The sequence below is a fragment of the Canis aureus genome, chromosome 10 (assembly GCF_053574225.1).
Source record: "Canis aureus isolate CA01 chromosome 10, VMU_Caureus_v.1.0, whole genome shotgun sequence".
Lineage (NCBI taxonomy): Eukaryota > Metazoa > Chordata > Mammalia > Carnivora > Canidae > Canis > Canis aureus.
Window position 1 is genome coordinate 59240383 of NC_135620.1, and position 125363 is coordinate 59365745.

Consider the following 125363-nt stretch of genomic DNA (forward strand, 5'->3'; position numbering starts at 1 on the left):
AGAAGCTGGATTTTCATTTTACCAATTGCCATGCTAGCAGTTTAAAGGTTTGAGGCAAATCTTAACAAAAAGTTAACATATGAATTTACATAAAAAGCCAGTTGAAAATATAATTGAGAAGAAAATAGTTTTAAATTACAAATATAAAAATTTTCATTGAAAAACAATTCAGACAATACAGAAAAATATAAAGGACAAGTGCCAATTACTCATAAGCCCCCTTTCAGAGATAATCACAGTTAATATATAGCTGTATATTTTTCTTGACATCTTTCCTATGGATGTGTACACACACACGTATGTTTTAGAAATATGGGATTTTCTCAACTCATCAATATTTTTTCCATGTTATCATCATAAATAAAATTGCAAAATACTTCGCCATACAAAGAGGAACCATACTTTATTTCCCACAGATGGACATTTAGTTTATATTTACTACTATAAAAAAGTAATGAACATCCTTATATACATATTTGTGTGCTTGTACAATGATTTCTTTAGGATAAATTCCGATACCCGGAATTCCTAGATTTAAAGGATAAACAGGGAATCCCTGGGAGGCTCATTGGTTTAGCGCTTGCCTTCAGCCCAGGGTGGGATCCTGGGGTCCTGGGATCGAGTCCCACATCAGGCTCCCTGCATGGAGCCTGCTTCTCCCTCTGCCTGCGTTTCTGCCTCTCTCTCTCTGTGTCTCTCATGAATGAATAAATAAAATCTTAAAAAAAATACAGGGTAAACATATTTTAAAGGTTTTTGATATAAACTCGAATTGCCCTCCCAAGATGTATAAATTAATAGCGCTAGATTTTGTTAATTCTTTTAACTATTGTTAATTATGTTGAGGAAAAAAAACCCCTTGTGGTTTCAATCTGCCTTTTATTGCTAGTGGGTTTTTAAAAAAAAATTTTTTTTATTGGAGTTCAATTTGCCAACAAATATAGCATAACACCCAGTGCTCATCCCGCCAAGTGCCCCCCTCAGCGCCTGTCACCCAGTCACCCCAACCCCCCACCCACCTCCCCTTCCAGTACCCCTTGTTCATTGCCCAGAGTTAGGAGTCTCTCATGTTTTGTCACCCTCTCTGATATTTCCCACTCATTTTCTCTCCTTTCCCCTATAATCCCTTTCGCTAGTTTTTATATTGCCCGTAGAGTGAAACCATATAATGATTGTCCTTCTCTGATTGACTTCACTCAGCATAATACCCTCCAGGTCCCTCCACATCGAAGCAAATGGTGGGTATTTGTCATTTCTAATGGCTGAGTAACATTCCATTGTATACATAGAGCACAGCTTCTTTATCCATTCATCTTTCGATGGACACCGAGGCTCCTTCCACAGTTTGGCTTTGCTAGTGGGTTTAAATATGCCTTCATATATATTGTCATATTTTATGTTACTTATTTTTAAAAATATTTATTTATTCATGAGAGACACAGAGAGAGGCAGAGGGTGTAGCAGGCTCCCTACGGGATGCCCGATGCAGGACTTGATCCTGGGACCCCGGGGTCACCACCACCGGAGCTGAGGGCAGAGTCTCAACCCCTGAGCCACCCAGGCATCCCTGTATCTTAAGTTAAAAAGACAAGTCAGCTTCTCATTTTTCTGTTATGTCAACGTTTTCCTCTTGATTTATATTCTTCATATTGAGTATATTATCTCCTATTCACATTGAAAATATTTTCTCTGATGTGGCTTTGCTTGTGGTGGCTTTTCGCACATTTAAAAATTTTGAGGCATATTTATCAATTTTTCAACGGGATTAAAAAAAAAAAAAAAACTCCAAGGCGAGAAGCCGCATAATCTACGGAAAAGGCAGAGGACCTTGGAACAATCCAGTCCATAATCTTACTACCCTAGGTCTCCTCTACCAAGATGTGACGGAGAGAGCACCGACGGGGAGGCCGACCACATGGCCTCTCCGGGGCCCAACTTCCTCATCTATGGGATGGGGATGAAAATGAAAACTCCCTTGCAGGGCTGCAAAAAAGAATTGGGGAGAACGCTCGTGACAAGCTTCGTCCAGGTCTTGCATGTGGCAAATTGGCAAATGCATATGCAATATGAGCTCTTACGGGGAGTGGGAGAGGGCACTATGGATGTTTACAAGGGTCTTTTAAATTCAGTAGGTGTTTGTGGGGAAGGGGTGGGGGTGAGGAGCCTGGCCGCTCACCGCATCTCTAAGAACTGCACAGCGGGAGTTGGAACTTGGGTCCCAGTTCGGGTGCTGTCCCATTCTTGGGGTGCGACCTTGGACCAGTCACCTTCGCCTCTCCGCGGCTCCATTTCTTTGCCTGGAGCAGAGATGGGTGATGGACCACCTGCCCTCCCTTCGCGGCCTCGCTGCTGGGCCGAGGCAATGCTTGAAAACCACTTGCAAAGGGCGGCAAAGGCGTGGGTCAGGGCAGCGCCCCCCGCGCCCGCCCCCGCCCCCGCGCGCCCGCCCCCCGCCCCGCAGCAGGAACAATAGCTCCCCCGGAGGCGGCGCCGGCCGCGGGCGGGGGCGGGGCTGCCGACGCGGGCGCCGGGGGTGTGCGCGGGGCGGGGTCGCAGCCTCCCCTCCCGCCCGCGGCTCTGTCACGCGCCCCTCGCCGGGCGGGCCGGGGTCTTTGTGACGCGGTGGCGCCGGCCGCGGACACAAAGGGAAGGCGAGCGGCGAGCGAGGGGCTGCGCCCGCCCGCGCCCCCGCCCGCGCCCCGCCCCGCCCGCGCCCGCGCCCCCCGCCCGCCGCGCGCGCGCGCCCTCCCGCCCGCCCGCGCCCCCCGCCTCGGGCTCCCCCACGCGGGCCCGCACCCCCGCGCGCACCCCCGCGCGCACCCCCGCGCGCGCCCCGCGCCCCTCCGACTCCGTCCCGAGCGCGGCGGGCCGGGGCCTGGCGGGCGCGGCGGGCGGGCCCGGGATGCCGAGGGGCTGCTAGGAGGCGCCGAGGCGGCGGCGGGGCTCCCGGCGCGCGGCTGGATGCCCCGGGCCTGCGGCTCCCTGCGCTTCCCGCCGTCCAGGGGCGCCAGCCATGGGCACCGCGGCCGCTGAGGCGCCGCTCCGGCTGCCTGCCGCGCCCCCGCTCGCCTTCTGCGGCTACACGTCGGTGCTCCTGCTCTTCGCCTTCTCTCTGCCCGGGAGCCGCGCGTCCAACCAGCCCCCGGGCGGCGGCGGCGGCGGCGGCGGCGGCGGGGACTGTCCCGGCGGCAGAGGCAAGAGCATCAACTGCTCAGGTAGGAGCGGCCGGAGCCCGCCCTTGCGGCCCCTCCCTCCCTCCCTCCCCGTCCGGCGGCCGCGCGGGCAGGCCCGGGGCGCGGGGCGCGGGGCTCGGGGGCGCGGGGAGCGGGGAGCGGGGCCGGGCGCCGCGTGCCTTGCGGGCTCGGGGCCCGGCGGGGTCCCGGGGAGTGGCCGCGCGTGCGGCCGTGTGTGTCGAGCGTCTGCGCGGGAGCGGCCCGGGGCGCCGTGGGCTGCGGGGACGGGACCCGGCGGGGGGGCGGGGGGCGGGGGGCGGCGGGGCCCTTGGTGTGACCGCGGGTGTGCACGCGGGAGCGTGTGTGTGTGTGTGTGTGTGGTGAGGGCTCCGGGGAGGCCGGGTGTGTGCGTGCGTGTGTGTGTGTGACGCCGAGGGGCTGCTGCGGGGGCGGGGGGCGAGCCTCAGGGCCCCGGAGCGACCCCGGGACCCTGGGGTCTCGGACTGTTCGTGCGGGTGAAGGGAACGGGCGGCCCAGAGGACGTGGATTGACGCTGTCCGACTGACTGCGCGTGTGTGTGTGTGTGTGTGTGTGTGTCCTTTGGGTTCAGAGTTGCCGTGGGGGGGCGGGTGGAGTGACCGCGAGGTCTGTGGACGTCTGCAAGGAAAAGTCCTGGGGCGCAGGAAATGACCCTGTGCCTTCGTGCGATCTGCGGGGGGCTCTGGGATATACCCTGGGGCATGCACGGAGGAGGAGGGATGGGTGTCCTGGAGTGAACCCCGTGGGTGTCCATTCAGAGGGAGGGAGCTCTAGGGAGTCATCCTGCGCAGGGTTTGGGTCAAGAAAGCTAATAATTGGATTTCAGGAAGTGCCTCTCTGTAGCTAGGTGTGACCCTGGGTGTTTAAGGTGGTGTGGGAAAAGAGGGACCCGGTTCAAAGAGCATGATCCCTGTGCGCGTGTTTGTGTGTTTTGCGGGAGGGCCTGGAGATTGGCAGCAATGGGAGCAAGGGAGTGACCTCTCCCCTTCTCCGAGGCCTTCCCCCTCCCCCCACCCCCCTTCCCCAGGTCTTGGAAACAAAGAGCTTGCTGGGGCTCTAATGGAAGAGACTGGAGATGAGGGTATCTGGGCTGTAAAGTTCCTTCTTCCTTTCAAAAGGGGTCCCAGAGGAGCCCTGGGGCAAGGAGAAGCTTCCAGGTCTGATTTAGGGTTGGGTGCATCCTCCTAGAGCTGGCCTAGCAGATGGTAGAGATCGTAAGCCACAGCCTTGCTAACTTACCTTTTATCAATTCTCAATTCTCCACTTGTCTTCTCTAAACCCAGAGGGCGGGAGAGGAGGCTTGGTGGGGGGTGGAGGGTGGGGGGAGGGAGGAGGAGGGGAAAGGGAAAGGAGGATGGACTTAAGGCCACCCGGGGATCCACTGGCCTGTCTGCCAGACAACATTTGTACCTTTGGGCTATTGAAGGGGCATTGTTTCTGGGGGAGTGAAGAGGGACCAAGGGGGTCTCAGCACAGATGCTACCCTCCGTGAAGAAAACCTTTGGCCTGCTGTTTAGATTTCAAGGTCTAAAATCCTTAGTAATTTTCATAATGGTATGTTTTATGATGGGGGAAGGATTTTGAGCACCGTAAACAATGGCATGTCCATTAAAAGCTTTTCCATCCATGTAATAACTTTCACTTTATTTTTTTAATGTTAAGTGGGATATGGGATAATGCTTTAATAAATAATCACACATTCATGGTTAAGAATAAAAACCATTTGTATATTGGAGTGCCTTTTTGTAGCAAATATTTGTTATTTTCAAACTTGTAAGTGATCACACCATGTCAAAATATTTTACTGGCTAATGTGCTGTGATTATTTGTTCTTGCTAAGCTAATTTGTCCTTAGCAAAATACAATGTGTGTTGATGGATGTTTCTGTGTATGTTTTCTAACTCTTCAGTGCAAAGTACAACTTTTAAGTAAGGACACGGGGCTGGAAACCCTCATGGTGTAGGAAAAGGGGACTGATTTGGAGATCCAGGCCCTTGCTAAGGAGCTGGGCTGTTTGGAGCAAGTTACTTAATCTTTCTTAATTTCCTCTTCTGTTAAAAGAGTGACTTGGATTTGATAATATCTAGCCATCTTTCAAGGATATATTGATATCCATGTAAATAAATAAGGCTTCTCAAATAAAATGTTTTCTAATACTAAGATCCATGTGAATAAAGCTATTCATGTGAATAAAGCTGGGTCTAAAGCTAGAGCTTTAACTAAATGATATTTGTAGATTCTTGTTATAACTTTCTAGAATGAAAATCTGAGAATGATTCATATGGAAAAAGGTAATTTTTTAAGAATTGTAGCAATCCGATCTGGGCATAGGCATCTATTAATGCATCTTGAGATTTTACATAGATTTTTTTTTGTAGTCACTTTTATTACCCAGGCATTTCCCACATAAACTGAAGATTATTCCTTCCTGTATTTTAGTTTCAAAATCTAAATGCTGGCCTTGACTTCCTGTTACTTTTCTTTTTAAAACTTTTTTAAAATTTAAATTCAATTTAATTAATATGTACTGTATTATTTGTTTCAGAGGTAGAGTTTAATGATTCATCAATTGCATATAACACCCAGTGCTCATTACTTGAAATGCTCTCATCCCCCACCCACCGCACCTCCAGCAACCCTCAGTTTGTTTCCTATAGTTAAATCCCTGTTAAGGGCAGCCAGGGTGGCTCAGCGGTTTAGCTCCCACTTCAGTCCAGGGTGTGATCCTGGAGATACCAGATCGAGTCCCGTGTCCGGTTCCCTGCATGGAGCCTGCTTCTCCCTCTGCCTGTGTCTCTGCCTCTCTCTCTCTCTCTGTGTCTCTCATGAATAAATAAATAAAATATTTAAAAAAATCCCTGTTAATTTTCACTTTTAATTTTGGATCATCATTTCAGCCAACTCTGACCGTTCTGGAATCTGATTCTATCAGGCTTTCTGTGTTTTGGTCACTCACAGTATTGTGGCCTTTGCAAATCTGAAGAGCAGGTCTGTGGCTTTATTAAGAATAAAAATCAGTTTTTATTAAGAATAAAAACCTTTTAACAGAAGTTGTCTAGATCATGGAAAAGGATGCAGCTCTGTGATATTTTACTGGAGACTTCCTTCCAAATTGGTTGTTGTTGATACATTAATCAACCAGATGTTCAGCCAGCTATGCATCCTCCTTGTAGAGTTTAACAGATTTTTGAACTTCTGCTGTCCAACATTTTCCCATTTTGTTCACTAGCCTATTATTTAAAGATTCTGTCTGATTGTCTTGTTAGAATCAGTTATGTATATGTGTATATCATTCTCCCTTTTTCCGTTTTAATAATCCTATCCGATAGATAATGTTGTATAGCCTGCCTTAATTAAGATCCCAGCTGGCTTTTACATTTTATCATGTTCAGAAACATATTTACCCATTTCTAGACTTTTTCAGGGGATACGTGGCATGTTTACCCATAGATGTTTTTCTGGATTGGCATTTCTCCTTTTTTTGAAAGTTGAGCGTACATTTCTGGTCTTCTGGCATTGTGTCAAGATAGCTTAGATAATCAGCAGTCAGATCTTAAAGTTTTTTCAGTATCACGGATTGTGATTTGTTTAGATCAGAATGCAGATTCTTTTGAACTAGCTGTGTATTGTTATTGTTCTTTCTTCATGCCACTTACCTCAGACGTTAGCTTCCTTTTATGAGAGTTCTTTTCTTCAAGATCAAGCTCCTTGATGTTTACCAAAGCAAAGAAGAAACTGAATGGGTCTGTATTTGTCCTTGTCATCTCTTGATATTACAACATCTTCCCAAAGCACTGGGTCCTTTGTTTATTTCTTCTTTTTCTAAACAAGCTTTTTTTAATTGTCTTCATGCCTCAGCTCTCCAGTCATTCTGGACTTTTATAATTACTGCTTTGGTGTTTTGTATCTTCTTATTTGTACTTATTTTTAAAAAATTAACTTACCAGAAAGTTCCCTGTCATCCAAAGAGAAAAAAACTTGGAATTACATGACTTCACATTACATGTGAAGAAAGGTGAACTTTGAACCTAAGGGACCAGGTGACCTTAGATGTGGCATTTTTTTCTCATTTGTAATATGAAGATAATGACGATGCTTCGTTTTGACTCTAGGTTGAGAAGAACAAATGAGGCTAACTATGTGAGTATTTCCATCTTAGGAATGTGGCTAAAGAAGTGGAAAAACATAGTGAGAGACCAATTAGTGGTATTTGGTGATAGATATAAAGGTGGAGAATTTGAAGTAGGTTTTAAAAGTCATGGAAATTAGAAGTGGGTCCTTTGGACTGTGACAGAGTGGTAAAGATGGTACAAATGGATATGTTATGAATTTCATATTAAGAGATGTGTCTTATTAGTGGCAATTCAGAATTTTGGGGACTAAAAAGTGAATTTTTAAACATCTGTGTGGAATCTTGATCAGGACTTCTAGATCCTTGGTATGTAATATGTGGGTCTTTATTAATTTATTTGTGAACCTTGATTGAGTACCTGCTTAGGGTACTCTAGTATGCTAGATGTTAAGGGAAATAAATGAGAGGCCATTGCTGCCTTCAAGGGCTTTATATTCTAACAGAAGTAGTTAGCCTTTTATAAATCTATATAAAGAAATTTCTGTTTAATACATCTGGGCTTTCTCTCAACATTCCCCCTATTAATAAGCATTTATTGAACACTGACAGCACTGGAGTTTTTAAAAAGTGTACAATTAAGTATATTCACAAAATTGTACAACCGTCATGACTATCTAATGACCGAACATTTTCATCACCCCAAAAAGAAACCCTATACTTATAAACAGTCACTTCATGTTCCTCTCTCCGCACAACCCTGGCAACTGCTAATCTACTTTCAATGTCTGTGGATTTGTTTTTTTGGACATTGCATATAAATGGAATCCTGCAACATGTGGCCTTTTGTGATCGGCTTCTTTCAATTAATGTAATGTTTTCAAGGTTCATCTGTCTTGTAGCATGTGTTAGAACTTAAGTACTTTTTATGGTTGCATAGTATTTCATTGTATGGACCACATTTTGTTTATCCATTCATCAGTTGGTGGACATTTGGGTTATTTCCACTTTTCATCTATTTTGAATATGCTGATATGAACATTGATGTAGACATTTTTGTGTGGACATATGTTTTCAGTTCTCTTGGGTGTATACCTAGGAATAGTTTCTGAGTCACATAGTAACTCTGTGTATAACATTTTGAGGAACTCCCAAACTGTTTTCTAAAGCAGCTGTACCATTTTACATTTTCACCAGCAATGTATGAGGGTTCCGATTTCCCCATATCCTGGCCAACGCTTGTTCTTGTCTTTTTGATTATAGTTATCCTAGTGGGTGTGAAGTTATGTATCAGTGTGGTTTTGATTTCCATTTAACTAATGACTAATGATGTTGAGCACATTTTTATGCATTTAGTGGCTCTTTACGTATCTTGTTTGGAAAAACGTCTATTAAGATCATTTGCTGGGTTTGATTTTAGCATTTTGGATTAGACATTCCCTTAGTAAACATACTAACCAATTCCCATAGCACCCAGATGCTCAAGCTGGTAAGTTAGCTCTTGTTTGCCTGTGAATCATATACTTCTCTGCTTACCAATAAAGAATCAGTTGTGTTTGTTCTCAAAGTTATACGAGTGATCCTTTGAGTATAAAATAACAAAAATTACTCAAATTGGTGCAGTATTAATGCAAAAAGTTGTCTTTTAATGAAATGCTTTGCAAAGACTTGATAAAGGTTAGAGAGAGAGAGAGAGAGAATTGCCTTTCAGTGAATTAGATTGTGGTCAAGACAACTGAAACAGTTTGGGGGGAACCTTATAAATCTCTGAAAGGATTCTGCTCTTAGAAAAATTTGCAAGTATTTTTAAGTATCTCTTTTAGTTATCTCTACACCCAATGTGGAGCTTGAGCTCAGGACCCTGAATACTCTCCTCACTGAGCCATCCAGGTGCCTACGTCTCTTAATTTAAAGGAAAGGAAAATGGACATTGTAGTTAATAGGTTGTAGGTGTAGCTTACCTAAGAAAGGAGGGCATTGCATTTGGTGCTATACAGGAAATGAATGTATGTTTGTTTAGATGTGTGAAGTTCAAAATGTGTATATTTTGTTTCTTTTTTTTAATTTAAAAATTTTATTATTTGAGAGAGAGAGAGAGAGAGAGAGAGATCACAAGCAGGGGGGAGAGGGAGAAGCAGAAGCAGACACCCTGCTGAGCAGGGAGCCTGATGTGGGGTTCCATCCTAAGATCCCAGGATCATGACCTGAGCTGAAGGCAGACGCTTAACTGGCTGAGCTGCCCTGGTGCTCCTTATGTCTCATTTTAAAATTATTTCCTCCTTTACCTGACTCTTGATTAATTGCTCAATGGTCACTCATACATGTTTAAAAAGAAAGTTTTTACTGTAAGGTGCCCTAAGGAAGATATAAGTATGGTGTTGAGGGAATGAATAATTCTAATTTGTAGGAATCGAAAAATGGTGTCTCTGAGTAAGTGGCACTCAGTTGGGCCCAATAGACAGAGTAGAATGTCAACTTGAAACAAGAGGCACACTTTTGCCTGAGGGCTTTGCTTTGCCTGGAACCTTCTTTTTGCCTCGAACCTTCTTTTCCCAGTTATTTATCTCCTCAATGCCTTCAGGTCTTTAATGTCACTTTCAAAATAATGCCTTAAAATTGCAGCCTTTTCCAACTTCCATCCTCTCTGCCCCTCTCTCACCTTAATCTTTCTTAATGCTTTTTTTCCTGTTTCAAAGCAACTTTTCCTGTGTGACCTACTATACTTGTTATTATCTGTCTCCTCTATATACCTCCACAGGGGCAGGGATTTTTGTGTTTTATTCACTGCCCTATTGACTGTGCTTAGAATAGTGTCTGGCACAAAATTAGGTGCCTCTACATATTTATCTGTAGAATGAATAACTGAATGGACATAGAAACTGAGGAGAGCTGGGAAGTGTAGGTATTCTAGGCCGAGGGAATGGTGATGGAAAAGGCCCAGGGGTGCTTGGGTGGCTCAGTGGTTGAGCATCTACCTTTGGCTCAGGTTGTGATCCTGGGGTCCTGGGATCAAGTCTCCCTCTGCCTATGTCTCTGCCTCTCTCTGTGTGTCTCTCATGAATTAAAAAAGACAAATCTTAAAAAACAAAACAAAACAAAAAAACAAAAAAAACCCAAAACAAAACAGGGAGGGAGACTCTTGGGATATTTGGGGTGTGGGGATAAAAGAAGCAAGTGAGTCACATTGCCACATTAGTGGAAGGCCTTGAAGGCTGAGGTTTGCTACTTGCTCTGAAGACAGAGGGAAACTTTAAGGATTTGAGCAACATCATGGTTTTAGAAAGCAAAGGCTGGAATTGGTGAAGGCGATCTGGAGAAAAGAGACTGGGAACACAGTGATAGAGGACAACTGTGGACATGGGGAGAACTAAGAGCATTTGTTTGGCCTGCACAGTTTTAAAAATTTGCATTGGGAGTGCCTAGGTGGCTCTGTCCGTTAAGTACCTGCCTTTGGTTCAGGTCATAATCCTGGAGTCCCAGGATGGAGCCCCGCATTGGGTTCCCCGCTGAGCTGGGAGTCTGCTTCTCTCTCTGACCAACCCCCCTCCGCCATGCTCTCTCTGTCTCACTCACCTTCTCTCTCAAATAAGTAAAATCTTTAAAAAAAAATTTGCATTGGTTACTAAGCATTAAAAATCTGGAGGTTTTCCTTAAAAATCTGGAGTTTGATCACTCTTTCTAAACTTGGGAGGCATTGGTAACATCGGGCTCTTGTTTCTAGATGGCAAAAGTCACCCAGAACTGTCCAGTGGGGCATGAGTACTTCTCTTTGCCAATCCTTGCCTAGCTAGGCTTTCATTGATCTTTTTCTCCCTTGGCTTCTGGATCTTATGCTGTAGGAGGCAGTGTGAAGTGTGTTGCTTTTAATTTGAGATGGAGAGCCTGTTTGGAAGAGAGTCAAATTGGTGTATATATTTCTTCCCTCATTCCTGTTATTCACAATGACCAAGTTAGATGCAAATCCTTATTTCTGCAGTGCTCAGCCCTTCCTGGCTGGAGACCTCTCCTGCCTATGCTCCTTGCACCTCCCACTGTACTCTATTCTTTTCCTTTTCAACCCTTTCCTTGAATCCACCTTCTACCTCTTCATATTTGAAGGCTACCCTGCTTCTGATTATACTGTTTTCCTTGAAAAGCTCTCTGATGATGTTTTTTATCATATCTAGTTTTCCTTTATTAATTTTATATCTTAGTATTACATCTTTTCCCCTTCAAGTTTCCCTTTTTTTCTCTTTCAAGTTCTTTAGGTGGAAACTGATCATTATATGTCTTTTTCCTTACCACAAGAGCATTTCAGATAAAATTCCTCTTGTCATTCTTATAAAACATGTAAGTGTAGGTATGTTACAGATATTTTGTTTTGTGTTTTTTGCATTATGGTTTAAGAATGTGTCGTAGAGGGTCACCTGAGTGGCTCAGTGGTTGAGTGCCTTCTGCTCAGGGCATGATCCCGGAGATCCGGGATCAAGTCCCACATCGGGCTCCCTGCATGGAGCTTGCTTCTCCCTCTGCCTGTGTCTCTGCCTTTCTCTCTCTGTGCCTCTCATGAATAAATAAAATAAAATCTTAAAAAAAAAATCTGTTGTAGAATTTGTAGCTTTTGGTAGGAAAACTAGGTGTCTGTCTGCATCCCAGCAGGAGAACAAATTTTGTGTAAGAGCCCTGTAGTCCAAGAAAGAAAGTGTTATATCCTTGGCTTCTTGGTCCCCTATTATATAACTATTAATTTTACTTAACATTTTTTATTTTGAATTAATTTCAAACTTAGAGAAAAGTTCAATAATATACCCAGATTTCCCAGTTGTTAAGACTGTAGCATTTGCCTTATCATAGTCTCTTTCTATATCTGTCTGTATGTATCTGTCTGTCTAAATCTTTTTTCTTGCCAGATTGGGTCCTACCAAGGAGAATAGTTTATACTTTGTCAGTTCTGTGCTTTTTAATTCTTTGTTTTGTCATCTCCTGTTAATGAAATAGTGAAGCCTCCAATTACAATGATAATAGGTTTATTTTGGATGGTTTTTCAGTTTTTCTTATATTTTTGTTACTCTGGGATATATGCATTGAATTTTATTTATTTCATTTTTTGTTGTACTTTTATTTTTGTAGAGTAGATTTAAAGTATCTCCAATAGGGGTGCCTTGGTGGCTCAGTTGGTTGTCTCTGACACTTGATTTCAGCTCAGACCATGATCTTGGGGTCATGGCGTAGAGTCCCTATCTCAGGCTCTGCACTGAGTGTGGAGCCTGCTTAGGATTTTACCTCCCTCCATCTTACCCCCCACTCACATATGTATGCATTTGCTCTTTCTCTCCCTCTCTCTCAAAAAAAACCCTCCACAAAAGTATCTCCTGAAGTCCTGATGATATCCATCCTTTCTGGATTTGTGTTTGTCTTTTAGTTTTTAAATGTTAGGATTTGTTTCCCAATATAGATGTAGACCATTCATTTTTTATAAGCATCCACCCACTTCTACTAAATGAAGTAATTATGTTTGTGCCACCCTCCATCATCATTTTTTAAAGTGTATAATCCAGTATTTTTAGTAGAATAGACACAAGATTGTACAACCATCACCACAATCAATTGTAGAACATTTTTGTCCTACTCCAAAGAAACTTTATAGTCTTCAGCATTTACTCCCCAAACCCCAGCCCCCCAGCTTGAGGCAGCCACTAATGTACCTTTTGCTGTATATTTGTCTATTTTGGACATTTCATATAAATGGAGTCCTATAGTACGTGGCCTTTTGTGATTGGCTTCTTTCATTTAGCATATTTTCAAGGTTCATCCATATTGTAGTGTGTGTCAGTGCTTCATACCCATTTTATGTTTCAGTAATATTAAAATACATGGATATATATGTATACCACATTTTGTTTATCCATTTCTCACTTGATAGACATTTGGGTTGTTTTCTTCTTTTTGGCTATTACGAATAACGCTTCTCTGAACATTCATGTACAGATTTATGTGTGGACATGTTTTCAGTTCCCTTGGGTTTATACTGGAGCAGAATTACTCGGTCATATGGTAAACCTTACATTTAACATTTTAAGAACCTGCCAAACTGTTATCCAAAGTGGTTGTGCCATTTTACATTTTCACCAGCAATGTTCTAATTCTCCACATCCTGGTCAACACTCATTACTGTCTTTTTTTTTTTTTTAATTATAACCAATTATTTCACTTTTTTTAATCCTTTATTTCCCTTGTATATGTAGTTTCTTTAATGGAATTTAAATTCTCAGTTTCTTTTAAGCTGGATTAGGAGATAATGTCAACCCATTTATCCCCTTCCTCTTTCTCCCCCCTTCCCCCTTTATTCATTGTTAGAAACATTGTTTTAACAGAACTATTTTCATTATTCTTAAAATTAGTTCCATTATTAGCTTCTCTCATGGGATAAATGAGCATTTAGGAGTTGGCATACATTCTCTTCTCATACACTTTGCAATTCTGTTTAAATCTTAAAATTCTCTCACTATTTGCTTTGAGTTTATTAGATGCTTTACTGTTATTCCTTTGTTACTATTTGAATAGATTTCTTTTTTACAGGTGTCATGTATTTTTCATGGCTCAGTTGTCTCATCATTTTTTGAAAAGTCATTTCAGGTTCTAAAGTTCTTAACACATTCTTCTGCCTTCAGAAACTTTGACAGGTATTATGTTTTCAGCCACAGCTCCATTTCTCTTATTTTTGTGCAGATATTCTGAGTTTTTCTCTTCCATGGTTAAAAAGAAAAACTCACACCTTTTTTTGTTGTTATAAAGGCAGTATTTGTTTGATGTCTCTCAAATATATAAAATCTTTTTTTTTTTTTTTTTTTTAAAAAGGTAGTTTTAGTTTGGGTTGTTTCGTCTAAAGAGGAAAAGTATCCTGTATAGTTAGTTTCCATTGCTCTTTTGTAAAGATCTCATTTACTCCTTGAAATTCTGTGAGAGATTTTTACTCCAGGGAACTGGAGAGAGATTTGGTGCTTGCCCAATATCATAGCGTTATCTAATCAAATAATTGGAACTACAAGTCTGGAACTCTTCCTAATGCAGCAGAGTTTTGTGAAATCCTTTTTAAATGTGCTTTTAAAATAATTTCATGTTTTCCTTTGCCAACTTGTAGCTTGTTTTGTAGATTTTTGTCTTTGTGGGTGACTTTCCTGGATTCTGGCTACCTCCTATTCTACTTAGTGTTGCAATTCTAAGGAATAGTGGCTAGAAATTGAACCAGAAGGTGATATTGTTGTGTTTAGATTTATTTATTGATATTTAAAATTTTTGATGGAGAAAATGTGTTAATTTTACTTGCAAAAATCCTAAAATATAGGACGCCTGGGTGGTTCAGCAGCTGAGCCTCTGCCTTTGGCTTGGGGCGTGATCCCGGAGTCCTAGGATCAAGCCCCACATTGGGCTCCCTGTGTGGAGCCCGCTTCTCTCTCTGCCTGTGTCTCTGCCTCTCATGAAAAAATAAATAAAATCTTAAAAAAAAATCCTAAAATATGTGTGTAAATATGTGTATGTTGTAAAATATAAATTGGATTATAGCCCTATATAGTTTTATAACCTGCTCTTCTTTACGTCACCGTGGATTTTGGTCTTTCCATATCAGTTTATGTGTTTCTACTATATACTTTAATGGCTACTAGTATTTCATCAATAATTTATTTAATTAATTCCCAACAGATGGATACTGAGGCCGTTTTCTACTTTGTTATAAAAAATGCTGTTAACAATCATGCATCCATACACATGTTTTTTCTTCTCTCCTTATCGTAATTTCCTAGAAATAGAATTATTGAGTTAAAGGATAAATATGAATAAAACTCATTATATACCAACACATTATTTTGTGAGAGGTTCTACTGATTTACACTTTGATGGTTGGTTTGAGTGCTCATTTCCCATAGCCTCTCCAGTGCTGGTGTAATAATAATAAGGAAAGCTAACAGTATAGCACTTATGATGTGTCATGCAGTGCTGAGTGCTTTCCTTATCTTTATTTAATTCTCTGCCAACATTATGAGATAGGTACTTTTATTATCCCCATTTTACAGGTGAGAGAATGGAGGTAGAGAGTGGTTAAATTACTGAGGCACAGAGCTGATCATTGCAGAGCCAGGGTACTGATCTAGGCAGTATTGTCTTAGGGCGGCCTGCCTCTTAGACATCAAATTATAATGCCTGTTCATTTTTCTTTGTTTCATTAAAAAAATTTTAATAGGATTGTTTTATCTGATTTTAAAAATTATGTTTTTTGAGATATAATTCATATAGTGTAAAGTTTACCATTTTAAAGTATGTAGTTCAGTGGTTTTTAATGTATTCAATATGTTGTGTAACCATCACTACTATCTACTATATAATTATAGAACATTTCCACCACCCCAAAAAGAATTTCCATATCTATTAATAGTCAACCCTAATACTAATCTGCTCCTATCTGCCAGAGGTGGCAGCCATATAGACTTTGTGTCTTTATGGATTTACTTATTTTGGACTTATTTTTGACATTTCATATAAATGGAATCATACAATATGTGGCCTTTTGTGCCTGGCTTCATTCACCTAACATAATTTTTTCAGGATTCTTACAAGCTGTAGCACATATTTATTTTATCTGATTTAAGAAGTAATACAAGTTCATTATAAAACTCAGGCAGTTCAGAGAAATATAGAATAAAGAAGAAAATTCAGATTCTACCAAGAGATAACTGTGCTTCATATTTTTATGTATATACCTTCCAGATTTTTGTATATAGACATTAAAAATAGTTTGTGTCATACATTTAAAAAAAACCTTTTTAAAAAAACTTAATGTGTTATATTAGGAAGTATGGAGATTCTTCATCATTCTTTTTAATAACTGAAATATAACAGTTTATGGATCTGCAAGAGGGAAAGCACACAGGCTTGCCAAGCTAGTCAGAAAAAGGAGGAGAGAGTTTTCCAGTTTGGAAACTATAATTAGAACTCTGGAAAGGCCCAGAGTACCTTTAATACCTGGCTCAGGATCTGGTTCTTTTCTTCTTTCTTTCTTTTTTTTTTTTTTTTTTTTATGATAGTCACAGAGAGAGAGAGAGAGGCAGAGACACAGGCAGAGCGAGAAGCAGGCTCCATGCACTGGGAGCCCGACGTGGGATTCGATCCCGGGTCTCCAGGATCGCGCCCTGGGCCAAAGGCAAGCGCCAAACCGCTGCGCCACCAGGGATCCCTCTTTTCTTCTTTCTGATCCTGTAGTAGACTGTCCTCCCCATCACCTTGCCTGAAGCAGAGGCATTAAGAATTGAGGCAGCAGGGAATGATTGTAGGTGTTGGGTGGAGGATTGACACTTTCAAAATGGTACTTAACAAAGGGTGGTTTGGCAGTAGTATGTAGAATGGGATGAAAAATACCAGTCAGATAATTGTGTGGCATATGTGAAATTTCTTTTGTTAAATATAGCTTAGAGAGTTTTAGTCATCTCTATCATTGATACTTTTTAATATTAATGTAAACTGCTTTTGGTTTTGTATCATGAAATACTGAGTACAGTTTATTTTCCCTCTTATATTTTTATGGTAGAAGATAACTATCATAGTATGGTTAATAAACAAGTTGATGAGAATTTAATTTCTAATTTATCTCATTTGCTTGGTCTCAAGTCAACATTTACTAAATCTATTATTTGATTTTTACCTGGAAATGTATTTTCAGTGATTTGTGTCATTAGATTGGTCTGGAGAAAGGAAGAAAGAAAATTTTTATTGTATACCTACTTGTTCTAGGCACTGTTGCTTTTTAGTACGCATCTAACCATTACAATATCTAAGGAAGGGAAGATGTTATTATTTTAAAGGTGAAGAACTAGCATATGAACCTGGCCCTTCTCTACATTCAAACTAGTGCTTTGTCCATAATAGCAGACTCTATTCTGGGGTTGGGTTTGAAATCACATGGAGTTTTTTTCCCTGTTAAATATAACCAGTATAGAAACTTGAAAAGAAGAGAGTATCATCCATTGCTCAACTGGTATAAACACAGTCCCTTAACCATTTTTGTTTTTTTCTGGCTGGGTTTTCTTATATGTGTTTTTTATACATAATCATAGTGCATGTGTATAGTTTTGTCTTCTGCTTTTTCACTTGACATTTATGAACATATTTCCATATTACCACATAATATATACAGCTCTACAGTATTCCTTGGCTGTACCACACCGTTTTCTGGTGTGGGATATTTAAAATATTTAAATATTTCTACTGTTTACAGTGTAGAGATTGTGGTTTTTCTCGGAGAAATTTTCTCATAAACAGTTGGATACGGGGTCAGGAACATTCTTGCCTTGTTTTGAGAGTGAAACCATCCAGCTGGGGGATCTGGTCAGTTTGGATTGGTGTGTTTTTCCAAAAAAGGAAATACTGTTAACATCTAATGTGTATAAACCCATTGAAATGAGGTTATTCTTAAGAAATAAGAACAAGGTAAAGAGTTTGAACATGTCCTGTGGGGAGTCAATAAGGAATCAACTAGAGATGAACTAAAGGTGCCCACATGTTGATAAGTACTTCGCATTCATTATAGGACATCCCCCCCTGCGGTGCTCTGAGGACTGGAAATGGCAGATGAGATGGCTTTAATGCAGTTGGAGACTGAAGTAGTGCAAGTGGATGAGAATGCTGAGAGAGATGAAGCAAGATGAGAGGGTACAGTGGGATGACTGAGGGCAGAACATTTTTATACCTAGTAGGATCCGTCTTGTCTTGGTGCCTGAAGATTGTTGTAGTTAGTGGTTAATCAAGAAAGTTTTTAAAGTGGACAGTCACAAAAATGTTTTATAAATTCATGCAACATTTTATTTGAACTTAAAAATGTAATATAGATTTATTAAATATTATTTTGTTTTTGTTTTTTCATTTTTATTTTTAGAGAGAGAACAGGGGGCAGGCAGAGGGAGAGGGAGAGAGAGAATCTTAAGCAGACTCCGCCCCCCCCCAGCATGGAGCCCAACCAGGATCTTGATCCCAAACCCTGAGATCAGAACCTGAGCCACAATCAAGAGTCAGATCCTCAACTGACTGAGCCACTGAGTTGCCCCTATTAAACACTATTTTGAAAGAGGGCCCAGGATTTATCTTTGAGAATAGTTGGGATTTTCCCTTTCTTGAATAAGTATACGTTGGTTATAAATTCTAGTTTTAATCCCTTTAGAAGAACTTAAATACTTGTGGATGCAGAATTCTAGATTTTTCTCTTGCCTATACATAATGCAATAGCATCTCTTTAAAAGCAACTCACCTTAAGTCTTTCTATAGCATTCAGTTTTGTTTTCCTAACAGTTTATTTTATTTATTTATTTTTAAAAAAGATTTTATTTATTTATTTATTCATGAGAGACACACAGAGAGAGAGGCAGAGACACAGGCAGAGGGAGAAGCAGGCTCCATTCCATGCAGGGAGCCCGATGTGGGACTCGATCCCAGGTCTCCAGGATTACACCCTGGGCTGACGGCAGGCGCTAAACCACTGAGCCACCCGGGGATCCTTTCCTAACAGTTTATTTTCATTCTTATGAAATGTTGAAACTGTGTAATTACAATAACAAATACATGGGCTGGATGAAGCACAAGACCAACTCTCCTGGTTGGAGCTAAAATACTTATGAGTCCTCCAGTGAACAAGATGGCCCCTTGCATCAAAGAATTATCTAACCCAAGATGTCAGTAGTGTTGAAGTTGAGAAGCCCTGAGTTCTATTGTAACATCTTACAAAGTTTTTTCAGTTTTGGCTCTTTACTGGTGTTAGCTCTCTCACAAGATTCCACAGACTGCCTTCTATTTAATGGAGGGGTGGTAGAAAGGTTGTACCATTCTGGAGGGCTAAAGGGTCTCATTTTGAACTATAGCCTGAACCTGGTTAGTGCTGCTGATAGTTGGGGGTTTTGGCAGCTCAGGTTCACAGTGAGTAGAGTTCCTTCCTCTTTTTTTTTTTTTTTTTAAGATTTTTATTTATTTATTCATGAGAAACACACACACAGAGAAAGAGAGAGAGAGAGAGACAGACAGACAGACAGACATAGACAGAAGGAGAAGCAGGCTCCATGCAGGGAGCCTGATGTGGGACTCGATCCTGGTACTCGAGGATCACGCCCTGGGCCAAAGAAAGGCACTCAACCGCCGAGCCATCCCGGCCTCCCAGAGTTCCTTCCTCTTGTGTATGTTGTTTCCTAGCTTTGAGATCTTAATGAAAATTGAGATGAATTTTACATTTAGAAAATCGTATGATGGGCACATTTGCAACCAGAACAAAATATTTTTGTTTTGAGCCACCGTTCGGAGTGTTTCTTTGTGTAAAATATTTCTATTTGAAGAATTGAAGTTTGAGGGCCTTTATAATGGCTCATCTGTTTTGCTGAATTTCCATTTTGGGTTCAGGAAGGCAGCTGTGTAATCATAATCATCACTGACAGGTAGTACAGTGCCCTCTTGATGCCTGGTACTATATTAAATACTTGAAAAGAAATAATATTCAGAAGATGATCCCAAAATAGAATTCCTTCTGTATTGAGTTTGAGCTAAGGCATTGGTTTTCAGTTTGTGAGAGAAGTAAGAATATCAGGAAGTCAGATGGTCTTGATAAATTTATCATGTGGGTGATGTAGCACCAAATTATTTAAGACTTTTGCTTAGAAGTATTTATCTTAATTAAATTTGTGTGCAATCAATATGTCAGGTTTGTGTTTTATTACATGTATCAGTGATCTGACCAATAAGTGGCTTAAATGATAAGAGCTTTTTTAATTTAGGGATCCCTGGGTGGCGCAGCAGTTTGGCGCCTGCCTTTGGCCCAGGGCGAGATCCTCGAGACCCGGGATCAAATCCCACATCGGGCTCCCGGTGCATGGAGCCTGCTTCTCCCTCTGCCTGTGTCTCTGCTTCTCTCTCTCTCTCTGTATGACTATCATAAGTAAATAAAATAAAAACAAACAAACAAACAAAACAAAAGAAGAGCTTTTTAAATTTATACGTTTGTTTATTTCTTATAACAGTAAGTCTGAATGGGTGAAATCCAGGATAGGTGTGATGATTCTATAATTATTCTCTCTTTCCATATTCTTGCTGTTGTCCTGGTCTACCATCTTTAGCTTGTAGCTTTCATCTTTGTACATGGAAGATGACTACAACCTTAGGCAACGCTTTTACTCTCCAGGCAGGACAGAATGGAAGAATGAAGGAGGAAGGGACGGTGCTTATGTATGAACTGTGATACATTGCAAGGGAGTCTGGGAAATACAGATTATTTAGCTTGCTTCCCTGAACAAAATTGAGGTAGTCTATGAAGTAAGAATAGATCCAGGGTAGGCAGTTAGCTGTGACTGCCACAGTACCAAAACAATTTAAAATGTATGTTTATGAGCTTGTGGGATTCGTGATCTTGTGTTCTCATGAAACACTTGGATTTTTTCTATTAATATTCTTTACTTATTTGTGGACCATTAGTTTTGTTGTTAACTAGCAAGGAAGTAATCTCAGATACTGAAGGTTTAAGAAATATGTGAAAGAAAACTCTTAAAATGAGAAAATTCTTTCCATTGGCTTTTTTTCCCTTGCAAATGAGAAAATGAAGTTCTTATTTGATTTTAATGAAGGTACACTCTAGGACACCAGTTTTCATAAGGGACATGATTAGGGAACCACTGATACTAATATTTACGTGTACTATTTATTTGTGTCTACTTTCACTTCTATTATTTTTCTAGATAAGAAAATTCTCTTTTAGTTTTATATGTTGTAGGCAATGAAAACATTCCTTTATTTTTATTTTACCTTTTTAAAGATTTTATTTAAGAGAGAGCAAGAGAGTGCATGTATGCCTGTGCATGAGTGGTGGGGGGGGTGGGGGCAGAGGGAGAAGCAGACACCCTGGGAGAAGGGAGCCCCATGTGGGGTAGATCCCAGAACCTCAAGATCATGATCTGAGCTGATGGGAGATGCTAACTGACTGAGTCACCCAGGCGCCCCTAAAACATTCTTTACCTTTTAAATGTTGTTTCTAGGGCAGCCCCAGTGGCTCAGCGGTTTAGTGCCGCCTTCAGCCTAGGGCTTGATCCTGGAGTCCTGGGATCAAGTCCCACATCAGGCTCCCTGCATGGAGCCTGTTTCTCCCTCTGTCTGTGTCTCTGCCTCTCTTTCTCTCTCTGTGTCTCTCATGAGTAAATAAATAAAATCTTAAAAAGATAGTTTTTTTTAAATAAAAAAATTTAAAAAACTGTTTCTAAATTCTGTATAGTGATCCTGTATTAGTTTTTTAAAATCCTCTATCAGTTTTATAATCAGCCAAAAAGTTTTACTAATTTTTCAATGTCAGTGCAAGTCTTGCCATCTTTGACACTGTATATTCTGCTTCAAATCCATTTTTATCTCTATCTCCTACTTATTGAAATTCCTAGAGCAATCATAGCCTGTAGAACAGCATTTTCTCCTTTAGACTATTGAATTCATCACTAATTGTTCCATATGTTAGCAAGAATCGTAGACTCCATTTAATATTTTTCTGTGTCCCAATTTTTTTAGCATAGATATATAGTAGATAATTGTTTCCTGATCAACTAAATAATCACATTTAACACGTCATACACATGAAAATATGCATTTATTAACAGGATAGGCATAAAATAAAACATGACTAATAACCAGCGCAATCAGAATTTCATGACTTTTACCTTTACCTATTAATGTAGGATCTCTAGCTCCTCAAATTACTCCCCCCTAAGTTTATTCTTGGAGTCACCAAAGGGTGTTTGTTTCATGTGGGCTCACTAATGTATTCTGGCCACTACCACATAGCACATCTTTTTCTTCCTGCCATGTTTGCTGCCCCTAAATAGCAGAGGTGTATCTCTGTGCCTGATTATCTCCTTGGCCTTGTGCTGTCCTGCTACATATAATGCTGATGCTGGGGCTGGTGAAGTATCCCATCCTCTTTTCTCCCCTGCAATTATATCTTGTGTGGACGTCAAAGCAGAACTCTTCATATCTGCTGTTTCAAAGCTTTTAGTGAAAGCTGTTATTTAGTTTCTCATTATAGCTCTTCTGATGATGAACTCTTGGGGCTGGGCTAGGGGAGCAGTCCAAGTGATAGATACCAACCTGTGCATGGGACCACTCCTCCTATTCAAGCTTTGTTTATTGGGCCAAGCTTTTCTGCCTCTCTTTAGTAAGGATGATTATTGTCCCAGAATGTTTCTTAGTACCTCATGCAAACAGATGCTTTGAACAGACTCAGTCTTCAGAGATGTGTGAATCTTAGTGACAGGGATGATTTAGGTTTTAGACTGCAATCCCATCGTACTTTTAAAATACAATAGGTATAATACCTCAAAGAATCTCAAGCCCGAGTAGCAAGTCAGAGTAACTCAGAGCAACTCAGAGCATAATCTTGGCCGATAAACAGAATAAAAACTACTTATTCTTATTTTATATGTCTGATTGTATTGGAACCCAGTGTGAACTTTAAGGGTACAAAGAAAAGGAGGAGAAATATGCTAAATTTTATTTCTTGAGTTGTACAATTATTTTTATTTCTGTGGCCCCTAAAACTGGTTAAGCCTGTAGTTGAACAAAGATGTTATGCATTCTTATTCTTTTCCCCAGAGCAGTTCTTTATTAATATTTAGTTAATCTTCCTTAGGTTTCAAGATGTACATATATTAGATAGTAATTGGAACTGGACCTTGTGCAAGTTCCCAGTAGGAATGTAGGTAGATAGAAAAAAAAAAAAAAAGCAAATCCCACACCTAGGATTGAGCCTCAGGTGCTAATGCAAGTCATCAAGGGGAAGAAAGATAAGCAAAAATTGAGAGATATGGGAAACCAAGAGCATAGAGCCTCCATAACCAAATGGCCAAGATGAAAGAATAAAAGGATGATCATCTGTGCCTGAAATAGTTTGTGAAACAGTGAGAACAACAAAATAGCTCTAATAGTTTCCTGCTAAGTTTCAGCTTATGTCTTCTTTTTTTTTTTCAAACACGTAAGTTTCATTTAAGGAAAAGAAAAAAATTTGTAACCTGTAGTTACATAGATGTATACTACACCTAGTTGCGGTATACTATTTGGTTGAGAGTGGTTTTTCCAATAGGTAATGTTGATTTAACTCCCTTGGGTATTTAGGTACTTGACTGCCAGTTCCTCTGAGGGTCAGCTAGGAGGAGTGGGAGACCCAAGACACTGTTGCAGAGTAGTGAGAACAAATGGGGCAAAGAGAGGCAATGAAATGTCACCAGGACAGATGTGACTAAATACAGAACCTTCTTTTTTTAAAAAAATTTTTAAAAAATTTATTCATGAGAGACGCACAGAGAGAGGCAGAGGCATAGGCAGAGGGAGAAGCAGGCTTCCTGCTGAGAGCTTGATGTGTGACCCTGCCCCAGGACCCAGGATCACAACCTCAGCCAAAGGCAGACACTCAACCGCTGAGCCATGCAGGTGTCCCTAGATACAGAACTTTCTTGACTCAGTCCACTGGGTCCTCCTTTGAAATCTAGAACTAGAAAATAACCAGGGATGGGGGACTGCTGGAGAAATGCTCTCTGAGATCTGTTTGCCAAGACCTACCTCATCATGAGCCACAGCTGCAGGAGACCTTGTGCTCTTCCTAGAGTCCCTCAGCTACTGGGTGACAGAGTCAGAAGCCAACTGAGGCCTTCCTGTCCCCAGTCTCATTTGTTTACCTCTGCAATGGGCTGAGTTTTTAAAATAATCTTTTGTTTTTTGTTTGCTATTGTTGCTATCATTTTATTGTTTATTGTTTGTTGTTGTATCTCTCATTCCCAATAGGGAGGATATAAAAATTGCTTTATGGTGTTTTCCACTCAATTCTGTGTGATTCTAGAAAGCTTAATTTGATAGATCCAGAGCAGGACCAATGGTCTTGGAGCAGGAATGAAATGACCACAGAATGCTAGTATTGTTGATTGGCTCTGCTTCCCCTGGTAGAGTATAATTAAATTAGTCATTTAAAAATTTTAAGAGTAAGATTTTTAATCTTTTAAATTCTGTGCACATAAATGTTCCATATGTATCTCTATTGTGTGAAATTCAAGTTTATTTTATAAATTCTTTTATAATTAGTTTGTCTAGAGTGAATTATGATCATCTGAAATTTATTTGGGTAGCAAAAGAATTAAAATTTCTTTTAGTTATCCTTATTTGTTCTCCTTAAAAGTAACTTAATCCTTAGAAAAGTAATCTAAGGGAGTGTCTGGCTGGCTCAGCCATAGAGCACACAGCTCTTGATCTGGGGGTCATGAGTTTCAGCCGCATGTTGGATATAGAGATTATTTTTTAAAAAATCTATTTATTTAGATATTTATTTAGAATAGATTTAAATAAATCTATTTATTATTTTTTAAATAATCTCTGGTATTAAGACAATAGTAAGAAGACTATCTTAAACTTTTGGCAGGCCAAGTAGAAAAATTCTGTAGATTTACCTTTGAGAATTCTGTGGAATCCTGAAAATTTGAGTTTTATTTTAGTTTGGGTTACTATTAGGCATACTATTCTGCAAGATTCTCCTTGGGGGAATTTTGAACATTTTGTGTCCTATGGGACTTGCTTTTTGTATGTTATGTCATATTATACTTGTGAGTGAGGTTATCAACACATTTTAAGTTTTTTTTTCCTTTTATATATGTACATATATGAAACATTTTTTTCCCTTCTTTTTCAGAATTAAATGTGAGGGAGTCTGATGTAAGAGTTTGTGATGAATCGTCATGTAAATATGGAGGAGTCTGTAAAGAAGATGGGGACGGTTTGAAATGTGCATGTCAGTTTCAGGTGAGGAAACTTACTGAAAAATTTTACATTTTAAATATTTTATTCTATATTCTTCAAATTAAAAAAGAACCCTGGAAAGAAGTTGGGTTCACAGTCTACTGAGTTTTTTTTTTGTGGCCAGATGAAGTACTATTATATTTGTACCTTCCATACTTCTTTCCTTGGGTTAAGAGGACAGACTGGCAATAAATAGGTGTGAAGATGCGGAAAAAAATTAAAGTTCTATTCAAATATAAGTTCTAATTTACACTGAAAGGAAATGAATTTCTTATTTAAAATGTTGACATTTTTGGGAGGACACCTAGGTGGCTCATTTGGTTTCAGTTCAGGTCATGGGATCAAGCCCCACATGGGATCCATGCATGCTCAGCAGGGAGTCTGATTGAAATTCTCTCTCTCCCTCTCCCTCTGCCTCCCCTCCCCAAAAAGTTTGTATTTTCCCTCCTTTCCTTCTCTTTGTAGTCTTTTTCCTGTTCATTAAATTTTTTTTTTTTTTAAGTATAGTTGACCCACAATGTTACATTAGTTTCAAGTGTGTATGTAACAGAGGGATTCAAGTTCTTTGTGTGTTATGCTCTTCCCTTCCTTTTTTATTTGCTGCTGTCTCATCTTTTTAGGCCAAAGAATATGGCTGACTTGGTGCCTCAGGGTAGGTCAGGGTTAGAGATAAACTAGACAGGGGAACCTCAAACTAACATCTTTGCTTTTAAGATGCTCTTTTAAGTTGTGATCTGTCTCTTAAAAAAGCTAAAAAGAAAGGAAATGTGTTACATTCAATTCTTCCTTTTTACTGTAGTGATTAAATTATAATCTGGCTTCAGAATATTGCTCAGGAGAGATGGTCCCTGATTCAGGATTTGAGATGAAACAAAGAAGAAACTGGAATTTTTTCCACTCATGATCTTATTCTAATTGTACTCACCATTTTGGATTTTAAGGGAAGGAAAGGATACAGAGATTAGGGATAAAAGCATAAGACAGTATTTCTAGTAACCCTATCACCTCAGGAAGTTCCTTTATGATCCATTTGAAAAGAGAAGGCATGTTTTCTATCCTTTTCTATGGTATTGTAATGAAAATCAAAATTAGAGAGCTTACATATGAAATCTCTTTGAAAACTATAAACTGTCAGAGGAAGAGTAGGGAGTTATACTATTGTCAGGATAGACAGGCTCTTCTTAGTCAAAAGGGACTTTGCAATCCACTATTTACTCACAATAGTCACCTTTGACATGGCTTTAGCCGACCTTGTGCCCATCCCTACATGGTTACTCATGCAATGAATGTTTTGGCTAGTGTTGTTGTGTCTGTCTTCCCTCCCTGCACCCCAAATCCTCTTAAAAGGGATAGCAACTAAAGTGGGCTTCTTTCCTTAAAAGAAGGTATTGGTGTACATAGTGTGTATAAGCCCTTGTGGACTTTTACTTTTTTCTGTTCTTCACGTTAGATAATTTCTTATGGTCTGTTTTCAGGTTCCCTGATCCTTTCTTCTGTCCTCTCCATTCAGTCCATCCAATGAGTTTTTATTTTCAGATTTTTTTTTTTTTTTTGAGAGAAGGAGGGATTGGGAGGGGCTGAGGAAGAGGGAGAGAGAGAGAGAAAGAATCTTAAGCAGGCTCCATGCATGGTGTGGAGCCCAGTGTGTGGGGCTCGATCTCATGACCATAGGATTATAACCTAAGCTGAAACCAAGAGTCAGACACTCAACTGACTATACCACCCAGGCACCCGATAGTTTTGATTTCTTGAGATTTCCTATCTTTTCACTCATTACAGGAATATTTTCCTTGAGCATAGATGCTATTTCTGCTTTGAAATCTTTCTTAATTTGAGCATTTAGGACATCTGAGGGATCATCTCTGTTAATTTTCCATTTGAGAATGGATTATGATTTGCTTTTTCTTTGTATTAGAGTAATTTTGAATTTATCCTACACATTGTGAATGATATTTTAAGGTGTTTGAATTCTCTTAGGTTCCCCTGAAGAGTACTGTCACTTTTGAAACTGTTACGTTGGCTGAACTCAACTGTTGTGGGAAGCAACACAAATATTAGTTCATTACTTTTAGCCTTAGCTGGGCTACTTGGAGTCAGCCCCATGAGTGGTTTGGGAGTCAGCCAGAAATTTGATCTGAATTTATATACAGAATCTGGAGTCTCTTCAGACTCTCTCCTTTCTGAGTTTTTCTCTCTTTTTAGTGGCTCTGATTGCCCTGAACTCTATCTTTTGGTTTTTAATCAGAAAGATTGTAGATTTTTAATCCAGAAAGATTTGTTTCTTTTTTTTTTAAGATTTTATTTATTTATTCATAGAGATGTTTGTTTTTTTTAAAGATTTTATTTATTCATGAAAGACACACAGAGAGAGGCAGAGACATAGCAGAGGGAGAAGCAGGCTCACTGCAGGGATCCCCATGTGGGACTTGATCCTAGGACCCCAGGATCACTACCTAAGCCGAAGGCAGACGCTCAACCACTGAGCCACCCAGGTGTCCCAGATTGTAGGTTTCTTATTGGTGTTTTAGTCACCCATGTATTGGGAAGACTGAAGCTGTTCCTTCTTCCAACTGTCTTAAATTTCTTTAGGTTAAATTCCTTGCTGTGCAATTGAGCCAATGGGATGCTCATGTGCAGATAACATTCTTAACCAATAGCAACATATCTGACTGCTTGTTTCCCCTTGGCCTCTTGGTAGTGGATTTTGTTAATCCTTTTAAGTTCTGTAAATCAGTAAAACAAAAAAAATAAAAAAAAATTTCATTTGATTATTAGAGAAACTGAAAAAGTGCTATATATTTATTGATCATTTATTTGATGAATCAGTATTTCATATTCTTTGCCCATTTTTTGGAGTATTTTCTTTTTCCCTTGTTTGATTTGTAAACATATGTACTTGAGTATATATGTGCATATACTATATACAGTACACTATTTGAGTACTTACATGTTGCTTATGAGGAGCATTATATCCATTAACAGTTCTTTTTTTTTTTTTTTTTTTTTTTTAAATTTTTATTTATTTTATGATAGTCACAGAGAGAGAGAGAGAGAGGCAGAGACACAGGCAGAGGGAGAAGCAGGCTCCATGCACCGGGAGCCTGACGTGGGATTCGATCCCGGGTCTCCAGGATCGCGCCCTGGGCCAAAGGCAGGCGCTAAACCGCTGCGCCACCCAGGGATCCCTCCATTAACAGTTCTAAATATATATGTACAGGGACGCCTGGATGGCTCAGCAGTTGGGCGTCTGCCTTCGGTTCAGGTTGTGATCCCAGGATCCAGGATCGAGTCCTGCATCAGGCTCCCTGTGAGGAGCTTGCTTCTCCCTCTGCCTGTGTCTGTGCCTCTCTCTCTCATGAATAAATAATCCTTAAAAAAATATATATGTATATGTGTATAAAAGTCTCTATAACTCATAAACTCTCATGAGAACCTATGATGTAGGTACTGTTTTTATGTTTTTCAAAGAGTAATAAATGTCCATATTAAACAACTTGAACATTATATAAGAAGATATATAATACAATGAAAAAATGTCTTCCTTTCACTCCAGACTACTGATTGCTCTTCTTGTAGGTGTTTTAATTTCTCAGTCAAGTACTAGATCACTCAATAGTATTTACCTTAGAGAGTGTTTTTTTAAATAGATTTTATTTATTTATTCATGAGAGACACAGAGAGAGAGAGGGGCAGAGGCATAGGCAGAGGGAGAAGTAAGGCTCCATGCAGGGAGCCCGATGTGGGACTCGATTGTGGGACTCCAGGATCATGCCCTGGATCGAAGGCAGATGTTCAACTGCTGAGCCACCCAGGCTGTCGGGACCGACAGTGTTCCTTTTAGTTTATACAGATCATAAAAATGTTAAAAAGATTAGTGTCATTTTCATTTTGTTTATAATTTTTGATATAAAGAAGTTTAAAATTTTCATATCATATTTATTTTTGTCTTTATGGTTCTGCTTTTCGTTAATTGAAAATCTTTCCCTACAACTCTGAGATTATAAAGAAATAGCCTTTTTGACCTGTTTAATGTATTTGGACAGCTAGAAAATCCTCTCATGATCTGTCTGGATTCTTACATGGTGGCAAAGCCAGAAAGAGAAATAAAAGTTAGGAGTTGAGATCACTAGACGTTTATCCAGTGCTTGCTTTGTGCTCAGTGCTAGATGCTGAGGATATAAAGATGTTTGAAGACAAGTTGCTTGCCCTGTAGGAGCAAACTGCCTAAGGGCTTACAGCATGATTTGATCCTGCTGCTGAACGAACCTTCCTTTGACTACTCTGCCTTCTTATAATTTATAAATCTATTCAAGTTAGACTTAGGTTATTGCCAGTTGAAGAAAAATCACCTCATATGTCCATTAAACACTTCTCTGCTGGGCGTTTTGGCAGTATCTTTCAATTCATTTAAAAAACTTGCTTATGATTCAGCATGCTTTTAGTGTTAACATGAGCTTTCTGGCATATAATTTAAACACATTTTAACATCACAGAATTTTAAATGAAGTCTAAAATTGTTTTTTTCAGTCTGCTAATAAGAGCTATTATATCTTACCACATTATATAAACAAAGCTACTTTTATTTTGTACCAATAAAAACGATCAAAATTGCATCTTTCCATTAAAACTTGGGTTATGGGGGTAGCGTAGTTGATTATGCATCCAACTCTTGGTTTCAGCCTTGGTCATGATCTCAGGGTTGTGAGCTTGAGCCCCTCGTTTTGTTCTGTGGTCAGCGTGGAGTCTGCTTAAGACTCTCCCTCTCCTTCTGCCCCTCCCACTTGTGCTCTCTGTCTCCAATAAATCTTTATTTTATTTTATTTTATTTTATTTTATTTTTTTTTAATTTTTTTTTAATTTTTATTTATTTATGATAGTCACAGAGAGAGAGAGAGAGAGAGAGAGGCAGAGACACAGGCAGAGGGAGAAGCAGGCTCCATGCACCGGGAGCCCGACGTGGGACTCGATCCCGGGTCTCCAGGATCGCGCCCTGGGCCAAAGGCAGGCACCAAACCGCTGCGCCACCCAGGGATCCCTTATTTTATTTTTTAAAAGATTTTATTTATTCATGAGAGACAGAGAGAGAGAGAGAGAGACAGAGGCAGAGACACAGGCAGAGGGAGAAGCAGGCTCCATGCAGGGAGCCCGATGTGGGACTCGATCCCCAGACCAGGACTACGCCCTGAGCCGAAGGCAGATGCTCAACCGCTGAGCTACCGAGGCGTCCCTCCAATAAATCTTTAAAAGAAAAACAAAAACAACAAAAATCTTGGGTTATGTACAATGAGGAGTTCTTACGACTTTTCTCCTATTTTCTTTCTTCCTCTTTGATTTTCTCTTAGAGTTCTCTGGACTATGTCTTTTTTCCTGAATTTATCAGTATCTGCTCTTGCTAGGTGTCATGCCCTCTTATAAGATCTTTGTATTAGGGTTCTCCAGAGAAATAGAACCAGTAGGAAATAAATAAATAAATACACACACACACACACACACACACACACACACCCCCAGGATGAGGGGTAAGTGGAGCGTGTTTATATTATAAGGGATTGGTTTGCTTGATTATGGAGGCTGAAAAATCTCATAATCTGCTGTCTGTTTGCTGGAGGTTGAGGAAAACTGGTAGTTTAGTTCCAGTCCAAGCCTGAAGGCCTCAGAACCAGGAGAATATGCATGTCCAAAATCAACAGGAAGGGAAACCCAATTCTCCTTTCCCCTGCTTTTTTGTTCTACTTAGGCTCTCAGGGATTGGATGATCCCATCAACATTGGAGAGAGAGCTTACTCAATCCATTGATTCAAATGAAAATTCATCCAGAAACACCCTCATAGAACATCCAGAAATAATGTTTAATCTGGGAACTGTGGGGCCTAGTCAGGTTGGCACATAAAATTGACCATCACAACCTTGTTATTATTTTCTTATTTATTGTATTCAGCACAGTTCTTGACTGTATTAAGAATTTACTGTGACCAGAAATAAATGCTAAAGATGGATTTCTCTTATTTAATTCTCACAACAACTTTAGTAGGTAGATGCTTATTATAATTACCATTTTACATGTGGGGAAAATGGTGATGATGCTAGTCCACAGTCATATGGATAGTGTGTGTTTTTTGTGTGTGTTTTCTATAGCGTTTACCTTGGGACTTTGCATTCTAGAGGTATTGAATAAATGAATTTTGCTAATAATAAAATGACATTATGGGGCACCTGGGTGTCTCAGTCGGTTAAGTATCTGCCTTCAGCTTAGGTCATGATCCCAGGGTCCTGGCATCTAGCCCCATATTGGGCTCTCTGCTCTGCTTCTTCCTCTCCTTCTGCCTGCTGTTCCCCCTGCTTTTGTGTGCTCTGTCTCTGTCAAATAAATAAATAAAATCTTAAAAAGAATAAAATGACATTATATAATTAGTGTGTCTTAGCTTATTGCAGACATTGCCAAGAATTTCCCTCTTACCTGTCTTGATTTTTATAGGAAGCAAATGAAGTAGATAACATGAGATTTTCATTCTCATTTTAATGGTTAGTTGATAGTTATTTTCATTATAAATGTGAAAAAAGATGTGATAAAGTGATACTTTAAAAAAAAAACAAATAAAAGAACAAATGATTCTGTAGTAGAAGTATGTCATAATACTATGGTATTACATTCATGAATATGAAGTAAGCTATTAATATTCATGCCTAGTTTTGAGAATTTATTTTTGTTTCTTTTGCAGTGCCATACAAATTACATTCCTGTCTGTGGATCAAATGGGGACACTTATCAAAATGAATGCTTTCTCCGAAGGGCTGCTTGTAAGCACCAGAAAGAGATAACAGTAGTAGCAAGAGGACCATGCTACTCTGGTATGTGCGGTATTTTTCTGAATAAATGTTAGAAATGATTCCACCATGATTTCTAAAAGGAAATTTCCAGTCAGAGGTGTATTCTCAGAACTGCTGTGTGGATCAGATGTGTGGGGAGTGAAGGAGCTCTTTTTTGTTTGCATTTCATGTTGTTGCTTTTTAACCCCAGATGGTCTAATACTTTACTTCTCTTACATTGTTAATGTTTCCTGCCATTTTCGTGGGGACTTTGCTGCGTATCTTTTGCCTTATGGTTTGAATATTAGAACAGGATTTGGTGTGGGAAATGATACTGGGTTTGTTTTGTTGATTTTTATTTTCTTGGCATGGGAAAGGGTGGAGAATATCTGTAGAAAGCCATTAGTGGCATTTCAGGATGTGTCTCTTTCCAAGCTTGTCTCTTTTTATATCTTTTCTATTCTGCCTGCCAATCCTTGTCACCTATCTTCCTCCAGTTTTTTGCATTTCCTTCCTTCTCTTTTCCTTCCTGAATCTGTAGTAGTTAATTTTGGAAGGCACTGATGTAAGTTTCTTACTTGCATTTGTATTTGGGGACAGGGATATAGGTGAAGTATTATAATTAGAATTACTGGATGAAGGTTAGTAGTAAAGGTGTGGACACTTCTTATATACTGTATTTCTTTCCCTATATATTACAGTGCCCATGTTCAGAATTTTTACTGGGGCTCCATTACATAAGCATGAGGGATCTATTGTCCATGTGGTTGATCTCCAACTCCAGGTCTGCTAATACCATGTGAATGAGAGCTCCCCACTCTAAGGTTGGTCCTTGTGGTGTGCCCAGGCTTCACTCTAGGACTGTTGAGTGTGGCCAGCCTTCACCCTAAGATCTGATATGGTCAGCACCCTACTTAAACATGACATTTCCATTAGGTATGATATAGATTACCTTCCAGAAGCTAAGGGCAAAGACCAGACCTATCTTTGGACAAGGCTATATTCTTTTCCTTATACCAAATAATTAGGTGCTTGGTGAAATGATTGTGTTCTTAGGCCAATAGACTATCATTTGTTGTGATTCTTTTAATTTTTAATTTTTTTTTATTTATTTATGATAGTCATACAGAGAGAGAGAGAGAGAGAGAGAGAGGCAGAGACATAGGCAGAGGGAGAAGCAGGCTCCATGCACCGGGAGCCCGACGTGGGATTCGATCCCGGGTCTCCAGGATCGTGCCCTGGGCCAAAGGCAGGCGCTAAACCGCTGTGCCACCCAGGGTTCCCTTGTTGTGATTCTTATATATTTCTCTAAGTACCTTGTGTTTCACAGACTTGGTTTAGAAACTAAAAAAGAACATAGACCTCTTTATAATCCCAAGTTAATTATATATCCCTTATACCCTTATGAGGAGCATGTATTGAAGACACAAAGTATTTTGATAGGCAGTGAACATTAAACAATAGAAGAAGGTGGTAGATTGGAAAGAGCACTGCACTGGGGTTGAAAGACTTGATGTTAACTCCAGCTCTTGTTTACTATATGACCTTGGACAAGTCACTTAGCCCCTCTGAGCCCTAGTTACTTAAATTATTAAATTGGATATCATCTCTTGGGATTGTTAAATGAAGATTGAATGAGTTAAACTGTGAGGTGCTGTATTGATCTCATTAGTTGCTTGGTGGGCCAGTGTTGTTCCTCTCATTTGCTCTTTTTATTGGTCCTGGTCCCTGTGCTAGAAATAACATTCTCCTTTGTTTACTTGAAAACTCCTTTCTTTTGCCTTAAGATTGAGGTTTAGCCTTTTTTCCTCTGAAATTTTTTCTTCTGTGGTATCTCCTGGCAGAGTTTGTTTACACTTTGTGCATATCTCTCTGTATATATCATACTGTATCTCATTTATCTGACACGTGTGCCTCCTGCCGCCAGAGCAGTTGCTTCTCAACAGGAAGGCAATTTGCCTGCTGAGGGAGGTATATCATAGTCCCAGGGTTGGGGTGGAGTTGCATGGATGGGGGAAGACATGTGTGCAATGAAAATATAATCTACAAGAAGAACTCAATCTTATCAGAGTAGTCACTATTTATTTATTTATTTATTTTTTAGAATTTTAAAGGACACTAAAGGAAGGTATGAGGTATTATATTTATTAAAATTGGGCATGGGTTGAAAACAGATTGTGAGTAACTCATGCACTGGGACTTTCTTACTTATCAATTTATTTGTGGGATTTATCATGTTGCCTAGCACATAATATGTACCCAGCCAATGTACATAGAATAGAAGGAAAAGTTTGGTCATAAAACAATTTTAAATTGAGTTCCTTTATTTCTTGTCTTTCTTTTTCTGCTCTTCCATTCTTTTCCTCCTTACTCAGATGTAATTATTTATGATTGATCAATCAAAACTGAGTGCAATTTAAGACTTTATAAAATCCTATGAAGATTTTATAGTGGATATTACAAAAAATATGTATTCTTCTAGTTCCTTCTGTTTCTACCATGTTTTGGGGATTTGATTATTGTCTGAAGTATGTTAAAGGGAAAGGAGTGATATTGTGAAGGGTGTTAAAGGGAAAGGAGTGATATTGTGAAGGGTGTTAAAGGGAAAGGAGTGATATTGTGAAGGGTGTTGTCTCTCACTCTGGGGAACCATTTGAAATATCGGAGTGAGTTCCTGAACCTGTGTCTCCCTCATCCCCTGAAAATGCTGGGTAAAGTGTGTCAGGTTCTTTACTTGCCATCTCTGCTTTTTTTTCTATACCATGCTGGTGATACTATAGCATTACTCCCTTTGTAACGTGCTCTGCACCATATGTTGGCCTTTTTAGGATTGATAGGGTAAATACTTGATATTAATTACATTTTAGGCTGACTTCTTGCTGATAATTTTGAGGCAGCCTCTTTAATTTTGTTAATAATGAGTGTCTCACCTACACTGGTCAGAGTCATTCTGGCTAGGTTTCCTAGAGAAAGCTAATTTTATCAGTAACATGAAAACCTCAATTCTGAAGTTCTTTCCTTTTAAGCCTTTAGGCTTTTTCTTACCTTTTGGCTTTTGGCATTTATCCACAGATTTCATTAAGATTTTTGGAGCAAGACCCAAAGCTCTTTTCCTCCCTTTCTAATAAAAGTAGCTTATTCATTATTCCTCTCAAGCTTTAACAAAATTAAATTTTTTTTACCTCTTAAGTGAGTTAATTAAAATTATTTTTATATAGCCATTTACTTTACAGTATTTATTGTCCTTTACTCTGTGCAAGGCACCTGCATGTTTCCTAAATGGGCTACAAAAGTTGTATGAGGTATAGATGAATTTATGTCCAAGAAATTTTTATTTGGAGAAAGACATGGAATAGGTAGATAAAAGTAATTTAGTTTAGTTCTAGATCAAAAAAATGAGAAAAACGCTACATGAGAATTGCTATCACAGTTTGATTTTTTTTTTTTTTTAAGATTTTATCTGTTTATTCATGAGAGACACAGAGAGAGGCAAAGACACAGGCAGAGGGAGAAGCAGGCTCCCCGCAAGGAGCCCGATGTGGGACTTGATCCTGGATCCCGGGATCATGCCTTGTCCCGATACAGTTTGATTTTTTAAAAAACACAAAGTATCTTTTTTTTTTTTTTTTAAAGATTTTATTTATTTATTCATGAGCGACAGAGAGAGAGAGAGAGAGAGACAGAGACACAGGCAGAGGGAGAAGCAGGCTCCCACAAGGAGCCCATGTGGGACCAGATCCTGGATCCTGGGATCATGCTCTGTCCTGATACAGTTTGATTTTTTTTTTTAAAACAAAGTATCTTTTTTTAAAAAAGATTTTATTTATTTATTCATGAGTGACAGAGAGAGAGAGAGGGAGAGAGAGGAGAGAGAGGAGAGAGAGAGGCAGAGACACAGGCAGAGGGAGAAGCAGGCTCCATGCAGGGAACCTGACGTGGGACTCGATCTCGGGTCTCCAGGATCACACCCTGGGCTGCAGGCGGCGCTAAACCACTGCACCATTGGGGCTGCCCCTACAGTTTGATTTTTTAAAAAAGATTTATTTTTTTAAAAAAAGGTGAGCAGTGGGGATAGAGGTAGGGAGGTAGAAGGAGAGAGAGAGAATCTTGAGCAGACTCCCTAATGAGTGCGGTGCCCAATGCTGGGCTTGATCTCACAACCCTGAGGTCATGACCTGAGCCAAAACCAAGAATGAGATGCTCAACTGACTGGACCACCCAGGCACCTCATCACAGTTTGACTTTTGATAGGAAATTTTCCTGTTGGGTAAGATAAAATTTTTAATGAAAATGTTTTCCCCCAGTGAAAATATTTCTTTTTTTCTTTCTTTTTTTTTTTTTTTTAGTGAAAATATTTCTATTCACTGTTTGTTTTTCTTCTCAGATAATGGCTCTGGATCTGGAGAAGGAGGTGAGTTTCAAGTATCCCTTTAAAGGACATTTGTATTCTGTCATTTTCTGTTTTTAGTAGCTTTATTGAGTAAAATTCACGTACCCTACAGTTCACTCATTTAAAATGTACAATTTAGTGGCTTTTAATATAGTCACAGAGTTATGCATTCACCACCACAGTCAACTTTAGAACATTTTTGTTATTCCAGAAAGAAACTCTTAGCCATCACTTCCAACACCTCTGTTCACTAACCCTAGGGCACTTTGTTTTATGCAGTTATTTTTCACTAAAATTTTGTTGACACACAAAGTGGAAATGTTGTACCTCCCATTAAACTGAGATTGCACAAAAGTGCCTTCTCCTTGGGGATCATCCCCACAAGTGATTTTGGATTGGACCGAAGTATTGGTAAATCTCTAACTCCTTGCTTACAGATTTTTGCTCATAAGGAATTTTCAAAAGGTGCAGGGTTATAAAACTCTGAAATGATTTGTACACGGCAAAGAGAAGGCTAGCAGAAAAACTAGTGGAATCTATGTAATTTTATTTTACAAATATAATTAAAAAAAAACAAATATATAAATTACTTCTGTTTAAAAAAGTAATGACTGGTAATAGCATTTAACAAGAGTTTATTCTAAATGGTCAGAATTAAGAATGATGATTTCAAGTCTAATGAAGCTGTAATACTGTCAACTGTATGCAAAATAATGCTGGAATTACTGTGGGTATACACTCAAAGAAAACTTACTCTTGTTAAATTCACATTTAAACAAATGAAAATTTATAGTCACGATCCTTCCAATACTACCTGAAACCTTACTTCAGATTTCCACATTTCGTAGAATCCTAAAATGTCAGAGTTAGAAGACACTTCAAAGGTCACTTTAGAGAAATGGAAGAACCATCCTGAGAAGTTCAGTGATGACAGTTTCAGGGGAAAAAAAAAATTAAAGCTTTCCAACAATCAAATATGATTTAAATGGACATGTTCAAGCAGAAGCTTCAGGATCACATGTGAAGGATCAGACCATCAATTCTAGATCTTAGAGCTGGAAAAGATTTTAAGAGAGATCATGTAGGCTAGTCCCTGTGGTCAGCCACTCAGTAAGGAGATTGTCATTGTTTTTATACTAGGGAAGTGGAAGTTGACCTTAAGATTTGTTTATTTAGTGTAAATACTAGATGTCTTTCTCTGAGGATGTACATGGACAATTTTTTTTAGGGAGTATGAGTTTAGAAAGGCAAAGGGGTTTGTGCAGATAAGTACATAAACTTAAGTGAGCTTGTGGTGACTGTACAATTTCCTGATGTTTCTGAAGCCTCAGAAATACATAGGATTGTGATTCCTGGTATCTGGGAATGTTCATGAGAACTTGGGAACGATTTCTACCTAAAGTGTAGGCAGACACTAAAAATGGAAAGTTCGGAAATATTACCAAACAGGCATATTAGGTTTATGGAGTCTTCCTTTTAATATCTCCTTTACTGAGTGACACCCCCTGAATAATAAAAGGTATTCTTTTCCAAACCAGAATGAGAGATCCCTTGAGTAAGCTGAATCCCTAAATTGGCCTCAGAACACATCTCTCTGCCCAGTTTGAGAGTGTCAGGCTAGGATTCATTCTAGTTGAGCACCACAAATGTGTAAGCCCTTAAATGTCAGATATGAGTTGGGGACTTAGTGGTATGCAGTTTTGTTTTTGTTTTGTTTTGTTTTGTTTTTGTGCGGATGATAGGAGACCACACACTTCTGCATTCTTATTTCTGGCTGTGCTAAGTGACAAAGTAGAAAAAGAGGCAAGTCTTTTGTAGGGAGACCCCTTTCCTTTTACAGATTTGGAGATAATTTTTTTTTTTTAATTCTGGAATTTGTTATGTAGTAAGAAAGGCAGGTATAAAACTGATGTGTGAGGAAGAAGTGGTTATACTCTATTGCATTTAATCATTTATTTGCTGACCAGCATCACACAGGCAAATATTTCAATATGGTTATCACTGGACCAAATTTATTATCCATGTTTTATTTTCTCTCTTATTTAATGTTTATGTGGTAATTCTTACAAAGGCAATTAATTATCAAAACCTATATTGCACCTCTATACATAGGTTAAGGGATTATTTTGCTAGCACTAATACTTGTTTTCCTCATAGAATATGTTGTACTCTGTATTGCAACATTTTTGGGGCACAAGCATTGATAGATTTTGGAAGTGATTGTTTTCAAGAACTCAGGTACATTTTCCCTAGAAGTAAGATAATGGCTGCTGAAAACGTGAAGCTTATCTGGAAAGGAACCCAACTTTTGGTTGAAAATTTAATTTTTCTTTTTAAACAGAAGAGGAAGGGTCAGGGGCAGAAGTTCACAGAAAACACTCCAAGTGTGGACCTTGCAAATATAAAGCTGAGTGTGATGAAGATGCAGAAAATGTTGGGTGAGTTGATTGAGGGAAAGGGATGCACTTACTTGGAGGTTAATCATCAGCCCTATTATATTGTAGGACGTTATCTTTGAACCTGGTTGTATATATTTTGTGTGTGTCTTCTATATTTTTTTATTGTTGGTCTATTAATTTTTCTCTTATGTTGATATAATATTGCTATTTAAGTTAAAATGTTTGTGGTTTTAGAATGAGAATCCATGTTTTTTTTTTTTTTTTTTTTAGGTTTACCTGTGCCTTTATTTTTATTGGCAGTTTTATATATTTTATACTAAGTGGTAATTTTATTTTTCAAAAATACTTTATTCTGAATTATCCTACCATTATACTTTCTACTAGTATCATTAAGTTTCTCTTTTCTTGCATTTTTATGCAGAAACTTTTCATATATTTCAATGTATTAAGAAAAATCCAACACTACTTCAAAATTTAAGACACAATAATTATTATGTAAGAGTACAATATTTTTAGAAATCCCAGTTGCACACACATTATGTTTTATTTTCTCACTCATGTTCAGCCTTCAGTAAGGTGGGTTTTGTAGCTGACAGCATTGTCTGTTCAATTTTCAGATGGTATGTGGTGAAATAGCAGCAATATTGACATCATCAACACAGTCATGTTTGTTTCTTCCTTTCCCCAGGTTCCTGTTTATTTATTCCCAGTCTTAACCTCTCATTTCTGTATGGTGGTTGCTTTTTGTACAGTTGATTCTAAAAGCTTTAATGCTGACTTCAGGACCTTATAGCACAAATGGATCTTCACTCCCCCAATTTCCCCTTAGTGTGTATTTTTAAAGCACTCATTTCATAGAGATTTGTACTTTCTTCCTTACTCATATTTTTACTGTGTGTTTTCTGGTTCTATGTTTTATTCAGCCCTTAAATACATAGGTCTTTCACTGAACAGTAGTAATATGGTTCAAATAGCTTAATGCCCAAAGTGAGTTTTTACAAATCAGGATCACACCATGTTCAGGATTATGGTTGAAAATCAGCTATTTGGATGGTACATGGTGAAATTAATGTCTGATAATTTACTTTGTATATATTTTAAAGTTGGTGAGAATTGGCACAAGATAAGTTTAGTAAAAAGTGAATTTAGCAAAACTTTAGTTTGTTCTGTGTCTACATTTTGGTCACTTGGATTGACATGTGTCCATCCATTTCAGTTAGAGTGATTTGATTTGGAAGTACATGTTTTCCAAAGTAGAATGGGTCTACAGAACAGGAAAGAAATGAGCTCTATGGACTGGCAGAGAGAACAGTTAATAGGTGTTATGTTCTCTTCTTGTTTTTGCTAGTCATATGGCATGATGAAATACTGGTGTGTGTGTGTGTGTGTGTGTGTGTGTGTATTTTTGTAGAGATTTAGTACTTTTTAGGGTTTTCCCTCAGGACTGTTCTATAAAGATGTTCAGAGTCAAAGTAGTTGTCAGTGATTGATTAACTTGATCTGTTGATCTGTTTTTATTCCTTTGATGGTATTTCTATCTAGTCCTGCTTTAGACATTTCTCTGCTCTCATTTTTCATCCCTTGATTGAAAGAGATAAAGATCTTTTACTTAGAAGAGCAGATTTAGGGGCAGCCCCACATATGATATCTGTATGGTAAAATATACATCTTTCTATGAACACCACCTCATGATGCAATATGTACTCTATGCCCAGTCACTGTAACTTCTTTGTTAGGTACTCAGTTCATCTTGTGTGTCTGTTTGAGAGCTTGCAACCATCATTTTTGCAGATACAGGCTTTAAGCATGAGGAAGTGGACACAGACCAGGGAAGAGCTTACCAGTAGAAAGGAGCAGGCAGGCTGAGGTGCCAGCCGGGGAGCATATAGACGGGACAAGCAGCCAAGTCCAGGCGAGGAAATTGGTGCAATGATGGGAAAACACTACGAAAGCAGTTAGTAACTAACTGAAAGTAAGTGATGAAGCTAAAATGGCTGATCCTACTATGAAAGGAGACAGAAGGGAATTTTAGGAATATTAATCTTTTATGTTTCTTTTTTTTTTTATTTTTTTTAAAAAAATTTATTTATGACAGTCACACACACAGAGAGAGAGAGAGAGAGAGAGGCAGAGACACAGGCAGAGGGAGAAGCAGGCTCCATGCACCGGGAGCCCGACGTGGGATTCGATCCCGGGTCTCCAGATCACGCCCTGGGCCAAAGGCAGGCGCCAAACCGCTGCGCCACCCACGGATCCCAATATTAATCTTTTAGTGTATAAAACACTTATTACTCATCAGGCATCCCTGCAGGGAGCCTGCTTCTCCCTCTGCCTGTGTCTCTGCCTCTGTGTCTCTCATGAATGAATAAAACACTTATTACTGATGATAGTTGAGTTTAACAATTAGACATACCTCAGTGGTTACTGTAATTTTTAAAAAAACTTTTAAATGGGCCATGGTACCAAGGAAGCTATATGGATGCTATTTAACTCCTTCAGGTCTATGTGCTTTTCATAATTACTTTCAGGTGAATAGTGGCATGCTTGCTGATGGGTAATTGTGACCCAGCCAGCTAGACCTTTTCAGATGGAAAATTGAAAGATGCTCATATGGGCAATAGTTAATGATGCCTTGGTTTTTATATATAAAAATCTATCATTTATTAGGAAGATGTTATATATTTTTTAATTAAAAGATAAAACTATAGTTATTAAACACAGAAGGTTAACGAAACAAGTACTCATGTCAAGGCTTAATTATTATAAACTCTGCCAGAATCAGGGAATGTTAAGGTTGAGTAGGATCTTAAAATGTATCTTCTAGTCTAGTCCTCTCACTTTACAGATGAGAAAATTAAGGATTACAGTCAGAGGGTTTTTATGGGGCAGATTTTCCTAAATTCTAGTAGAGTTTTTTTTTCCTATATTGGCCTTTTTTATTCCTAGAAAGAGGCTGTTATCCTTTTCCTGCTTGAAGGGCTGCGGCTTGATGACTTTTTTTTGTATATTTTTTATTGGAGTTTGATTTGCTAACATATAGTATAACGGCCAGTGCTCATCCCGTCAAGTGCCCCCCTCAGTGCCCATCACCCAGTCACCCCATCCTCCTGCCCACCTCCCCTTCCACTACTCCTTGTTCGTTTCCCAGAGTTAGGAGTCTCTCATGTTTTGTCACCCTCTCTGATATTTCCCACTCATTTTCTCTCCTTTCCCCTATAATCCCTTTCATGACTTTTTATATTCCCCAAATGAATGATGAATGCTTGATGACTTTTTAAAAAACACTGCCCTCTTCAGCCTGGTCCAGCTGAGATTTCTTTACTTTCCTTATTTTCTTCTGGTCACTCTGATTACTAGCTGCTTTTAAATTCCTTGTTTACACCTTAGCTGCCATCAAGAATGGCGTATGCCTATCTGTCTGTTTCACAGCAGTGACTTTCAGACTTTTTTTAACTACAATACCATGTAAGAAATAAATTTACTGTGTGACCTACTTGTGAATGTACACATGTGATAATAATACATATTAAATAAAACAAAATTCTGTGATGTAATACTTACCTTTGCTAAATGCAAGACACTCTAATATTTTCTATCCTACTTCCTTAAAAATTGCTGGAGTTGACTTCTTTCTCCACTAGTGATTATGACCTACAGTTCGGAAAATATTCTTCTATAATGTAACAGTAATGAATATTGTATTTCATGTTATATTTTTAGGTATGGGTATTCATTAAAAAAATACTTTGCTTTTTCTCATTTTGAAATGTCTTTTCTGTTAGAAGAAATGCTTATAACCTATCTGGTTTCCAAAGGGCAGCTAAAATCTTTCTTTTGCTTTAAAGCTCTCTTTTCCTTGTTACTAGTTAAAAGAAAAACCCTGGCATTTTGCTGGGGGGGATCAGTGGTATCATGTAACTTGATTTTTTTGCTATTAAGAGAAGTGCTGTTTTTTTATTTAGCCCTTTAAATGGAAATGTATTTAAATGTATTGTCCTAGTGTTACATATGGTATACTGTGTTACGTTTTGCAGATATTGTTACATAAATTGTTTTTTCAGCTCTTTATGGCAGTTCTGTCTGGTGGCAAGATTATCTTGATTTTGCAGGTGAGGCTGAGCTCAGAAGAGACTGAATGGCTGGCAGTTACCCAGAACATGGGTCCAGTAACAAGGGATTTATTTATCCATTGCATTGTGCACACACATGTGTAAATACCCTAATGTTCTTCAGTGGTGGTGGTTTCGTTCCTAAGCTCAAGGTTCCATTCTGCGCTGTGTTTTGAGTTCTTTAAAAATAATTTTTCTTTTCCCATCTCAGGCTCTTAGCTGATGCTTCTGGGTGCTGTCAGCATGCCTTGATAATGAGCCTGAGTGTAGATGACCCCAGCTTTTAAATTTGCTTCTCTCCTTTCCCAGAATCTGAGATAATACACCTGTAGGAACTGTATCTAATGTAGGAATAAATTCTAAATGTAAAATCAGAGTAAATAGGTTCTTCTGAGTGAAGTATATGAACTTTATTTATTGCATGTATTATATTTCTTATCTGCTCAAGTGGCTGATTTGTTTTTAATTAATTAATTAATTTTTATTTTATTTTTATTTATTTATGATAGTCACACACACACACACAGAGAAAGAGAGGCAGAGACACAGGCGAGGGAGAAGCAGGCTCCATGCACCGGGAGCCCGACGTGGGATTCGATCCCGGGTCTCCAGGATCGCGCCCTGGGCCAAAGGCAGGCGCTAAACCGCTGTGCCACCCAGGAATCCCCTGATTTATTTTTAATTTAAATCATTTTTAGCTTCTGGAAGGCTTTTCCCCCTTCCTTCTTTATATATATATTTTTTCTTATTGGAGTTCGATTTGTCAACATATAGTATAACACCCAGTGCTCATCCTGTCAGGTGCCCCTATCAGTGCCCATCCCCCATCCCCCCCACCCACCTCCCCTTCCACTACCCGTTGTTCGTTTCCCAGAGTTAGGAGTCTCTCATGTTTTGTCACCCTCTCTAATTTTTCCCACTCATTTTCTCTCCTTTCCCCTAATCCCTTTCACTATTTTTAATATTTCCCGTATGAGTAAAACATATAATGATTGTCCTTCTCCAATTGACTTACTTTGCTCAGTGTAATACCCTCCATTTCCAACCACGTGGAAGCCAATGGTGGGTATTTGTCGTTTCTAATGGCTGAGTAGTATTCCATTGTATACATAGAGCACAGCTTCTTTTTTTTTGTTTGTTTGTTTAAAAACTTTATTTATTCATAGAGACACACAGAGAGAGAGAGAGAGGGAGGCAGAGACACAGGCAGAGGGAGAAACAGGCACCATGCAGAGAGCCTGACGTGGGACTTGATCCAGGTAGACCACAGCTTCTTTATCTGTTCCTCTTTCGATGGACACCAAGGCTGCTTCCACAGTTTGGCTATTATGGACATTGCTGCTAGAAACATTGGGGTCCAGGTGTCTCAGTTTTTCACTGCATCTGTAACTTTGGGATAAATTCCCAGCAGTGCAATTGCTGGGTCTTAGGGTAGCTCTATTTTTAACATTTTGAGGAACCTCCACACAGTTTTCTAGAGTGGCTGTACCAGTTCACCGTCCCACCAACAGTGCAAGAGGGTTCCCCTTTCTCCACATCTTCTCCAACATTTGTTATTTCCTGTCTTGTTAATTTTCACCGTTCTCACTTGTGTGAGGTGGTATCTCATTGTGGTTTTGATTTGTATTTCTCTGATGGCAAGTGATATGGAGCATTCTCTCATGTGCTTTCCCATGTGTATGTCTTCTTCGGTGAAATTTCTGTTCATGTCTTTTGCCCATTTCATGTTTGGATTGTTTGTTTCTTGGGTGTTGAGTTTAATAAGTTCTTTATAGATCTTGGATACTAGCCCTTTATCTGATACGTCATTTGTCTTTTACTTTTGTTGACTGTTTCTTTTGCATGCAGAAGCTTTTTATCTTAAATCCCAGTAGTTCATTTTTGCTTTTGTTTTCCTTGCCTTCATGGATGTATCTTGCAAGAAGTTGCTGTGGCCAAGTTCAAAAAGGGTGTTGTCTGTGTTCTGCTCTAGGATTTTGATGGATTTTTATCTCACATTTAGATCTTCCATCCATTTTGAGTTTATCTTTGTGTATGGTGTAAGAGAATGGTCTAGTTTCATTCTTCTGCACGTGGCTATCCAATTTTCCCAGCACTGTTTATTGAAGAGACTGTCCTTTTTCCAGTGGATATTGTTTCCTCCTTTGTAGAATATCAGTTGACCATAGAGTTGAGGGCCCATTTCTGGCTGGGTTCTCTATTCTGTTCCATTGATCTATGTGTCTGTTTTTGTGCCAGTACCACACTGGCTTGATGATCACAGCTTTGTAGTACAACTTGAAATCTGGCATTGTGATGCCCTCGGTTCTGGTTTTCATTTTTAATATTCCCTTGGCTATTCAGGGTCTTTTCTGATTCCACACAAATCTTAAGATTATTTGTTCAAAGTCTCTGAAGAAAGTCCCTGGTATTTTGATAGGGATTGCATTGAACGTGTAAATTGCCCTGGGTAGCATAGACATTTTCACAATATTAATTCTTCCAATCCATGAGGATGGAATATTTTTCCATCTCTTTGTGTCTTCCTCAATTTCTTTCAGAAGTGTTCTATAGTTTTTAGGGTATAGATCCTTTACCTCTTTGGTTAGGTTTATTCCTAGGTATCTTATGCTTTTGGGTGCAATTATAAATGGGATTGACTCCTTAATTTCTCTTTCTTCAGTCTCATTGTTAGTGTATAGAAATGCCACTGCTTTCTGGGCGTTGATTTCGTATCCTGCCACATTGCCGAATTGGTGTATGAGTTCTAGTAATCTTGTCCCCCTTTCCTTCGTGAAGCACATTGTGCTTCTCCAGTGACACTGGTGTTTGCATGGGTTTAGTGATGGCTGTCTTCATTGATGTTTACCTTTTGAATTTATACCTAGGGCTAGGTACTGAAGTTCCAAGAAATTTGACTCCCACCTGGGTGAGGTTTCAGTATTCCATTGTGAATTATAGTGGATAGACACTCTACTTAGTCTTTCTTTGGGGGGTTGGTTAACAGAAGTTTATTTCTCATTCCCATAAAGTCCATCACCATACTGTGGGACTCTGCAGAACAGCTGCTCTCCACGTGGGGGCTCAGCATTCCAAACTACTTTAAGTTTCTGGCCCCTGTTTCTGTATGGGTTTCGGTGACTGAGGAAGGAAGAGCACTAGCATCTTGCACCAACAAAAAGGCTTCAGCCCAGATCTATTCAGTCTTAAAACTTAGAAACAGCATCTGCTTTACAGCACGTTATATTTCTTAAACCATGTGTTTGCAGCAAATCTCTCTTTTTCTAAGCAGTATTTGTAATCTGACCACAGCTGAAGTTACTGCTGCAAGATGGCCATCAACTGTTTGCACAGTGGGGCCAAATAATCCTAGAACTCCTTCACATCAGTACCCTTTATATTCCTGACCTAAATCTCTGCCCACAAATGGTTTGAGGATTCAGTAGAATCATCATACACAATGTCAATGGAAATTTTGTTAGCAAAATCCTCGAATTATTTCTTTTGAACTTTGTGGGTGATGCTTTTTATGGAAAATAGCCCCTGCTCTTCTGCCTCTTTGATGTCAGTCTTTTGGAGATGCTGTTTCCTTGAGTGATAGGAGATTTCAGAATTTCTCAGAGAACCATTGTAGGTATGCAGTGTGACAGACAACATTGATAAACAGTTAATCTACCTGCTTGGACATCTTTGTCATTTGTGGGATCATTTTCTGTTTGACACAGATGGCTGGTCAGTGTCACAATCTGATGAGTCTGTCTCTTAGAATGAGCAGAGAGTAATGCTATACGTTGTGTGTTCTCCATTATGTTCTCCTTCCTGATGCCACATAGACTTTTTAAAAAAAGAACCAAAGGAAGTTCCTTTCCTGTTGTTATCTATTCTTTATTTCCTCCTAATCAGAGATGGGAATAAGTTTTGTCATTTAACATTGCCTTACTCTGGATATATAATACAGACTTTTGGGCAGCCCTGGTGGCTCAGTGGTTTAGTGCCGCCTTCAGCCCAAGGTGTGATCCTGGAGACCTGGGATCGAGTCCCACATGGGGCTCCCTGCATGGAGCCTGCTTCTTCCTCTGCCTGTGTCTCTGCCTCTCTCTCTCTCTGTATCTCTCATGAATAAATAAATAAATAAAATAAAAAAATACAGACTTTTAAAACTATTTAGATTTAAATTCCTGTAATGGCCCCTTAGATATAATGGAAAAATAATTGTATGTTGTTCTTTTTCTTCTGATCACAGGAAACAACACTATTAAACATTATTTTATACAAAGCATAAGCCGGAGTTAGCAATGACAGGCTCCTTTGTCCAGAAATATTTTCCTGTAGTGCTATATAGCTGCTAGTTAAAGGTTTCTTTTGAGAGGTCTGTTTTTAAAATGCATAACACCATATCCCCATAACCTTTTGCAGTTTTCTGAATGCTCTGCTACTCTTTGATAGTTTGCTTCTTATTCCTTCTGCCTGGAGTCCCATTCCTATTTATCTACTAGTTTAATTCTTACTCTTTCTTCTCGACCTGAATGAAGTATGACAAAAGTCCCAAGTCAGTGCCTCTTCCCTAAAGCCTCCCTTGCTCTCTTCCACAGTCCCTATGAGTTTGGTGACCCTATTCTGTGTTGCTTCTTGTTCTTGAGAAATACCTTCTGTGTTGCACTTATGCTATTGGGATCACTAGCAGATTGTTGGTCCCTAAGGTCAGGGACTTTGTCCCACTGATTTCTAGACTGGGTGAACTTGCCATAAGGTTAGGTTGTAGTATCCCTCTATAGGTCTTTGTTGAACTCATGGCTGTTCACAGTAGGGCTGTATTAATCAAGTAGAGCTGCACACAGGGTCATTGTATGGGTTTAATATACGTGAAAAAGACGGATATAATACTGAACTTGTTGCAGGCTGCGTAGGTGTTTTTTAATCTAAATAACGTCACATGAATTAGTTTAAACCAGTGTTTTCTTAACTGCTAAATAAATTTACCATATCAAGAAGGAATTACACTTTCTTTATGGAGTAAAGAGAAGGGAAGGGAAAGGATAGATTTTTTTTTCAATAATAATACTACTATCTTCAGATGTACATAGTATTTTATTTCAAAGGGCTTCCCTTTTTTTTTTTTTTTTTACAAAAACTTATTTGGTTCTTTAACCAGTATTATGAGGTATTATCCTTATTTTAAAGACTCAGAGTTGTGATTTGCAAAAATCATAGAAGTCATTGAATTTATTTATGTATGTATGTTTGCATTCATGCCTTTGAAATTTGCAGTGTTAGAAACTCAAAAGCTTTAAAAGGTTCTACAGTAAAAAGTCTGTTTCCTAATTCTGTTCTCCAGCCATTCAGTTGTCTTTACTAGAGGCAGTCACTGTGATGTTTATTTAATCTCTCAGCAATTATTTTATGTATGTACAATCAAATGTGTACATACATTCTCTTTCTTTTTTAAAACTAATGGCAGGATACTATATTGTTTCACATTTTATTTTAGAACATGTATTGTAAAATGTATGTTTGCATTCATATGTATGTAATATAAAGAATACTACATCTGTGTATCTAACACCTAGGGTACAAAATAGAAAATTGCCCTATTACCAGAATGGAGCATTAGCTCAGCCACGGAAGGAAAGGGCAATAGTGCTGTGCTATGATTATATGAAGGCTTACAGAAGAAGATACATTGAATGTTTTTTTTTTTAATTTTTATTTATTTATGATAGTCACACAGAGAGAGAGAGAGAGAGTCAGAGACATAGGCAGAGGGAGAAGCAGGCTCCATGCACCGGGAGCCCGACGTGGGATTCGATCCCGGGTCTCCAGGATCGCGCCCTGGGCCAAAGGCAGGCGCTAAACCGCTGCGCCACCCAGGGTTCCCTCACATTAAATGGTTTTTGAGTCAGAGTCCAGCTTTCAGGTTCCCAGAGAGTTTACAAGATTCCCTTCTGGGGACATCAGTGGACAAGAGCATGAGTGAGTCATGAGGAACCTAGAGCTCATCACAGTTGAGACATCTGCCAGGATTCTAGTGTTGCCAGGTATGGATGACTAGCAGGAAAGTGATCAGAGAAGGGCCTATTCTGTGTTTCTCCTTACCTCGCCATAGCTGACCTCTAGCTCTCAGGAGTCAATTAAATGAGTGTGCTAATTTGGGTCAGGCAGTAGGACATACAGGGGAGAGTGGGGGAACTTCCCCACTATACTAAGACAAGCCAAGTATCAAAATCTGGATCAGGCTTACCTGGGCATTCTGTCCCCTGGCTAAAAAGAGCATAGTGGCACTAGGCTTCTTAGTAATCAGTAATTACAGCCATCAACAGGACTGTCTACAGAGTGAAACTATTTCAGTGTGGACTGTTTGCAGTGTACATCTTGTATATAGCTGTCACCCTGAGATCTTTCTTTAGTGTTGTATCTTTTTCAACAACAACCAGTTCTCCAGTTCTCCTATACCAACCACTTCCACTCTGATACTGTCTACTTGGAGTTAGCACAGATGCCATAGAATGAAGGCACAGACCCACAAGACACTACTTGTAAGTGAGGCTCCCTGCATTTCCTCTCAGCACATTACTAATTTGGAGATTCCCACAACCTCGCCTCAGGTTTGATAATTTGCAAATAATGATCCACAGAATTTAGGAAACTGCTATGCTTACTCTTAATTATAAAGAATGCAAATGAAGAGGTGCAGAGGTGCAGGGTCTGGAGGGGTCTTGAGGAGTTTCTGTTCTGTCTCCATGGTGTCAGGTGTACCACCTTCCCAGCATTGGATATGTTCACCATACTGGAATGCTCCTGTTTGAAGTTTTTTTTATTGTAGTTTCATTTTTGGTTAAATTATTGGCCATTGGTGATTGAACGCCATCTCTAATCCCTTTTTCTCCCTTTCCCCAGAAGTCAGGTGGGTTGGTGGGGTGGGGAAGTAGATGTTCTGACTTTAACATGGTTGATTTTTCTGGTGTCAAACTTGTGCCTCCTTGCCTTCCCTCAATGAATCATTTCCTTAGCATACAAAATATTCTCCAGTCAGACAGTTTCAAGGGTTTTAGGTGCTCTGTGCCAGAACAGGGGACAAAGACCAAATGTATTTTTTGTTATAGCACAAACATCCTAGATACTCATTTACCTCTCTTCTATATAGGATAGTCTGTTTCTTGTATTTTTGCCTTTAATTTCTTGGTTTTATTCTCCCATTTTAGTCTATTTTTCAGTAGCTTCTTGAAAAAGAGTACAAGATGTTAAAAAAAGCCAAGAACTTTTGAGATGTAATGTTTGAAAGTGTTTTTGTTTTTTTAATATTTTATTTTTAAGTAATATCTACACCCAGCGTGGGGCTCAAGCTCACGACCCCGAGATCAAGAGTCACACACACTCCACTAGCTGAGCCAGCCAGGTGCCCTGAAAGTGGTTTTATCCTACACCTAATACTTGATTTATCACTTGTCAAGCACATGATTCTAAATGGGAAGTAATTTTCTCTCAGAATTGTGAAAGCATTTGCTCTCTTGTCTTCTAGCTTCCAGTATTGCTTGTAGAAGTCTGAAGCCATTCTGATTCCTCATCTTTTGTGTTATAGAATCTTTTGATCCCAGTAGTGGAATTTCACAATGTTACACCCTTTCTTAGAAAGTTACTTATTTCTGATTTGAGAAATTTTCTGCAATTATTTCTTTTTATAATTTTTTTAAAGATTTTATTTCTTTTTTTAATTTTTATTTATTTTTATTATTTTTATTTTTATTTATTTTTATTTTTATTTTTTTTACCCTGGGCCAAAGGCAGGCGCCAAACCGCTGCGCCACCCAGGGATTATTTTTTTAAAGATTTTATTTCTTTTAGTAATCTCTACAGCCAGTGTGGGGTTTAAACACACAACCCTGAGATCAATCATCACATGCCCTACTGACTGAGCCAGCCAGGTGCCCCTTCTTCAATTAGTTCTTTTTTTTTTTTTTTTTTTCAATTAGTTCTTTAATGATGATGTCCTTTCCTGTCTTTTCTGTTGGTGTTTCTGTTATTTGGTTGTTGGACATCCTAGACTAGTCCTTTAATTTTCCTAGATTTTCTCTCATTTTCATTTTATATATATACATATATATATATATATTTTTTTTTTATTGAAGTTTGATTTGCCAACATATAGTATAACACCAGTGCTCATCCCGTCAAGTGCCCCCCTCAGTGCCTGTCACTCAGTCACCTTATACCCCCACTCACCTCCCCTTCTACTACCCCTTGTTCGTTTCCCAGAGTTAGGAGTCTCTCATGTTTTGTCACCCTCTCTAATCTTTGCCACTCATTTTCTCTCCTTTCCCCTATAATCCCTTTCACTATTTCTTATATTCCCTGTGTGAGTGAATCATTTTCATTTTTTAAACAATTTTGCTGTGCCTTCTGAGATTTCTTCAATTTTGTCTACCAGGCCTTTTTTGAGTGTTTTATTTCTGTTATAATTTTCTTTTTTTTAAAGATTTATGTATTTGAGAGAGAGAGAAAGAGAGCGGCCAAGTACCTTGGGAGGCAGAGGGAGAAGGAGAGAATCTCCAGCAGGCCCCCTGCTGAGTGAGGAGCCTGCTGCAGGGCTCAATCCCAGGACTCTGAGATCATGACCTGAGCTGAAATCAAGAGTTGGATGCTTAACTGACTGAGCGCCCCTGTAATTTTAATTTCTGAGAGCTCATCTTTGTTCTCACGGTGCTCCTTTTTTCAATCACATCCTATTGTTTTATGATTGTGATATCTATTGCCTGTGCAGTATTAGTGTTCTGCCATAACGATGAAATTTTCTTTTATTCATTTTTATTCAGTGAGTTATAACCTGTTACTTTGATGATTTTTTTTTTTTTTTAAGTTTATGTGGCCTTAGAAAGTGAGTTAAGGAGTGTTCCTTCTAGTCCCTGGATGACTTCGTGAAAGAATAGAATGACTTATTTATTGAATGATTGTAATGAGTGTGTTCATAAATTTTCTTTTTAAATAGCGCCTGGTTCTGAAGCTGTCTGAAGGACTGTTTTTGTTTTCAAACAGGTTAATTTCTTTAATGCTTAAAATACCATTCAGCTTCTATGTCTTTTTTGGTTAAATTTGATAGTTAATAGTTTTAAAAATTACTCATTTTACCTAAGTTTTCAAACTTGCTGTCTTAAAGTGGCTTATAATAACCCTTCATTATCTCTTAAACCAGAATTCCTGCCAAGTCTAGTCTTTTTCATTCCTGATATGTTTTTCTCTTTTTCTGGATTTATCCTCCTTTGTAGATTCAAAAGTCTTTTCTTTTTTTTTTTTTTTTAAATTTTTTTTAAATTTTTATTTATTTATGATAGTCACCAAGAGAGAGGGAGAGAGGCAGAGACACAGGCAGAGGGAGAAGCAGGCTCCATGCACCGGGAGCCCGACGTGGGATTTGATCCCGGGTCTCCAGGATCGCGCCCTGGGCCAAAGGCAGGCGCCAAACCGCTGCGCCACCCAGGGATCCCCTCAAAAGTCTTTTCAAAGGATCAGCTTTGGCTTTATTGATCTTTTATGTTGTAACTTTGTTTTCTGTTTCTGCTGAGATATATCTATATATCCATATCTATATCCCCATCTATCTGTATCCATTCCTTTGTTTATTCCCTTCTTTTTTGTTTTCATCAGATTTATTTCATTGTTCTTTTCTTAATTTCTTGAATGGATATTTAGTGCTTTATTTTTCAGCCATTTTTTTAAGACTTGACAAAAAACTTGAAGTGAGGGATCAAATGTGGTGGGTGTCTGAGGGAAGTGTTCCAGGGAAAGGGAAGGCCCTGAGGAGTGTCCATGGTGTGATTGAGAGAAAAGTGAGGCCCATGTTGTGAAAGGAGTACCTGGGTGTCAAATCAGTTAAACATCTGCCTTTGGCTTAGGTTGTGATCTCAGGGTCCTGTGATCAAGCTCCCTGTTGGGCTCCTCACTAAGCAGGGAGTCTGTTTCTCCTTATACCTCTGCCCCTTCCCACCATTTGGGCTATCTTAAAAAAAAATCTTAAATAAAATCTTATAAAAAAAAAGGAAAAGACTAGCCACATCAGGGGTACCTGGGTGGCTCAGTTGGTTAAACATCTGCCTTTGGCTCAGGTCATAATCTCAGGTTCTTGGGATTGAGCCCTGCATCAGGCTTCCTGCTCAGCAGGAAGTCTGTTTCTCCCTCCCCCTGCTCATACTCTCTCTCTAATAAATAAAATCTTTAAAAAATACTAAAAAAATTTTTAAAAATGTGGAAAATTCATGTCTCCTTTCATTTGTCACTTTCTGTGCAGAGTTCTATGTTTTACACAACAGCTATAATGAGTAGAGAGAACACCATCCCAGCCACGTTATGTTTTGTGATCTTGGGCATTTTTTTTTTTTTCTTTTTTAAAGATTTTATTTGTTTATCCATGAGAGTCACAGAGAGAGGCAGAGACACAGGTAGAGGGAGAAGCCGGCTCCCTGTGGGGAGCCTGATGTGGGACTCGATCCCAGGACCCTGGAATCATGACCTGAGCCAAAGGCAGATGCTTAACCACTAATCCACCCAGGTGCCCCCAAGCTCAAATTTAAATCACTCTATTTTTAAAAAATATTTTATTTATTTATTCATGAGAGATGCACACACACAGAGAGGCAGAGACACAGGCAGAAGGAGAAGCAGGCTCCATGCAGGGAAGCCCGATACAGGACTTGATCCCAAGACCCCGGGATCACGCCTTGAGCTGAAGGCGGATGCTCAACCACTGAGCCACTGAGCCTAGGTGCTCTGATCTTGGGCTTTTTAACTTTGTTCTTATTCATCTTCCCTTTTTATAATTATTTGTTGTCAGGATTAAATAAGGCAAATGTGAGCATTCTCACACAGTAGGTGCAGAGTAAATGGTCGTTAAATGTTTTGAATTTGGCATATTTACTGAAGTGATTTCTTTCCACCCCGGTGCACACTTCTATGCTTTGGGCATCCTGCCCTCTGCGCCGTTGCCAGTGTGCCAACAGCTGTAAATGCTATAATCAGGAGTAGCAGCCTCTAGAGTCTAATATTTTCCTCCTCTGCTCATAGTTTCACTGAGCTGGACTTTCCTTGGCATGGTAATTTCATTTTCTCTCCTCATGTGCCATTGAGGACAGTAGCTGTGGTTTGTTCTCACCATTGTTAGTCTGACATGCAGTGGTACCATCACACTGAAGAATGCGGACTTTCTCCTACACTTGGTCACAGTTGTGCTCAGTGCCCACTGCCAAATCATTTCCTGGATTGCTGTGGTATCTTGCCTTTTTTGTTGGGCCTTTTCTTGTTCCTGAAATATTTCTATAATCTTCCCTTAGTCACGTTTTCTCATTTATTGTTATTCCAGTTTTGCTCACTTTATATCCTGTCAAGCTGGGGTCAGCAAGGATTTTCTTTCTTTTTTTTTTTTTTTGAAGAATTTTATTTATTTATTCATGAGAGATGCAGAGGGAGAGGCAGAGACATAGGCAGAGGGAGAAGCAGGCTCCCTGTGGGGAGCCCAGCGTGGGACTCGATCCTAGGACCCAGGATCACAACTGGACAGATGTGTAACCACTGAGCCACCCAGGCGTCTCTCAGCAAGGATTTTCTGTAAAAGTCCAGTTGATCGATATTTTACACTGCAGACCAAATGTGGTCTCTGTCACATTCTTGTTTTTTTTTTTTTTTTTTTAAAGATTTTATTCATTTATTCATGAGAGACACAGAGAAGGGTAGAGACACAGGCAGAGGGACAAGCAGGCTCCCTATGGGGAACCCGACGTGGGACTTGATCCCGGGACCCCAGGATCACGCCCTGAGCCGAAAGCAGACACTCAACCTCTGAGCCACCCAGGCGTCCCTCTGTCACATTCTTTTGCCCCTCCCCCAAAATGTAAAAGCCATTTCTGACTTTAATAAATATGAATTTTTAAAATTTTTTTCTTGCTTTTTCTTAAGTTTTAAATTGTGAAATGAGTATATATTTAATTCTGTCACTTCTGTCTTCATGTTTCTTAATCTTTCTTTCCTATGTTCCACCTCTTTGACTCTGCTATGGTCTGAGTGATTTCCTTTGACATATCTGCCAGTTCCCTAACTCACCTTTAGTTTCTCTAATCTGTTAAATCTGCCTATTGAATTTATTAATTTTTAATTTTTATTTATTTTTTTGAGAGAGAGTACACACACCATGGATAGGGGGAGGGGCAGAGGGAGAGGGAGAGAGACTCCCAAGCCGGCTTCCCACCCAGCACAGAGCCCAATACACGATTTGATCTCATGACCTGGAGATCATGACCTGAATGGAGGGCAGACGCTTAAAATGAACCCAGGTGCCCCAAGCTTTTTATTTCTAATAATACATTTTTTATCTATTAGAAGTTCTGTTTGGTTCATTTTTTCCCCTTCCTTCTTTTCGCTTTCTTTTCTTTCTTTCTTTTTTTTAACGTTAATTCTACCCCTGATGTGGGGCTCAGACTCATGACAGGGAGATTAAGATTGCATGCTCCACTGGCAGCTGAGCCAGCCAGGTGCCCTTGCTTGGTTCATTTTCAAATCAACTTGTTCGATTCATGGTATTTTTATTTCCTTATTTGTTGTAGATATGACTGAGTGAGTGTGTGATCTGCTTATTTTTCTCAGAAGTGTATCTTGGAAAATGTTTGAGGTCAAGGATAGCAAAGTTGGTTTCTCCAAAGGAGATTGCATTTGCTTCTGTCATTTGCCTAGGGCCCCTTCCAGTCCTTGGCTCTTAAAATAAATTCTGGGTTTGAGGTTTTTCAGAACACCCAAGTAGTATTTTAAGTTGTAATTACCCATGTGAGGGTTGGCTTGTGGTTTTTAATTCTCAGGGGAGATGTTTTTCTTCCCTCTCTCCAATGCCGTGGCTCAGGGCAGCACCCCCTTACCCCCTTTAAATAGTTCCTGTGGAATATAGAAGCTCATTTCTAGTTTATCTGCATGCTGAGAGTTGTAGCTTTTTGAGGTACCAGCTTTTCAAGGGTCTTCAAACTCCCCATCTTAGGTAGGTCAGTATTGTTTGTCTTCTATTCCCAGGGGCCTTCAAGGCTAAAAGAGTTGATAGTTGAATTTATCCAATTTGGTAAACACTTTCAAGGTGAAAATCAGCTTTAACCAATGCGATTGACCTTTCTCTGTTCCTGTCTTCATTTAACTTTTGTTTAACTTTTGTTCTGAATATTCCTTTATTTCTTGTCAACTTATGAATGCCTTTGAGAGAATATTTTAAAATGCTTTTCCTGTATTTTTTGTTGTATTCAATGGGAAATTTAGCTTCTGAGTCTACAGTGTTGCTGGAAGCAAAAGAGTCTCTATTTTTTTTAAAATTTTTATATTCCCAATTAGATTTTATCGTTCTTGGTAGGAGTGACCATGCCTAGGACTTCCTTATGCAGTCTCAGTGTTCAGTGTAAACTCAACGATATATAGGTAGATGTTCAGCTAAAAATGCTTTGGAAGGCCTTCATTTTACATGGTTTATATCAAATTATATTTTTTCATCTTCCCAGTTATTTGTGGGGGTCAGTATATTATTATAACCTCTATTTTACAGATAAGTTAACTAAGACTTAAGGGAAGAATCGGCACAAATCTAGTAATTATTTGGACTAGGATTTGGATTCATGACTTTTGACTCATAATTTTGTGTCCTTTCCACTACACCATGTTGCTTTTTAATTAACATTGTTGACATTTGACATCTCTTGATTATTGTATGTAGATGATAAAAATTCTTGGGAAACCACCTGGTTAATAATATCTGGATGAAATTACCTCTAAATTCTCACCTGAAAGAAATTGTTAGACGGGTGTTCGGGTGTTCGCTTTGCTTAATCTTTTATCATAGTGACTTAAAACGAGATATTGACTTCTGTTAACAGAAAGCAGAAAAGAAGAAAATGAAATACAGCATTGTGAAATACTTTTGTTGTAAAATATAGATAATTTTTGTCTTTTCCAACAGGTGTGTATGTAATATAGATTGCAGTGGCTACAGTTTTAATCCTGTGTGTGCTTCTGATGGGAGTTCCTACAACAATCCTTGTTTTGTTCGAGAAGCATCTTGTATAAAGCAAGAACAAATTGATATAAGGCATCTTGGTCATTGCACAGGTAAAACCCATTCTACTCATTGAGAGATCTGTCTTTAATATTCTATGTCTGAAATCTTATTTGTCATTTTGGTAGTGTTCCAAAATTTGTAAAATGAGAAGTCTTTGATGTTCTTTTTGTTTCTTTTCTTTATATTTTCGAATTTCTTTGGTTACTAATTTAGATTTTTTTCCATTTATTTTCATTTTCTCAGTATTCGAACCATGCTTTTTTATTGATTATGTAGTTACTAAGTTCTTCCTAACATAGATTTGTAGATACATTTATAGTTCTTAAAGGTTGTCTCAAATTTAAAATGATTATAGTTGTTTAATAGTTAACTTATCTTAATTATAGTAAAACTACAAGCATTGCCATATATTCATCTTTTTTTAGAGCATAAAAGTTTACTTTATTTTCACATTCTCACTGTAGTTTTCGCCCCTACACATTGTGTACTGTTAGAGATTTTGGTGTGAGGTTATAGAATGTAAGGAAAAATTATTACCTTCAATTTAAAATTCTTTTTGCTTTTCTGCTTTTTTTTGTCATAGTTTATTTATTTTTTATTTTTTAAAGATTTTATTTATTTATTCATGATAGACATAGAGAGAGAGAGAGAGAGAGAGAGAGAGAGAGAGAGGCAGAGAGAGAAGCAGGCTTCATGCCAGGAGCTTGATGTGGGACTTAATCCCGGGACTCCAGGACCACACCCTGGGCTGAAGGCAGGCGCCAAACCGCTGAGCCACCCAGGGATCCCCTTGTCATAGTTTAGAGCCATGATACCAAGTAAGAATTTGATCTTGTTTTCCATTTTGACTAGAAATATCCAGTCACTATAGGCAGAAATTCTCTATCTTCTTACCTTAGTAATATACATATGAGCTAGGATAATATATCATTTCCTAGTAATATACAGCGTAGAAGAGCCAACACATTTTCATGAACTTGTAGATCTTTCCTGCTTGGCAGGTCCATCCTTCCTACCTTTTTTGGACGTACTAAGAGATATATTTTTATTTAAGCTAAGAGAAAATGTTGTAAGCCAAAGTTTAGTACGTTATATTGTAATAAATTAATTGTGAAATACTGCACAAGGGATTCCAGTACCCTGGTCTAACCAGAGGATACTCAAGAAGCTCATTAGAGGATTTCCAGGTGGAGGCTAGGAGAGCAAACCATTTGCTGATAGACCCTTTTAGGTAGATAGTTCACTTAGCCTTAATCTTAAAGAAATTTATAGTTTGTTTTTCTTTCATAGAGTGGCATTTAGAGCCTAAGTTGAAACAGTAGCTTAGAGAAATAATACTTTTTATGAAGAACTGGTTCATCATTGAATGGTATTATCTGGAATTTCAACTTCAAGTTGGTCAAGCTTGAGAATTTTGTTAAATTGAAATTTTATGTAGAATCCTTTGGAGTAGTTAGTCCTTAACTTTTATCTTGGTCCTCTTGATAATACTTCCATTCATACCTAACTATACCTTTGCTTTCCTCCCTCACTATGTAGTAGGAAGCTGAAGCTTGTGCTCCCAACAGGCATTTGTGGTTCATTTACAGTCTTCCCAGTCCAAATACAATTCACCAGTCTGGGGTCATTTCTGTCCTAAATTTTGTCTGATAACATAGCCGAGATTCTACCTTGATCTTAAACTGATAGGTTTCCAGGGAAACAGTGGTAGGAGAGGTAAATCCTGAGACCATTGTCTCTTGGAGAGAGGATTAATCCTTTCCCTTCGGGGTAGGTGTTATTTTAGTTTGCACAGGGAAGACTTTTTAAGGAGATGACATTTGAGCTGAACTCTAAATGAAATTAGATTGTTCATCTTGCAGAACATGTATATATTTGGGATGCCTTGAGGCCTAAGATAGAAATGGCACAATAAATCAAGAGAGTGGTGGGAAACGTGAGCAGGATAAGTGGGCAGAGTTGGGAAGGACCTGCAGCATTTGGAATATTTGCGAATTTCATGGTATGACTTAAACGTCCTATGTCTTAATTTGAAAACTTTTCTCTTATAGACACAGATGACACTAGTTTGTTGGGAAAAAAAGATGATGGACTACAGTATCGACCAGATGTGAAAGGTATTGAATCATGATTTTCCAAATTTTGGCCAACTATTGAAATATGGTCACTAGCTGTCCTTAGTAGTAGTGATCCTTCCAATTTTGCTCTCTATGAGAATTTATAGGGTATATTATTAGTAATACTATGAAATGAAATAGGTAAGGTGCTTATTCTCAGTTTATAGAATACTCTCATGTATGCTTTTTTTAAATTAAAATTTTTATTGAGATAATTGCAGATTCACATGCAGTTGCAAGAAATTATACAGAAAGATCCCTCATCTTTGCTATTTAAATCCTCCTTACTTCTTTAGAATCTGCTATTAATGCTTGCCCTCTTTGCACCAGTCTTTGATCCTTCTGCTTGGAATTTTTCCCTTAACTAGTATTCATCCTTAAAGCCTTAGCTTAGAAGTCATTTCCTCTTGGGCAGTATTCATTGATTCCTTAAGTTTAGATTAGGTGCCTCTCTATATACTCTCCTATCCAAACACTTAACCTATGTTAATTATAATTCTCTTTTTTAACTCATCTGTATCCCCCTCTAGGACCTGGGTTTTATGAGGACAGGAGACTGTATCTCTCTTGTTCACTTTTGTATTCCTAATTCTTGGCAGAATGTTTGGCACAGATGTAGGTGCTCCATACTTGTCAAAAGAATGGATACAGCTCAAAGAAACTGTAGGATTTATTTGTACAGAGTGTTACATGTAGTAAAGGTCAGAGTAGCAGGGATTGAATTCCTTGACCTGAAGTCCAATGCTCTTTGATTAATTTGATTCTTACAACTACGGTGAGGGCTAAGGATCAAGGGGAACATTGAGGCTCTGTGAGGTTCTATCTAGAGAACTGAAGCAGGTCTAGATCTTGAGACTCTTATTTTGAGACTTAAATATAATTGCTCTTGCACACATGCATCTTCTATCCATTTGTTGGGTTATAATAATGAAGAATTGTTTTTAGATGTGTAATCCACCTTTTCTGCCTAATTTCTTTCTTTTTTTTTTTTTAAGATTTTATATATTTATTTGATGGAGAGAACACACAAACAGGGAGAGTGGTAGGCAAATGGAGAGGGAGTAGCAGGCTTTACATTAAAAAATATGTAAGGGACGCCTGGGTGGCTCAGTGGTTGAGCGTCTGCCTTCGGCTCAGGACGTGATCCCAGAGTTCCGGAATTGAGTTCTGCATCGGGCTCCCTGTGATGAGCCTGCTGTTCCCTCTGCCTGTGTCTCTGCCTCTCTCTGTGTCGCTCATGAATAAATAAATAAAATCTTAAAATTTTTTAAATGTAAAATGAGAATAATAACAGTACCTATCTCATAATTTTATAAAAATGAAATAGTACAGGGGTGCCTGGCTGGCTCCTTTGGTAAAGTGTCCGACTCTTGGCTTAGACTCAGGTCATGATCTCATGGGTCATGAGATGGAGCCCTGTGTTGGGCTCCGTGCTTAGTTCGGAGTCTGCTTGAGGATTCTCTCTGCCATTCTCCCTCTGCCCCTTCCCCCACTTCACGCTTACACACTCTCTCTAAAATAAATAATTAATCCTAAAAAATTAAATAATACATGTCAAGTGCTTAGAACAGTTTCTGACATACTCATAAGTGCTTAATAAATGGTAGCTGTTATTATCATTGAATAATTTGTTATTTCCCTCACTAGAATCATGTCACACCTGAATCATTTATATCTCATGAGCTCCTGAAATATCAGTTTCCTATGTTGATACAAGTGCTGTATTTAAAATAGAAATCTTCTGTATTCCCGTAGGAGACATAATAGATCAGCCCCGGTTTTATTCTCTATACTGTTAGTACATGACCAGAATATGAAGGCTGTTTTTCAGTAAGTAGAAACTCATACTTAATATTTGGGGAATTGTGTATGCCCCAAATACTTATCTGCCTTTGATAAAATTACAGGGATAATTTAGTGGCTAGGCCACTTTTGAGATACTGATAATTCTTTACACATGAGAATTGATCCATAGGGGCACTTGAGTGGCTCAGTTAAGTGTTTGCCTTTGGCTCAGGTCATGAACCCAGGGTCCTGGGCTCACCCATGTTGGGCTCCCTGCTTAGCAGGGGCCTGCATCTCCCTCTCCTCTGTGATCATGCTATTTTTGTTGCTATGTCTGTCTCTCTTTCAAATAAATACAATCTTTTTTTAGAAGAATTGATCTATAACTCATAAAATTATCATCAATAGATATAATTTATTATGTGCCTACATTACACTGGTCATTTTATTAGACTGTTGATGGATAGAAAGATATCTAATACATGACATTCATCTTTAAAGAGCTTTTGATATCATAAGAAATGAATATAATGTAACAAAGTAGAAATTGGTTATTGTCATCAGTGTAGAGTGGTTAAAAGTGTAATAGGCATTCAGAAAAGAAGAGATTACTATTTGGTGGAAGATAGTGAGGATCTGAGAAACTTAATGGAAGAAGTAGATTTTGGACTGAACCTTGAAGGATCTTTGGATTTAACAGAGGTCAAAAGGATATTTAAGGAGAGTAGAAGAGTATGAGCGGAGGTGTGGATGTAAATGTTATGATAGAATGGTAAGGAGTCCTTTTTTGTCTGGAGAGTAGGAGGCTTAAGAGTAGAAGTAGAAGGCGAGAGTAGACTAGAAAGCTTGGGGCCAGATTGTGTAGTATCTTTTTTTTTTAGATTTCATTTATTTATTTAAAATTTTAAAATTTTATTTATTTATCTGAGAGAGAGAGAAAGCATGAGTAAGGGTGGGGGAAAGGGGCAGAGGGAGAGGAAGAGGCAGACTCCCCACTGAACAGGGAGCCCAGTGTGGCTTGATCCTAGGCCCCAAAATCATGACCTGAGCTGAAGGCACCCAGGTGCCTCAGATTGAATAGTGTCTTTTTTTTTTTTTTTTTTTTAAAGATTTTATTTCTTTATTCATGAGAAACACATACAGAGAGAGAGAGAGAGAGAGCCATAGAGACACAGGCATAGAGAGAAGCAGGCTCCATGCAGGGAGCCTGACGTGGGACTTGATCCTGGGTCTCCAGGATCAGGCCCTGGGCCGAAGGTGGCGCTAAACCGCCGAGCCACCCGGGCTGCCCAGTATAGTGTCTTAAATGTTATGTTGTCCTAGGAAATTTAAACTTTATTTGTAGGCAGTGGAGAATCTTAATATATTTGAAAAAGACAAGGCTGCAAAGTTAACTAGTTGAATGAATGATACCTGGCAGGAATGTTGCAACATTATTATATATACTGGACTGGAGGCAAGGAGATCAGTTACGTAGATTCAAAGGGAATAGACTTGGCTTAGATCAGAGGGATAGAGAGTTCAGATGACTTGGATGATAGATTCTATTTATAGAACTAAGGATGTTGGGAGGGGAAGGTGTTTGAAGTAAGGTAAAGGAGGAGTTGATGGTGGAGGTGATTAATTTTGGAGCTTGAATTTCTTGTGGAATTCTCCAGATGACTTTATTTAACATAAATTTACAAGTCAGTCCTTGGAAATAGAAGTGATAGGTAACTAAGTCTTGAGAATGAGTAAGAGATTATAGAGCAGATTGTTAGATTCTTGCACACCTGAGATAAGGCTAGCATGATCAAGAAACAAAACTTTTCATATCATTTCAATTCATTTATTTTTATTTTTTATTATTTATTTATTTTTTTAAAAAAGATTTTATTTATTTATTCATGAGTGACACAGAGAGAGAAGCAGAGACACAGGCAGAGGGAGAAGCAGGCTCCATGCAGGGAGCCTGACGCGGGGTCCTGGATCCCCAGGATCACGCCCCAGGCCGAAGGTGGCTCAGCTAAACTGCTGAGCTACTGGGGCTGCCCTCATTTCAATTAATTTAAATTTAAATAGCCACATGTGGACTGTGGCTACCATATTGGACAGGGGAGACAAAGAGCATAATGAGAGTTGCAGAAAGTTCTATTAGACAGCATATTACAAAGGAGAGGAGGCTTGATTTAGGATGAAGCAGAATCAGGATCCAGAGACAAACAAGATGACTAGGGTGGCACAGAAGCCAAAACGGAGAGGTCGCATAAAGATATCAGAGGACGAGCATTGACTCTAAAGAGAAGGGAATCATTGGTAATCTTGGACCAAGGAGTTTCTCTTGAGTTATAAATATGAAATCCAAATTGTGAAAGAGTTAAGACATATTCTAGTAGTGAGTAGAGGTAAAATGTAGTTGTTTTGTATTTCCCCCCATTTGCTTCTTTTTTTTTGTCCTCACAAGCATTTATAGGAGGCCTTTAATAAGTACTTGTGTCCCTGGTACACAAACAAGACTAGGTAGGTAGGGATCTAGGGATGGAGGTTACAAAGTGAAAAGCAGGAATACAACATCAGCAAGAAACTGGACACACATTGGAAGATTGTACTCAGTAGGGAAGAGTTTTTAAAGTCAATCTCTTGGAGAGTAGTGCTCATGAAATGGAACATTTGAATGTCCATGGTGGCTGAATTAGTGCTCTTCTTGAGCTGTTGGGAAACCTGTGTTAAATATTGAAATTATAGTGTTGGAAACTATTGTAGATATTGAAGCCATACAGAGTATGATTGTTGAGCATGAGGTATTTAGGAGATGGGTATGTGATATTTAAAAAACTTGACAATAGAAAATTGCAAACACCATATAAACAGGATAGTGTAATGAACCCTCATGTACCCAATATCCACTTTCAACAGTTTTAAGCATTCTGTCATTCTTATTTTCTCTGTATACCTCTACCCACTTATCATTATTCTTATTTTACAGGTGTTTTTTTGAGGTCTAACTTACATTCAGTGAGATATACGAATGTTAAGGTATCAGTTTTGAAAAATGAATACACCCCATGTATACTACATTTTATCATAGTCTCTAACATTCTCTCTACCCAGGAAGTTCCTCTGTGGGATGTGACATTTCAACGTGGCGGCCACTTTTATCCAAAGGATATTTTCATACAGCCTAAAATCTAACCGTAACAACCTTTTTTATTTCCAAGACATTCTTGCTTCATTCCTGAGCTTCACTTCACCCCCAACCCTCATCCCCTGTTTGGCCTCATCCTCTAAATAGCCTCTCTTCCTGCTGACCAGCGCTACCAGAAATACTGAAATACTGATATTATTTTACCCATTACTTGGTGACTCTCGTTTCTATGTTTTAATATTCTTTTTTTTTTTTTTAAAGATTTATTTATTTTGAAAGAGAGTGTGTGCGAGCAGGGGGAGGGGCAGAGCGAGAGAGAATTCTCAAGCAGCCACCCCTCTGTGAATGTGGAGCCTGACATGGGGCTCGATTCCAGGACCCTGAGATCATGACCTGATCTAAATCAAGAATCAGATGCTTAAGCTTAACTGATTGTGCCACTGAGGTGCTCCTCATTTAAATATTTTAATACAGCTCTTTTGATAAGCTCTTTCTAAGGTGGTCTTGAGAAATTGCCCTCATTGAAAGGTAAGACTGAGCCAGTTGCTAGAATCTTGGAATTCTGAGAGTGTGTGTTATGGAGCAGGTAAAGCGTGGGATTGATGAGGATTGATGAGCATGCTGAGGATTTTTAGAAGGCCGTCTGGGTAGATGGCACAGATGCCTAAGAGATGAAGGTCATTGGGAGAGGAGAATGGAATACTGATCTGGAGGTGACAATGGGAAGCACAGCAGGGGAAAGTGGAAGGGAAGGGGATATAGGATGTAATGTGATCCTTGGTATGTCAGGGAAAAGAAAGGAGTACTTCCTAAGGGAAGAATGGCTGAGGAGGTGGATGAGTTTATTTATATCAGAAAATGTATTTCACTGGGCAGTGTGGAAAGGATAGGAAAGGAGGAATTAGGGTTTGTATGGAAAATAGAAGGATTTAGGAATGACAGTGGGAGGTGTTGGAGGGTAGGCAGGCTTTTATACTTACATAGGTAATTTAACCCCATAGGTGGATGGGGTCTTGGGAGACTGGGGTTAGGGAATGCTGTATGGAGGAATAGGTTAGTGACAGAGCTTGGGGTGCAGGGTAGTATAGGGAAAATAAGAGAGAATATACTGAATTACTTAACTGTAGGAATTTGTAGAAATGAGCCAGAGAGTTACTGATGTAGTGGTGATGTGGTTGTTGTGGCCTCAGCAAATGATCTACCAGGTGCATGTCTTGGTTGTTAATAGCAACTCCTTATGCTTTATTTAGGTTGTTCATTGATGCACCAGGACAGCCAGCCAGTGGAACATGCCTTTTGCAGATAGGCCATCTGGTGCTGGGTTTTCTTATAACATCATCGCTTAGAACCATACTCTCCTTTGTATTTGAAAACACTGCCGCTGGTGGTAGATTTGTTTCTGAATGCCTCTGTGGGTGGAAGGAGCCACTGGGTGACCAAGTATACTTTTTATATCTCACACACACAAACATTGTTCAGAGTCGAGCAATTGCAGCTATTGTTCACGGAGCCTGTCACCACTTGCCTAAGGGCATTGTTTGGAGAAGGCCATTCTGTGCCCAATTCTTGCTGTGCGAAGCTACATCTGTGCTGTGGTTTCTGAAACTGTGCTTTATTACATCTTTAAAGCCTTTTTACATTTCCTTTTTGAAGTTAATCTAATTTACTTGGTCCAGAGAGCAGGTGCTTGGACATTCTGCTTTTGTCCATTCCCTATGCATCTCCCAACGTAGTTTGGTGAAATAATAGTGTGATGGTTAAGAGCTTGCTCTGTGGAATCAGACTTGGTCTACACTTAAAGGCTGTGGCCTGGTTTCTCAGAACCTCAATGATCATGTCTATACAGTGGGGGGGACACTAATATCTACTGCCTAGGATTACTCTGATTTTTAAATGCTATATCTCTGAATTTTTGTCGATGTTATTATGATGATTGTCAGTATTTTTATTTTCTGTTTTCATTGTTGGTACCTGGCTGTGGTCAAAGGTCTCACTATTGGTGAGTCTCCCTGTAATCTACATCATGTTTAATGTGGCTAATAAGTGGTATCAATAGGGTATTCATCCATTCAATAGTTATTCCTCATGCGCCCTTTTTGTGTCAGGTGCTTTCACATATTTGTGTTATTATTTGATCCTTATCACAACCATGTTATTCTCATTTTGCAGATGAAGAAGCTGAAGCTGTGAGTTTGTGGCATGTAGAATGGCAGAGCAAGGACTAGAATTCAGGCTTTCTGACTCTAAGCCCTGCTGCTCTTTTTCTTATATCACAGCTATTCCAGAATACGCTTCTGCTCCTTTGCTTTCTTTACTTAATTTCCTTCGGAACTTTAATGTACTCTCAGCCATCACCTTGGTGAACATTTGTTCTCTAGCCTTGATTTAGAGCTTAATCTTAAGTGCTTGTTTCATATATTCATATGTAGTGCCTGGAATATAATAAGTGCTTAATAAATACTTTGGATGACTAGAGGTCTCAATTTGAACTCAGCTTACTACATTTGCTCTACTGAACCCTCCTGTCTTTAGACTCATATTTAGAGTCATTTTTTGCCAATTTTTAAAATTCTGGTAAAATCTATAAAACAGAATTTACCATTTTAACCATTTTTAAGTGCACAGCTCAGTACTATTAAATGCATTCATGATGTGCAACCACCACTACCATCCATTTCTAGAGCTCTTTCATCTGTGTTTTTTAAAGATTCATTTATTCACTTCAGAGAGAGTGCATGCACATGGGGGCAGTAGCAGAGGCAGGGAGAGAGAGAGAATCCTAAAGCAGACTCCCCACTAAGCATGGAGCCCCAGGTGGGACTTAATCTCATGACCTTGAGATCATGACCTGAGAAACCAAGTGTCAGATGCTAAGCATCTGAGGCCACCCAGAGGCCCTAGAGCCCTTTCATCTTGTAAAACAAGCTATACTCAATAAATAATAGCTTCCCACTTACTCTTCCTCTCAGCTCCAGCAGCTATCGTTCTTTTTGTTTCTATAATTTTGGCTACTCCAAGTACCTCATACAAGTTGAATCCTATAGTGTTTGTCTTTTTGTGACTGACTTATTTCAGTGAGCATAATGTCCTCAAGATTAATCTGTGTTATAGTATAAGTCAGAATTTCCTTTTTGAGGTTGAATAGTGTTCCATCAAATGTATGGACTGTGTTTTATTTATCATTCATTGATGGACATTTGTGTTGGTTTTCACATTTCAGCTATTATGAATATTGCTGTGAATATGGGTATATAGTTGCTCTTTGAACCCTGCAGTTCTTTTGCGTATATCCCCAGAAATGGAATTGCTGGGTCATATGGTAATTATATATTTAATTTTTTGAGGAACCACCATACTGTTTTCCACAGTGGCTATGTCATACATTCTCATCAGCAGTGCACAAAGGTTTTAATTTCTTCACATGATTGCCGGCACTTAATTATTTTTATTTTTCGATAATAGTCATTCTAATGGGTGGGGGTGCTGTCTTGTAGTTTTGATTTGCATTTGTCTAATGATTAGTGATGTTGAGCATCTTTCATGTGTTTATTGACTTTATTTTCTTTGAATTCATGCATATTTTCTTTCCTTTTGCATAATTCTGTATTAAAAGCATCTTCAATGAAGTTAGTCCTGTTCTGCTAAATGCCTAAAGTACATTGAAGGAGTTAATGCTGGATACTACTTGTAAAGATGGTTGTTGCAAACTATCTAAAGAATGGTCTTGGGGATGTTTGACCTAAAGAAAAAAAAATTGTTGGATGGGGATGTTATGGGGTAAACAGATATGGGGAAATCAGTAGCTAAAGAAAGATTTCATTTAACATAAGGCACATTTGATAATATTGGAATTGTGTTGAGTTCTTTACCTCTGGAAAGTGGTAAAGTAGAAACAGGATCTCAGGGTTGTAACTAAAGGGATTCCTTTATCAGACCAGATGGCCCTCAAAGGCTCTTCCAGTTCTGAGTTGCTGAGGGCTCATTCCAGAGCACCTTCAAGCTGAATTTACTTTTTCTCTATCTCTAGTATTTATTCTTACTGCTAAGCTCTAGCTCAGCTTTTCATTGCCACAGGTTTGGATTATGTAATAACTTCCTAATTGGTCACCTGGTCTTTCTAGTTACCCTGCCTCTTTATCTTGTATGCTTTTAGACAATTAAATTTCTGAACAGTTTTTTAATGTATAATTTTCATGCCACTAAGTTCACCTGTTTGAAGTGTGCAATTTAGTTTTTTTTTTTTTTTTTTTACGACACAGAGAGAGGCAGAGATATATTTATTTATGAGAGACACAGAAAGAGAGGCTGAGGGAGAAGCAGGCTCCCCACAGGATCACACCCTGAGTCAAAGGCAAGTGCTCAACCACTGAGTCACCCAGGCATCCCTGAAATTCAGTTTTTTAAAATTAAAAAAAAAATTTTAAAAAAGTCTCTACACCTAACGTGGGCTGGAACTCAGCCCCCAACTCTACGGACCCGGCCAGCCAGGTGCCCTCAGTTTAATTTTTTTTTAAAAAGTATATTTAGAATTACATAAGCATCTCATCAGAATCAAATTTTAGGCCATTTTCATTATCCCTAAAAGAAACCTGACACCCATTAGCAGTCACTCCCCATTCCACCTAACCACCAGCCCTTGGCAACCACTCTCAAAAGATATAAAACGTGACTTTCATTGTGTTATTCTCCAGCTAGGCGGCCTTCAATGTCTTCCTTGTCCATATGACTGAGAACACATTTCTCGGGGTATCTGGGTGGCTCAGTTGGTTAAGTGTCTGACTCATGGTTTGGCTCAGGCCATGATCTCAGGGTTATGAGATCAAGCTCAATGTCCAGCTCTGCACTCAGCAGGGAGTCTGCTAAAGATTTTCTCCTTCTTCTCCCTTACCTCAAATAGATAAATCTTTAAAAAAAAAAAAAAAGAAAACATTTATCACCTGGCATTCATAATTTTCCATAATCTGATTTTAGCTTATTTTTCCAACTTTGACTTACACCCTTCCCCAATTTGAATATACAGCTCTGGACTAAAGTTCATCTACTTCCTGTTTTTGTTGGGAATGCTGTGTGCATTTTACCTTCCTTTTGGTTTCCACTCTTCTATCTAAATAAGTCTGATTATATAAATTCCACTCTTCTACCTAAATAAATCTAAATATATGCTGAGACCTTACTTGAGTCCTGTCCTTTCTATGAATCCTTCCTTGAGTAATATCACCTACAGTAAGCTCTCTTTTAAACTTGAACCTCTTGTAGAACCTCTCGTACATAGAGCCTTGTATTGTAAAAAAAAAAAACCTTTTGTCATTTAATGTTAACTATCATATAGGAACTCTTACATTGTATTTTTCAGCTTTGTGTGTGTATATGTTGATTCCCTGAATTGATGATAAGCTTATTAAGGGCAGGGACCATGTATACTTTTTCTTTATATCTTCTGTAGCTTAGCTGAGCATATGGCTGTGCACAGAAATAGTATGTAAGAATAATGGAATGAATAAAGCCAGCATTGAGCGGAATGCTAAATTTGGACTCTGTGACAGCCACAGACTTCACATTCTTACTGGATATGTCTGTGTTTTTACCAGCTGAGCTATCCGAGCTCACCTATGTCCATGCTTTTACATGGCTTTGCTTTGTCTAGAGCCTGATGCCACGTTCCTTCTACTGGTGCTATACTTTGTTTACTAATTTCTCAAAATCCTGTTCTTGATTTAGTTAACTTTCTCTTATTCCTGTGATGTAGCTGGATTCTCTGATAGCTTTCAGTTCTGCATTCTTGAAATTTCCTGCTGTTTATAGGGCTTTCTTATGGTAGTTTAGTGCACTACCACAGCCTCTATAGACCTATAGAGTACCATTATTATATGCATTGTAAGATCTTATTATTATAGGTTGGTACATAACCTTAGTCTCTGTAGTCCTATTATTATGTACTTGGTGGTGTAACACACCATGAAAGTATCGTGTTCTGAGAAGATGCAGGATGATGAGCGCTATGGGAGACAGTTGCATTCCTCAAGTCACTTATGGGTTGATTGCAAATGTAGAGCAGCACTTTTAATTTGAAACCATGGCAAGAAAAGTACTATGTTTTAAGTGTTAGGAGTTATACAGAAATGAATACTAGATTCTTAAGGCGCTCACAGTCTCATGGTGTAGAGACTAAGTTTAAAAACCCAAATGGCCCAAAACAAACAAACAAACAAACAAACAAACAAACAAACAAACAAACAAACCCAAATGGTTGTAAGACAATATTACGAGTATTGTAGTGGAGAAGTGGATGCCCAGGATTATAGCAGCCCCAAAGGATGGTTTGATTTCTTCCGCCATCACAGAATTATAGTTTGGGAGCGGGAGGAGACCTTATGAGCCCTTCAAGGGCAGGATATTTTTCTGTCCCCAGCACCTAGCGGAGTGCCTGGCATATGGAAGATAGTCAATAAAGGATAAATGAGTAGTCATCTGTACTGTTGCTGTCTTATATGGTGGCTACTAGCAGCATGTAGATATCGAGTACATGAAACATGGCCAGTTGAAATCGAGATGTGCTGGAGTGTTAAGTACTCATCGGATTTTAAAGATTTAAAGACAATGTAAAAAGAAATCACAATTTTTTATATTGATTATATGTTGAAATGATACTTATTTGATATATTAGATTAAATGTATGATTAAAATCAATTTACCTATTTTCTTTTTACTTTTAAAAAATATGTTTACTAGAAACATATTTTCATATCAGACAATGCTGATTTTAGCTGCCTTAGAGAAACGATGTGATTTGACCAAGGTTGCAAAATAGCAGAAATACCTTAAAGTTGAGAATTTGCATGTTGGATTTCTTGACTTCTGGTTCAGCTTTCTTCATAGCCATAAATTAGTACAATGTAAATATATAAATTTTGAGGTAAAATGGCATCAGTTTGGTTTTGTTAGAGATGACCCAATCTTTCTGCTTTAGTTGTCCTATCATTGAGCCTAATAATTGTTAGACTTTTTTTTTGTTTGTGTGTACATTTCAGTCTCCAGAAAACTTGCATTTTTCTGTTTTATTCACACTTGGTACCTCTATTCCCACTTCTCCCTTGTTCTTCCCCTTTTCTACACATATACATTCACACAGCCTCCTATTGTATTCCTTCTTAATTTGTTTCCATTAGTACTTTTCAAATTATATCAATACCTTTATTTATATTTGGGGAGATAACCTTTGCTGTTACAAGATGTGCTGTATAGACAGCTGATTCTTTTAGTGGTCTTGTACACGCATGAATTATCTCACATTATCCTCTCAACCCCGTAAAGTATAGGTCCTGTTATTATCCTGACTTTATAGTTATGGAATCTCAGTCTTAGAGTGGTACACTCAAGGTCACACAGCTAATAATGCACAGAATTTAAGCTAGAACTATTAGAAACTGACAGGAAACTGGGAATGTTTCCTACAGAAGGACAGACCTATCAACATGGGGGACTCTTGAGTCTGTAGAGCTGAGGATAAATGTATGTATGTATGTATGTATGTATATACCAGAAAAAAAAGTTTAAAAATCCATTGCAGAATGTGTGAGTATATGAATGAGTGAGTAGTATGTGCGTATGCAAGTACAAGAGAGAGACAGAGACAGAGCGGGTGGGGAGAAAGGGATAGAGAGAATGAATGCATGAAGTTGATTTTGAGGACTAGGTCTTCATGCTTCCATCTTTCCTGCTCTTACTCTCCTGATTCTTAAAATTTCCTTTCCATCCCTTTTTCCTTCTTTCTTCTTTCCTCCTTCCCTCCCTTCTTCCCTTCCATCCTCCCTTCCTTTCTTTTCTCTCTCTCTCTCTTTTTTCTTTCTGTGAGAAAGACGAGATGGGGGAGGGACAGAGGTAGAGAGAGAATCCCAAGCAGGCACCACGCCTCAGCCTGGAGCCCCACTCGGGGCTCTCTCTCATGACCTTGAAATCATGACCTGAGCCAAAATAAAAAATCAGATGCTCAACCGACTGAGCCACCCAGGCACCCCTCTCTTCCCATTTCTGACTTGAAATTACTCACCATACTCCCATTTTCTTTATTCAGCTCAGCTCAGTTCAAATTGATATACCTAAGTCTGAACAGATGTTCATCCACCTGTTTACAATGGTTCTCTTTTGATAGAGGGGTTTCAGGTGATTTAAAGTTTTATTTATTTTCTATATTATTTGAATTTTTTATACAATAACATACTAAGAAAAACCAGATTAAAAAAACAGCAAAGCTATTTTTCATTTTGAAGAAAAAAATCAATACACTTGATAATTTTCATTCCAAACATAAACCTTACATCTTAAGATTCCCATAACCTACTCTCTGCCATTCCAGTCTTTTTGGCTTCTATTTCATAATCCTCAGGTAAATGATTAGAGTAAGTCTCCAAAGACCAATGCTGTAATATTCTTGGTCATAGAGATGAGCTTTCTTGTAGAGGTAGTATTTATTTCTTTAGCCAAGATATTTGTGTTTTCTGGGGACAGATTGTAAACAACAGTAGCTCATCCTGCAACTGTTTTTAAATGCTTTAAATCTAAATAGTGTATTTGCTGTGTTTATGTCATAATGAGACCTTGGCCCTATCTGATAATTTTCTTTTCCAAATTACCCTGCACATTTATTTGTTGTCAGAACTTCTGAGAAGTCCCTATTTTTCAGTTTGCTTTTCACTCTTTATTGACCCAGTTTATGTTCTTTTAAGATGCTAGTGATCAAAGAGAAGATGTTTATATTGGAAACCACATGCCTTGCCCTGAAAACCTCAATGGTTACTGCATCCATGGGAAATGTGAATTCGTCTATTCGACTCAGAAGGCTTCTTGTAGGTAGGTCAACACCTCAAGGTCAGAGGTGAGGAATTTTTCCCTTCAGTCACTGCCCTGTAGAAAACCATGAAATCTGGATTAAATATTACCAAAACATAATATTTATTTGCAATTGAGTCAAAAAATAAATTAGCATCATTTGGAAAAAGGTGGCAAGTATATGCAAAATCAAAACCAGATGTCATATTAGGGTTTTAAGATAATAGGCTTAACATTTTTAATACATTTTTCATATAAAAATAGGCCATATTCCAGCACTATTTTGGTTTTTAGGCAATCTGTCACAAGGTGATTTAGGGACTAAAGAATGTGTTCAGAATAGAGCACATGTAACTCAAATAAAACATATACGAAAATAGATTTCTAAAAATAAGGGGATGGGGATGTGGAACCAGGTGTGAGGAGAGAAGTGGAATTGGGAAGAGTATAAATCTTCTACTGTCTGATGCCAGAGAGGTTATGTGACTTGTTCAAGGTTAGCCCCAGCAAATCTAGATCTCATATTTCCTAACTCTCAGCCTAATGATCATAATGCTCTTTGCTGTTCGGTGTCTGTTGGCTGGTAGTACTTCTTGGCTGCTGTTGGGAGCTCATCCCCTACCAGGTTGGTCTCATTAGCCAGGTAATGTTTCCACAGACAAGGGGAGATTGTTGTTTTGCTCACTCCTGCCTCCTGCAGTTTGGCGAGAATCTGTTTTTTCCTTTTTTAGTCAAAACATCAGTGATGTTTATACTCAAAGTGTGGCCTACAAGCTGCCTAGTTAGCATTCTGCACTGCAGTCCATTCATTCTCCTTCTGTCCTAGATGCCAGCTTTTGACTGCCCCTCTTCTCTTTACATTGTCAGTACCCCCCCCATCTTATATCTGAGTTCACAGAGAACACTGAAGCAATATGAAGAAAACTCCCACAGACTTTTTACTCTCACCTACCAGAAATACTCCCCCCTTTTCTGTGTTTCATATATTCTTATATAAATACATACCTATATACATAATTTAAATATATTAATATTTTCATTTCTTCTATCTTGGAAAAAAAATCCCTCACTCTCCTATAAGCCACCATCCCATTTCTTTTCTTTGTAGAACTCAAAAGAGTTGTCTGTGCTCTGTTTCCAGCTCCTGACTTCCCATCTTTCTTGAATCCATCCGAATAAGCTTTTCAACAACCAGTAGCATTTGATAAGGTTGGTTGCTCTCTTGTGTGTTGTGATGTGCATTCTTCACTTGGCTCTAGGGATTGCAGTCTCTCTCCGTTTTCTGCTACCTCACTGGCCATTCCTTTGCATCTTCTTGGCTGCTTCCCCTTTGCTGCCTGACCTCAGAGTGTTGGAGTGCCCCAAGGTCTAGCCTTGGTCCTCTTCCTTAGTGATGCTATCCAAGCGTTGAGGCTTTCCATGACATATGCTGATGGTTCTACTTTGCATAAATCCCAGGCCTGTGTCCTCAACTTGAGACTCATAGATTCATAGAACTCTCCCTCCTTTTTGTTTTTGTGTGGATGTTTTGACTCAACTTCAATAGGACCTAAGCTGATCTCCTGCTCTGCCTTTTCTCCCCTAAATCTGTTTTATCTGCAACCTTCTTCATGTCACTTGATGCCAACTCCACTTTTTCCTTTGTTCAGATAAAGCGCTTTTTTTTTTTTAAGATTTTATTTATTTATTCATGAGAGACACACAGATAGAAAGGCAGAGACCTGGGCAGAGGGAGAAGCAGGCTCCATACAGGCAACCCGACGTGGGGCTTGATCCCAGGTCACCAGGATCAGGCCCCGGGCTGAAGACAGTGCTAAGCTGCTGAGCCACCCAGGCTGCCCCAGATAAAGCACTTCTGATAGATCTTTGACTTTTCTCTCTCATACTCCATACCCAGTCAGTTGAGAAATCTTATTGTCTATATTTTCACAATATATCCAGAATTTGAGTTCTTCTTATGATAGCCCCTGCTATTCCTAGTCCAGGCCACCATTTTTTTCTCTCTGGCATTATTGCAACAGCCTCTCCAGTTGTATTCTACAGTTCATATTCAACACAGCAGCTGGATGGAGACTTTGCAAATGAAAGTCATTTTAGGTCATTTCTCTGCTAAACCTTCTCAGTGGCTCCTCTATCTCACTGAGTGCAGAAGCCTTACACAATTTGGCTCCTTCACCTCTGTCTTGGTCCCCTGCTTCCCTTCCTCTAGCCCACTCCATGCCCACCACACTTTCTGTTCTTGGACATGCCTGTGTTCATGCTTCCTCCTCAGGGTCTTTGCACTGACTCTTTTTTTATCTGATATGTTCTTCTTCCTGTTGTCGACATAGCAGATTCCCTCACCTCCTTCATATCTTCACTCACATGTCACCTTCATAAGGAAGAATATCCTGACCATTTGTTAAAATTGCATCCTTCCCTTCCTAGCCTGTAACTGGCACTCATAATTTCCTTAACTATCTCTCTTCTCTCTCTCTGTGTAGTACATATCAGCTTCTAAGATAACCATTACTTATCATGTTTATTGACCCTCCCTCCCCCAATTAGAGATTAACCAGATCAGGGTTTTTCATTTGTTTTGCTTACTAATGTATCCAGGTACCCACTACAGTACTTGGCACATGTCAGATGCTCAGTAAATGGATGGGTGGATGACTCAGCACGTAAGGCCGTAGTAGTGAATGAGATTATTATGGAGGACCTGTGGATGTAGAGGACCAAATGCCTGGATCTGCCTTTAATCAATAACAGAAGAAGTAGTAATAACCTAGAAGTTATTACTTCAGATATTTGGAGAGCATAATCCAAAAATCAGTTGCAGAAAATAATATCCAAAGAGGATTGCCTGAATGATATATGGCCTATGCATTCTTCTTGATATTCTGATTTTAATCTTTGGATTAAGCTAAACTGTCAGCTGCGTATCTAGGACAGTGTTATAGCTCCCTTTAGAACTGTTTTTATTTTATTGAGCTTTGGCTTTTCACCATTAGCCTACCACAAAAGACATTATTTTAAAAATCCTATAAGACTTTATTATATTGTTGAATTTATTATATTATTGAGGATGATGTTCTATGTATAAGAAAGTACTCTCTTTAAATCAGGACCAATGAGATAAAATCTCCTTTGAATCTAATAATAGTAGTCACTGTGATTTTTTGAACAACTGGTTTGATTTTATTTTGTGGGGATTGTATTTTATGTTAATAAGTTTACCACTTTTTTTCATTTGTTATTTATTTTTAGGATTTTATTTATTTATATGAAAGAGAGAACATTTGCATATGTCAGTGGAAGGGGGCAGAGAGGAAAAAACAGATTCCCCTTTGTGCAGGGAGCCCCACTTGGGGCTTGATCCTAGGACTTCAGGATCATGATGTGAGCTAAAGACAGTTAGATGCCTAACCCGACTGAGCCACCCAGGCGCCCCTCTTTTTTTTTTTTTTTTTTTTTTTTTAAACCAGTGGTTTTAGGCGCCTGGGTGGCTCAGTGGTTGAGTGTTTCCTTTGGCTCAGGTCATGATCCTGGGGTCCTGGGATCGATCGAGTCCCATATCAGGTTCCCCATAGGGAGCCTTCTTCTTCCTCTGCTTATGTCTCTGCCTCTCTCTCTTATGAATAAATAAAATCTTAAAAAAAAAAAACAGTGGTTTTTTAGTTTTTAGTATTTTTTTTCAGTTTTGCAGTCACCACAATCAATTTTAGAACATTTCATCACCCCCAGAAGAAACTCTGTGCCCTTTAGCTATTACTCCCAAATCTCCCTATCACCCTTCGTCTTAGACAATCACTAATCTATTTTGTCACTGTACATCTGCCTGTTCTGGACATTTCATTTAAGTGGACTTGTATAACATGGTCTTCTGTGTCTGGCTTTTTTCACATAATGTTTTCAAGGTTTATCCACATTGTAGCATGTGTCAGTATTTTGTTCCTTCTAATACCACATTTTGTAATCTGCTTACCAATTGATGAGTGTTTGGATTGTTTCCACTTTTTTGGCTATTAATGAGTGATAGCCCTGAATAATTGTTTGCAAGTTTTTCCATGGAATTGTGTTACTTTCAGCTGGGTAAGTGTCCAGGAATGGAATTGCTGGGCCAAATGGTAACTCTGTGTTTAACTCTTGAGGACTGCTAGACTGTTCTCCAAAGTGGCTTGGCCATTTTTCATTCCCTACAGTATCTTTGCCAACCGATATTATCTGACTTTTTGATTCTGGCCATTCTACTGGGTATGGAGTGGTATCTAATTGTGGTTTTGATATGCATTTCCACAATGAATAATGATATGTTGCTTTCTTTTCATGTGTTTATTTGCCATTTATAGATCTTGGTTGGAAAAATGTCTGTTCAGAATCTTTTGCCCATTTTGTAATTTTTTTCTTTTTGTTAATGAGTTTGCAATAGTTTTTAATTTTTTTAATTTTATTTTTTTTCTAAAGATTTTATTTATTTATTCATGAGAGAGACAGAGAGAAAGAAAGGCAGAGACATTGGCAGAGGGAGAAGCAGGCTCCATGCAGGAAGCCTGACGTGGGACTCGATCCCAGGTCCCCAGGATCAGGCCCTGGGCTGAACGCAGCGCCAAACCAGTGAGCCACTCGGGCTGCCCTGCAATAGTTTTTAAATATATTCTAGATACAAAGCTCTTATCAGATAAATAATTTGCAAGAACGTTCTCCTGTTCTTTTGGTTATCTCTTCATTTTCTTGATAGTGTTCTTAAACATAAAAGATTTTAATTTTGATTTAATCCTGTTTAACTTTTTATTGTTTCTTGTGCTTTTGGTATCATATCTAAGAAACCATTGCCTACTCCAGATCATGAGGTTTTACTTCTTTTTTTTTTCTCAGAGTTTTATAGTTTTAAAAAGCTCTTATATTTAGATCTGTAAGCCATTTTGAATTTTTTTGTGTATGTTGTGAGGAAGAGGTCCAACTTCATTCTTTTGCATGTGAATGTCCCGTTGTCCCAACAGCTTTTGTTGAAGAGATTATTTTTTTCATTGAGGGTCTTAGCACCTTATAAAAATCAGTTGACCATAGATGTATGGGTGTATTTCTGGGCTCTCAATTCCATTCTGTGATCTATAAATCAACCTTACTACTTTTTTTGTCCTTTTTTTTTTGGTCTGCTAGTAAACTTAAAAGCCCAATGCGAAACTTTCTGGCAAATGTGTAGGAACCTCAGGGATGGGATTAGTGTATTCATGTCCCCCTTAGCTACCTAGTTCCCTACTCCTGGGTTTCTTTCTTTCTTTCTTTTTTTTTTTATTCCTGGGTTTCTTTGCATGTGCTCTATTAAAAAATCTTTTTTTGAAATGAAGTGTGGGATGTTAATAACTATGCTATCCTTACACTTCAGGTTTTATTAATCAGTTCTAACTGAAGGGTGGCTAATTTATACATTACACTTTTGTCAGCTAAAACATGTGAAATTTCTGTTAAATATCTTAAATGTTTCCCCCTGTCAAATTATTATTATCAGCTGATGTTGTTGCCTTTTTATTTACTTGGAATTCAGATAATTTCTAAGATTAGCACCTATTTGGCTGCTTGGCTGTTTCTGTCATTAAAAACTTTATTTCCCCCCTGCGTCTTAAATGATTATATTTATGTATACTAAAAGTGTGTTGAATATAATTTGGTGCTATGTTCAGAGAACTGTAAATGTTTATACCTATTTATTCAGTCATCCCATTTCCAAGTATCTAGCCTAAGGAATAACGCTAAATATAGAAATGTGCACACTTACCAAAAGTTTACCACACCTAATTCATAATTGTAAAAAATAGAAAATAATTGGCATGTCTTAGAGTGAGGAATAGATATTAGCTATATTATGGCCACTGAATGTACTATTCTGTACCTGTTTTTTAAATGAAGGTAATAATGATCATTTAGTGACTTTAAAATTAATGTCTTATAATGATAGGTAAAAGAAGCACTGTGTGAAACAGATGTACTAAATAGAGTTTAAGAAAATACACAAATGGCAATTGTATTTAAGTATAAATGTATCATTCTTTTGTATGTTTTTGGTTTTAAAACCTGGGATTATTGAAATTTCTAATTCTCATAGGAATCTTTCTCTCCCCCTCCCCCTTTCAGATGTGAATCTGGTTACACTGGACAGCACTGTGAAAAGACGGACTTTAGTATTCTCTATGTTGTGCCAAGTAGGCAAAAGCTCACTCATGTTCTTATTGCAGCAATTATTGGAGCTGTACAGATTGCCATTATAGTAGCGATTGTCATGTGCATAACAAGGTAAGTAATGACCTAAGAAATACCAACCTTCAGTTAGAGATGGGTAGCTATTAAATTAAAGAACCTTGAAGCACACTGAAAATGATAGATGCTTTAAGTTCTCCAGTCTATTAGGAAAAAAATCCTAAAATTAGTTCCCTAAGGTTTCTGTGTAGGTCTGGCCTCTCCTTATCTTGCTTCCTTAGAATATGGGCACAAACTCATTCTCAGGGTTACATGGATAGCTAGGCTGCAGGCAGAAGGAGCATGAGAATATTCAGTAGCATGCAGGAAATTAGGGATCTTAGAACTGCATTGAGGGATGATGATGGTAGTAGCAGAAGGACCATGCCCAAAATTTTTAAACCTCTGAAGAACTGGAAGGTGTTTATGCCCTAAGAATATACTTTATCCACAGTAAATATAATAAGAAAGGAAGAAATCAGAGATAAAAGAAAACTACTTTTCTTATTCTATCGTTGTCTTAACATTACTTCATTTTCTGGAATACAATCGTAAGGAACCTTTAAAATTTTCCATCATAACTAAAACCATTGGTGTTTATTGTAACTAAACTCCAAATTAAAAGACATACTTGGATTACAATGGGCGTAAAATGGGTATTTTCCAAACTGAGTGGAAACGTGTAAGTCAGAGATGAACAGGACCCAAGAAAAGTCAGACTAAATCCAATTCATATTGTTCTGCTTCCCAGTGTCATGTCTTTTCATCTTGCTTGGCTCTTCCTATCTCCTTTAAGATTTGGTTCAGAAGTTCCATAAACATCATCTCTGTACTTTTCTGCATTATTCTGGGCAGAGAATTGGAGCATATCAAACACAGATATTGGCAGGCCATCATGGATTTATGGCTCTTCTATCTAAGATCTGGATAGAAGCCAGACCTTCAATACTCTAAGCCATCTGGAGCTGAAATGATAAATCTAGAAATGATTAAAAAAACGTTCTCTGAGTAACGGGTATTTTTCATAAAATTTAGGTGCTAAAGTCAGTGGCCTTTATTCCACAGAACAGATGATCTGCCCTTAGGCAAGACTACTGAGAATAAAATTGGGCAATAGATTAAAATAGGGATGATAGTGATGTGAAAAATAACAGTAGAAAGGGAAAATAGAAGCAACCCATGTAACAGCTGGGCTGCCTGTGGCCATTTAATATAGGCTTAGAGGTTAGGTAATTTGCCTGTGGTCATTACTGTGCCTAGTAAGTGGAAGTGCCTGGATTTGGATTAAGTGCTGCCTCATTTCCAAACCATTCCTCTTTCCACGGAACCATCAAGAGGATGGTCCATGTTGAGTCATATGAGGAAGTGTATTTGCCAAGTATGACCATTGCATGGGAGCAAGGTTCAAACTTGATTTTGTTAGTGACAGGGCTTTTGGATAGAGTTGAGGAGATAACTTGAAATGAATCCTTTTTTTTCAGACCATTGATCTGAGTGTCATCTGCAAAATTTTACTGGAGGAGAGAAAACATGATGTCAGGGGAACCATATAGGATATTAATTATTCTAGTAAAGCAGGAGTTGAGTAATAAATTATATGGAGGGTGAGAGATAGAAATAAGGTAAAGATGAGGGAAGTTTTTGAGGCTCAGTGAAAGTGCCATCTTTAAGAAGATCAAAGGATGTTCGAATCAGCAGGAAGCAACTTTGAGTCAACCCCTTCCATTCTAGAGAAGTAAGGAAATTTGAGGGTCTGGATGGGGGAAGTACCTTACTCTAGATCATGGAGGTAGTTAAGCCGTTTTACAAATCCTTTTTTTTTTTTTTTTAATTTTTTATTTATTTATGATAGTCACAGAGAGAGAGAGAGAGAGGCAGAGACACAGGCAGAGGGAGAAGCAGGCTCCATGCACTGGGAGCCCGACGTGGGATTCGATCCCGGGTCTCCAGGATCGCGCCCTGGGCCAAAGGCAGGCGCCAAACCACTGCGCCACCCAGGGATCCCCCGTTTTACAAATCCTAATCCAGCCTTTTATCCTGCTCTTTGCCTCTGTTCTCAGTGTGCTATAATTTTCTACATTCTAATTCTACTAAGTTAAAATTACTGACAGGTATTTTTTCAAGTTCATGCCTTCTAGCTGATATCCCAGATTCATTTACTGCCTTCACAGACACTTCCAACGTCAGAATGTTTTTGTAAACATGTTATATTGTCTTCACTGCCCACTGGCTCTGTGACTGAAGGGGGTCATCTCCTTGAATTTTATCATACATCTCTCCTTGAGGCCTGTCTTTTTATTGTGTTGTTTTTTTCCCCTCAAATGTTTTGCTTCTTGACTTCAGAATATTATAATTATGTACTTGGACTTAGCTTCACTGAATTTTTAAGGAGTGTCTTTCCCACACAGTCCATTATGGGACAGCTGTTTTATCCCATAAACTGGCTGGTGGCTGTTACATGCGAGGAATCTCCCTTTCAAAGGATGTTCCCACTGACTCACTTATCAAGACTGCAAGAGTAAAACTTTGTTCTTTTATGCTTGGAATCTTCTTTTTCATATTTTTAGACACTTAGAATGACAGAAGAGCAGGGACCTCAAACATTATCCTAGTCAAACCCCTTTATTTCATAGATGACAAAACCATGGCCCCAGGAAGTTAGAACTTTTCCAATGTCATGGTGAATTGGTGACAGTTAAAGAGGTTTGCTTGGCCTCTCAACTGTGAAATGGAGATGATTTCATCATTGTCTACCTCAAAGTGTTTTTAGGAGGATTAGTGAGATAAAATTTATGAAATACAGTATGTGAAATGAAAGTGTTACCGTCAAGGCTTTCAGGTCAAGGCAAAGCAGTGCTCTTTGAAACTGAATTAAAAACATGGAACTTAGGAGTACTCCATGCCACAAGACTTTCTTTAGATTAAATTATAAATTCCTCGCTGGCAGAGATTTTAGAGGTTGGTCCAACTTTTAATATTTCGCATACAGGAAATGGATGTTGCACAGCTAGTTTTTAGCAGAGCTTAAGCTCAAAATGACCAGAATTCATCTCAGTGCCTTTGCACCACATTACATACCTCAGCCCTTGGTGCATAATAAGATCTCATAAGTTTGGATTCTGATGGACAGGCATAAGAGCAGTTACAGCAAGTGAGATTTATACTACCATGGAGAACAAGTACAGTAGAACCAAGGACTGTCCCTTACCCCCAGCATGACAGTTCTTTATTGGGTTCTGTGGTCAAGCAGGATGACTTCTTTTGAGTCAGTGTCTAAAATCACTAAGCATTTCTTGTGTGTTTGTTCTTGTGCATGCACACCTGTTCCTAATTACTCCTTCATCCAAGCTGTTCTTGTCACTTTGCGGGTGTCATCATGCTCAGGAGACATATATAGGCCAGAATCCTTTCAACTGTCCAAGGTTTATGTGTTATTAGTCACTGTGGCTAGGGAGCTGCCAGGCCAGAGGAAGGACAAGGATTCCTCTCAGGGAGGCATAGGCAGCAATAGAGACCCGGTAGTGAACTTTGCTTTTGCTCACACCTGCTGTACCTAGCCCTCTCACCTCCCAGCTCTGTAGGGAAGAGAGCAGTCTGACATGTTGGTCCTCAGCTTGTCTTGCATCAAACAGCATCCTGTTTCCCAATATGGCTTTGTGTGTGAAATCTGTATGACTTTGGAAACGTTTGAAATATCTTAAACAAAACGACGTTTTTCTTTTTTCTTTTTCTTTTATTTTCAACAGAAAATGCCCTAAAAACAACAGAGGACGGCGACAGAAGCAAAACCTAGGTCATTTTACTTCAGATACGTCATCCAGAATGGTTTAACTGATGACTTTTATATGTACACTAACCATGTGATGTACATTTATTATGTCTTTTTTTAAAGAATGGAAATATTTATTTCAGAGGCCTTATTTTTGGACATTTTTAGTGTAGTACTGTTGGCTCGTATTTAGAATATTCAGCTACAACAGTTTTGGACTGTTTAGTAGTCTTTGTTTTATGTTTTTAAATACAGAAATTGATTTCACAAATTTATACCACATGGTAATTCTAAGACTTGTTCTTTACCCATGGAATGTAATATTTTTGCAAAGAAGGACCACTTCACAAATGGTTATAAAGTCATACCCACTTCTTCCACAATGACCACAACAAATGACCAAGCATGAACTAAAGGTAAAGATGTTTACAGATTACTTTTCTTACAAAAAAAAGATAAAAAATCTAGAAGACACTGTGTTTAAATAGACATTTAAATGTTTTTGAGATTTAGTAACTGATTTTTTAGACACTGCCTATCGCATGACCTGTAAAGCTGTGTGTGTTAGATGTAAAATATTTATAAGCTGTATGGATTGGAATTTGATTATTCCTCTCTTTGAAAAAATAATTCTGATAATTTGGAAAAGTATCTGGTAGCAAAGTTGGAACAGATCATTGGAAAGTAGATTTAGATATTGTGAGAATTGTCTGTTTAACAAACAGATTGGAATAAAGCCTACTCGATCAGTTAAACTACTTTAATACACATTCATTTTTAAGAAATATTTGTTTTAACATAAACAAATTGTATCAGTGTTCGTGAATAAAATACAAAAATGATTGTTAATGATTGGTGCTCTTAAGGTGAGCTTAAAAATTATCTAAGACCTCTATCCAAATTTGTCCTGTAGTAATAGCTGTATTAATAGATTGTTGGTGTTTAAAGATCTGAAATGTGAGTAGAATGTATTCAGCTGTTTAACATGTAGTTTAGATATTTGGAAGTATGCATGTAGAATTTAAGAATATGTTCAAAAATAAATATTAATTTTAATATTTTGTTTGGAAAAGCATGTTATAATATAATGTTTTCACTATATGGCCTCTGTTTTGGTGTATTTATTTACCACATTCTTTGATATTGATGAATCAGTACATTTAATATGTGAAGTAGAGAAAGATTTCAGTTCAGAATTCCCCTTTGCTTTTACAAATACTGCTTGAAATTATCTAAAGGCAGAAGCTTCCCTCAACATTCAGCATTTGTTTTTTTGGTCATTTGGCTCCTTGGCTTATTATTAGTAACATGGTGGCTTTGGGGAACTTTTTTTTTTTTTTTTTTTTTTTTTTAAGCTTTCCTCTTCTCTCCACACAGTCTTATTTGAGTCCATTAGTCAGTCACCAAGCATGTCTGGAACAGTACCCAGTGCTCTGCAAGGGTTCATATTGCAGAACAGTCATGTGTGGGTATTTGTAGTTATAAATACTTGACCAGTCTCCAGGGGTGGGGTTTCCAACCCTTTAAACAACCCTGTTGCCTGTTATCAAGCTAACTTTTTACTCTTAGTGCCAGAATTGATTGTGGTGGGACATCTTTCACTGAGAAATAACTAAAATGGAACATAATGAGTCTGCTTCCAATGCTGATAAAATCCACCAGAATCGCCTGTCAAGCATTACAGAAGACGAAGACCAAGACGCTGCTCTTACCATTGTGACGGTGCTGGACAAAGTAGCCACCATTGTGGACAGTGTGCAGGCAAGCCAGAAGAGACTAGAGGAAAGACATAGGGAAATGGAAAATGCCATAAAATCTGTCCAGATTGACCTGTTGAAGCTTTCCCAGTCACACAGCAATACAGGCTATGTCATTAACAAGTTGTTTGAGAAAACTCGAAAAGTCAGTGCTCACATTAAAGATGTGAAGGCCCGGGTGGAGAGGCAACAGGTTCATGTGAAAAATGTTGAATCCAAGCAAGAGGAAATAATGAAAAAAAACAAATTCCGGGTGGTGATCTTCCAGGTAAGCTTGCTACTTTTGCATTTGGCTTGATTCCTGTAGAATCTTAATATCCTTGAATTGCCAACCATTTGTATCAGAAGTTTCTGGCATCACATCATAACTATTGTATATATTCATGGAGTAGAGTTCTGTATTAGCGAGAATCCCAGGATAAAGCCATTTCTATGTTCTCTCATGTACTATATCCTATCAGTATTTTGAGTTTCCCAACCATTTTGTGTAATATGAACTGTGGATCATAACTTAGGCTATTTCTTGACTTTGAAACTTAATATTGGTAAGGCTCTTCCAGCATATTAGCCATATTAGCATGATGCCCTTTCAAAGACTGAGAATGTTAGTTCCAGAAGATATATAAGAAGCTTCTAGTTTAAAACACCTCTTTGTTGTATAAAAAAAGAAACTGAGGACCAGGAGTCCCACAGTGTGGTTTTCCCCTTTATTATGGAGAGAGCCTGGAAATCCTTAAACAGTAAAATGTAAACTTTTCAGAATATTATTTTTGGCATTTTTACATGTGATTTTATAGGTAAGTTACAGTCATAGTAAGAAAAACTATTTCTTAAATAATCAGGCAGTTTTTATAGTTGTTACAGTTTTACAGATGTTGGAGTCATATAAGTAATTGCTTATATTTGATTACAAAGTCTTTTGACTCAGCTTATTTAATATAGTAGTTTTAGTGTGACATTGCGTCTTGTGCTAAGTTCCTATGTTTCTCTGCATTTGGCATTCATATTTTTTTAAATAGGAACACATCCATGGCAAAATGCATAATATCTATATTTTAAAACTTACATATCAAAAGGAAAAAGTTGAACACTCTTCCTGTGGTAGAAAAATGGGAAAGTCGTTATCAGACCATTTACAAAAGACAAAATAAATGATCAGAATTCCACTTGTGCCCATTTGAGTATTTTCAATTATTAAAACATATACTCAGAGTTTAAGGGTAAAAAAAGCCAGGTACTTTCATATGCTGGTGGCAGTATTAACTGGTATAACATTTCTGGAGGGAAGTTTTGGTAGTATGTTATTAAGAACCTTTACAAACCTTCTGGCCCCAACATTTCATGTCAAAGGATTTTTCTAAGCATGAAATCAGGAATGTGTGCAGGGATATTCACTTTTGTACATACATATATATTCAGTGTTATCACAGTGTATTTTAAAAATGGATGGATACCCTGTGCATAGGAAAAAAACCTCGAAGAGTAAAAACAAAATGAAATAGGAATGCAGTTGGATTACGTAGGCAGATATTTGTAAGGCACTAGAGATATGGGCCACAGCTCCCCACAGCATTCTTCACACGTTAGACAGTTTTCCACAGTGGTCTGTTGACTGATGAAGTTACCCTGGGATGGCAGAGTAGTATTTTGGATCTGTTTTTAAGAACCTTGTTTTACTTAAGAAAAAGAGGCCAGTCCCAGTATTAGTGTATGTAATGGGGATCTAGATTTGGTATTAGAGAATGTAGGATCCATTCTTCAGTTCCCTTTCCAAGGGCATTAGCTGGAATGGGTTATGTCGTACCCTTCACTTGCACGGGGCATGCCAGGAAACATTCTTGGTATCTGACATTTCTCCTATGAACCAGTTACCAATCAAAATTTACAAAGGCTAGAAGAAAGAAGTTTCTGAAATGTTCTAATTGACTCTTGTCTATTGACATAAATTTTTTTTTTACAGTTAAGATTATTTTCTATATTCACCTTTTTATTCCCTGAAGCTTGTTATTTTTTCTCTTTGATTTCCTATAGTTGAAAAAGTTGAAGATTGTGAAAAAGCTACTTAGAGGTGCTAATTTAAGTCAGATCTCATTCCTTGTAAGATACAATGCTGTGAAGTTTTATGAAATTAGGTTGTTCGGAGGAAGCAGTAGTTTGTCAGTAAGCAGCTGCTATTTTTTATAACGGTAGAGCTTGTAGAGAAAAGATGAAGGTAAAAACAATGGATTTGATGATTCATTAGCTGTTAGAACACTATACAGTATGTACATGGTTATACTTAGTTAAAATTAGTTCTTATACTTCATTCTCATAGTTAATGTATATAAGTGGTTATACTGAGATCACTTGTCCTACTGAAATTAACTGGAAGCTGGGATAATTCAGCTATAGTGTATTTTCATTTCCATTTGGGTTTTTTCTCAAAAAGTTTTCCCTGGCTACATCTTTATCTCCCATAGTTGTATATGGCTTAGCTTTCACCTAATCCTGGATATTGGCATTAAAAAAATTATCTGCTCTTTTTTATACAATTGTGATTTCTCTTTGAACATACTTTTTCACCTCGATAACCTTCTCATTGCAAGCCAGCAGTCATACTGTCTCTTCTAACAATTTTGCTTACAAACCACATGCTTGTAGTTACCAAATGAGATATTTGGCCATTCCCTAATGATAAGTCCTGGACTTCTATATATTCAAAAGTCCCTTAGCTATGTCTCTTTAATACTCAATCAAAGCCACTCTGATTACTCTGACGATAGTACTTGTTTTGTTACAAAAATGATTTTACCTGGACTTTTACATAAAAAGATATATAACAATTATTTGGAAATCAACTATAACTCAATCCCATAATCTTCAGTGATCATTATTTATTTATTTATTTATTTATTTATTTATTTATTTTTTAAAGATTTATTTATTTATTCATGAGAGACACACAGAGAGAGGGGTAGAGACACAGGTAGAGGGAGAAGCAGGCTCCATGCGGAGAGCCCGACGTGGGACTTGATCCCTGGTCTCCAGGATCACGCCTTGGGCTGAAGGCAGCATTAAACCGTTGAGCTACCAGGCTGCCCTGATCATTATTTAAAAAAAAAATTTTTTTTTTATTCATTTGATAGCACGAGCAGAGGGGAGAGGCAGAGGGAGAGGGAGAAGCAGACTCCCCACTCAACAGGGAGCTCGACTCAGGGCTTGATACCAGGACCCTGAGATCATGACCTGAGTTGAAGGCAGAGGCTTAACCACCGATGTGCCTCAATCTTCAATTATTATTATTATAGTGTATTCATCATTAACTCATGGTATCTCTGACTTAATAGGAATTGCGACAAATATTTCCATGTAACAAGTAATTTCTCTGATTCTACCTGTGTTTTGTTTTTAAGCCTGATTTTGTTTAATTCATGCAATTGAAGAGAAGGGTATGTGATTTCTGAGTTAAGCTATATCTGATTTCTTCACACTAAGATTGTGAGGTTTTCCCCCCTACTAAGCAGTAATTATTCTTTGGCTCCTTCCTATTCTAATTATACCTTCTCAGGCCATACTAACTCACTTGGTGTTGCTGAGCTACTCCCTGCAGCAGGTGTCAGGAAAGGAGAGGAATAATTTTGCTGCTTCGCACTGATTCATCAGAGAGCTAGCTATGAGACGCCCACCTGCCTTTTCTTCCCCCTTTTTTTTTTAACTGCTAGACTTTCCAATCCTGTAGCCAAAGAATTTGATTTTAAGCAAGTATCCAAAGAAATGAGGTTCTAAGGACCTTCTTGACTGTCAAGCTGATGGGTTTTAGAGTAAACCTATTTCTTACATACTTATTAATATTTTTGATTGAGCAAATTTAATCTGGATCTTAAGTAGGAGCATAGTTTCTTTTAGAAATTTTAGCTCATGGATTCCCTTAAAATCTCATGATCCTTAAATTTTGCCTGTTTAGTTTTGGAAATAATCCCTAAATAGTAAGATGGGTTTCTCTAGCAGCTGTGTTTCTGGGCTGGTTATCAGGGGTCCCCAGTGTCTGTCTAGATTGGTTCCCAAATCCAGTCCTCATCCTTATCCTTTTACACATCTGACATTGTTAGTCCCTCCTTCTCTTCTTAAAGCTTCTTTTCCCTTGGCTCCTGGAGGTGCTACTTTCTTGGATTTCCTCTTGCCTCACTGGCTGATAGTTCTCCTTTTTTGTTCTTTGACATCTTTTCCTTTTTATCTAGAGGTTCAAAAAGTGTTGTATGTAGAGGTGTGTACCTATCATTCTGGTGTAAATTGGAGAAAGAATTAGCTTCTTGGGGGGACGTTGGGGACATTTAAATTGATTCTCAAAGATTTTGTTGACAGAACTGAGAAGAAGTGAAAGGTATTAAAAGTAATGAAAGAAAAAGGTAGTAAAAAAAATATACAAAGGCATGAAGGATGAAAACATTGTGTTTGAGGAGCAGAGAGCGATTACACAATACATTGTACACAATACTCTGTGTACACAATACACAGTCTGTTGCTAGACTGGAAAGTAAGTTTAGCTCAAACTGAAGAGCCTTCTAATCTTACTATCTTTCTTGTGATGTTGATAAGTTCCCAAAAGTTTTACAGTAGAGAAAGGATGTGTTCAGAGCTATACTTTAGAAATATTTCCCAGGAAATATTTAGGTGATGCTTTGGAGGTAAATGTATTATTTCAAAAAGTTCAGGCTTGAGATGACAGGGACCTGAACTAAGACATTGGTAGAGGCAAGGAGGAAGGAGGAGGGGGCAGGAGTTATTTTTTTTTTAATTTTTATTTATTTATTTATGATAGTCACAGAGAGAGAGAGAGGCAGAGACACAGGCAGAAGGAGAAGCAGGCTCCAGGCACCGGGAGCCCGATGTGGGATTCGATCCCGGGTCTCCAGGATCGCACCCTGGGCCCAAGGCAGGCGCCAAACCGCTGCGCCACCCAGGGATCCCGGGCAGGAGTTATTAAGCAGGGTTATCACCAGTGCTTGGTGACCCATGGGATATGGGTTGAAAGGAGAGGAAATACTTGGGTTGAAAATTCTGAGATTTCTATTTGGGTGGCACCTGGAGGGGGTTTGGTGCTGAGAGGCCCAGGAAAAGGAGCAGCTGTGGAGAGGATAGAGACGATGCTGTGTGGACCTTAATTTTTAGACATATTAAATTTTTAAAAAATGTATTTATTTAATCTAATCTAATTAATGAATTTATTTATTTTAAAGTAGGCTCCACATCCTGCATGGAGCCCAATGCAGGGCTTGAACTCACAACCCTGAGATCAAGACCTGTGCTGAGGGGCATCTAGGTGACTCAGTTGGTTAAGCATCTGGCTTTGACTCAGGTTATGATCGCAAGGTCCTGGGATCAATTCCAGTGTCAGTCTCCCTGCTCAGTGGGAACCTGCTTCTCCCTGTCCCTCTGTCCCTCCCCTTCCCCCCACTTGTGTTCTCTTGTTCTCTCTCTCAAATAAATAACATCTTTATTTAAAAAACAACAACAACAAGAGTTGGATGCTTAACGGACTGAGGCCCCCTGGTGACTCTGGACGTGTTAAGTTTGAGGTGTCCCTGTTACGTCCAGGTGAGGTCTGTCTGTCATATAGAATTGTGTCACCATCTTAGGAGAAGGGGAGAGGTGAAAATGTTTGTGAGTTTGCTTACTATTGGATCTGAGGGGAGGAGTGGGTCAGGTTGCTCTGGTTGAGCTTGGGAGACGAAGCAACAAGAGATAAGGAGAGAGAAACCCTGAGAAAAACCAACAGTTGAGGCACAGGCGGAGGCTGCATAGCCTGTGGAGGAGATGGAAAAGGTGTGGCCAGAAGGTAAAAGAACTGATAACCTAATGTGCTTTTTCTCTTTCTCTCCTTCAGGAGGAGATTCGGTGTCCAACATCCCTGTCTATTGTCAAGGACAGAAGCCTAACTGAGAATCAAGAGGTCGAGGACGATGTCTTTGACCCTCCAATAGATCTGTCTTCAGACGAAGAATATTATGTGGAAGAAAGCAAATCTGCCAGGCTTAGAAAGTCAGGCAAGGAGCGCATTGACAATATCAAAAAGGCATTTTCCAAAGAAAACATGCAGAAGACACGGCAAAATTTTGACAAGAAAGTGAACAGAATTAGAACTAGAATAGTGACCCCGGAGAGGAGAGAAAGGCTAAGGCAGTCAGGAGAGAGGTTAAGGCAGTCAGGAGAGAGGCTGAAACAGTCAGGTGAAAGGTTTAAGAAATCCATTTCTAATGCAGCTCCCTCAAGGGAAGCTTTTAAGATGCGTAGCCTTCGGAAAGCGAAGGACCAAACCGTGGCGGGCGACGTGGAGGAGGTCAGGGAGATGGGTGTGGACATCATTGCCAGGAGTGAGTCTCTGGGTCCCATCAGTGAGATCTACACTGATGAGCTCAGTGAAACAGACCATGAGGAGGCCAGGGCGGCGTATCCTCCCAGAGAAGGGGGAGAGATTTCAACCCCTGAGCCTTTAAAAGTTACTTTTAAACCCCAGGTGAAAGTGGAGGATGATGAGTCTCTTTTGCTAGATTTAAAGCAGTAATCATAAAGAGGAACTAAGCATATTATAAATATAAATCTCTTTAATCACAGGTTCTAGTTTAAATGATACATTTACATTGATAGCGTAGTATAGTCATTTACTTTATACAATAGTCATGTATATGTGTCTATAGGAAAACATGGATGACACGGCTGGTTTCATTTCTGATGTTTAAAATTTTAAAGGTAATACAAGTATTCTCTACATTTCCTTATAACTTCCTTTTTCTCCCCTGGGCTTGTATGATTCTATCAACTCTCTTTTATGTCATTCTTATGGCAGCTGTGGATTTTTAAGTTCTTTTCTCTTACCCAGCAGGAAAGTAGTTTCCTAGTGAGGGCCAATTAGGTGTTTGGTGTCTAAAACATAGGAAGGGCAATTTGTAGCCATCATTTGCAAGTGAACTTTCAGTTTTGGTCTAGATGGATGTTGTGGCCAAGCTTAAAGGGGAATAACCCATGTGGATTATATCATCCATATGTTCAAATAGATTCATCAGTAAATTAGTAGTCACACTTCTTTTTGATGCTTTTGCTTAAAAAAAAATGAAGTTCTGGACTTGAGCATTTGATCTGGCATTATAGCTCTGTTATACCAAGCCCCTCGGCAAGACACCTGCTAATACGCTCATCAGTAAAATGGAGAGTGTTAGTCTATCCCATCTCAGAAGACTGTTGTGAAGATCAAAGGAAATGTTATACATTCTGGGGGTACAGGGAGCAAGCACATTCAGAGAAAACAAACCCCACTGGTTCCTCAGGAACAGAATTGTAATAATTACACCTTCTAAAAAAGACTTGAGCACCAAGCATTGAGGACCTAGGTTGGACCAGAAGCTCAAGTTGGTCTTCAGAAGCCTTTTCATAGACTAAGGGATAAAAAATATTTGAGTAACATCTTTTTCTGTCAAAGACTAAAATCCAACCTTGGGTAGGGTCTTAAAATGCTTTCTGGAAACTCCTTTTCTAATTTTCTGTTGATTTAGATCTATGGTAGACTAGAGCAATCTTTGGGCAGCATGAAGTGTAAAACTATGACTGTGTGCTTTCAAGAGGATTTTCTAAAATCTTTCCTGATGCAATGGGTTTGGAAATGGCCTCATGTTTCTTTTTTCCAGAGTGAACCCCTCAGGGCCTGCCTGTCCAAAACAGTGATCATAGGAATTCATCATTGCTGGTTTGGGAGGAAGCCAGATTGCACTTAACCATTAGCTTTATATCTAGCCAATCTGGAAGTAGATATTATTGCTGACATGAAAAATTGTCATACTGGTTCTGCACTTCTGGTATGTTTAAATCTCCATTTTTTTGTAATGGGGAAGAAATGATGGAATTGTTGAGTTTGAAGAGTGTAGACAAGCAGCTGTCAGATCAATTTTGGGCGCTCATATCGTATTTAAAAATTGTAATCAACTTACACAGACAGATACAAATAAGCTATAGAGTATTTGACTTGGTTACCCAGATATTTGGGTTTGGGAGTTTGATTCAGTATCATTTCCTTCTTCACTCTACATGAATACATAAAATCATGAATTGTTCATCTCGATTATCTTTTTATATTGAAAACTAAAGTGTTTACAACATTGTTTGAAAAGAATAATTTAAAAAATGTTATAGTTTAGAAAGAGCTTGGATGCCTAGTCACGTATTCCCTTAAAGCCATTATAAATTTGAATTTTAAAAAGGTAAAGTTTGATGTTGGTATCCTATTTATAAATATTTTTACTAATAATGCAAATAACATGGCATGAATTTGATATAGTAACCCTTCTTGTTATAGATATGTTTTGAATTTAAGAAGAATATGAGAAGTTATAAGCTTTTTCTTTTTTCTAGCCCTACACAGAGTAAATATCATTGGGGCTAAAATATTTTTCTGCAGATATTACTACCAAGGAATTTTTGTAGTTTGTTTGCTTACTGACCTTATTATGTCACCAGGCTTAACATTATGGAATATATAGATACATTTGAGTTTTGATGTGGAAAACATTATAACCTGGTCAGCTCTTCATCGTGGTAAGACTTCGTACAACCCCAGAAACACAATTTTATGTAACTAGAGATTCATTGAAGCGTTATACTGCTTTCTTAGTTCCAGGATTTTCCCCTCCAAATCACTTTTGTGTCTTGACATTTTTCACCATATAGAGTATTTCTCAATTCCACATTCATAATTGTTTCTCTTTTCACCTTCTGTTTCCTTAATGTAAAGAATGTCTATTTATTATAGGCTATAAAATCATGCATTGCCATTTAATGCAAAGAATATTCTAGTCAATGTTCCTTATTTCAGAAGTTTCAGATGACACAAAATAGATATTTTGCTCATTTTACTCCTGTGTTTTTGAAATTATATGTTAGATTCTAAGCAATTTATTCAATAAAACCATGACCAGGATTTATCTTTTTTTTGCTTTTATGAGGCAAAATCGTGTAACACCATAGACACTGAGAGCGTGGAGTCTTGGTAGTGCGGCTCTGTTTTCTATGCATGTTGGATCCAGGGGCTTTTCCTCTGAGAGTTTATGGTGGCCTGGTTCTGGCTTGTTTGTTAAAAAACAGGCTAAATGTGAGATAGTGATAAGAGGAGCGTGAAAATCCAGCTTGCTGAGAGTGTATTGGTGTGTGTATGTGATCTCCCTTCAACAAGTTTTCATAAATTAAAAATACAAATATTTTCATTTTGACTTCATTCTTTGCCTTTTGTGCACTTTTAAGGGTTTGGTTTAGAACAAAGCCTGAAGTTCATTGTGACTCCATCAGCTAAAGAGCATGGGTTATGTTACATAAAATATTTCACAGAATCATTGTTAACTGTAAAATTCTATTACAGTTCCATTCCAGGCCCAAATTGCTGGGCCTTTTTTTCTTTTGAGACATGTTTTCTATAGCTTCTTTTATTGAACCCTACTAAAAACAATTGCAGTTTACATTCCCAAAATAAATTGCTCTGGCATATTTGAATCAAGACTTTGGGGAATGATGATTATGGTCTCCTCCTCAATTCTATTTGAATTTTGGGCATGCTAGTACCTGGTCTGTAGTGAATGAAAAATGAAGAAGCCTTAGTGCTGAATTCTGTGTATTATTCTTGTGACCAACTACCTCTGAGTTATGTGATGCGTGAGGATTTATAGCTGTCCTTACCCGGTCAGAATTCTTTAGTGTATTTCATAAGTAGATAGGGGACCTAGGGTAAGGTGAGTCTCTTAGAAAATCCAGGGATCCCTGAGAGGTTGGGGGTGGAATGATAGAATGTACTTAGGCTTTGAATTTACTTTGGGCGTCTTTCTAAAATCAGCTGTGCTTGTCCAGCCCCTCCCCTCCCCCAACTGCTCTGCCTCTTGATACCTTTGCTCATGCCACTTGTCTCCCTCTCATTCTGGGAGATGACTTTCAAGTTCAGTGATAATGTCAATTTCCTCATTTTAGCTTTCTTTGGTCACCTCCCACTCCCCAGGAAGGGTATGATTAATTACTTCACATACTCAATATATACAGCACCTTCATATGCCAGCTTCTATGTGAGGCACTGAGGATTCAAAGATGAATAGAACACAGTCTATGTCTCCTCCTCCCCTCCACTTTTCCAACCCTTATCTTGGGCTTGTCATGTTCTGGGAGATAGTCAAGCAAAAATTGAGCAATGTGACTAGTGCTGTGTATAAGATGTTAGAATTGTAGGAATGGAAGATGCTTTGTATAGAATTCAGATCACACATCTGTCATAGCACTTACATTGTATTCCAGTTTACTTAACTGCTTTCTAGACTAGACTATGTTTTTCAAGGGCAAGAACTGTATTTTATTCGTCTGGGTCACCAGCACTTGGAGAACCTCCCATGTGCTAGCAGTCATTAAATATCATGAAGGACATGGCCCTGCACTAAAGGAGTTCTTTCCCTGGAAAAACTTAGGGGAGGAGTTAGGTAACCCAGTATCGTTGTGATAGGAGCCTCAGATTTAACAATGGATGATGGGACCACAGATGAAGAGCATCTAACAAGTTGGCTAGGGGCTGCCAGGGAAATCTAGAGAATATTTCAGTTTCCATTTGAAAACTAATGAGTCAGCTAAATAACAGAATTCAAGGCAAGGTTCAGCTATGGAGATTGTGTGAAGGTGTTTTGGGTTTTATGTCAAAGGCCACAGAGAGCCATTGATGGATTTAAAGCCATGGAATACCACGACTTATGTTTATGAAAGGATGCTCTTATTATCATACCAGAGGAGAGAGACCAGTTACTGGGGCCCTTGTATTTTCCTAGGTGAGAGAATAGCACCTGCCCTATAGCATGAACAGAACTATGAATGGGTTAAACTTGGCTGTGGGTTGTGATGGGGAGAAAATGATAACTGGAACTTGGGCAAGTAGCTATGCAATTCATTGAGATAGGAAATATATTCTGTCCAGGGATTTTAAGACCATATTCTCCTGATGGCTTTTTACTCTGCTCTGATGATAGCCTTGGTTCCTGGTCTCTTGGGATAGCCTGAATACCAAAGGGGAGCCATGCCTGTACTCCACATAAGTTCCCACACTACAGGTCTTCCTAATCTAGCCATTATGATTCTCACCGATGTTTGAAGAAAAGCCTGATTTGAAGTGGCTCTAGCACGTCTGTTGTCTATCCACTAGGACTCCAGAGTCCTTGAGAAGCAGCATTGTCTTTAGGTTTATGGCCACTGTGAGAGCTTCTCCCATCTATATCTTTGCTCAAGGCCAGATTTCTGCTTGCTCATTGTATAGTCCAAAGAAAAGCTACTTCTCATTCTTAGATGGATATTTTTTTGTTACTTTTTTCTCTAATATCAGTTGTTTGGCACCTAAAGATTCCAGTTAGAGCTGTGATTGACAGTACAGTGTCAAAGCAGCTGTCATTATTGTAAAACCTGCTATAATCTGGTACACTGACCAAGGCCAGTTGCCCAGTTTTATGTAGCTACTCCTATCAGCTGCCACAGTTGTAGCAAGAGCCTCAATTTCATTGTGGGTACTGTGATTGCAAATCTAATTCCCTGGTGTCTCTTGTGTTAGATCTGACTCATGGTATTGCAAATGTATTAAGGGTTTAAAGATAGGGTCTGATGCAACCCATTTTATCTTCTCCAAGGTTCTTGCTGATAGAAGAGTTTGTATGAGGATTGCCAGCAAATGGGGACCAATGTATCATTATTACTGACTGAGCAAAGGTCCAGTAAATCTCCCAAATGTAGAACGTCTGGTAAATTGTCTTGGAAAATGTGGCTTAGAGCTAAGACAGGAGATTTCTGTCTGCCTGCCTGCTCTGGGGTGTCAGCAGGGAGAGCACAAGGTTTGTCGAGTGGAAACAGCTCATTTTATCAGCTAGTAGTGAAGACCACAGGCTTGCCTCACATGCTTATCCAGACGGAGCTGCAGGAATGGAAGACCTCCCCTCAGGTGAGCAGGTAGCAAGGATTCAAGAGGCAGAGAAACTGGGGCTCCTGGGCCAGAAAACCCACCACCCCAGTACATATGGTCCAATTGGAAGCCACAGCCTGCTTTGTGCTATTGAGGCCTCATGTGCAGTTAAACAACCCAGTGAAGGTGGCTGCTACTCCTTGTAGGCCTCATTTAGACACATTGAATTGAGGTGCTCATCTGCTTGATAGGACCAAGGAGGGTGGAGGGTCTCCGGCAAGTAGCATATTATACATCATAGCCCAGAGGGTAGGGCTGGAGAAACACGGTTGTTAGAGAAGTGAAATTCTGTGTTTTCATGAGAAAATTGGGGCAGTTGGACTTTGAAGAAGGAGTGGGTAAAGAAGTTGGCTCACTTCTAAATAAAGCTATTTTCTGAACAATTCTTGGGCTCTCATTTCAAGAACAATTTTCTCCTGACATTCTGTGATTACCATTACTTTTGTAAGAGCAGGAATTCTTTATCCTCAAACATTGTCTGGTTTCCAAACCTTCCTGGTATCATTCACTCAAAAATAAGAGAAACAATAAATACTGTTCTAGGCTTAAATTTAGACCCAGAATGAGAACTATGGTCTGGGGGGTTTGGTTCATGTTCTTGCTGTGAATCCATTAAGGTATTATTCCTGGCTGAAGTTTGCCTACAGCATAATGCTGTAAAGCAGCCAAGTTATCTTTAGAATCTTATGGGCTAATATTTGTAACTTACCAGGGCCTCATTAGGCCTTTTATCTAAAGCTTTAAATTCTCAACAAACTGGTTATTTAGATGTTGTTTTAAGGTAAAATGAAATCCATTGAAATGAGTTTGTTGTTTTAATTTTATTAGCACCTTTCAAGTGGCCACATTTATTCGGAATGTTTCCATAAGGAAAAGAAAGAAATTAACAGGATTATGCATGGGATGTGCTTGGCTGTAGTTCAAAGCAATGGAGATTTCAGAGGGGAACAATCACATGCTTGTCAACTGTAAAGAAACAGGACTAAATTTCCTTCAACAGGAGAGAAAATATCCAAATAGACCATAGGTTGTAGATCCATAGGAAAGTGCACCAAAATGTTCTCTACTTGAAACTCCTACATCTTTCTCCTATTAAACCATCTGTAGCATTACCAGCAAACCTGTATTGGAGAGTAAAATCACTTAAGATTTACTAGTTATTCTTCCATATTTAAAAAAAAATCATCTTCTGGTAATAATTTGCTTAAGCATCTCCTTCCTTTTTTTTCCCCCCTGCTCCAGAATGACTGCATCTGTGAAGGGAGAGAGGCTGAGAAGAGACTAAATTGGGTCCAGAGGAGTCTGAATTTACTCCTAATGGTTTGATGGAACCCAGATCATATGCATATGGTGGATTATTTTTCTTGACTTCCACGTTTTTGTTTTCCAAAAAGGACAATGATTATTTTTTTCCCCCCTGGGCATGAGGTGTAGGAATGACAGAATGGACATGGAAATCATGAAACTTAATTGAGTCTTCTGGGCGGAAATACAATCTAGCTTCAAATTAAAGATCAAAGCCAGGAACTCCTTTAAATAGTGCATATTGAATAACCTGGAGAAAGGTAACTGGGTAGTTTTTATTGTCATTAAGGACAAAGCAAAATAAATGGATTTCAAATGCAGGGGAAGGGAATTGGGTTACTCACAAAGAAATCCTACTCTGCAGAAAACATCTCCCAGGGAGGGTTTAAGAATAGAACAGTCTATTTGGAGGCAAGGTAGTAAAGATGCCTAAAGATGAATGTAAGCATCATGTTTTTGTTCCATAGTTCCCCACAATTGGCACCCATGATTGTCATATTGTTTTTTTTTGTAAAACCTTTTAAATATTGTGTATGAATTTTCTGAAATGTTGTAAGAGCAAGAGACTGTGCTTTTCATCATTAAGAGGTTACTCATATTTCCCGTAATTCAATGCCTTCTTTATATTAGGTATTTAATAAGTATTTACGGAATGAAAACAAACGACTCTTTAAAATATGAGATCTTTTCTATCTTTGAATCAAGTAATTCATTTATATGGCATTTAACTGAGCACTTCCTATAAGCCTGGTACCATTCTAGGCTCTGGGAATAAAGCAGTGAATAAGACAAAAGTTCCTGCCTTCCGAGAGCTAACATTCCTGAGAGAGACTGACAGTTAGTAAATGTAATATTTTAGGTGATAAGTATTATGGAAAAAAAAAAAAGTCAAAGTAGGGTGTAGGGCATTATGGGTGTTTGGTGCAGGCTGGGTGCCATTTTACAAAGGGTGTCTGGGAAGGCCTCTCTTGAGAAGGTAGCTACAGTGTCCTCATTAGGTGGGTTCAGGGAACAATGGCTGAACTGGGTGAGGACGGGAATGGAGGAGTGGGGTGTCAAAGGCTGCTGTGGTAAGGAGTTTTGTTTTTATTTTGAGTGAGAGGGGGACACATTGGAGCTTGTTGACCAGAGAAGTGACACGATCTGATGTATTGATCTAATTATACTTGTTGAAAAATCAAACTAGGGTGTTGGTAAACAAAGAGCTAACTACAATTACATTGCAAAAGAAATCACCTGAACTCCAAAAGTCTTCCACTCCCTGTTGCCTCCTTGTTTACTCCTTGGCCACGGCCCAGTAAACTCCATTGCAGCTCAAGGCTGACATCTGGTGGATACTTTCATAACTTTATAAACCTGCCATTTGGAATAGCTCTCAATTCGGAATAGAGGGTGAGGGTATCTGGGTGGCTCAGCTGGTTAAGCGTCTGAGTTCAGCTCAGGTCAGGATTCAGGTTCTGGAATCAAGCCCTGCATCAGGCTCCCTGCTCAGTGGGAACCTGTTTCCTCCTCTACCCTTCACTCTGCTCATGCTCTCTCAAATAAGTGAAATCTTAAAGAGAAAGGAATAGAGGGTTAGCTTTAACATAGAAAATAAAAAAACAGGATCATAAAATAGTTATTAGGACGAGACTACAGCATATTTGTGGTCTTGTTTTTCTTTGACTCATATTCAGGTAATTTTGTATTTTTTTAGCAAATAGTTTTTAAAGCTCTCGGGTTTAGCTGCCAGAAGATTAGGGCGTCAAAATCATAGGCTGGTGAGGAGGGAATAAGGACCAGCGGGATCAACCAGGTGAAAGTGCTTTGGTTCTAGGGGTGGCCCTCAAAAGGTAGCCCGTGGTTGGTTGTATTAGGTTTGGTGGACATTGATTTACAAAATAGGTCTGATCTCATGACTTGGGCATGATGGGAGGAAGTTCAAGGCAGCGTGGAAATACTCAAGTGAGGTTGGGTGTTTACAAAGCTTAGGTAGGGTATTTCAGGGTATTAGTCAAAAGCTTTAGCTTTCTAATTAGACATCTGGCTTCATGTCGTAGTCTGCCATTTATCGACTATGAGAACTTACACAAATGACACTCTGTATCTCAATGTCTAAATAGTACCCACTTCATAAAGATGCTTTATTAAGTCATTTAATTTATGCAAAGCACTTAGCACACTGGCATTTAGCAAGCAATAACAGCTAGGTGTTACTGTTCAGAGGAAGCAAAGTAGTCCTGAGAGATAGGAAAGCAGACTATTGTAGTAGTAATACTGTCACTGAATATATATATATTCCCCAGCACTTAGCATTACAGAATTTAGCTTTTAACAATTTTGTGTATCTATATGATCCATTTTATCTACATTGATTGGAGTGGTTGAATATTTTGCGTAACTAGGTATATCATTTTTGTGACAGAGATTAAAGCTTTTTCATTGGCTTTCATAACTTTTAGGAAGAAAGACCCAATGTCTAGCTCCGGATGGCCTGGCTCCTGCCTGTCTCCTCATTTTCATCTCTTACTGCCCTTGCCTCTCAATTTTTGCATTGCAGATGTGCTGGCCTTTCCTCCAAATCCTCGTCCCATCTGTTACAAAACTTTGCAAAGGCGGTTTCCTTATCTTGTTCACACCTCTCCGCTCCCATTCCAGTCCAACAACCAAGCACACACCTAGTAAATCCCCACTCCTCTTTGACACTTCTTCAGGGAAACTTTTCCTGCCTCCACCCCAGTGCTCTGCAGGGCAAACCTCCTTGTAAGATCTCACAGCATTCTGCGCTTTTATTTATTTTATAATGGTGATATTGCACAATTCTGGAATTTTGTACTTCTGATTTTTCTTCAGAATACTTATCATAGTTTTAAAGTATATATTTGAATGATTATTCACTTCCCAGCTAGATTGTAAATGTCTTGAAAGCTGAAACTATATCTGCTTCATCCATTACTTTGTTCCTGTCATGGTGCCTGGTGCATTTGGACTCTCATATATTTTTTGAAGAATGAAGAGAGTAGCCTAAAGAAGGAGGGATCTTCAAATTAAAATGTAGGAATAGGTAAAACGCTTGGTGACTGAGTATGGGGATGTAGTGGGTACTGTGGTGTGATGCCCAGTTTTCCTTTTTTTTTTTTTTGTTCCAGTTTTCCTTTTTAGACAAGCACTCATCCCTCCAGATGCTGTGAATTTTGTTGGCTGATGCCTCTCTCAGCCTAGACCCCCAGCACAGAGAGCCACCCCACCTAAGGCACACCCCTTCCTGAAAGCAGCTCACATCCAGTGACAGGTTTTACTTGGGGGGTATGTGCTCCATTCTTTCTCTCAGTGTGGAATAATTTTGAAAGGCCATTCCAGGTCGCCATAGGATTGGCTGAGGGCACTGTTTGAACTGCATCAATTGTTCAGGTCCCTCCACCTCATCCTCCCTCCCTCAGTCCTCACAGGTGCTATTCTTGAGAGCACTCCCCTTCCCCCAAACCACCTGCACTCAAGTCTCAAGAGTCTATTTCCTAGGGAACAGACCCACAACTGGGCATGAGGGAGAGGAAGGAGTCTAAGGTAACTGCTCCATTTCTGACTTGAGACAGCACATGATGCCATCCACTGAGATGAGGAGCACAGAAAACTGATAAAGGTAGGCTTTAGAGGTGTTGAGTCTGAGGTTCCAAGAATCTGAAGCTCAGAAGAAAAATCTAGGCTAGAGGTATGGATTTAGGGTCACTGACATTGCAAAATCATGACACGAAAGAGCTCACCTATGAAAGGAGAGTTTAAGAAACAGGACTAGTGTGACCTGGGAACCAGAACAGGGAAGCAGGACAAGGGGAAGGCAAATTTGTGGCTGATAAAGAGTGATCATCAGTAGGAATACGAGGAGTGTGAGCATTATGGATTGGATACCAATGGGAGTGCAGAGGGGGTTTACAGTGGCTACAGGCAGACGTGTCAGGTGTGGAGGGCGCAGCACACAGGTGTTTGTTCGTTGTATCTAATGGCACTTGCTGGGGACAGTGTTAGTGGAGTGGGCACAAGAAGCCAGATTCCAGTGAAGTAAATGGGGTAGGAGGGACAGAGAGATGGATATGGGTAACCTTTTACAGATCTCATGAGAGGTAGAGAGAGCCCTGAGGATCCAAGACAACGGGAGGGTATTTATATATAAATGATGTGGGACATGGGGCTGAAGGAGAATGTCCAGTTAGAAAAGTATAAAGTGGAGGCCACAGAAGTGACAACTAGTTAGTTCTTGAGAAAGAGGATTGAACATACAAAATAATCTTGGAGAAGTGGATCCAAACTACTACTAACACCGTTAGGAAAATGAGTAACATGGAGGCAGGTAAATAGCTGCACGGTATTTATACTCTTTAAGCAGCAGGAACTTTGAGTACTTTAACCCTCACAACACATCAAGTGGAATAGAGCCCACCTGTCTGGAGCAGGTGGGGCGGAGGGGGCGGGGCCTCGGCCCTGATTGGCTCCCTGCCTCCCGGGAGCCCTGCCCGGCCCCAGGTGGGGGGTCGTGCTCTCTAGAACCGGGTTTGTTCCAGAAGCCCCCCTCCCCATCTTGCCCCAGGTTCCGCAAAGAAGCAGGAGGGGTGAAGACTGCATTTCCCGAAGGAGGCGACAGGAGGGGGGAAGGTGATGTGGGATACGGGGCTGGGTGACGCATGCGCGCTGCAGGCGCGAGGGAGCGGAGCCCGCCTCAGTGCGCAGGCGCGGGGTGCACCCTGGGGTCTGTCTCCGGGCTTTAGGGTCCCGGCCCTGCGCCTGAGCGGAGCCCCACGTGATCCGGAAGATTGATTTGTAGGAATTGTATTAAAACAAGTGGGTCGCGATCTAACCGCCTTCCAAGAGGGAATTCGTTAATTGAAATAAATTATGTACATATGAAATATGAGGTGCCACCCATGCAACCCAGGAGTTTAGGGAGAGTGTGTGGGGGGGTCTGTTGACCATCTAAGTACCAATATTCTATTCTTGAGCTGTTCCTTACGGCTGGCAGCCACGCTGTTAATAAACATGAGCTTTGGGAGTGGGCAAGCGCAGTGCCCTTCCCGTAGGTGGCATTAGAGGGAACCAATGGCAGTGAGGAGGAGGAGGGCGATGATGAATGAGTCCTGTGTGCACCAGGTGGGTCTGCAGAAGGGAGCCGGCGTGGTGGTCACTCGGAGGACTCTCCTAAGGGGCCTTTCTCAGGGTGAGAGGACCTCAGCAGAGGGGGCAGGAGCTGTCCTGGGGGATGCAGAGGTTGAATCAGCCCTGAGGATTTGCCACACCTGCGAGGCGCCGTTGATTTCCATATTTCCCAGATGGGAGTCAAACAGCAATCCACTGCAACTCCTCGATGCAAACTCTGGGAGATCCTGAGGAGGTCCCCTCCGCTAAGCTTGAAGTTAGAGGCGAGCCGCTCATACCCACCACCCTTGGTTGGGAGATCAGCAGGGCTCCAAAGAAATCCTCCATCCAACACCTCTTCCAAACTGCACTCTTACCCTTTTATATCTTCTTTATGGGCAGGATGATGGATTTAAGGTTTTTAGCCAAGTCCTCTTTTCCAAACTCACCACCAGGATGGTCTGTTTCACTACTGGCTCATGCCCCCCACATAGTTCGATAGATTGATTAATGCCACCAAAACAAGACTTTTGGTTTGATGCTACAGCATTATCAAAACCAATCTGCGGGGACCAAGGAAAACTTTCATGGAATGAAGGAGCTTGGTCAACTCTATGTCAGAAACCAAGGCTACCCCTAGATTCAGACTTGTCCAAATCCCAGTTCCCCTGAACAAGCAGAGCTCAATTCTTTTTTTTCTCCCACATGTTTATTATTTTATTTTATTTTATTTTTTGTTTTTAAAGATTTTCTTTATTCATGAGAGACACACACACACACACAGGCAGAGACCAAGAAAGGAGAAGCAGGCTCCATGCAGGAAGCCTGATGTGGGACTCGATCCTGAGTCCCCGGGATCACGCCCTGAGGCAAAGGCAGACGCCCAACCGCTAAGCCACCCAGGAGTCCCTCTCCCACATGTTTATTTAAATTTCAGTTAACATACCATATAATATTAGTTGTCAGCTTCAGGTGGAGAATTTAGTGATTCATCACTTACATGCAACACCCAGTGCTCATCACAACAAGTGCCCTCCCTACTAGCAGAGCTCAATTCTAAGCTAGCTCTTTTTCAGCACACTTCCTGTGGGTGTCCTTACATTGAGAGAGCTGAGATCAAAGTGGCGGTGGCAGAGGGACACTGTGTTCTTTTCTCACAGACCATCTCAGGCATGTCTTAAAACTTCTTCAGCCACTCTCGGATAATAAAAAGTCCTTGAGTTGCTTTTAGACCCAACAGTAATCTTTGAGTAATGAAAGTTCCAGTCCAGTGTTATAAGGATATAATGACTTAACTCATCTGAAAGTTTCTCTCCACTTTTATTTGAGGGCTGATTTAAAAAATACCAAACTGCATAGAAGGGTTTATTTAAAAACTACTGGCCCACTCCTCTCCCTACCCTCAGTACACTATTCAGAAGGAGCCACTCTAATTCTTGTTTGTTTTTGTGCTTAGTAAATTTTAATTGTTGACAAAGTTACTTTAACCCAGCTTCTCAGCAGTATTCAAGTTCTGCCAGCTGGTGACACTAATGCTTCGGAGAAATTAGGGGTGACTTCTTACAGACAAGCTGGGGCACTTTACCCCCTTCAGCTGGTCCCTGACCCTCTGATGATCTTGAAACGTGGGTGAATTGAAAGCCTGTATGAAGCCCCAGAAGGCCAGGCTTGCTAGCAAAGTCCTGAACTCCGCAGTGGCTTACAAGTGAGGGTTTTTGAGGGCAAACTTTGAGGCAGGGGTCTCCAAAGGAGGTGACACTGTTGGCTGGAGGTCATATGGACCTCCAGTCATGTTAACAAATGTTCCTTAGTTACAACTGGTGCCTCTTCATCAGGCCTGTTCTATCTCAAGAGACTTGGAATCTGAAAAATATCTTTGCTTCTTATGGTAGAGGTTTTATGAGGTACATCTGGTGCGCATGTGTTCAGGACCGTGCCGATTAGCGGCCTGTACGTGCTCATAGTAACCACTCGTGTGTGTGTAAGCTAATGTGATTGCATTTCTTCACGTTCCTTTGGATGCTAGGCAAGCATTACTATCTCTGAGGCCTGGATCTGTATCCTTTCTGGCCTCGCCTGGGGATGGTATAACCTCTAATGTTCTTTCATCCGAACTAACAAGATGGGTGCTGGCTTCAAATTGCCTGCTCTGCTGGGTCCATTAAATATTTTTCCTCTGCCAGCTGGCACGATGCTGAACTTTGTCAGTAGAGGGCACTGGAGAGACACTGGAGGAGGAAGGGCTTTTCTTTCCACGGTCGGTTGTCCCCCTCTGCTCAGGCTCCTGCATTGTGCACGGATTTTCCAGGGCCAGGTTCCTGAGCCCAGCTTTGGTAGTGCACTGCGGCCAGCAGTGCCCAGCACCTACAAGCTTCTCATGGGTGCCCCCCTTAGGTGGTCTCATAGTGGAGTGCCTCCAGAGAGTTACCTCTCTTTGAAGGGTTTCCCCTGGTACCCAGAGGGGGCATTTGCTGCAAGTTGCAGCACTGTGACTTACTGCCATCCAGGGAGCCACAGAGGTTCTGGTTCTCCAACAAGGTCTGAGGCTCAGCTCTGGGAGTAGGGAGGCCCTTGCTTGGAAAGTAGCTGCTCCTTATGCTGCTGTGCTTATATATTTTAGAGTCTTGCTTATGTCTTACAGGCCAGTCCCTGATTACTTCAATCTCCTATTAAATATAGTTAGTAATTCTTGATTTAAAATTTCCCTGTTCAGGGACACCTGGGTGGCTCAGCGGTTGAGTGTCTGCCTTTGGCCCAGGGTGTGATCCTGGGGTCCCAGGATCGAGTCCCATGTCAGGCTCCCTGCATGGAGCCTGCTTCTCCCTCTGCCTGTGTCTCTGCCTCTCTCTCAGTGTCTCTCATGAATAAATAAATAAAAATCTTTAAAAAAAACTTTTTCCCCCTGTTTAAATTACTGTATAGTTTCTGGACCCTGACTGATACACAGTTCAATCTTTTTGAAATGTAAATCTGATTTTGTCACTCCTTGTTTAAGATGATGTTTTGGTTTCATTCTGCTTATAAGATAAAGAAAATCCCCTCATTTTCATGGTTTCTGAGGCTCTGCCCAAAATGTCCTCCTCTTTACCTCCCTAGCCCCCTCTCATCCTCCTTGCTTTCCTCCTGCAGCAGTTATTTTTTTTTTAAAGATTTTACTTATTTATTCATGAGAGACAAACAGAGGCAGAGACATAGGCAGAGAGAGAAGCAGGCTCCCCTGGGGGAGCCTGATGTGGGACTCGATCCTGGGACTCTGGGATCAGATGCTCAACCGCTGAGCCACCCAGCTTCCCCGTGGCCATTTTTCTGGACACTGTTCCCTGTCTCTGAGATCTATCTTCCCTTACTTTCTCATCTGGGAAATCCCTGTTCATATTCAGGCCTCATTTCAATCACCTCATCTTCAGGGAAACTTTCTCCACCTTCCCTGTCTAGGTTGAGTTCCATTTATTCACTTTCAGGGCAGCATGTAAGGCTCCATCAGACCATTTTCCATGGTTGTAACTTTACATATGTTTGTGCAAAAAAAAAAATTTTTTTTTTTTGAGAAATACCTCCAGTCCTACAAATTGTAAACTCTGTGAGGACAGGGACTGTGGCTTTTTTTGGCTCCCTGGATAGCCCTTGCATCTAGCACATGTTACCGAGTGCCTGTTTTACAAAGCAGGCATTCCACCTGGTGTCGAGGTCTTGGTGCGACAATTTTCCTTTCCTTACCCTATCTGCCACAAGATGGCAGGCTAAGACACTATGGTACCTAATTTCCTTTTGAGATAAGTGGTACTTCAGGTTAAAATGACTTTCTGGCCAGAAGGGGATCCTTTTAAAGTGAGATTGAGTCACATCTTTCAGATTTCTCTGAAAATATCCTCTGCATCTTCCCTTCATCACTGAGTTTGAGGAACAATCTGGAATACTAATAAGCAAGACAAAGGAGAGATTCTTGTTCGCTTGCTTGAGGTGCTATTTTTCTAGAGAGCAGTTCCAGAATATGGGACCACTAAACTGATTCATGTGGGAAGATAGAGTGGCGGGTGTTTACTGTTCCTTGCCTCACACTTTGTTTCCCATTAGCTCTGACTTCTAAAGGAAGGGTCAGCAAACTATGGCCCTCGGGCCAAATCTGGCTCTCTGCCTGTTTTTGTAAATGAATTTAATTGGAACCTAGCCATATCCATTTGTTGACATACTGTCAGTCTTTAAATGACTATGAATAGTTGTGACAGAGAGCATATGGTTAGCCAAGCCAAAAATATTTACTATCTGGCCCTTTAAGACAAAATTGGGTAACATTTGGTCTAGAGGAATGTAAATATTTAGAAGCCTTAATATCTGGTTATCATTTAGCTGATTTTTCATAAAAAGTAGTGATTTGATCTTTTGGGAGAGATCTATCTTTTCTTTCCAAGAAGCCAACATTCTGGATGGGGATAATATGTATTCCTTGAAGTTTCTTAGAAGTTGTACTTCTAAGAAATGTACTGTAGAAGAATTACACATTTAAGTGTGCTATATCTTTTTTTTTTTTTAAGTAGAAAATACGGGCATATATAAGGTGAATTCTTTGTAGTTTCTTAGCATGCTTTCCCATAGGAAGACTAATAAGTCATTGTTATACTAATTATTTCATTTGTCAAGATACCAGTCAAAAGCCCTGTAGCTATTTACCTTTCATTCAATAAATATTCTTGTGATGGATGGTGTGGCTTAAATTGGGGAGGGAAAATTTTCTTTTACCCTTCAAGTTCTTTTAGCTGATGTAGGAATTAAATTGACATGAGATAGATTAATAGGAAAAATATTTAATTACATATATATGGTGAATCCACATAACAATGAGATTGCAAAGACAGTCAATAAAATGAGGTTTGTATGTCATTCAGCCTAAGGAGAAGGGAATAGGGGCCTGGGGTTTCTTAGGGAAGGAATGCAATTCACAAGAAGAGAAAGAATAAATATTTGGTAAACACATTTGTTGGGCCATACAGAAAAAAGTGGGACATAGAATGGATTCAGATCAAGTGGCCCTTGCTAGGTTCCTCTCTGTCTACCATATCTAGTTCATATTACACTATAAATGTCTATGGTGATGGCACCCTCTGAAGCAGTTACAAGGGAGGCAAAAAGGAAAAAAGAAAAAAAAAAGAAAGAAAAATGTTTTGAGTCTTCTGTTTCTTAAAAATAACCTAAAATAATCCATAAGCCAAAGAGGCATGTGTTGGGATAGCAAATTTTGCCCCCTACACTTATGAGTTTGTAAGTGCTCAGACATTGCTGAGTCAGAAGCACGTAAATTCATTTTACAAGTTCTAAATAGTAAGATACATTTTTTCTACAGATCTTCTTTCTTACAAAACATTTTGGGTCAAGATAGCAGATAGTCCCTACAGTTTCTTAGTGTTCTTATACTTACAAAAACAGGCACATTAGAACCAAGGTAATTAGTTTTAAGCTTACACAGTTAAGAGATTAGCTGTCCCCTCTTAGATCTCTTTAGTGTAGGCAGATGATTGCGATGGCCTAGAGGGGAGGTCTCTTTTTGCCAAGGTCTGCAGAAAGGAACTGCCAGAAGGGAACATTCTCTGCTTATGAATATTATTGGAGAACAAGGCAGGTAAGCTGTCCACCCTCCTCAGCACTGTACCTTTTTTGCAGAAAGTTTTTCAGGCATGTATGGGAAACTCATCTTTATGGCAAGGTAATTATGGAATGGGATTTCCTCATCTACTTAAGAAGGGAATTGAGGGAGCTAGTGGTAGGCCTGGCTGGCTTAGTTGGTAGACCATGTGACTCTTGATCTTGGGGTTGGGGGTTCTAATGTAGTTTTTGAATGTAGGTGAGATCTGGAGCCGATGGCCAAGAAAGAATTCTTGAGATGTCTTTGATGCGATAAAAGGTGATTTTATTAAAGCATGGGGACAGGACCTGTGGGCAGAAAGAGCTGCTGCACTGGGGGCATGGGGAGTGGCCCATTATAGACTTTCAAGTCGGGAGGGGATTAGGGATAGTGTAAGCCTCTCAAGTATTTAGGAAACACTTCAGGGATCCTGAGGGGGCTAGTTATTGTTAGGAAAAGGCCATTTATTACTGTTTAGTAAAAACTCAGCCACGTATATGATCCACTAATATACTCAGCCACAATGTATATTAGTGGATCATAGACTTGGAGGATGATTGCCAACATGTATGGGGAGGGGGGTAGGTAGAGATAGAGGAAGTTTCTAAAGTATTTTTATATGTTAAAATAGCCTGACAGGGTCCTGGGGGTTGTGCTAAGAGTGCCTTTTGCCCTTAGCAAAGTAAGCAAAGTATTAGTATCAAGATAGCTGAGTTCCTAGAGGAATGTCACTCTGCCTGTTTCAAGGACTTTGTCAATGGGCTATAGGTAGTAAGGAAATATAATAATTTTTCTTCTGCCTTTGTTTCCCACATCAGGTTCGAGACCCACATTGGATGTAGAGATTACTTTTAAAAAATGTTAGGGGCACCTGGGTGGCTCAGTGGTTGAGCATCTGCCTTTGGCTCAGGTTGTGATCCCAGAGTCCTGAGATCGAGTCCTGCATCAGGCTCCCCACATGGAGCCTGCTTCTAACCTCTGCCTATGTCTCTGCCTCTCTCTGTGTGTCTCTCATGAATGAATAAATAAAATCTTAAAAAAAATGTTTTTTTTTTTTTTATTTATTTTATTTTTTTATTTTTTTTTTATTGGTGTTCAATTTACTAACATACAGAATAACACCCAGTGCCCGTCACCCATTCACTCCCACCCCCCGCCCTCCTCCCCTTCTACCACCCATAGTTCGTTTCCCAGAGTTAGCAGTCTTTACGTTCTGTCTCCCTTTCTGATATTTCCCACACATTTCTTCCCCCTTCCCTTATTTTCCCTTTCACTATTATTTATATTCCCCAAATGAATGAGAACATATAATGTTTGTCCTTCTCCGACTGACTTACTTCACTCAGCATAATACCCTCCAGTTCCATCCACGTTGAAGCAAATGGTGGGTATTTGTCATTTCTAATAGCTGAGTAATATTCCATTGTATACATAAACCACATCTTCTTTATCCATTCATCTTTCGTTGGACACCGAGGCTCCTTCCACAGTTTGGCTATCGTGGCCATTGCTGCTAGAAACATCGGGGTGCAGGTGTCCCGGCGTTTCATGTTTTAAAAAAGAAGGAAATTGGGGGTAGGAGGTTGTCAGCGTCATGCATTGTATCACATTTCCTTAGAATCCTCCCTAGATTATTCTAGTTTATTTTTAAAATATTATGTTATTTTCAAAACATGTTATATGACTTATATTTAAGGAATTTCAGTGTTTCACTTCAGTTCTTGCTCTTCCAGATTTCTTAATGTTGATTTATGCTTCAGTATGCTGATTTCTTTAGGCACTTTTTATAATGAAGGTATATGTGTTCTATGTTTTATCAGTGTATTGGTGCTCTTGCATATGTGAGAATACCCTTATGTTGTTTTCCTGTATAAAAGAAAGTAGGCACAACATTTTTGACTCACAAAAGTTTCTTTTTCTTTTTTTTTTTAAACAACAACAACAGAACACTATAATTAGAGTGTTGAAGCTACTTTAAAAAAGTGGAGTTTTGGGCAGCCCAGGTGGGTCAGCGGTTTAGCGCTGCCTTCAGCCCAGGGTGTGATCCTGGAGACCTGGGATCGAGTCCCATGTCAGACTTCCTGCATGGAGCCTGCTTCTCCCTCTGCCTGTGTCTCTGCCTCTCTCTCTTTCTGTCTCTGATGAATAAATAAATAAATAAATTTTAAAAAGTGGAATTTTGAGTCATACAAGCATAAAATGAAGATACATGAAAGATTACATTTATTTATTTAACTAATTAATTAGTAAGAGAACCAGTAAGATGTATAGTTGGTTCAAACAAAAATTCAAAGAACAACCACACACTATCTAGGCAAATATGTAATGTTGGAATACTTTTACAAATAGATTCAAAATAGGTCTATTTATGTGGCAATAATCAATTATATTCCACTAGACACAATTAATTTTCATTTTTATGGACAAAGATAATTTACATTATTTCCCATATTCTAGAGTTGTGAAATAGCCCAGTGACAATGAAAGGTTGATATAACCTGAATGGTTGTGCTATGTGGGATTACACTCAGTAATCTCTTTGGTCCATTTCAATATCTTTCACAATTTTTCCCTGTGGTAATAACATTTGGTAGTGTTATTATGCCTGATATAGTTATAAATACATTACATACCTGACCTCAGTAAACTCTCACAAAATTAACTTTATTTTGGGGCACCTTGGCTGAGTGTCTGACTCTTGGTTTTGGTCGTGATCTCATGGGTCATGGGATCGAGTCCTGCATCAGGTTCCATGTTCAGTGGGGAATCTATGTGAGTTTCTCTCTCCCTCTGCTCCTATTCCCTGTGTGTTCTCTCTCTCTCTCTAAAATAAGTAAATCTTTAAAAAAATAAACTTCGGGGGCATCTAGGTGGCTCAGTTGATTAAGCAGCTGCCTTCAGCTCAGGTCATGATCCTGGGGTCCTGTACTCGAACCCTGCATTGGGCTTCCTACTCAGTGGGGGGTTTGCTTCTTCCTCTCCCTCTGCCCCTCCCTCCACTCATGTGCTCTTTTTCTCTATCTCTTTCAAATAAATTAAATCTTTAAAAAAAGTTAACTTTATTTTACAGATGAAAAAAACTGAGGCATGCAACTCTGGTCAGCTGGTAGGTCTCATTTACATTTTTGGTGGTTGGCAGGCTATAAGCCAGAGAACCATGATTTTCTCTGTCTGGCTTCTTATCTTCCAGTAGGTTAGCTTGGGTTCATTTACATGGTATCTCAAGCTTTTAAGATCAGCAAGAAGCAAGCCACAGGGAACAAATGTTTCTCAAGTCTCTGCTTATATTACATCTGCCAATGTCTCTTGGCTAGATTAAGGTCTGTGAGTAAGCCCAGATTCAAGGTGATGAAAAGTAGACTTCTTTTTCCCCCCACCATCATTATTGAGATATAGCTGATAAACAGCGTTTTGTAAGTTTACGGTGTTTGACAATGTGATGATTTGATATATGTGCATATTGAGGAATGATGACCACAATTAGGTTAGGTAGCATATTCATGATCTCATATATTTACCTTTCTACGTGTGTGTGTGTGTGTGTGTGTGTGTGTGTGATGAGAAGTTTTAAGATCCACTCTCTTAGCAACTTTCAAGTATGAAATATAGTGTTGTTAACTATAGTCACCATGCAGTGCATTAGATCTCCAGAATAGACCTCCTGTCTTGATGGGAAGAGCTGTAATGTCCCATTACAAAAGAGTGTGGATACTGGGTAGAAAAATTTGTGTCCAGTTTTGCAATTCACCACATTCTGTTCATCCCATCTTTCTCTACTGTAGTGTCAGAAGGTCTTTGACCTCATGGGAGGGTCTTCCTGATGTTTTTCCATGTTAACAATCACACTTTCTACCTTATAGTCCTTTTCTATTGTTGGGGAACACATCTACATGAGCATGAAACAAAAATGCTTCCAGAAGACACTTTTTCTTTCACTTAATCTGGGAAAAATCTTGTATTATTATTTTCAGGATTTTCTAAGAAGAAGGTCCTTATTTATTTAATTTCTAAAAAAATATTTTATTTATGCATTTGAGAGAGAGAGAGAGAGAGAACAGAAGGATGGCAAGCAGCAGGCAGAGGGAGAGGGAGATGCAGGCTCTCTGCTGAGGACCCTGGGATCATAACCTGAGCTGAAGGCAGTCACTTAACCAACTGAGCCACCCAGGCACCCTGGAAGGTCCGTTTATTTATTTATTTATTTATTTATTTATTTATTTATTTATTCATTCATTCATTCATTCATTCATTCATTTATTTATATTTTTAAAATATTTTATTTATTCATGAGAGACAGAGAGAGAGACAGAGAGAGAGAGAGAGAGGTAGAGACACAGGCAGAGGTAGAAGCAGGCTCCATGCAGGGAGCCCGACATGGGACTCAATCCCAGGTCTCCAGGATCACACCCTGGGCCAAAGGCAGGTACTAAGCCACTGAGCCACCCAGGGATCCCTGGAAGGTCCTTTTAAAAAATATATTTATAGACTTAAAAAATAATGATGGAAGTGATACATGTTTAACTTAAGAAACCCAGAAAATAAATTAAGGGCAAAGCAAAAAAATCTTCAACCAAAAACACACTAGTGAATGTCCATCTGGTTGTTTTCCCTTACAGAGAGAGAGAGAGAGAGAGAGAGAGAGAGGGAGAGGGAGAGAAGCAGCATTATAGAATAGACATTAAGGGCATGGATTCAGGAGTCACATTGCTTGGGTTAGAACTCCAGCTCTTCTGCTCCCTATCTGGATAGGACAAATTACAGAATCTTGTTGTCCTTCAGTTTCTGCATTTCTATATAATAACGTCCCTTCACAGTAGTTTAGAGGATGAAATGCACATATGTAAAGAGTGTAGAACAGGACACAGCTCAAGGAAGTGCTCTGCTAAGTGTTTGTGTGTGTGTGTATTCTATGTTCCTCAGTTGTCCAGCCTCAAGGCATGGCTTTTCCCTTTGAAGCCCAAATATTGAATCTGTGCACTCATTCTGCTGAACGCTGCAACTGCAGTCATTTATGAGGTTCACCTCCCCAAGTCTTTTCTGGGGCTTTAAAGGAATCGTTACAAGCACCAAATCCATCTTGGATGTTACTTATCACCTTTATCTGCCCCTCCAGGGTTGCAGGGCTTCTGGCTGGGACCTGACGCTCCACCAGGGACTACTATGTTACTGGCCGCCCTCTGTGGTTCTTGGACCATGGTCTTCTAAGAAGGGAGGCTGCATAATATCCCTTCCCAACTACAAATACATTCACTCTCTTAATTTCTTGAATCCTAGTTAAATCAAAGCTTAATGTTTAATACAAATGTACTAAAGACTTTGAAACGGAGAAAACAAAGTATCCCCCTGTCACTCTTTGGCTCAGTGCAATTTGGCTTCTGTCTCCTTTCCCTCAGTTTTTAAGAATATACCAAAGTTAAAGAAAAGTGTAATGAATTGCTGTGTATCATCACCCAGGCTCAACAATTACTTATCTTTTGTCAATCACATTTCACTTATCTTGTTCCCTTTCTAGATCATTATAAAGCCAATCCTAGACTTCATGTCATTTTACCCATAAATGCTTTAGTATACATCTCTAATAAATAATGATATGTAAATATATTTTTATATTTAAAATGTAAAACATTATCACACCTATGAAAATGTTCCCATGTCATTTATTGCACAGTCCTTATTCAAATTTCCCCCTTGTCTTAAAAAGATCTGCTACAATCTTTGGTCAAATGAGGACCAGACAAGGTCACATGGGTAGAAGATAACATTTCTTTTTTTCTCTTCTCCTGTTTCAACTTCTCCTTTTTTCTCCCTCTCCTCCTTCACCTCCTCTTTTGATGCATATATATTTGAATGAGAATGCAAATGTACATTTTGAAAAATAAGAGAAGTCATAGTAAAGAAGATTAAGTATGCATCTGATAGGAACTTCAGATATATATTTGGAAAGAAAGGAAGTCACAATATTTCCATGATTTAGAACTTTAATTTTAGTTAATTAATTAATTTTGTAAAGATTTTATTTCCAAGTAATCCCTACACCCATCATGGGGCTCAAATCCATAACTCCTATATCACGAATACCATATTCCACCAACTGAGCCAGCCAGGCACCCCTATAACTTTTAGAATAAGAAATATAAAACTCTTTTGATTATGGCCATGCTTTTTCTCATTATTTTTCCCTCCACATAAGGTCCAATCTGCATACTTACAGCTATATATTTACTAGGCTATAATTATGATGTAAAAGACACTTGAGGGAGGTTATGATAATTTAACAGTTCTACACACATTGACTTTGACCACCCCTTCTCCTTTGGCTACACTGTACCCAGAGTAATCTTTTAGGGTAAATAATATAATCACCTTTCATACGTGGCTTCAAATTGCACTCAGAATAAAACCAACATACTTTAGCTGGGCTTACAAGGCCTTGGATGGTTCACCCCCCCACCTGTCTCTCCAGTTTTATTTTGGACCATTTTTATTTCTTTTGCTTTAGGCACAATGTCCTTCTTGTAGTTTCTACAGAATGTCATGCTCCCTCCTGCTACAAGCCTTTGCCCAGGCCATGTTTTCTGATTGGAATACTTTTCTCATCCCCTACCTTCCAGTTAAGTTGGGTGACTTCTTCGGCAGAGAACCGTATTCTTCTCTTACAGAGCCCTATCCAAGTCTGAGATGATTAATTCATTCATGTGATTATTTGGTTACATTTATATTCCCCAGTTAGGTTGTGCGTTACACAGTGTATAGGAGTGGTGGCCCTTTTCTGCTAGACCACAAACATTCAGAAAGTCAGGGCAATGTCCATATTTGTGCACAAGTTTTATACTCAGCACATAGAAGAACTCAATATATATTCATTAATTGAAAAAATGAATAGCTATCAGAGATAGACCTTATTCAAGCTCATTTCTCTAGCTGAAAAAAATTTAAGTTCTTTAAGTTTCTGTTCCTCATTTTTATATATAACATAGTTTATTATTTGCTGGTAGTTACATTCTATAAAGTTGTCTTGAACACTGAATTAGCCAGTACTGCAGCATCGCTCATAGGGCAAATGCAGAGTTAGGTTCCTGTGAACCTCTGTTCACATTTTTGTCAACCAATCAATATATAACCTTGTTTTATATGTGTTTCTATTTAAAGACACTATTTAATATCATTGTTGATTTAATATTGAACTCATAGCTAGCAGCACTATAACTCACGCCTGAATGAAGTTTGGCTAATACATGTGTTTTCTGCATCAGGCACATCACAGCCTTCTCGCACTTAGGAACACTAGACGGCACTTCAGCCCTATGTTTGGGTTCCATGTAAAATCACCAACAAAAAACACAAAAATGTGAAAAAGACGGCACTAAGTAAACCATAAGCAGGACCTTTATTTGTCATAGGAGAACTAAAACAAGAATGCAGAATGTCGCCTGTTTAACCTCATCTAAGAACGTGAACATTGGGCAACTCAAAATTTTCCCTGTTTTTTGAATGTCAGTGAATGACTCCAAGAGTTCCCTGAGTATTGATTTGGGGTTACAGATAATTTTGGCAAATAGACAAATGTGCAAATATGGAACCTAAGGATAATGAAGATCAATTGTGTATGTGTATATAAAAACAAAATATATACTATATAAATGTGTTTTACATATGTTTATATATATAAGTAAAGAAATAAATAATATATAAAAGTATATAAAATACCTAATAACACAATTGTTACTATCTTATACATAGTGTTGAACTACTTGTCAGTATACTGTATGCATGTTAACAAACATTCTTTTATAAAATACATTCTAAATGGTGTTTCCCAGACCAAAGCTAAATGTGCGTTGGGTTCTAAGGATTCTGTGGGAAATGCTGATGTCAAGAAATTCTCTGTCTGCGGTGTTTGAAAAAAGCCAGTGCCTCAGACTCTTATGATATGCTTTGATGGGAACAGGGTTATGGTGCCAAAATAGAGGCTAGAATCAGTCTCCCTTTTGCAGCTGTATATTTTGTCTATTGTTTGTTACTTTGCTTTTCCAAGCTCTCAGAGCTGGACTCTATAGTGGTCCCCCTTATCTGCGGTTTTGCTTTTGGAGGTTTTAGCTTCCTTTGGCAGTCCAACCTTGTCTGGAAGCGGATGCTCCTCCTTCTGATGTAGCATCACGTTAATTATGTCAAAACGCCAGCGTCACTCACTGCTCTTTATCTCATTACACGGCATTTTATCATCTCACGTCATTATAAGAAGGGTGAGTATAGTACAACAAGATGTTTTGAGAGAGAGAGACCATATTCATATAGCTTTTATTGTTATAAGTGTGTATTTTATTGTTATGTGTATAATGTAACAGGATATTGTTATGAGTGTTTTATTAGTTATTGTTGTTAATCTCTTACTGTGCCTAATTTGTAAATTTTACTGTATAGGTATGTATGTATAGGGAAAAGCACAATATATACAGGATTCAGTACTATCAGGGGTTTCAGGCACCCAGTGGGGTCTCAGAATGTATCCCTCTTGGGTAAGGGGGACTATTGTACCTCATTGGTTGGGGCACAATTTGATCTTTTTTTTTTTTTTTTAAGATTTTATTTATTTATTTATTCATGAGAGACACACAGAGAGAGGCAGAGACATAGGCAGAGGGAGAAGCAGGCTCCATGCAGGGGGCCCGATGCGGGCCTCGATCCCAGGACCCGAACTGAAGGCAGAGGCTCAACTGCTGAGCCATCCAGGTTCCCCCAATTTAATATTTTTTGATAATTAAACATTGCCAAATATGATTGAGCAAAATCAGGGTTGCCTGTTTTTCTCATATATTGCACATATTTTACATGCAGCTTTCACCTGAAAAGGTATAATGTAAAATTCAGTAAAAACCTTGGTTCAGTTAATGTCTGTGCATCAGTTCATCAAATTTTGCATCCCTATAGCTTGTTCTGGGATTCTTCATGGTCTGTGTCTTGTAATAGATGCTTTTTTTTTTTTTTTTTTTTGTAATAGGAGCTTAATTTGACAAGAAGCCATGGACTGTCCTCAATTCAAATAATTTCAAAATCTCTTATCAGATGACTCTTTTGGAAATGTCAATAATTTCTAAACTGTCAGTGCTATAGTATAAACAGTGCTACATACACTATTAATCATGAAGGTAATTTCTGGTTCTAGTCAAATAGACCTCAGGGAAGTTTGCTATGGTGACATGTTTTTCGCTTGACGGCGCTCCACTACAAGCCCATGCTGGCTGGTCTGCAGCCTGGCTTTGGTTGTTTTCATTTCCTGAGACCTATGTATTATGGATCACATCTGGTATGTTAAAGCATTATCTGATCATGAGTGCAATATTATTTTAATCTCATACAACTTCTGACAGTGACTATGTAAAAATTTTGCCTTTTAGAATTTGTATTCTCTCCCTGCTCCCATATTTTTTCTTTAACCTTTGAATTGGAAAAAAAACCCCAAACAAACCTCGATTACTTTACTTGAGCATATCCTCATGGTTATGGTCTTTATGTGCTTTGTTTAATATTCGATAACTATTCAAGAGTCAAAATCTAACAGGTAATGCGAGTTGGTCATTGTGCCGTCCTGATTTCGTTTTCTCTTCTATATTTATGTACTAAACCTAGGTGCAAAGAAAAATAAATCGCAGATGTAAAAATTGATTACAACAACAAAGAAACTCCCTGTAAGAACCCACAGGATATGACCAAAACTGCAGAGACAAATCTATGGCCTTAATACTTCCCTTATTAAATGAGAATGAAAGCAAATAAACCTAAACAGAATTAAAAGGTAAACAACAAACTCTAAAAGGCTCTTATAAATCAATATGAAAAAGTACAAATATCCCAGAAGAAAAGTGGATGAAAGAAGGGCTGTCAAGAAGGTGGCCTCTAGGCAAACAGTTTTTAGGTTCCTAGAAAGGAAAGACTATCTAAGACATTTCAGATGGTACTATTGGAGCAGGTCATGCGAGGACGTGACTGCTGGTTGATCCATGAGCTGGATGTGGCAATTAGAGGCTCCTCACCAACTCTCTTTCCCTTGGGTTGTAGGATCTGCCCATCATTCCCACAGTGGGAACCATTTCCAAGGCCGCAGCCTTGAGACAGTAAGGTGCTGTTGGGACTGTCTGATAGTATAAGGGAGCGGAACCCTGTTAAGGCCTCTGTATAAACAAGATTCTGGTGGGCTGGTGTTGAGATCTCTTTACCTTGTGGCTGCTAAGACAAGTTCCCTTGCTTTTTAAACCTGCCACCCTTCAATCTGGACTGGCCTGTTTCTTTCCTCTGTCTCTCCTCACCCTGTGTTTGAGAACCAACAGGTACTTACTTTGGAACGCCTTGACCACCAGGACTGTGTGATTTGTGCCAATTATCCTCCTTTTCTTCTGCTCTGCTAAAAGATGCCAAAAGACAATTTATGAAAAGACAATTACTGATGCCAATAGATCTAATAAATGTTCATACTTACTAAATCATAAATATAATGCAAAATAAATGGAATACTATCTTTGTCCTACCAAATTGGCAAAAATATAAAAGGATAATATCCAAGTGGCCAAGGGTGTAGGAAAATGAGCACTTTTATGTTGTCTGTGAAAGTGTTAGCTGATTCAGCTTTTCTGAAGGACACTTGGACCCTATGCATCATGAATCTCTTGATCCATTAATCTCACGTGCAGGATTTTGGCCTGAGGAAATTAGGGATGTGTGTAAAGGCAGATAAGGATTTCTTGCAGTATTTTTAAGAGGGGAACATAGGCTACCATGCAGTTATTAAACATACTCATTGCTGTCATTCTCAAACATTTACTAGATCCAAGATATTGTGCTAGGTAAATTTAGTATCTCACCTATGAGGTCAGAATTTTTAAAATTGTGGTATAAAGAGGTTATATAATTTATCACAGGTCACATGGTTAAGAATTAGTAAAGTTTAAATGAAACTCCAATCTTTACTATAATGAATGTTCTCTGTCACTGAACAGGTATACTTAATGACATAAGGAAATTTATTTAATATATTGCTATATGAAAAAATACCAGGCTGTATTCAATTTCTCTAATAGATATGAGACTCTTCAGACTTTCTGATGCTTTTGCTAAGTTACGTTTTCCTAGGAATTAGTCTATTTATTATTTCAATTTTTTTGGCATTAATTTGTTAATATTTTATCCTTATGTTTTAACGTCTGTAAATACTGCAACTGACGTCCATTTTTATTCCTGTTGTTTTGCCTTTTTTCTTGGTCTTGATGGGGGTTCTTAGGGCTTTCAAGGAAGCAACCTTTTGCTTTTGCAATGTTCCTATATGACTGTTTTTATTTAATTGATTTCTGATCTTCATTTTTTCCTGTCTTCAGCTTTTTCGGGTTTAATTTTATATCCTTTCTCTTACTAACATCATAAGATGAGTGCTGAGAGCATTGATTTTTTAGCCTTTCTCAATTTTCTTAGGTGCACATTTAAGGCCATGAATGTCCTTCTAAGTGTGGTGTTAGTTCTTTGTCTGTAAAAAATGAATATGTGGCTTAAAAAGATATTGTCATTCATCTCAAATATTTCTCACTTTCATTATCTTCTTTAACTGAGCTATTTAGAAGGGCATTGGTTAATGTCCAAGTATAAGGAGATTTTTTAGTTATCTTTTTGATATTAATTATTAGTCTAATTCTACTGCAGTTAGTCAGGACATGACATGTATTACTTAAATCTTCTAAAGTTAAAACTTGATTTTTGCCTCAGATTGGAGACAATTTGGTAAATTTGAAAAGAATGTGTAGTTGACAGTAATTGAGGTGTTCTGTTCTTTTTTTTTTTTTTTTTAAAGGTTTTATTTATTTATTCATGAGAGACACAGAGACAGAGAGAGGCAGAGACCAGAGACACAGGCAGAGGGAGAAACAGGCTCCATGCACCGGGAGCCCGACGTGGGATTTGATCCAGGGTCTCCTGGATCGCGCCCTGGGCCAAAGGCAGGCGCCAAACCGCTGCGCCACCCAGGGATCCCGAGGTGTTCTGTTCTTGATCTGTCCATTAAGTTATTTGTTAATCTTGTCCAAACCTGTATCCTTACTGATGTCATATTTGTTTTTTCTATGAGTTACTGAGAAGGATGTGTTAAAGTCTCTAACCATGATCTGGATTTTTCTATTCTTTTATTTCTGCCAGTTTCAGGCTTTATGTATTTTGAGGTAACGTGCTTAGATTCATAATACAAATTTAAGCATTGTATTTTCCCTTTAGATCTATGCTTTTATCATCATAAAAAACATCCTTCTTTCCATTTGAAGAGTAGTGCTTCTGTCTTGAAGTCTGGTTTATCTTATGGTAGTGAAGCTCTACCAGCCTTCTTTTATTTTATTTTTTTAATTTTATTTATTTATTCATGAGAGACACAGAGAGAGGCAGAGACACAGGCAGAGGGAGAAGCAGGCTCCATGCAGGGAGCCCGATGTGGGACTTGATCCTGGGTTTCCAGGATCACGCTCTGAGCTGAAGGCTGATGCTCAACAACTGAGCCACCCAGGCATCCCCTACCAGCCTTCTTTTAGTGAGTGTTTGCATGCTGTATATAATTTTCCACCTTTTTATTTCCAAACTCACATATTTATGATGTATCTTTTTAATGTAATTGAGTTGCTTAGTTTTTTTAAGGTTTTATTTATTATTTATATGAGAGAGAGCACAGCTGGGGTGGGGGGGAGGGGGGAGGTGGCACAGGAGGGGCAGAGGGAGAGAGACAAACAGGCTCCCTGAAGGCAGACGCTTAATAGTCTGAGCCACCCAGGTGCTCCAAGTTGCTTATTTTTAATGACAGCCTGACAACTTTTTCTAAATTTATGTATTTGATCTGTTCACCTTCAATGTATTATTGATATCTTGGGTATAAAGCTATCATCTTCATACTTATTTGTCCTATTAGTCTAAGTTCCTTTTTTTTTATTTGCTTTCTGTTAATCAAATACTTTTTTTTTTTTTTAAAGATTTTATTTTTTCATTCATGAGAGACAGAGAGAAAGAGAGGCAGAGACACAGGCAGAGGGAGAAGCAGGCTCCATGCCGGGAGCCTGACGTGGGATTTGATCCCGGGTCTCCAGGATCACACCTTGGGCCGAAGGCAGGCGCTAAACCGCTGAGCCACCAAGGGATCCCCTCAAATACTTATTAAAGTATTGTATGTATCACTACTTTTACCACTTCTGGATAATGCAAAGATGGTAGAGCAGCCCCCTGTTGCCTTCTGTGCTACTAATGTTAAGGTTATTAATGATATATTTTAAACTCCATACGATGTTATTCCTGTTATATCCTCATCAATGTTTACTTAAATATACTGACGTACTTTACCCTTTCAATTGCTTTGCATTCTATTCTGCATCTTGGCACTTCTTTCTGGGATGATTTTTCTTTCTCTCGAAGCACTCCCTTTTGTGTTTCCATGAGTACATTTGCGCTAATCACACATCCTCTCAGTTTTTTGTATTAAATGTATTTTGCTTAAAACTTTGAAGGATATTTTTGATGGATATAGAATTCTGTGATAGGAAGTGTTTTCTTTACTACATTAAGGTTATCATTCCATTGTCTTGCTTTTTTTTTCTTTCCTGTTGAGCAATCAGCTGATGGTTTTAGTGTTGTTCTTTTAAAGGTGATATATCTCTTTTCCTCTGGTTGACTTGAAGATTTTCTCTTTATCTTTGTTTTCCAGTTTGAGAATGCTGTGGTCACAGTTTGGTTTTCTTTGTATTTACCTTTCTTGGAATTTGTAGCACTTCTTGATGTGTTTGACATTTTTGGGGGAAGAGTTTTGCCATTATTTCTTCAAGTATCACTTCTACTTTTTCTTATTCTTGCATACTTTCATCATATCCCATGTGTCTTTTAGAATCATTTCTCTACTTTTTCATTTTGATTTTCCATACTTCATTGTATATATTCTTCTCTGATGTTCTCTTCAATTGTCTTTTCATTTGTATGTCATCTCCTATTGTCAATTTACCATGTTTTATTTTTCAATCCCAGACTTTTGGTTTGATTTATTTTCTGCTTTCCAGTTCTCTGAAATTCTCCATCTTCTCAGTCAGTTATTGACTGAACATAGTTTATCTGTCTTTGATACTTCAATATTTGTGTCACTTGTGAGTTTATGTCTATTGCTTTTCTTGATTTTCAGATAAAGCTTATTCTCTTATCTGTCTTATCTGCCTTTTTTTTTTTTTTTGAGGGGCAAGCATTGTTTATGAAAAATCTTATTGATCATTTGAAGGCCTGGGTGATGTGTTTTTTTGTCCTGGGAAGATTTCCTTAGGCTTTTATTTTATTTTATTTTTTTTATTTTTATTTTTTAAAGATTTTATTTATTTATGATAGTCACAGAGAGAGAGAGAGAGAGAGAGAGAGAGAGAGAGGCAGAGACATAGGCAGAGGGAGAAGCAGGCTCCATGCACCGGGAGCCTGACGTGGGATTCGATCCGGCGTCTCCAGGATCGTGCCCTGGGCCAAAGGCAGGCGCCAAACCGCTGCGCCACCCAGGGATCCCTCCTTAGGCTTTTATATACAGTTCATCTGGACAGAGTCAATGTCATCCCATCAGAATCTGAGACCAGATTCAAATTTGAGCTTCAGTTCTTATGAGGGCTAGTCTGTTCCTAATTTACTCTTATGCTCTTTCAGAATCTCAGAAAAAGTGCAGGGTGTTTCTGAGCCCCTCCTCTTTGGCATGCCTTGAACTCAAATTTTTATTCCTGTAGTCCTGTGAGAGTGAAGAAAATTGTGCTCACGTTCTCAGCCTCTCATTCGTTGTTTATTATTTTCAGAACTGGCAGTTTGCCCAGAGGGAAAAGCGCCCCGAGTTCTGGAATTACCTTTCTTGGTTTCCTTCTTCTCTTAAATCTTGGTCCTACAACTTCTCGCTGCCTTGGCAGTTCTTTGAGACCAATTTTTATTTCAAATATATATTTTAAAACACTGTGCCCATCTTTTTCTTTTTCTTAATAGGATAGGATGGCTATTCTGAAATTATCCTTGAAGTGGAAACTTTTTTTCCCCCTCTTTTTTTTTTTTTAAGATTTATTTATTTATTCAGAGAGAGAGAGAGAGAGGCAGAGACACAGGCTGAGGAAGAAGCAGGCTCCATGCAGGAAGCCCCACGTGGGACTCGATCCCAGGTCTCCAGGATCACACCCCGGGCTGCAGGCGGGGCTAAACCCCTGCGCCACCAGGGCTGCCGACCCCTCTTTTCTTATAAATATGCACAGACAAAAGACTCAAAGAATCTGGAATTTTTGTAGGAATACAGATGCTTCTGTTTTCTTTTTCACTCTCATGTGATGTATGTTTCCTGAAAAGATCATGGATTGCTTAGATTTACTAAAAGTAACATATAAATAGGACATTAAAATTAGTATATAATAAGATACTAGTAGTAGCATTTATTTGTAACTGTTTAAAAATATTATTCTAAAGATAAAAGATACATAAACCAGGGGATCCCTGGGTGGCTCAGCGGTTTAGCGCCTGCCTTTGGCCCAGGGCGTGATCCTGGAGTCCCGGGATCGAATCCCACGTCAGGCTCCCGGTGCATGGAGCCTGCTTCTTCCTCTGCCTGTGTCTCTGCCTCTCTCTCTCTCTCTGTCTGTCTATCATAAATAAATAAATCTTAAAAAAAAAAAAACTTACAAAAAAAAAAAGATACATAAACCAAATCACCCATAATCCCCCTGTCTAAACTTACCTTTTTTATTTCTAGTTTGTGCCTTTATTTCATATACAGATATAACAGTGCCCATGTTAAATGAATGTTTTATAGCACTGAATTTTAATAATGTACTTCGGGAAAAAATAGCCATCATATATTTTTTTCTAATACTGTATTTCTAATTCTGGCCCAACAGCTTATCATTCTTTGCCTAGAACTAAAAAGTTTGGCACATTTATAGATTTCTTGTTCTATTCAACATTTATATAGTTAAAATGTTGAATAAAATGGTTAAAAATATTAACATCACTATAAGATATAAATGGTATCTTTCTACATTTTTTTTCAAAACAGAAGAGGCATAGGAAAATTTTGCTTTAGAATATTATATTTTACTTTGCCAGCCTTTAAAAGCTTTCTTTTAGCCTGGATAGATTATTTCTGCTCTTTATTTGAAATCCATTTATCAAACTCTAGATGTATTTGCCTTCCCAGAACAATGCCTTTGTCTCATTAATGGTGACAGTATCGATCGTTAATAATACTAGACTCTAATGATTTGAAATCTTTTGATGGTATCTCTATTATCACTTACAAATTTTGGGTAAGACAAATTATTAGTCAGATTCACATAATTATCATTATGTTTACAGGCATCTTAAATTCATGGCAATATGAAAGGAGCAATTTTAAATGAAAATTGCCATTAAAAATGGAAGAATTCCGACATTTTTGGTAGTTGGGTAATAAGGAGGTGAATATAGGAACTAAAAATGGATTTGTTCTCTGAAATAAAAAGTTTCAATCTTTAGTGACCATTAGTGAACTGGGAGACAATTTTCTCCGAAAATGGTGCTAATAATTCTTGGTACATTAAAACATCAATCATATTATGAAAAAAAAAAATAGGGTCAGATATCCACTCTTGACCAGATATCTTGGCCAGATATCTACTCTCTTGAAAATGCAGTGACTCTAAGTTATATAGTGAATCTTACTTTTCTGAATGGCTCCAGTAAGGAACTCATACTTGAATGCCAGCTCTGGAAACTTACTAGAGATCATAGAACCTAGCCTTTCATTTTTTAGATGAGACTCAAAAGGTTTTTTTGGGGGGGGGAGGGCATCTGATTGGTGGCCAATTTCCTGAAAACTCCTAGAATAGCAGTTAGCTTTGAGCAAATGTTTTATATATGTTCCTTTTTTCCTAG

At 38.9% G+C, this 125363-nt stretch overlaps 2 protein-coding genes across 3 annotated transcripts; both read left to right on the forward strand.

Moving 5' to 3' along the window:
- The first annotated feature begins 2979 nt into the window (after positions 1 to 2979).
- Positions 2980 to 83779, forward strand: TMEFF1 (transmembrane protein with EGF like and two follistatin like domains 1). Of its 2 annotated transcripts, XM_077912701.1 has the most exons (10): positions 2986 to 3215; positions 24989 to 25098; positions 31815 to 31944; positions 36287 to 36313; positions 38634 to 38730; positions 56743 to 56891; positions 58893 to 58958; positions 72591 to 72714; positions 78808 to 78966; positions 82656 to 83779. In XM_077912701.1, exons 1-10 carry the CDS (start codon positions 3014 to 3016, stop codon positions 82738 to 82740), a joined length of 1149 nt encoding a protein of 382 aa, XP_077768827.1. In that variant the 5' UTR covers positions 2986 to 3013; the 3' UTR covers positions 82741 to 83779. The 2 variants fall into 2 exon arrangements, with proteins under 2 accessions (XP_077768828.1, XP_077768827.1); XM_077912702.1 differs by lacking the exon at positions 58893 to 58958 and having other exon boundaries at positions 2980 to 3215.
- CAVIN4 (caveolae associated protein 4) lies at positions 82955 to 93662 on the forward strand. The gene is made up of 3 exons (XM_077912703.1): positions 82955 to 83094; positions 84248 to 84703; positions 90299 to 93662. Exons 2-3 carry the CDS (start codon positions 84296 to 84298, stop codon positions 90974 to 90976), a joined length of 1086 nt encoding a protein of 361 aa, XP_077768829.1. The 5' UTR covers positions 82955 to 83094; positions 84248 to 84295; the 3' UTR covers positions 90977 to 93662.
- The last annotated feature ends 31701 nt before the right edge of the window (positions 93663 to 125363 follow it).

Excerpts from the sequence above, each read along its gene's own strand:
- CAVIN4 (XM_077912703.1), top strand. The coding sequence starts at position 84,296 with ATGGAACATAATGAGTCTGCTTCCAATGCTGATAAAATCCACCAGAAT. Across the intron at positions 84,704-90,298 it reads TCCGGGTGGTGATCTTCCAG|GAGGAGATTCGGTGTCCAAC; the intron begins GTAAGCTTGCTA and ends TCTCTCCTTCAG.
- TMEFF1 (XM_077912701.1), top strand. The coding sequence starts at position 3,014 with ATGGGCACCGCGGCCGCTGAGGCGCCGCTCCGGCTGCCTGCCGCGCCC. Across the intron at positions 3,216-24,988 it reads CAAGAGCATCAACTGCTCAG|AATTAAATGTGAGGGAGTCT; the intron begins GTAGGAGCGGCC and ends CTTCTTTTTCAG. Across the intron at positions 58,959-72,590 it reads GTATCGACCAGATGTGAAAG|ATGCTAGTGATCAAAGAGAA; the intron begins GTATTGAATCAT and ends TGTTCTTTTAAG.